Source organism: Danio rerio, chromosome 4, assembly GCF_052040795.2.
Source record: "Danio rerio strain M-AB ecotype USA chromosome 4, GRCz13ab, whole genome shotgun sequence".
NCBI lineage: Eukaryota > Metazoa > Chordata > Actinopteri > Cypriniformes > Danionidae > Danio > Danio rerio.
Window position 1 is genome coordinate 68,756,258 of NC_141024.2, and position 144,179 is coordinate 68,900,436.

The 144,179-nt window shown below is 36.1% G+C and overlaps 4 protein-coding genes, 3 long non-coding RNA genes, 5 other non-coding genes and 2 pseudogenes across 27 annotated transcripts in view; 7 read left to right on the forward strand and 7 right to left on the reverse strand.

Moving 5' to 3' along the window:
- Positions 1-4,488: 4,488 nt before the first annotated feature.
- Positions 4,489-10,131, forward strand: LOC147845249 (uncharacterized). 2 transcript variants are annotated; one of them, XR_015484256.2, is made up of 2 exons: positions 4,489-4,988; positions 5,066-10,131. XR_015484256.2 is itself a non-coding variant. In XM_087250621.2 (2 exons), the coding sequence occupies exons 1-2, from the start codon at positions 4,505-4,507 to the stop codon at positions 5,093-5,095; spliced, it is 510 nt and encodes a 169-aa protein (XP_087106747.1). In that variant the 5' UTR covers positions 4,489-4,504; the 3' UTR covers positions 5,096-10,131. The 2 variants fall into 2 exon arrangements, 1 of the variants encoding a protein (XP_087106747.1); XM_087250621.2 differs by having other exon boundaries at positions 5,070-10,131.
- A 12,035-nt stretch (positions 10,132-22,166) lies between these two features.
- On the reverse strand, positions 22,167-22,248 carry trnas-gcu (transfer RNA serine (anticodon GCU)). Its single transcript has one exon. It is a non-coding gene; the product is annotated as a tRNA-Ser (tRNA).
- A 2,428-nt stretch (positions 22,249-24,676) lies between these two features.
- trnak-uuu (transfer RNA lysine (anticodon UUU)) lies at positions 24,677-24,749 on the forward strand. The gene has a single exon. It is a non-coding gene; the product is annotated as a tRNA-Lys (tRNA).
- Positions 24,750-27,495: 2,746 nt separating this feature from the next.
- Positions 27,496-37,463, reverse strand: LOC137491224 (uncharacterized). 2 transcript variants are annotated; one of them, XR_015484172.1, is made up of 4 exons: positions 37,404-37,463; positions 36,790-36,939; positions 29,289-31,790; positions 27,496-29,249 (listed from the first exon to the last, which is right to left on the reverse strand). XR_015484172.1 is itself a non-coding variant. In XM_087250335.1 (3 exons), the coding sequence occupies exons 2-3, from the start codon at positions 36,872-36,874 to the stop codon at positions 30,805-30,807; spliced, it is 1,071 nt and encodes a 356-aa protein (XP_087106461.1). In that variant the 5' UTR covers positions 36,875-36,939; positions 37,404-37,463; the 3' UTR covers positions 27,496-30,804. The 2 variants fall into 2 exon arrangements, 1 of the variants encoding a protein (XP_087106461.1); XM_087250335.1 differs by having other exon boundaries at positions 27,496-31,790.
- trnas-uga (transfer RNA serine (anticodon UGA)) lies at positions 29,028-29,109 on the forward strand. The gene has a single exon. It is a non-coding gene; the product is annotated as a tRNA-Ser (tRNA).
- Positions 37,464-42,726: 5,263 nt separating the features above from the next.
- LOC147845250 (uncharacterized) lies at positions 42,727-49,830 on the forward strand. The gene is made up of 3 exons (XR_015484388.2): positions 42,727-43,194; positions 43,585-46,035; positions 46,119-49,830. It is a non-coding gene; the product is annotated as an uncharacterized LOC147845250 (long non-coding RNA).
- LOC100001152 (uncharacterized) lies at positions 42,998-53,685 on the reverse strand. The gene is made up of 3 exons (XR_015484236.1): positions 53,629-53,685; positions 53,392-53,541; positions 42,998-46,576 (listed from the first exon to the last, which is right to left on the reverse strand). It is a non-coding gene; the product is annotated as an uncharacterized LOC100001152 (transcript).
- An 875-nt stretch (positions 53,686-54,560) lies between these two features.
- On the forward strand, positions 54,561-61,602 carry LOC141381868 (uncharacterized). 6 transcript variants are annotated; one of them, XR_015942802.1, is made up of 11 exons: positions 54,561-54,661; positions 55,067-55,157; positions 55,827-55,876; positions 56,385-56,415; positions 56,661-56,768; positions 56,982-57,117; positions 57,246-57,512; positions 57,609-57,712; positions 58,968-59,143; positions 59,497-59,585; positions 60,952-61,602. It is a non-coding gene; the product is annotated as an uncharacterized LOC141381868 (long non-coding RNA). The 6 variants fall into 6 exon arrangements; XR_015942801.1 differs by lacking the exon at positions 56,385-56,415 and having other exon boundaries at positions 56,470-56,768; XR_015942799.1 differs by lacking the exon at positions 56,385-56,415.
- An 8,431-nt stretch (positions 61,603-70,033) lies between these two features.
- Positions 70,034-82,753, reverse strand: LOC100001152 (uncharacterized). Of its 4 annotated transcripts, XR_015942678.1 has the most exons (4): positions 82,703-82,753; positions 81,696-81,845; positions 77,853-77,977; positions 70,034-77,773 (listed from the first exon to the last, which is right to left on the reverse strand). It is a non-coding gene; the product is annotated as an uncharacterized LOC100001152 (transcript). The 4 variants fall into 4 exon arrangements; XR_015942675.1 differs by lacking the exon at positions 77,853-77,977 and having other exon boundaries at positions 70,034-74,924; XR_015942677.1 differs by having other exon boundaries at positions 70,034-77,977.
- Positions 82,754-85,507: 2,754 nt separating this feature from the next.
- On the forward strand, positions 85,508-92,619 carry LOC101883642 (uncharacterized). Its single transcript, XM_087250427.1, has 3 exons — positions 85,508-85,563; positions 85,917-86,066; positions 90,925-92,619. Exons 2-3 carry the CDS (start codon positions 85,982-85,984, stop codon positions 91,815-91,817), a joined length of 978 nt encoding a protein of 325 aa, XP_087106553.1. The 5' UTR covers positions 85,508-85,563; positions 85,917-85,981; the 3' UTR covers positions 91,818-92,619.
- An 8,336-nt stretch (positions 92,620-100,955) lies between these two features.
- Positions 100,956-144,179, forward strand: part of LOC137491346 (uncharacterized) — a 45,537-nt gene continuing 2,313 nt past the window's right edge. The window contains exons 1-3 of one of the 4 annotated variants that reach the window (XR_015484178.1): positions 100,956-100,995; positions 101,433-101,584; positions 102,658-104,643. Coding sequence is in view for 3 of the 4 variants with exons in the window: in XM_087250374.1 (XP_087106500.1) it covers positions 101,500-101,584 (85 nt within the window). In the remaining variant the exon portion in view is untranslated. Of the gene's footprint in view, positions 100,996-101,432; positions 101,585-102,657; positions 104,644-135,434; positions 136,499-144,179 lie in introns of those variants that run through there. The other 3 variants (XM_087250374.1, XM_088650650.1, XM_088650649.1) reach the window with 3 other exon arrangements.
- Positions 107,607-113,988, reverse strand: LOC141381924 (uncharacterized; annotated as a pseudogene). The gene is made up of 5 exons (XR_015942121.1): positions 113,895-113,988; positions 110,705-110,730; positions 110,393-110,556; positions 110,089-110,185; positions 107,607-109,409 (listed from the first exon to the last, which is right to left on the reverse strand). The product of XR_015942121.1 is annotated as an uncharacterized LOC141381924, transcript variant X1 (transcript).
- Positions 123,841-134,165, reverse strand: LOC101883505 (uncharacterized; annotated as a pseudogene). Its single transcript, XR_015484106.2, has 3 exons — positions 134,130-134,165; positions 133,626-133,775; positions 123,841-127,079 (listed from the first exon to the last, which is right to left on the reverse strand). The product of XR_015484106.2 is annotated as an uncharacterized LOC101883505 (transcript).
- LOC148682368 (uncharacterized) lies at positions 137,466-142,951 on the reverse strand. The gene is made up of 2 exons (XR_015942987.1): positions 141,354-142,951; positions 137,466-141,001 (listed from the first exon to the last, which is right to left on the reverse strand). It is a non-coding gene; the product is annotated as an uncharacterized LOC148682368 (long non-coding RNA).

A 144,179-nucleotide genomic window follows, 5' to 3' on the forward strand; every position in this document is an offset into this window, starting at 1 on the left:
AAAAACCTATGTTATCTCTCGCTTTAATCACCATATATAGACCCCCAGGACCCTATGTCAAATTTCTAAAAGAATTTTCTGATTTTATTTCTGACTTACTAGTCAAAACTGATAAAATGCTAATTGTAGGTGACTTTAACATCCACATAGATGACGCTAATGATACATTAGGGCTCGCGTTTATGGATTTAATACACTCACTTGGGATAAAGCAAAACGTTGTGGGTCCAACCCATCGCTTAAAGCATACATTAGATCTAATTCTGTCTTATGGAATCGAGGTTATTGACGTAGACATTATACCACAAAGTGATGATATTACAGATCACTACCTCTTACTATATAAGCTATGTTTACCTGAAATCAGCAAACCCGCTCCAATACTCCGCCCTAGTAGAACTATTGTTCCGTCAACTAAAGATGAATTTATAAATAACTTACCTGATCTCTCTCTATTTCGTAATGCACCCGCAAACTCAAATGATCTTGATGTAGTAACCAGCAGTATGGATGCCATCTTTACTAGCACACTAAATACTGTGGCACCCATCAAATTAAAAAAGGCTAGAGAGATTAAAACTATACCATGGTATAATAGTCATACTCGTGCGCTCAAAACAGCAACCCGCGCCCTGGAACGTAAATGGAAAAAAACTAATTTAGAGGTCTTTAGAATTGCGTACAAAGACAGTATGTCCAGCTATAGGAGGGCTCTAAAATCTGCCAGGACCGAGCACCTGCGCAAACTGATAGAAAATAATCATAACAATCCTAGATTTTTATTTAACACCATCTCTAAATTAGCAAATAATCGGTCATCCTTGGAACAAACTACTCCACCGCAAATTAGTAGTGATGACTTCATGAATTTTTTCAGTAATAAAATAGAAGGCTTTAGACAGAAAATAGGAGATGCCAAACTTTCTGCACCGGCTTATACTCCAAATCCTGTAAATATTTCATTAAATCATAATAATAACCTACACTGCTTCAAAATCATAGAACATGAAGAGTTAGTAAAAATTATAAATAGCTCTAAACCAGCTACGTGTATGCTGGACTCAATTCCAACAAAATTACTGAAAGAGCTGCTACCTGCTATAGGAGAACCTCTTCTTAACATTATCAACTCTTCTTTATCTATAGGCCATGTTCCAAACTCTTACAAGCTAGCTGTTATTAAGCCTATTATTAAGAAACCGCAACTAGACACCAACAACTTAGCTAACTATAGGCCTATTTCAAATCTTCCATTTATGTCTAAAATACTAGAAAAAGTTGTTTCCACTCAATTATGCTCTTATCTGCAGACGAACAATATTTTTGAAGTGTTTCAGTCAGGTTTCAGGGCTCATCACAGTACAGAAACTGCATTAGTGAAAATAACCAATGATTTACTCTTAGCTGCTGACCGAGGGTGCGTCTCGCTATTAGTTTTACTCGATCTTAGTGCGGCATTTGACACCATTGACCACAATATCCTCATAAATCGTTTAAAGTCTACAGGTGTCCAGGGACAGGCTCTACAATGGTTTAAGTCATACTTAACTGACCGCTACCAGTTTGTAAATCTTAATGGACAGCCTTCACAAATCTGCCCAGTAAAGTATGGGGTGCCTCAAGGATCAGTTTTAGGCCCTTTACTGTTTACAATTTACATGCTACCTATGGGAGACATTATTAGAAGACATGGGATCAGCTTTCACTGCTATGCAGATGATACTCAATTATATATTTCCACTAAACCTGACGAAACGTCTGAACTTTCTAAACTAACTGAGTGTATCAAAGACATCAAAGACTGGATGACCAACAATTTTCTTCTCTTAAACTCAGACAAAACAGAATTATTACTTATTGGGCCTAAATCTTGCACACAGCAGATCTCGCAACTCAATTTACAATTAGAGGGATACAAAGTTAGCTTTAGCTCTACTATAAAAGATCTGGGTGTCATATTAGACAGCAATCTAACTTTTAAAAACCATATATCCCATGTCACAAAAACTGCCTTCTTTCATCTAAGAAATATCGCTAAATTGCGAAATATGCTATCCATCTCAGATGCAGAAAAGCTAGTCCATGCTTTTATGACTTCGAGACTGGATTACTGTAATGCTCTATTTGCTGGCTGCCCAGCATCCTCTATTAACAAACTTCAATTAGTACAAAATGCAGCAGCCAGAGTTCTGACCAGGTCTAGAAAATATGATCATATAACCCCAATTTTATCCTCCTTACACTGGCTGCCTGTTAAATTTCGTATTGAATTTAAAATATTACTTCTCACCTATAAAGCTCTAAATAATCTAGCTCCTGTTTATCTAACCAACCTTCTGTCTCGCTACGAACCAACTCGCTCCTTAAGATCTCAAAATTCAGGGCTTCTGGTAGTACCTAGAATAGCAAAATCAAGTAAAGGAGGTCGAGCCTTCTCTTTCATGGCTCCTACACTCTGGAATAGCCTTCCTGGTAATGTCCGAGGCTCAGACACACTCTCCCAGTTCAAAACTAGATTAAAGACCTATCTGTTTAGTAAAGCATACACTCAGTGCATCACCTAGCGGGTTCCACACTGGCTTCTACATCTTGCTTATATACACTATGAACAGCAGCTACGCTAATTCTCTTTATTCTCTATTTTCACCTGGGGATACTCATCCCGAGGTCCTCAGATTAGGCGGAGTCACTGATTGGATCCAAGACCAGCGACGTGATGATCCCAAGGATTCCATATCCGGGACCAGGCCATATCCTGAGCTGCTGCTGCGCTGATGGTCGTGGGGAGTGGAGAACATGAGTCTGATTCCAGCGACGCTCCAGGGACAGACGAGTCTTCATTGAGGCCATCTTCCAGCATAAACCACGGCGAATGAAGTTCTGCACAAGACTTTTGGCCAGCGGAGAAATTAAAATGGTCGTGCCCAACTGAGTCTGGTTCTCTCAAGGTTTTTTTTCTTCACTCCCATCAGGTGAAGTTTTTTTTCCCTCTCCGCTGTCGCCACTGCCTCGCATGGTTCAGGATTGGTAGAGCTACGCATCGATGAATTTGCTCTTCAGTGTTTGAACTCTCAGTAATGATTAAATCACACTGAACTGAGCTAAACTGAACTGAACTGAACTTAAAACACTAAAACCTGAACCACACTGTTCCAGTTACTATGACCATTTATGTGAAGCTGCTTTGACACAATCTACATTGTAAAAGCGCTATACAAATAAAGCTGAATTGAATTGAACTGTTATTCGACATCCAACTTTATCTTCGGCGGATCAAGGTAACACAGACTATTGATATTTAAATAGTTCTTTCACTGTTATAGTGAACATTCTACAATTTTCGCAACATCTTTCGACGTGCTGTCAATCAAACGGTTGCTAAATTATTCTGCTTCGGTGAAATGACCACCTAATGATTAATTGGTACTTTAAACAATCGGCCAGATTAAGCAATGGGCATTATGGGAACAGGGGTCCGTCGGCACTTAAAGTTTGCCTGCTCCTCATCACGAGTAAGAGAAGTAGGAATCACGCGAAAGACAAGTAGGGGGCCTACAAGACATTGTGCCCAGGGGCTGCTGAATTACTAATACAGGCCTGTAACCAGTGTATAGGGAACACGCTGGTATTTTGCAACAGCAGTAAAGTGACGGTTACACACCCTTTGATAGTTGCATTGATGTCCTCTATGGTTAGACGTCAAAAGACTTTTTTTTACTGAAAAAAAGTATACATGAGCAATTGTATGCAAATGTCAACTTGCCATAAAAAAAGTTTTACAATGCTTTAAAACTTCTCAAAAATGTATCTATCTGTGTATTCAAACTATTATACTTGATTTAGCAAAGTCACACAAGTGGCAATCTGTCACATCCAAAACAGAGGGAGATCACATCCATAAAGATGGTTTTTCCTCAAAAATATAGACATGTAAAATCAGATCAATCAGTCATCTTTGAACTACAGTGGTCCAACACTTATTTTTTCGATTAGCACCGTTTATGTTGAGTTGTGCAGTTTAATTTGAAGAATTTCTACAAAGTATCTTGTATACTGTAAACTTGCAGACTGTTTCGTCACATCCATAACACATGTTTATTTTTCGAATTTTAAATATAAAAAAATGTTTCCTAATTGACATTTTTCTGCTCCCACAACTCTGTGGCTATTTTCATCCTGAAAAAAAGTATAAAGAGATGTTTCAATATAGTGTTAACATATACTTCATCTGTCAATTTATATTTTGAGATTTTACTACAAATGGCACATCCATAACACTGGAATTGCTCATATATATATATATATAATATATATATATATATATATATATATATATATATATATATATATATATTGTGGCAGACCTGCCAGTGTGGTTAGCAGCGTCGTCATGGAAACGACTCCCTCACCGAGATCACACCTCATCACGGGCTGATCAGGGGCAGCTGCTGCTCGTTGGGAGGAGAGTATTTAACAGACGCCATCCTCACAGACAACGAGCACGATGACAGCAGGCTACACGCTGAGTTCTCTCCTTCCACTGGGCACCCTGATCGACACTTCACCCTGCACAATCCTTGGACCCTTGGACACAGAATTCCAAAGACGACAGCGCCAACAAAAGCAAAACCGAAAGCGCCAACGACGACAGCGAAAACGAAAAAGACCCGGCAACAAAAGATCCGACAAAAGACCCAACGACAGCGCCGACAGACCCAACGATGATAGCGCCAACGATGACATCGACAACTGTGTCAACGATGCAAGCGCCAACGACGACAGTTATAAAGAGAGCGACAAGGACAGTGACAACATAGTCTCGCAGGCACCTGCTTTGCCAATGCTAGATGCCAAAAGAAAGCGGGATGAAGAGGAGCTGGACTATCTCCTGCAGAAATTTTGGGCCAAAAAAACTAATTGCAGGGAAAAGCTTGATGAAAGGCAACAAGCCATTTTTTGCTTAATGGCGACAGAGCTGAACATAAAACGTGAGTAAGCCCTGTGTAAGATTTCCAAAAGTCAGATTGCATGATACTGAAAATAAAACACCTTATATCTCTTTCAGACAGGACCAACATTAAGATTAATGCGCTGAAAATAATCCAACAAGGTGTTTGCAAAGGCGTGAGGCCGAAGAACTGGAGTCCCCCTGGAATAAAACACAGTTTTATACAATACATAGTAAAAAAATCTAAACTTATGTGGAAAAAAACCTGCAAGATTAACACTTGAGAACATTATTATTTTTTATTTATTTATTTTTTATAAAAGTGTAGTTTAGATTTGTTTTAACATTTGCATGCTGTTCTCTCTCTCTCACACGCACGCACACACACACACACACACACACACCAAACATTCTAGTGTCATGTAAGAGGCAAATAACAAACTAAAACAAATGTGTTAAGCACATATATTTATATGCAAAACCTAATGCATTTCTATCTGACTTATACATCTACATCCTACAACATCTAGAGTAACATGTTCAGAGTAAGAGCAACTGTGAGGGAGATGCCATTCATCACAAGGCTGAGGGTCCACACAGCAACAAGCTGAACAGTCATCCTCTCTTTCTATTACAGCAAGCATCAACCAGATTTACACAATGGCTTGCCTTCTGCCCATCAGTAAAAGCTTAAACTAAAGATTAAAGAGTAGATTATGAAGCTAAATTTACTCATGTAAAAAAATATATATAAACACAAACTGAACATAATTTATGTTGTTGACTGCAGCAATATAAAGTTGTCAATATAATAAACATTCATTTTCAATTAATTATTGTAAACAAATAACAGAACAATTTGAGCAAACATTTGCTCTGCACTAATGTAAACATAAAAAAACTTTAAACACTTGCACTGCACTAATGTAAATATGCAGCTTTTATGGTGTAGAATTATGTGATGGTTACCTTTATCAAATGTACCACCTCTGCCTTCTAGCAAAAATCAGGCAGGCAACTTCAGTCAGACCCCCGGTGATGCTCAATGCAAAATGCATTTGTTTCAAGTAACAAAAATGTAACGAAGGGGATACCACCTCCAACTAATTTTTAACAAGGAAAACACAAAACTATGTAAATATAAGTAACTAGACATTTGCATGGCAGTTATGTAAAAAAAATACATTCAGACATTTCCGCTGCAGCATAAAGATAATTTTTTTTTTGACACGTGTAAAACTGACACAATTTTAAACAAAGTTGTGTGAGAGTTTTGTTCAAATCTGTAGTCATCTTGACAGGTAAAAGTAAAAAAAGAAAAAAAGGTCAGCTTCCCCTGAAACAATTTGATGTTATTGTAGATGAGCTGGATCATCATGTCATCCAGAGTATAAATAACCTTTCACTCAAACTATGCAGCTTATCTGACTTCATTATCGACCTGAAATGCTGATCTCTCCTTTCACTCCACCCTTATAGGACAGTGAGAAATAACCCATAGTTAGTAACGTTCATACGTATGGATATTGACGACACAATGTACACACACACACACACACATGTAAAAAGATAAACAGATGGATGGATGGATGGAAATGATACAGGTATATAACAGAAATGAGCTCATTCTATGAATATTAATAATCAACAATAACGTTTTTATTCTTAATTATTAATATTCTGGCTTAAGCTTTAGTCAATTTGGTCAAACAAACATATGATTGTATATGATCCTGCCCGCTCAACCGAGCGGACTCTCAGATTATGAATATTAATTATCAACAATAACGAATTAATATTAATCAGTAACATTCTGGAATAATTTATTGTTAACTTGACCAAACAAACATAACCAGAGCCGCCGCTCTTCCGAGCGGACACGGTAATAATCTATTTATTTAGAAAAGGGAATTATTACTACTTCTTGTAAAGTAGATTAATCATTCATAAGTTTTAATCAACTCATAACAGCTAGGCAGGGGAATCTGTCTTTCAGTGACTTTTTCTGTGAGGCAAACAATACAATTCATTTGATTATAATGGGATTTATAGACTAGTCAGACGGATAACAAACAAACGCACGAACATACATTAAACATAGAACAAAAGGTAAACCACGTGAAGATAGACTATACGGGTCTATAGAACATGTAACAAACAGAGTGAGATAGCAAAGCGCAGAAATAGAGATTTCAGATAAAGAGTGGCAAAATATCTTTCAGTTCCACACGCACCATTAAGGATCACCAAGATTATAAAAAACACCTTTTTGATAAAAGGGGCACAGCTTATCCGCATAACTAAAAATACCTGGACTTTAATGTCTGGAGGTCTCTCTCTTTATGCGAGTCTCTTCTTTGTCTGATGATTCCGGTGCTGTCCTTCTTGATGCGTGGAGTTTGCAATACAGGTTGGAGGAATGCGATCACAACTTTAAACTGAGTTTATTTTGCCGGAAAATAAGAAAACGTGGGTTCGGAGCCGCTAGACCCCTTAACGGGGTGGTCTCCTTGAGCGGTTATTTGTTCAGGCATTCTGCCATGAGTCTGGGGAGGGGCAGCTTTTAAGGTTAAGCTCTGTGGCCCTGCCCTCTCAACATGCTCTATCAATGATTTCAGGGCAACGTTCAAGCGGGACACTTCCTTTATCTCGAGGCTGCTCATATGCAAATTTGAGTGTCCGTCTAAAGCATGCGGAGAGGCATTAATTCAGAGTATTATGGCCTGTTTCCACTGAGTGGTACGATTTGGTTTGGTACGTTTTTATGGCCGTTTCCACTGTCAAAAGGCATACCGAACCAAACCGTACTGTACCACTTTTTCGGGACTCTTTCGAAAGGGTCCCAAACTGCAGAAAGGGTCCCAAAAGGTGGAGCTACACACGCAGCTCAACGCTATTGGTTTACAGAGATACGTCATTCGTAGACGCAACAAGCCAGAATGTAAACAAAGGACCCACCATGTTTGAAATACACAGCGAGAGATTACAGCGGAATTATATATACATATGCAGCCATATTCGATCCTGCAAACAAACCCTGTCGTCATCATGATAAACAGCCACAAAGCCATGGAGAAGAGCGGATTTACCCTGTGCCGCATAGTTTTTTACGAGCCAGTCTGAAGCCCGAGTGGTTTCTTTATCTTCCTTGCTTTCGCCGCGCGTCTCTATCTAAAATAATAAACTTCTTGAGCTGATGATAATAACATGCACTTGATTATTGACAAGCTTTTGGAAACCCGATCCTGTGAGAAATTGACAAACGAGAGTGACATTCAGAAAGAAAAAGGACAAACGCGAGAGTGGGGCGCGGAAAAAAAGGCGAAGCCAAGGAGCACGTGATTTCTGCAGCAAATGTGAACAAACTGCATTGTTTTAATCTTTATTATCACCCTTTGGACTAATATGAACTGGGAATGATGGAATGACTCTATAACAGAGGCTTCATGTGCTGCTGAAGATTACACTTCCAGATGAGAGGTTTGCTCTGACTGTACGCTATACTTTGTGCTGTTTTGAACCTAATTAAGGACGAAATGTCTGCTTTGTGTAGTTCTTCTGTAGTTGGTAACATATCGGAGACTGTAAGGGTCTGTATGTGTTCATATATGTTCATTTATTTATTTATTTATTTAATATAATTACAGATTTTACAGTAGGCTATTTTGCACTGTCATTGATCTGCAGTTATAATCAACTCCTGTTTATAGAAAAGTTTGTAATAAACATTTAAACACAAGCATTTATGTGTGTAAAGCATCTATTTTGTGAGAAGTGCTTTTCATTTGATATGTGAACGACCTGTGCAGCTTTATTGTAGACATTTTCTTGAGCGAAAATGATGTTGACTGAAACTGTCATACACCACGCCCACCAAAAGGGTACCCTTGGTAGTGGAAAAGCAAGCCTGATAAAGGTTACCCGTACCGACCCGAACCGTACCATACTGTACCAGTCAGAGGAAACGAGCCATTAAAGAATGTAAGCAGTGCAAGTTATTATCATGCTCTATGCATCATGTGTTGTAAAATGTCAACAGCATCTCATCGGTACCAGACATGGACAGGTACATCAACAATAAAAGTACATAAAAAAAAAGTACAACATAATTCCCACACTTAAATTGTTTATGCTCTAAAAAGGCCTAAATGAACCAAGCATACAGGTTATAAGATGTATAAGGTTGTACAGGTAGGAAAGGTCAGAAATGAGATACAAGGTTTGCAAGCATAACATTTTAGTTTTGTGCTGGTCCCTGATTTCTCAGCCCAATTTCTTTTTTTGGACAAGTGTCCTTGTGAGTGCGGGGGTGTGTGTGTGTGTGTTTGGGCAGGAATGTCTTTGAAGCTCCCGGCCTATCTCTCTGGGTGGCTCTGGATAACGAAAGGTGTCACGGATACCCAGACTTCATGGAGCCAAGAGTCGTAAAGCCCACGCAAGATACTCCTTGATAAAAACAATAAGTAATTTTATCTGTGGACTGTACGCTACAGGTAATTAAAAATCAATTTGAACTGTGAGAAACCGACACGGCTAGCATTTAATTGTTTTTTTCATATATAGCATAATATTAACAACCTCAAAATGATCGAAGTAACTCGAAATGTAACATTTTAACCCCCTACATTGTTTAAGGCATTATCATGAACAATATATGGGTCTGAAATCGCCGGTAAGACTGACAGCAACAGAGCACCACCAAGTAACTTCATTAACTGTAATAATGTCTCATATGCTAATATGATTTCTCCACTTTGACTTTCCAAAGAATCCTGCCTGAAGTCATATTAAAATGGTCAAGGTCCGAATGTGTGAATATAAAAACCAACTTGACCTCAGTGGAAAGGTGCCCGTTTTCCAAAATTAAATCGGCAACAAACAACCAAACTGCGTTTTCAGCGACAGATTACAAAGTTTGTGAGCTACGCGGGCGATCTGTTTTACCAAAAAGTTTGGGCAAAATCTCATTTTATCAATTTAAAAGTTCAAAACAATTGTTTTACTTACCGAAATCAAATTACCTCAGGTCGACACGGTGGGCGGAGTCAATGGATTTGATTGACAGCCTGAACGAGATTTACTAACAAGTTTTTTTTTTTCAATGTTTTTGCCTAATCTATATTTGTTAAACAGACTGCCGTAAAAGGTGATCCACAGCATTGATTTATTCATGTAAAAAAAAAAAAAAAGGGATGTCCTAGAGAACACAACACAGAATATTTTAATTGAGACCAAAGTTTTGCAGGATGTTTTGATGCTGACTGCGACCACCAGAGACCAACACAAGATGAGCAAGATCCAGGGTCTCAAAATCAATTCATGGAGGGCCGCAGCTCTGCACCGTTTTGCTCCCTCCCCAATCTAACACAGCTAATGCAAACAATCAAAAGTGTTCACAGTTTTGAATTATTTGGATCAGCTGTGATTTAGTTTGGGCTGGAGCATGAGTTTTGTTTATTTATTTATTTATTTTTTTACTTATGATTTGCTGTCTTTTCCTTCTGCTTTTCCCTTGTACTTGGATTTGTGGGCCAAAGTGGCTGCAGGAGGTCGTCCAGCTCTTTACTCCTCTTTCTTTTGGCATCCGGAATAGACAAAGCAGGTGCCTGCTAGGCTATGTTGTCACCATCCTTGTTGCCGTCTCTGTCGTCGGTGGAGCTTTCATCGTTGGTGCTGACGGTTGCCTCTGTCGCTAACCCTTGCACTTAAGTTTCTCCATTTGCCTGCCCTGGTCTGTGATGGTGGATTTTCAGAGGTCCTGGATTTGACTACCTTGGCCAGGAAGTCCTCCTGCTTCTCAGGGGGTTCTTTGAGTGTCCTTTTAATGTAATGAGCTTCGTTTTGTTGGTGTCGCTTGGGTCATGCGAAACACAGAAAAGGTGAGAATTATCATCAAGTTGCTTCATTTTCTAATGTCAAAGTCGTTTTATTTTTTCTCTCTCTACATTGCAGTGTTAATTTTTCTGTTTCCTACTTTTTGCTTGCAGAATCCTGCCACCTGATTCCAATCTGCGCAGCTAATTTCCTTTGACGTATAGACGTGAGGGGCTTGTGGCTTTATTGGATTTTTTTTATTTTGGACCCCCATATCCGGACATACTTTTATTTTGCATTATTAAGTTGCATATTTTCTTAATAACAAAAACCAATGCTCGCCTCATGGCGATCAGAAAGATGACTTAGAAATGTGTTTGTCTCATAATTCTTGGCATGCTTGATGCTAGGATCAAAGGGTGTGTGTGTGCTTGTCACTTAAAACGTCACAAAACAGCGTATTCCCTATAAACTGGTACAGTGCCCATTGGTCAGTCATTTCACTAAATTACGGTAAGAGCGATTTAACCTACTCCGTTACACATTGATAATTTCTGTTCTTCGTTTTGATAAACTTACTCTTAATATTGTATTACTTAAAGCTTTACTTGCATCTCTTGTTTGAGATATATATATATATATATATATATATATATATATATATACCCCTTTTTTATAACTTAGTTTTTATTTTTATTTTTTTAGGAACGTAACCAGTGGGAACAAAACAAGCAAATAAAAAAATACCCATATACATAAATATACATAATTGTATAGGCAAATACATCCATTCAACACATGTATATCCATGTTCACACATATGAATAAAAATATTAAATTAACCTCAAAATAAATAAATATAAAATAAATTATAATAAAAGGTTGCCAAACATATTTTCACAATGATACATAACCTATGGAATTATGTAAATGTTCAGTTATAATTATATTGTCGTTGAGGAGAAAAAGTCAGCCATTTACTCCATTTCTTTTCAAAGGTTTCTAATTGTAATCCAAGTGCATGTGTCATTTTTCCATTTCCTTAACTTCTGCTATAATTTCGAACCATTCATCTAGTTGGTGGCTCTTCTTTATACCATTTCCGGGTTATAGCTTTTTTACTTGTTGGCAAAAATATCTTAAATAGATATTTATTTTCCTTTTTAAGATTAATAGGGGAATCTCCTAGATAAAGTACTTCAAATGATCTAGGAATATAAAGATAAAAAATATCATAGATGGTGGAGTGCACCATTTCCCAAAAACTATCAATTCTTGAGCACTGCCAGAATATATGCGCATGATGTGCCTCTTTTACTCCGCAGTTCCTCCAACAAGGATGAGTAGTCCCAGATTGTAATGTTTTAATTTTGGGTGTAATTAAAAAAAATAAATAAATAAAAATAAAAAAAAGTTTCCAACAAAACTCGCGCCACATTCTTGAGCTTGTTGAGGTGTGTGGGACAGCACATATTTTAACCCATTGGTCTTAATTTAGTATAATGCCTACTTCATTTTCCAATTTTAATCTTATATAGTCTGTTGAGAGTCCTCTAGAATTACTTATTGCTCTATATAATTTAGAAATTTTTTTAGTCATACTTTTCTTGTATGTCTGTACAAAAATCTGAACAAGCTGGTTGTTCAAGTCCTCATCCTGTATTTATTTTATTTAATAGTCCAGCAACTGTAAAGATCTAAATACATCTTGCTTTAGAAGACCAAACTTATCTTTTAAAGTTTGGAAGCATTCCATTCTGCCATCTTTTATAATTGTACAAAATGAAGAGATTCCTAAATATACCCATCGTTTAAATCTATTATCCATAGTTCCAGGTTTGAAATCAGAGTCATGCTCCACCCAATTCAAGATTTTAATTTGTTTTTCCAAATGAAGTTCCTTCACCACTGTATACCAAGTTTTCAGAGTAAACTCTGTTAGTGGGTTAAGATACTGGATCTTCGTCTGGAAATTAGTTTTTTTTTTTTTTTTACCTATTAATGCTTGAATTGGTATTTCCTGAATTTTGCTCTCTATTTCCTTCCATCTTGTTTCTACTTCAAAAACACACCAACATGCCAAGGGTCTTAATTGTGCTGCATAATAATAATAATAATAATAATCTTTGAAATTATAATAATTTTGCCCTGTAATGTCAGACAGGGCAGAACAAGACGTCGCACAGGACTTCTTCTTTTGTTTTTATTTGGCGGATCGCACCAGTTCTTGTGCATTACCCCCACCTGCCTGTGACCTGATTCAGAGACTCTACTGTTCCCATTATAATCCCTTCCCCTAACCTAGTGAGAGAGTTCGTATCCGCCAGCACCGCGTCTCCAGTTCCTCTGACTTCTGCTCACTTCTCCCACTATGTCAGGTTCAGAAAATAACCCCCTCCCTACCTTAAACTTTATAAATCTGCATTAAAGTAATTCTACTAATGAAATCTTATTAATCAGTCCTGTATCTTTTAAAAATCTAAACAATGTAGTGTACTTAATATGCCTTCCTACCTCAGGATTTAATAAAAATTTCAATGCGAACTCATAATCTCTTTCTTGACTTCTTCCTTATTTATACCACTCACAACTTCCCATAACTCTCTTCTTTCTTCATTATACCGCTCACAATGCATGATCACATGTTCAACAGATTCATTTTTCCCCACACTCATAGACCTGTTCTGTGCTTTGCCATTACCTTCAATGTACTGTTAGGTCCAGTATGCCCAATTCTTAGTCTGGATAAAATAGTATCCTCTTTCCTTTTGAGTGCCTCGCTTTACCCACTTTTAGCTGAATATTGTACATTTGTCTTCTATTCTTTGCTGCTTCCCAATGGAACTGTCATTTCCCCATTATTTGTTTCTTTTTTTTGCTTTAACTTTACTTCTACTGTAATTCACTTCCATTCCTATATTCTCTTCTATAGTAGCTTGCTTTGTCATTTTATCTGCTTCTTCGTTTCCTTGTAATCCCACATGAGCTGGCACCCAGATGAACACTACCTTTACTCTCTCCTTCTAATTTATACAACTCGTGTAATACTTCAATTACTAAATCTTGCCTACAATCTGAATGTTTTGCTTCAATGCTTATAAAAGGAGCAGAACTGCAATCTGAGCAGACTAAAACTCTTAATTCCCACATCTTTCACCCATTGTAAAGCTAAACTTATTGCCAACATTTCCCCTGTATATACACTGCTAATTTGTTTGGAATCCTTTTTTTTTTTTTTATATTGAACTTCGGAATTACATATGCTATTCCTAGCTGGTCATTATCTGGATTTTTTGATGCATCTGAATAAACATGTACCATATCTCCGTATTGTTCCATTAAATATTTCCTTACATACATTTCCTCCAATTCTCCCATTCCCTCTTTTTGTCTATTTTCTAACATTTTTAAATCCACTACTGGTTGAGGGAGAACCCAGAGAAGTACAGCAGGTATAATCAGTCTGGGAGATATACTTTACCCTTTAATGTTCACTTCCTCTACTAAATGTTCCACTATCCACCCAAAACTGTTACATTCACTTTTTCCATACTCGCAGCATTTCTGTAAAACCTTAGTTGTAGGGTGAGACTCCTCCTGCCCCATTAGATTAACCCAATAAACTGCCGTTTACCGTTTCCTCCTTAAATTAAGAGGCATTTCTCCTACTTTGACTTGTGCTGACACAGGTGATATTAGGATCGCCCCGCAACAAATCCTTAATGCCTGAGCCTGTTTTCTTTCTAACTTCTCTAGATGAGTCTTTGCTGCTGAACTGTACACTACACAGCCGTAATCCAACACTGATCTAATCAGTGTAATATATATAGTTTGTAAAGCCAATCTGTCTGCCCCGCAGACCTGCCCAGCTACACATCTCATGTTCAGAATCTTTTTGCATTTATCTTCCATCCTTTTAATATGTTCATTTCATACAAGTCTATGATCTAGCCACATACCTAAAAATCTTACTTTTGATACCTGTTCTAGCTGTTGATTATATAACCTTAACTTCAAATTTGTTCCTTTACTTTTTTTAAACAAGACCACTTGCGTTTTTTCCACTGAAAACTTGAAACGCCATTTAAATGACCACTCTTCAACCTTATGTCTTTTGCATTTTCCTCTCAATATAATCTATATTTCTTCCACTAAACCACAAAGCTCCATCATCCGCAAACAAGGACCTACTTATCCCCTTATCTACCTTCTCAAATACATCATTAATCATTTTAATGAAAAGCAACGGGCTTATGACACTCCCTTGAGGAGTACCATTCTCTGTCAATTGTTTGAGTTAGAAATTCTCCTACTTTTACCTTAATTGATCTCTTGCAAAAAATCTTTAGCCCAATTAAACATTCTCCCTTCTACTCCCATTTTTCCAGTTTTATTAACAGTCCATCACGCCATACCATATCATAGGCCTTTTCAATATCAAAAAATACTGCTCCCACTGATTCTTTATTCATTAATGCTTTTCTTATATCTGTCTCTTATATCTGTTTGTTTTTCTTTCTTTAGAAATACATGCTATGATGTTTTATACTTCCAAAATAAATTGTCAACATCCACAATTCCCTGAGCAAGTTATAGCAATTTATTTCAATGTTATTCCAAGGCGTTTTTCAATGGGGGAAAAAAATGCATTTATTTACTGACAATGTATGTGCCCAAAAGTTCTGGGAATAAACTAAACAGAAAAAAAATGTTACAAAATAACAGAACACTGAAGCAAATTTGACTTTTTCCAAATAATATATTTTCAGTTACTATAAACACCACTTATAATGAACAAATAAAAAAAATAAGAAAATAAATAATGCGTCAAAGTCCAAATAAACATGGTGTAAATCCTCAGTAAAAATAGATATAAATATTTACTATACTATAAATAGTTACATAACTAAACTTGATTCGATATGGACCATCCTTAGGTTTTATCGGGTTTTATGTGCCAGCATGGATATGGTTGTCTGTGGAAATGGATATGGATATGGTTGTCTGCAATGCAGACAAACAGCCGCACCTTCATTTGCGTCTTTTGAAAACAGCAAAAGCAGCACTTCGTCTTTGCTGTGTCACTGTTTTGTCATGTTTCTGTGCTGCTGTGCATGCAAAAATACTTAGTATAAGAATTATTTCATGCAAAACTTTTTTTTTTTGCGTTTTATTTAGCTGCGCGTAAATGTACAGCCTATCTTTCATTTTGTGTTGTTCAAAAAGCTCATTGTTGGTTCACAAAGCGAAACCTATGCTTATTGGTTGTGATATAGCAAGTTTGAACCAATCTGGGCATGGAGGAGGGACAATGCATCAATGTATCATGTCTGGTTTGTCCAGAGACACAGTGACGAGCGTTTCTTTGTTAAATCAGCGTTGTCAAATTTTGATGACGTAACCGCACTGATTCCGGAGCCTCTGGAAGTCCACGAATGTAATGTGAAACAGATTCTCTTCTTTATGCCAATCTTTGAATTGTATCAATCAGATCAGCAGATTAAAAGTTATTAAACATTTAAGAGCAATACTTATTTTTAGCTGCGGGCAGCTGTCTCTGTCTTTAAGGGTTAATTGGAATTATTAAAGTTTCTTTCCAACTCTTTGGCAAAATACCTTCTCTCCATACCTTATTGTAAAAATCTAACATAATACTCAAAGCCTTGTCACTTAAATGTTTAATCATAGTGTAACTTACTTTATCTAAACCAGGTGAAGATTCTTTTACTCTGTTTATAACTCTTTTTAGTTCTGCCATTTCCAGCGGAACATCCAAAACACTGCCCGTTTCTTCTTTCCGTTGCTTTATCATAGGATTACTTGATAACACCTCCTCCCTGATCCTTACTTTATCCAAATTTCTAGAGGACTTTCCTTTGGTGAATGCTTCTCTTAGCATCATAGCCTTTTCTCTGTCATTCACCGCCATCACGTTTCCTTCTTTGAGCACAGGAATTTCCACATCTTTTCTAATTCCTCTCATTTTTTAAAATCATATTACATATTTCCTCTAATGGTGTACTTCTTCCTATTTTGTTACAAAATTCCTTCCAGTATTCTTTTTTGTTTTCATTAATACTCTCCTAACTTCTGCTTGAACAGCTTTATATTCTATTAAACTTTAAAAGTTATGTGAATTTCTCAATTTTTTTAAATCCCTTACTTTTTCTTTTTATGACTTCTCAGCATTTCTCATTCCACCAAGGCACTATCTTCCTCTCCCTTCCCCTTAACTCTTTAGAATATATTGTTCTGCTGTCTCCATAATTACTGCTACTATTCTGTTGTTTATTTCATCATTGTCAGATATCTCCATTTTATCCAGTGTTTTTAACCCGTCTTCACTAACTGACATAAATTCTTCCCAGTGTGCTTTTACATAAATCCATTTCCCACCAATCTTTGCACAAGACTGAGTGTGTGAGCTGCTTTTATGAGTGAGTGTGGTTCATCAGTGTGATGTGCTGCAGGTGTGTGTGGCAATTAGTGCTTGTGCATGACGTCATGGTTAGAAGTCTGGTGATGGTGACCTCTGCTGGCCAGCGAGGGGAATGACTGGGACCGAGACAGTGACATTACAGGTCAGCTGCATCTTGTGTTAACCATACTCCTAAGTATTTAAGGGAGTTTAGTTTCCAATTAATATTTAATTTATGTTGAAGTTTATTGTTCAATATAATTGTAGCCAAATTATAAAATTTGAGTTTTTTGTATATTTAATTTGTACCCAGAGAGTTCTCCAAACCTTTTAAGAACAAGAAGAAGACTAGAAAGTGATTCATCTGGATTGGAGAGATATAGTAGCACATCATCCGCATATAGAGCAATTTTATGGTCTACCTTATTAATGTTAATCCCCCCAATTGATTTTTCTTCTCTAATTGCCTGGGCTAGAGGTTCAATGTACATGGCAAACATCAGGGGAGAGAGGGGACAACCCTGCCTAGTTCCTTTTTCTAGTTTTATCTTTTTTAAAAGACATCCATTTATTTTTATCCTAGCCTCTGGGTTTAAATATATACATTGAAAGCTTCTAACTGTATTTTCTGTAAATACAAATCTATATTAAACATTAAATAATTATTCCCAATTTACACAGTCAAAAGCTTTCTCTGCATCTAGGCTAACTAAAATTGCTTTAATGTGATCTTTTTTAATTTGTCGTATTGCGTGAAGTGTCCTTCTTATTTTATCTTGAGTCTTCTAATAAAACCTGTTTGATCTATGTCTATCAAATCTAGTAAAAATGTTTCAAGTCTCTTGGCTAAAATAGAGAAAAATAATTTATAGTCTACATTTAAAACAGACACAGGTCTAAATGACCTACAAAGAGTTTTATCCTTCCCCTCTTTAGGTATGACTGAGATAATTGCTTCCCTCCTGAAGGGGGAATTTCTGCCTCTTTAAGTGTCTAATTAAATGATGATATAAGAAGAGGGGATATCTCTTTTTTAAATGTTTTGAACCATTCAGAAGGTCATTGCTGGGTGTTTTATTATTTTTAAGATTATTTATAGCTTTATCCAATTCATCCTCTGTAATTTCTTTTGTTAGGAGACTATTTTGTTCTCGTCCAATACAGGGAAGATCAAGAGAATCCAAAAAAGCTTTAAATTATGTATTATTTACCTGTGTCTGTTGTGAGTATAAAGATTTACCATTGGTTTCAAATGCCTCTTTAATTTTATCCAGACTATACAATATTTTTTCTGAGTTGGGGCATTTTTCTTATGAAAAAAGATTTTGTTGTTGTTTTTCATATCCAGTTTCCATGCTAGCCTTTTTGTTGCTTTTGGTCCCGTTTCATAAATGGTTTGCCTTAAGAATTTTTATATTTTCTCTATGTCCTCTCTATAAATCTAATTTTATTTTTTATATTTTTGATGTTCTGTTAATTGCTTTAATTCATCTTCAAGACTCCTAAATCGAAGTTCTTTTATCTTCTTAAGGGTTGCTGTAATAGAAATGATTTTGCCTCGTAATACAACTTTAGCTGCATCCCATAAGATTATAGGACTAACTTCCCCATTATCACTATTCTCTATGTATAATTCAATTTCTGATTTAATTTGGGCCACTACTTCTGTTTTCCCTAGTATACTTGTATTTAGCCTCCATATTTTATCAGCTTTTCTGTCATTCAAATTTAAAGTGAGGTATAATGTTGCATGATCTGATACATCGGCTGCTTTCATTTCACATTCTTTTACCCTGTGTCTGTCCCTGCTAAACATAAAAAAAATATTCAATCCTTCTGTAAACTGCATGGGGTGAAGAATAATAGGAGTATTCTCGTTTTGAGGGGTAAAGATCTCTCCAAACATCTAATACACCAAGATCTTTTAATGAATTCTTAAAACTTCTTAACTGAGTCGTTTTAATTCTTTTATTATTGGAAGTGTCCTTTTGTTGGTTATGAACTATATTGAAATCACCTCCACATATTGTTAATCCCTTAGTCTCCATAGCCAAAAGGTTGATAATTGTATTGGACAGCGTTTTACTGCCAGAGGGTGCATATACATTTGCTAAAGTGATTAATTGTTCATTTAGTTTTCCCTGAAGCAAAATATATCTGCCTTCTTTATCTGATATCTCTTTTAGCAATTCAAAATTATGTATTGATATTGAAACTCCCCTTTTATTATTTTTCCTAAAAGAGCTATAGAAAGTTTGTGTATATCCAAATTTTTTAAGTTTATTATGTTCAGATGGGGAAAGGTGTGTTTCTTGCAAGAATATGATTTTTTTCATGTTTCATTTTGGCTATAAACTTACTCCTCTTAATTGGATTATTTAACCCATTTACATTTAAAGATGCAATTTTAACATATCTCTGCATGGTAATTTCGGAAAGTTAAGTTGGCAACCTTTAGAACTAACAAAAATGATAATAAAACTAAACAAAGAACCAGGAAAATTGGCTTCCAAAGTTGTGGGCCACGTTTGACCCAGCAAAACCCAGCTGAAGTCCTGGGGAGAGGGATTTATTCCTGCCTCTTGCAGGGGTCCCTCATTTAGATGAGAAAAATTATTGTCTAACATACCAATCTAATCACTTGTCCCTGTTCTTTTTTTTTCTTTTTAACTCAGATTATTAACTTAAGTAAATATTATTTTAAACAAAATGATTTCTAAAGCCCCTCGAGGATTCCAACCAACTAGGAATCATGAGGATTGTTCAAATACAAAATGAAACATATTCAGTCCAGAACGACGTATTTTTTACCTTTTACATGACTCGACAAGAACACATATTCAAACAAATTGTAGAATGGTTAGAGTTCAAGTATTTCAGCCGAAGTAAGTTTGCACTCATAAAGTAGTCTGAAATATCGTTATTTGTAAGTTATGTATCGTAACAGTGCCTCCGCATACCTCCTTAACGTTAACAGTCAGCGGTGTTTCTCAACAGTTAATCTTCATTCGGTGTTTGTCTCTGAAAGCTCTTCAATCTTTCCCGAACACGATCAGGAGCGATCCGTCCAGCTCTTAGCCACTGGGTACGGTGTGTCAGTCTTTCTTACCATCGACACCGGGGGTCTTTGGATACCTGCTGCTTCATCGTCAGATCCACCGTATATCCTCTCTTATTCAAGTCTTTCGTAGCTTCAGCCACGCTTTCGTAAAGTTGTGGTGCTGTCTCCCAGTGTATTCGCATCTTGGCTGGGTAGGGCGTCTGAAATCGGATTTTGTTCTCCTTAAGGACTTTTTTCACTTCTTTATATTCCTTCAGTTTTCCATTAATCTCCATGGGGAAATCGTGCGCAAAGAAAATCGGCTTGCCATCGTGTTGCGTTTCTTTTGCCCAGGCAGCTTGCAAGATCTTATCTTTAGTGCTGTACTGCAGGAAATTGACTATAATCGATCTTGAAGTATTATTATTTTGAGGTCTAGGACCGAGAGATCTGTGCACTCTCTGTACCTGCAGGTCTAAATCGGAGTCCAGTGAGAGCTCAGTTTTTAGCAAAGACGTGATGAAATTAATCATGGACGTCCCTTCTGCTCCTTCTTTAATACCGTATATTCGGATATTACTTTTGTCGTGATCGGCCCTCAAGATCTGTGACCTTATTCTGCATCATTTTTTGCTCTTTCAAGGTGTGCAGTAAGGTGTCTTTTAGTTCAAGGTTTGCCGACTCGAGTTTAGTTTATTCGCTCCTCTGCTTCATTCAGTCTTGTGCCATGTGACTGAATATCTTCGGTGATGTCTTCTAGCTTCTAGTTTATGTCGCTTTTCAGTTTGTCTACTTCTGTTTTCATATCCTTTTTAAACTCTTCTTTGAATTGGCTAAATTCTTTTCTTAAATCTGTCTTCAGTTCGGAGATATCTCTGCTGAGTGCTCTCACTGCTCGCAAAGTTTTGGCGCCATGTTCTTTCTCAGGTAGGCCTAACTTGTCATTATCATTCCTCGTCTCCTTTTCCTCCTCGCTTAATTTTGGCTTTGAATTCCCCTTTTTAGGTTTTGCCCCATTCATTTTGAAGTCATCAAGCGCAAAGCTCACTTGAATTGGTAAAAGTATAAGGGCTTTTTGAACAACTTTGACCAGGAGAGTACGTTCTATGCTGCCATCCTACCGCTCACCCAACCGGAAGTCCTGGACTATGGCATTTATGTATGTATTTGCAACTATTTTCAGTAAAGGTGACATTAAATTTTGCAACAACATCCTTCAAAACGCTGAGAGGGTTCGAGTAAAAGAACTTCCAAGGAAGCACCAGGCTCTGTCAAATGCCAGAGCACACGAGCGACAAGGATGGGATTCGAACCCACGTGTACAGAGCACAATGGATTAGCAGTCCATTGCCTTAACCACCTCTTCAAATATTTTCCTTTTTTGTCTGGTGGAGGCTGGACTGTGGCACATATTTGTAAATGTATGTTTCTGCAACTATTTTCGGTAAGATGACTTTCAGTTTTGCCATATGAACGACAGAGCATATGAACGACAAGAATGGGATTCAATAGATTCAGCCACCTCGTCATGTATGTACTCACTTTCCTGATGGGGGCTGGACTATGGCATTTCTGTATGTATTTGCAGCTATTTTTAGTAAAGATGACTTTAAATTTTGCAACAACATCCTTCAAAACGCTAAGAGGGTGAGAGTAAAACACCTGTCACGAAAGCACCGGCCTCTTTCAAACACCAGAACATATAATCGACAAGGATGGAATTCAAACCCACGCATGCAGAGCCCAATGGATTAGTAGTCCATCGCCTTAACCACTCGGCCAACTTGTCATGTATAAAGCCATTTTCCTGATGGGGACTGGACTATGGCATTTATGTATGTGTTTGCAGCTATTTTCAGTAAAGATGACATTAAATTTTGCAATAACATCCTTCAAAAGACCTTCCACGGAAGCACCAGGCTCTCTCAAACGCCAGAGTATACAAGCGACGAGGATGGGATTCGAACCCACGCGTGCAGAGCACAATGGATTAGCAGTCCATCGCCTTAACCACTCGGCCACCTCGTCACGTATTTTCCCTCTTCTCTGGTGGAGGCTGGACTGTGGCACATATTTTTATATGTATGTTACTGCAACTATTTTTCGGTAAGATGACTTTCAGTTTTACCATATGAACGATGGAGCATATGAACAGTAAGAAAGGGATTCAATGGACTCGGCCACCTCGTCATGTATGTACTCACTTTACTGATGGGGGCTGGACTATGGCATTTCTGTATCTATTTGCAGCTATTTTCAGTAAAGATGACATAAAATTTTGCAACAACATCCATCAAAAACGATAAGAGGGTGCAAGTAAAACAGCTTCCACGGAAGCACCGGCCTCTTTCAAACTCCAGAACAAATGAGCAACAAGGATGGCAAATGCCAACTGACCCAGCTGAGGCTTGAACCAGCGTTTTTCTTGCTGTAAGGCGATTGTGCTACCCACTGTGGCATAGCGTCACCAACATTGAAATGAAATGTTAGATTTTATATTGTTGAAAAAGAGATCAATATTAAAAAATGTCTATATTAAATGTGAAATATATTTATTTGTTTACATGTAGTCAGTGAAACACTTTTCAGTGTTATTAAACTCATCTGGTCATCGTCTGTTTCTTTTAAAGTCTTTAAATTTAATATTAAGCCTTGAAGGGCAAATACTTAATTAAATTTATAGGGCATATAATTCAATGAATATGATTCAATAATTCATGTAAAGCATAAAATGTCATAAATATTAACATATTAATTAGATAAAACTAACATCTGCACTGGAAAAAAATATATATATTTAGCCCAGCTTTGTAAGCTCAATTTGAACAAAAAAAATATTCATCCTAAAACATGAAATAAATGTTATAGAAACCAAAATTTTACTTTCTCAAGTATTAACATATTGTTACAACACCAACTTATACATTTTTTATTGTATTTCTTGAAAAGTAAAGCTTCAATGAATGATTTGGCAGATAGAACCTCATAATTCCAAGTAGAAAATGACTTTTCAGAATGAGAAGGTTCTATCTGCATTTTCTGTGTTTTTTTACTCCAATTTGTAAGTGCAAAGTAACTTTGTCATGACAGAGACCCTAAGGGTTCTCTAAAAGCAAATGATCAATGTATGAAAGAGAAATGCTACACACATGTTGTTTGATATATGGAATGCAAAAACTTTTAAGCTCAATATCTCAAAATCATTAAGTACACAGATAGAACCTTATAATTCTAAGGTGACGATTTGCCAAACCTATTTTACACAATCTCATTTTGCTTAATAAACAGTTTTGTCTTAAAATGTAATCAAAATTCTCTAAAACTGGACTTTTCCACCAAGCTCTCAAATTTTGCCTTATTTTCTTCTTTTCGATATTGGAATATAAACTTTTCCAGTACTCTTCTGCTTTGGGTGTTACAAACACGTCTTTAGATAAGCAAGAATAAAACATTTTCAGTATACCATCTTTAAAAGCATATTGATTTTCTTTAAAGTTAATCACCCTTCCTTCATCGCTGTGCATTTCCAATTTATTTTCTATCATTTCTTTCCATTCTTTTGGTGTTGTTAAATTGATTTTCAATAACTCTTTTAGTATATTTTCATAGTTTTCTATTATTGTACCTATTATTACTTGCGCCTGTACATAACAAGGTATCACTTCATATAAAATATCTTTAATTTGCTTAATTCCTACATTAAACCATTTCTTATAAAAAATAGTATTATTCCCTTCTTTAATGTACTCATTTAAAAACAGCGGTTGCTTTAAAATCTCTTCTTTACTAAAAGTAAAATCAATATGCTTTCTAAAATCTCCCCATGCTTTGATAACCTCTTTATAGAATTCTGGCACTTTATTCATCATATTCTCTTTGGGTTTCATCCATAATATATATTCCTGTATTTCCCCACATTTATTTAAAAAATATCTTTATTCCTCCCACACTAAATTCCTTGTTTCATTTTCATTTTTACCAGCCCTTATACCTAAAATTTTCATATCGATTTTCTCCTCTTTAAATTAGATTTTTTCTGGTAAAACATTTATTTTTCCCATTCTCATGTATTTAGGATTCGATATGAGCAACAGGACCTTTGATGCCAGCATACTGTGTAGATAAGCATTGATCAAGTCACGCTTCTAAGGCATGGAAGGAATCTTTTCAATTGTTAAGTCTACATTCATTGCCACAACTACAGATAGACCTTCTGCAGTTGTCATCGATCTATTTAATGTCTCCTACATGACATGGAGTCCAAACTATTGTGTTGTACTGACGTCTACACCTACAACAACCATTAACCCAAACCTCACAGTAAACTGTTGTGTTTTAGCAACATCTACACCAACCATAAACCTAAACCCCACCTCACGGTAAACTTTTGTGAGCCGTAAAGTTCTGCGCCCACCACAACCCTACACTTTGCCTGCTTGTAAAGCCAAGCCATGGAGCCTGGATAGCTCAGTTGGTAGAGCATCACACTTTTAATGTGAGGGTCCAGGGTTCAAGTCCCTGTTTGGGCGTGTAAGGCTCTTTTTGTGGAGCCACAGCTTATGCCGTTGAGCTATCGCTTGCCGAAAGATTTATCTGCATGCACAACAAGTGTACTAGACATGAGGACATGGCAGTCTTGTAGTCGTGGCTGAGTGGTTAAGGCGATGGACTCTAAATCCATTGGGGTCTCCCCGCGCAGGTTCGAACCCTGCCGACTACGTCCAGGCAGTGCGCAGGATTTAGTTTGCGACATTCCATGATTGTTTGCAACTCCATTGTTTCTTGGGAAAAGGGTTGTGCTGGAAGGGAAAAGCACCAAAAATAAAATGGCAGCGCATGCTAACTGACTGCTCTGGGGGCCTTCCATTTTTAAAGACATATGACAGAGAGTGAAGGGCCAGTGGCTTTCCCGTAGCTCGTCGTGATCGTATAGTGGTTAGTACTCTGCGTTGTGGCCGCAGCAACTCCGGGTCACGGCAGGTTTTTCAAGGTGACATTGGCATTGCACTCTGTGTTGCCATCCGTAATCTCCAACCTCCTTTTAGTGCAGGCTGTGCTAATGGCACGTCCTGAATGTTTACATTTCCTAAAGTCAATCAATACGCTTTCTAAAATCTCCCCATGCTTTGATAACCTCTTTATAGAATTCTGGAACTTTATTCATCATATTCTCTTTGGGCTTCATCCATAATATATATTCTTGTATTTCTCCACATTTATTTAAAAAATATCTCATCACATCTTTCCATACATGTTTTTCTTCTTTCCACTATTTATTCACAGTTTTAATTCTTATGCTTTTCATTCTGATTAGTGCATCAATTAAACCTAAGCCTCCTTCTTCAACTTTACCAATTATGGTGTCATAAGCTATTTTGGAAGGTTTTCCATCTCATATGAAATCTAATACAATAGCTTTTATCTTTTTATACACACTCATTGGCAAACTCACTGTACCTAAAACACCACATTTTTGATAAAAATAAGGAATTTAAAACTAAAACTTTCCCCTTTAAAAACAAACCTCTTCATTTTCCAGAAATGTAATCTTTTTTCCACTCCTTTTAAAACTTCCTCCCACACTAAATTCCTTGCGCTGATGGTCGTGGGGAGTGGAGAACATGTGTCTGATTCCAGCGACGCTCCAGGGACAGACGAGTCTTCATTGAGGCCATCTTCCAGTAAAAACCACGGCGAATGAAGCTCTGCACAAGACTTTTGGCCAGCGGAGAAATTAAAATGGTCGTGCCCAACTGAGTCTGGTTCTCTCAAGGTTTTTTTTTCTTCACTCCCATCAGGTGGTTTTTTTTCCCTCTCCGCTGTCGCCACTGCCTCGCATGGTTCAGGATTGGTAGAGCTACGCATCGATGAATTTGCTCTTCAGTGTTTGAACTCTCAGTAATGATTAAATCACACTGAACTGAGCTAAACTGAACTGAACTGAACTTAAACACTAAAACCTGAACCACACTGTTCCAGTTACTGAACCACACTGTTCCAGTTACTATGACCATTTATGTGAAGCTGCTTTGACACAATCTACATTGTAAAAGTGCTATACAAATAAAGCTGAATTGAATTAAATTGAATTGTTTCATTTTCATTTTCACCAACCCTTTTACCAAAAATTTTCATATCAACTTTCTCCTCTTTAAATTAGATTTTTTCTGGTAAAACATTTATTTTTCCCATTCTCATGTATTTAGTTTTTTGCTTATTAATTTTTGCTTCTGTTCCTTTACAATATCTGTTTAAAATTTCCTCTACTTTTTCAATACTTTTAATATCTTTTACTATTAAAGTGGTATCATCAGCAAACTGAAATAATTTTTGTTCTAACCATGTTCCTTTTATACATAATCCTCTTATTTGCTTTTCATTATCAATTGCTAATCCCAATGTTTCAGATACAAGTGTGTATAGTAGTGATGACATTGGACATCCTTGTCTTATCGATCTTGTTATTTTAAAATCTTTAGTTATTAAACCATTTACTTTTATACAGCTTGGTTGCTAAGGTGTTGCTATGCGGTTGCTAAGGAGTTAGAATGTTTTATTGGAAAATTAAAGAAATGCTAAATGAAATGGGGATTGAAAATGAGGTCGTTGATGAGGAATGGGAAACATTATTTTTATTTGGTTGTAAAACAGAAGGTTGTAAGATTCCACCCACCGGTCCAATGACAGAGTCCAGTGTTTTGGTCGAAGGAATTCTGCGTGTATGCCTTTTCGGATGCTTCTGGAAAGATTTTTTTTTTTCATTAAAATTTGTTGACCAATTTTATATCTGACTTGATGCGTATTTTAATCTGACTCCAATTTCAATTTTATAAATTCATCATTTACGTTTTTAGCTAATCATGTTATTGGTTGGGATTTTAATTTAGAATTTTATATTTTCTGGAATCCGATATTCTAAATTGTACATTCATTAGGGACCAACGACGCTCAGAGTTCCACGCCCCGGGTTTGCGTTTCTTCTCACGGACAATATGTCGACACTCTGAAAAAAGTCTGAAGATGCAGGATTAACTAATATTTGGATAGGCTGGTTGCATAACGCTCACCTAGTCCTAAAAAAACAGATCTTTAGCCAAGCCCTTGCAACTTGCTGCTTTCGGTTGTTAAATGACTAAAAGGTCTACATGTTATCGGCACGATATAGCTACGTATAATCAAATGCGCCTATTAATCAATTTAATTTAGGCCGTACTGTAAGGGTAACAAAGACTCCTCGTAATCTACTGGATACAATGAATTCACCAAACACCAGAATTAATCTAAAAAGGGTTAACATTTATTTTGGCAGGCAGGTAAAACAACACTTAGAATGAATCAAAAATTGAATACCAAACACAACTAATTAGCATAACATATAAATGCAGATAAATGCAAATACAAATACAAAGTTAAAAAATAATTTCATAAAGTCAGCATACCTGGCAATAGAAGAGACACACAGAGGCTGTGTGGGAAGTCTGGCTACAGAAACCTCCCCAAGTGTTTTGCCAAGATTCTTTAAATACCCATTACATTTGTGCAACAGTCATACATATTTAGCACCCACATATCTGACTCTGTTTTTAGAGTTAATTAACTTCAAAGGGTTACCCAATGTTTTGGGGTGAAATGAACTTTAAAGACAGTTCACCAGTTTACCAGTCACACCTGAATGATTATAATTAAAAAACAACATCAGTAAGGGAGATGGATGCGGGTGAAAGGAATGTTCTGATTGTGTTGTCCTGTCCCTTCTTCCGGATTCCAGAGTTTTTATGGTTTTATTGCAAGGGATAGTTGTTTAAGTAAAATCCAGTCTTACAAGGTAAAAACACAAGGTTCATAAACTTTATTTTAACAGTTGCAAGAAATGTGATATGGAATAGAAGGAATATTGTTAAAGAAAATAATAGCAAAATATCTGTGTGTAAATCATTTCAAAGAAAAATGTCTAAACTGCATAATGCTCTTTTCTATTATTGTAACATGAATAACAAAATTGATGTATTTGAAAAAGACTTTTTAAGTGGGAATACATATGTTCAAATGGCTTTATATAATGTACATGTATTATTACCTGAATGTAATTGTTTTACATTTTTGATATAAAATAAATAAAAAAAATAAAAATAAAAAATAAAAAAGGCGATGGACTAGAAGTCCATTGGGGTCTCCATGCGCAGGCTGTGCAAATGGCACGTCCTGAATGTTTACGTTTTCTTAAGTGTGGAAGACTAGGGATTCGATATAAGCAACAGGACCTTTGAGGCAGCATGCTGTGTAGATAAGCATTGATCAAATCACGCTTCTAAGGCATGGAAGGAATCTTTTCAATTGTTAAGACTCCATTCATTGCCACAACAACAGAGAGACCTTCTGCAGTTGTCATTGATCTATTTAATATCTCCTACATGACATGGAGTCCAAACTATTGTGTTGTACTGATGTCTATACCTACAACAACCATAAACCCAACCTCAAAGTAAACAGTTGTGTTTTAGCAACATCTACACCAACCATAAGCCTAAACCCCACCTCACGGTAAACTTTTGTGTCGCAAAGGTCTGCGCCGACCACAACCCTATACATTGCCTACTTGTAAAGCATTGCCATGGAGCCCGGATAGCTCAGTTGGAAGAGCATCAGACTTTTAATCTGAGGGTCAAGGGTTCAAGTCCCTGTTCGGGCATGTAAGACTACTTTTGTGGAGCCACTGCTTATGTTGTTGAGCTATCGGTTGCTCAAAGTTTCATCTGGATGCAAAACAAATGTACTAGGCATGAGGACATGGGTGTACAGGCAGTCTTGTAGTTGTGGCCGAGTGGTTAAGGCGATGGACTTGAAATCCATTGGGGTCTCCCCGCGCAGGTTCGAATCCTGCTGACTATATCCAGGCAGTGTGCAGGACTTAGTTCATGACCTTCCATGATTGTTTGAAACTCCATTGTTTCTTGGGAAAAGGGTTGTGCTGGAAAGGAAAAACAACAAAATTAAAACGGCAGCGCATGCTAACTGACTGCTCTGGGGGCCTTCAATTTTTTAAAGACATATGACAGAGAGTGAAGGACCTTCATCTGGATGCACAATACTTGTACTAGCCATGAGGCCATGGCAGTACATGTAGTCATGGCCAAGTGGTTAAGGCGATGGACTAGAAATCCGTTGGTGTCTTGCCGCGCAGGTTTGGATCCTGCCAACTACACCCAGGCAGTGTGCAGTATTTGGTTTGCGACCTTTAATAAAACAGCAGCGCATGCTAGCTAACTGCCCTGGGGGCCCTCCATTTTCAAAGATATTTGACAGAGAGTGAAGGTCCAGTGGCTGTCCCATAGCTTGCCGTGATTGTATAGTGGTTAGTACTCTGTGTTGTGGCCACAGCAACTCTGGTTGGAATCCGTGTCACGGCAGGTTTTTCAATGGCATTGGCGTTGCACTCTGTTGCCATTTATAATCTCCAGCCTCCTTTTAGTGCAGGGTGTGCTAATGGCTAAGGCAGTACAGTCAGTCTTGTAGTTGTGGCTAAGTGGTTAAGGCGAATTCAGGTCACTGCAGGATTCCTTACGGTGACATTGACATCACGCCTCCCTCTTGCCACCTGTTTTGTACAGCTCATTTTTTAGTGCATGCTGCAACTCTTACACGTCACAAGTAAATCTAAGCTAATGCCCCAATGATCCCAGTTAACTCAGTCGGTAGAGCATCAGACTTTTCATCTGACATTCGAGGGTTCAAGTCAAAGATGCTGTGCCCTGATATGTTGTTGACTTGCTGCCAGCTCAGGTTAAAGAGGCCCATCTCATCTCAATCATTGTACAGTTGTCTCACTTTCAGCAACAGCTTGCTGCTTTTGACCAGTTGACAGAACTCACATTTTAACATTAGAAATGGCTTTTGACCAGTAAGTAGATTAAGTCTGTATGCCTTATGTAGCAAGCTTCTAAAACTCAGATTAGCTTATATCATTTTATCAGTGGAGTTAGTTACGTTTGTGGAAGTCAAATCTTTAAAAATCTAGTCTTCTAGAACTTAGTACTTCTAGATTTAAAAAACTTCTAGATTTAAAAGGTTAGAAAACCGCTGAAGAGGACAGATGTTTGTGAAAGGAGAGCATTTTACACACTAATTGTGTTGTTAATTGACTTGTAAATCCTAACTAGTGGTATAATCTTGGTTTAAGAAATAATTGAGACAGTTTTAATCTTCTCTCATAATGAATGTCATATATTTTAAATACATTTTTAAATAATAATGGTTAGTAACAGTATTATATTAATATGAAATTAAGTTTTGTCTTAAAACTAATCAAAATGTCAGGCAGACTTTGCTGTGTGTTTGTGTGCTAATTCTTTTGTGTGTGTGTGTGTGTGTTTTTTTGACTCTGAAACTCGCGCGTGCCCAAATAGACACTCCCACACCATCCCACTTTTCTTCCTCTGACACTCCCCCCTAAACAGAGCTGGACACGCCCACTTTTCTGACTTTTTCCAAAGTAGAGGTGTGAAAACACCCTGCTGAAACGAGGGGGTTTCATGGCCCTTTAAGGTCCGATGAGTTGCTGAAACTCTTCCCACACCGAAGCTGCGGTCACACTAGAGTTTGAGCATGTGAAATTCTGTGGTTCCGTTTCTCTCCAGTGTGGATCCTCAAGTGTAGATTACGGGATGATAATTGGCTGAAACTCTTCCCACACTGAGTGCATGTGTATGGTTTCTCTCCAGTGTGGATCCTCATGTGTTGATTAAGGTGTGATGAGCAGTAAAAACTCTTCCCACACTGAGTGCACGTAAATGATTTCTCTCCAGTGTGGATCCTCATGTGTTGATTAAGCTGTGATGAGCAGTTAAAACTTTTCCCACACTGAGTGCATGTGAATGGTTTCTCGCCTGTGTGGATCCTCATGTGGTGATTAAGGTGTGAGGAGTAGCTGAAACTCTTCCCACACTGAGTGCATATGAATGGTTTCTCTCCAGTGTGGATCCTCATGTGGTTATAAAGGTGTGATGATTGGCTGAAACTCTTCCCACATTGAGTGCATGTGAATGGTTTCTCTCCAGTGTGCATCCTCATGTGCTGATTAAAGGATGATGATAGGCTGAAACTCTTCCCACACTGAGTGCATGTGAATGGTTTCTCTCCAGTGTGGATTCTCATGTGGCGATTAAGGGAAGATGACAGACTGAAACTCTTCCCACACTGAGTGCATGTGAATGGTTTCTCTCCAGTGTGGATCCTCATGTGTTGATTAAGGGATGATAATAGGCTAAAACTCTTCCGACACTGAGTGCATGTGAATGGTTTCTCTCCAGTGTGGATCCTCATGTGTAGATTAATGTTTGATGATTGGTTGAAACTCTTCCCACACTGAAGGCATGTGAATGGTTTCTCTCCAGTGTGGATCCTGATGTGAATCTTAAGACTGCTTTTGCTTGCAAAACTCTTCCCACACTGAGTGCAGGTGAAACGATTCTTGTCTCTTCTTTTCAAAAAACCATCAGTCTGTAAATTAGTTTTTTCCTCAATTTTAACATGATGTTCCTCCTCTTTACTCCTCTCATTCTCTTCAATTAGGTCTGAAATCAATAAATTAAACATTAGTTTTCATTAGGTCTTAAAAACTCTCATCAAAAGCTGAAAAGTGTAAAGACACTGGAAACATTGGCTACACACACTGTATTTCTGATGCACATTAAATGTAAAATAAATCAGATCATATTTTGTTCGGTCCATTAACGTGTACACATTTAAGCAGATTCAATTCAATTCATATTTATCAAGTATCTTTTACAATGTAAATTTTGTCAAAGCCGCTTAACATAAGTTATAGTAGGGATGGGCGATACCACAATTTTTAAATTCAATATGATACCGATAGTTCTTGTTAAAAATTTTACTATACCGATATCGATACCAATTATTATAAAAAATATTAATGTAATTTTTCAAAATGATGTTAATTAAAAAAACCATTACATATATATATATATATATATATATATATATATATATATATATATATATATATATATATTAGGGATGTAACGGTATCAGAATTTCACGGTACGGTAATACCTCGGTATGAATGTCACGGTACGGTATTTATTGAATCATTTACAGGAAAAAACAAAACTTATGAAAATACTCCAAAAAAGTGCCAAAAGTGTCAATGACATACAAATTAGCCATCTATCTGTAAGCTTTGAAACAGGAACTTCAATTTTAATAACAAAAAAATATTAAACCATGTAAAAAAATTAAGTTTCAATTTAGTAGTGTTGAAAACTCATCACATTCAACATTTAATCACTCACTCACTTAGATAGAGATGGGTTTACAGGAAAATTATCATATAAATATAATCTGGTAAGAGCTGGTATCTCTGGGTATTTACAATGTCCCCTGCAACAGAAAAAAAAACCCTCTCATTTGGGACTGAGTTTTCTGGGACAGAGAGATATGACTTGGCCCAGGTTGACAGCAGTGGGTAACGTTGTGCATTGTCTTTCCCCCACTTGAGAGGACAAACCATGAGTGAGATAGAGATCTCATTTCTGCATCAATCTGATCAGTGTGCTGTGTTTCTGCAGTCCCCATGACTGATTATTATCGTATTGGGGGACGTATTCCCCAACTTGCAGGCACGTGCACACACAGGGCTCAACCTGTGCAGTGCACATGCCCTTTTTAGTCTTGGATAGAAAGTTCCCTTCCAAAATGATCAAAAGTGCCCCTGCGACGCGACATACCCTCCGTCCCCGCTTTACAGTACGCGCGCGACAGCTGATAAGAACTCGCGCGACAACACCGATATTCAGTACGCGCGCGGCAACAACACCCGCTTTAGGGTTTTCCTGCTCTTTTTGATCCCCGCTTCTAGCAGCACACTCCATTTCCACATTACTTGATCTGTAGCGACAACAGACCGCAAGGGATTATGGCCAAGCATGGGCTGATGGGAATTGTAGTTTCCGGTACCTCCCGATCGCTTCATTCGCCTGAGCAAATTTTCTCAGAAGACCTATAGTTTTACCGAGTCATGCGACTACGGTAATATCGAAAAAATTAATATTGCGGTATGACGGTATTTACAATACCGTTACATCCCTAATATATATATATATATATATATATATATATATATATATATATATATATATATATATATATATATATACTGTAGTGTGTGTTTGTGTGTAATATAAACACCCATGCACATCCATATTGTATATACACACTGCATACATATACATACTGTAAATACACACTGCACAGATACACACACAGCCTTATATTTATTCTTATTCACCTAATGGTAACAAGAGACAAAGATTTACAGAGCTGATTTATTATTTTATTTTATTTTTTTAAATTTGTATTTATTTATTATTATACTATATATTTAAATACTATACTACTGTTTGCTCTGTTTACTAAGCTTATATATATATATATATATATATATATATATATATATATATGTGTGTGTGTGTGTGTGTGTGTGTGTGTGTGTTTTAATGTTAATTTTATTAATACTTTGGCAAAACATGTGTAACATTTGTCATGCCAATAACGCAATCATTGAATGGAATTGAATTGATAGAGAGAGAGGGAGAGGTTTACCTCCTTTAAAACTCTTCTATGTCTTTAGTCAGAGGGAGACTGAGCAGAGGAACACTGGGCATCTTGTTTTTGTTTCACTTGTTTTCTGTAAGTGTCTATAAAGGCTGCTTGTATTTTTGCTGTGTTTGAATTTCTTATAACAAATATTGCTTGTGCAACGCTTTTTAAGCTGAAGACCACCACAACACGCTGCGTTATGTCTCTGCCATCGTGTCATTCCATAATGCAAAAGTGTGTGTGACTTGCGTGTGTTGAGTACATAAGTTATCTGAAAGGCACATGATCGTTCACGTGATATTTCGCCGCAGATTGATTGGTGTAACGTCTTGTATACAAAGCGTCACTGACAAGCCTGTACACAGCGCCAAAACATTTAGTTATGCAGAAATTATTAAAATATAGTTAAAATATTGATACTTTAAAAAAATATCGATACCAAATTAAAATCTTCCGAGTATCGATATATCAATACTCGAGAATCGATGTGCACATCCCTAAGTTATAGTAAATTGAAACTGTGTCAGTCCAGTTTTCAGAGTTTCTTACATAATTGATCATGAGTCATTTTGGTCATATTGATAAGACCGATTTGAAAGCTGTAAATGGCCTAATTTTATTCATATTTATTCATAATTACAACAAAATGTTTTTCTAAAATTTGTAAAGCAGACAAGGAACACTTGTTCATTCTGTGCCTGACTGGTAAACGCATCAAAAAAAAGTTCTGGGGTAACAGCTGAACAAACAGCTGAATATTTGCCTCGCAGACATGAGACACACCTGTACAGCATCTGCATAAAGGCTGGAATGTGCACCTTTCCCTTTGTGTGCTGATGGGTCATTTTTATCCATTCTGGGGTGATTTTGAATCTTAATTTGGCCAAAACTTTCTCTGTTTCAGCAAACGGACTGTTATTTGGGGACATCTTATTTTGACATATTCTGGAAAAATGCTTTGAAATAAAAAATAAAAACTCAATACACTCTGGGCAAATTTACTCCCTTTTCGTTATATTCATGGCTGTTTTTTCTCCATTTGCCTCTATTATAACAAAATTTTTTTTGATTGCAAAGCCATGACAGCATATAATCATGCATTTATGATTGTTGGTGTTTTCTGTGACGACACTCTACATTGTTTAATTGGTCTCCACCCATGAGTCGGCAAAAAGGAAATGGGTGAGAGAATAAAGGAAGAGGTGGAGGAGAGTTGAAGAGGTTGACTGAACTGTTGCAGTGCAGGGAAACAAGAAGAGAAACCGGGTCGAGACACGCATTGTAAAGTTAACAACTGGCTGTGAGAAACAAAAAGCAAAAGTATGTATTAAACCAACAGAGCAAAGACCGCTGTCTTATTACTGAAGTGCTCGTGACGTCGGCAAAGACTTCAGTGCAGTGTGTCCTGAACAAAATCAACTTACCAATTTATCTTGCTGGCATGGAGTCGGCTGCCTACACATCGGCCGGGTTCAATAACGCCCTCAACCTTCCCATCCACACCTCCACATTCGCTATTTCCCTTGATCCCTTCGCTCCGTGGATAAGAAGCAAAAGTTTTTGTTTTCTTTGCCCAAATTCTCATTTTGTTTCTCTTGTTAAGTTTTCTCCCCGTACTATTATTATCAGTATTATTTTTCCTCGTTTTCAAATCTGACGAATCTGCTGGCCTGAAATAATTTACATTTTTTTTCCTTTTGATGCGAATGGTGCGGTGTGAATGGCGCGATACACGTGAATGATGCGGTGCAAATTGAGCGTTTTGCGCGTTTCACGTGAAATGCTCGAGTTCAAAAATGTGAACTTTAGCAGACATTCACACTGCATTAACCAATCAGGAGCTTGCTCTTGTGGTGGCGTGATGGTGATGTAGCGCCTATTGTTGGTGTCCCGGGGGAAATCGGCTGGGTCAATTGGCATTTCTCTGTGGAGTTTGCATGTTCTCCCTGCATTTCGTGGGTTTCCCCCACAGTCCAAAGACATGTGGTACAGGTCAATTGGGTGGGCTAAATTGTTTGTAGTGTATGAGTGTGTACGGATGTTTCCCCAGTGATGGGTTGCGGCTAAAAGGGCATTCACTGCGTAAAACATGTGCTGGATAAGTTTGCAGTCCATTCCACTGTGGCAACCCCGGATTAATAAAGGGACTAAGCCGAAAAGAAAAGGAATAAATGTTTTTACTTATTTTATATAGCGCCAGTGCTCAAGGACGCAACAAACAGTAGGAGAACGAGAAAAGCAATAACTTTAAGAGCGTGGTTCACTTGGGCTTTGGCGCGGTAGGCTTGTAGTGTGAGTGCAAAACGCACCAAAGCCTGAAACTGAAAGCTTGACGTGACTTTTATGTGACTGTTTCATATGGATTTATTAATCAATCTTACTGTTGAATGAACGCAAACTGTCGTAGTTTATTAAATTAACAAACCCCTCACTGCAAGACAGCTGCGCACCTTCAGCAAACCTCCTCATTCTTGCAGCACGAGTACTTTATGATTTTTTATGAGCGCCAAAAGTGGTGGATCTGTTCGGCGAAATATCTGACTGCATGTCACCGCATCCCTAAAGATCCCACGACTGGCACGATATAACTAAAGAAATCTCCACTGTGCTGAGCAAGAATGCTCACTGAACAGCGCAGCATCGATGACGTAAGTGTGCCCAGGCCCGATTGTCGGGGGAAATGGGAGGGGGGACAAGCGTGCTTTGGCCCGGTTCGAGGCAACTGTACATAGTGTGAGTACGGCTTAATAATACATAAAAAAGAATGACAAAAGACATGAGAACAAGTAACAAGAAAGAAACTCATTCCTGTCTTTCAATAAGTGCTTATGTGCATTTAGGGAAATAGGCATCACACTCAGGGCTGCAAGATGGATTAATTTAGTATTCTTATTATTAAAATATACCTGAATGAGGATCAAATGACTGAGTTGGTCTTTGAGAATGAAAACCAACCTGTTTGTTCCTGCAGATCTTCCTGCTTGACTGTGAATGTTTCTTCAATCTTCACATCTTCACTCTCCTCTTTAATAAACGCCATCTTTATAACAGTGTGGAGATCAGTCGCTTCAGCAGGAGTTTTTCTCTGCGTTTGGACACTTTATCCTGTTTAAAATGAACAAAACAATAAAAATGTCTTGTTTAAAATAAATAAAACAATGAACAGAAACAAAATAACTTCTCTTCAACACTTGCTTCAACAGTTTCTTTATATGAGAGTGATTAACAAAAAGAAATCAGGTAAGTCTGAGCAAGAAACAATAGCCACCAATGAGCTGATTAAAACTAGTACTCCATTTCTTATATAAAGTGGTGTATACTTAGAATGAAATAATATTATGCTATTTAATAAATTAAATCTTCATTAAAAGACTCATTAAAAGACATATTACATACATCTCTGTTAACTTATTAAAACAATAGCCCTCATTACTGTGAGTAAAATAGTACTTTGTTGTATAAAGGGTCAAATAATAATGTCAACAGCAGGTGTATAATTAAGCATAGGATGAAAACCTAAAACTTTAATCAATCGGTTTATATTTATGTAAAAGTTTTAAAAAACAAACCTTTGTCCAGTTGAATCCAGCGCAAGAGTGGCGCAGCCTTATGACGTCATACGTCACGCCAAAATAAAAGTCTTTTCTTTTGTTTAGCTTTTTTGCCACACACTGTTGCAGTCATGACTTACTGCTATTTTTCTCCCTCGGTTTCTACTTCACACTTGCTTTCTCTCTCACACACACAGACACAGAAATTCAGTATTTGAAGTTAATAAAAACCTTTAATCTAACACTTTTAGGACAACTTTGAAAAACATTTTTAGGGTCATTAACACCATAAAGTGCCTTTGAGACATCAACATTTTCAAGATTTTTAAGAAATGAATGTTGGTCAAGCTCCTGCACATTTTACAAACAATCTACAAGCAGAAAAACAGGAAACAAACCTTAAGCCCTTGTCAAAAAATCCTTAAGGATTCCAGAAGGATTTCTTTTATAGGATTCCAATTAGAATTTCTATCATAGTTTAAAACCTTTCCTAAAGGATTCCAATAGGATTTCTGTATTAGATTCCAAATAGATTCCAAGTAGATTTTACTGAAATTCTTAAAGGAATCCTGTACAGAAATCCTATTGGAATTCTTTAGAAAAGTTTCCAAAACATGATAGAAATTCCAATGGGATTTCTGCATAGGATTCCATGCAGAATTTCTATATGTTTTTGGAACTTTAAAACCTAAAGGAATCCATTCGATTTTCTAATACAACTTAAAGGACAAGTATATAGGATTTAAATGAAATTTTTATGGAATCCTAAATGTAGACTTTTCTTTTGTATCTGTAACTGTCTTTTGAAAACTCAACATGACACCTTAATAATTGTGCCACCTCTATTAGAGAACAGCATTAGTGCACAAACCTTTGATAATATTGATTGGGCAACAAAATGATGTCCTGTTGTTTCAACATTGTTCATTTTTAATTCACTTTTCTTTTATATTTACAGATAAAAAAATATTCACACACAAAGTTCTAAAAACAAATTACACAAAATTGTGGTGTCTTTTTGTCATTTTGCACTCATCAGTGCATTTTTGGGAGATGGCCTTCCTTATTTGGCTGGCTTCAACATCATATTTATTTTTGATGTAACCTGTCAGAGAAAAGTAAACAAAACATATTTAGACACACCTCCATCTGACAGCAAAACACCCCCCAGCCACAGCACCCAGCAGTACCCAAACCAGCCACAGGTTATTTAAAAATGTACATTTAAAAATGTTTACTTTATATTTGATTTAAGAGATGAATCTAAACTGTTTAACAAAACTAATAACTAGCAAAGCAAAAATTAAACCTGACTCCACATAACACACATATTTAAATATTTATAAATTTATAAATGTCTGACCATAATTAATACTTAATTAATACCATTTATGTAGACTTATTTTATTTGAAATTTCTTTTATATTTTTTTCCATCTGCCAAGTGACAAATACTCTGACAAATAATTGTCAAATTTATTTTAATGCTAAATTTCAAGCCCTGACATAGTTTTTAAAGTAGATAGCAAAGTGCTGAGTGTAATTATACAATTTTTAATATCTTAAAATATGACAGTATTTCCAAAATATTTTTTTAGGAAAAAAACTTACCGATGATGTCACAGACTTTTTGGAGTCCAGTCGTGGCTTAACTGCTTTGTCTCTGAAGGCCTTTGAACATTTGCCACTGTAGCAGTGTGTACCAAAGGTTGTTCCTTCCAAACACGGCTACTAGTAGATCTTTTCTGGCCTTTTTGGGGTCAGTCCAATGCAATGGGAAAACTGTTCACCTGTGATTGAATTATTGGGGCCAATTCTCACCTAAAAATAGTGATCAAAAAATGAACAAGAAAATAGTTTAAACATTTTAAGAGCTGCTTCAACAGCAAAAGGTGAATTCTATAATCAAGAACATCAAAGTTGTATAATCATAATAATGACAAAAATATAGAATTTTTGTTTATTGCATTAAATAATAAGTTCCATGGTCTGTTGAAATTATTGATTCTGATTGACTGGAATGTGTCCAATATAAGAAATTAATTTAATATTTCATTCATTCCTTTAATCAATCAGGGGCCACCACAGCGGAATGAGCTGCCAACTTGTCCAGGATATGTTTTACACAGTGGATGCCCTTTCAGCTGCAACCCATCACTGGAAAACCATTCATACACACTTATTCACACCTATACAGTATGGACAATTTTTTAGCCTACCCAATTCACCTGTAACCGCATGTTTTTGGACTTGTGGGGGAAACTGGAGCACCCAGAAAAAAACCTACGCGAACGCAGGGAGAACATGCAAACTCCACACAGAAATGCCAACTGACCCAGCCGAGGCTCGAACCATCGGCTTTCTTGTTGTGAGGCAACAGAACAACCTACTGCGCCGCCCTAATTTAATATGCATTATATCATATTATTTATATTTATATATAATATTATATATTGTATGAACTGAATGCACAGGTAATTCTGATCAAAGTTCAAAATAAATGCACTTCCCTCAAACATTAGAAGTAACCATAGTGACTCAATGAATAAAAAGTTACCTTGTAAAGCAAACACTGTTCACAATAATGTTGGCAATAAACAAACTAATATGTTGTGCATTTTAGTAGACACACTGCAAATTTTAGATAGTAGGTTTAACTACCTTGGAGTTAAAATGAACACTCCCTCAGAGTTTATTTGGGAACCACTATTTGAAAGTGATAACATTATCAACACCAAGAGAGTGTTAATTAGCAAACTCTTATAGAGCAAAATATCTGTTAAATTTACAAAAAAATTGTGCTTGCCAGAATTTTTCTGTATACATTTACAAAAAATAACCATATTTCATGAACTGATACAATGTTCAGTTTAAAAAATCATAGCTTAGTGCACAAAAGTGTAAAGTCATTAGATGTATTAATATGTTCATGTGTGATTGCAGTTAGCGACCAGATTTTGACTGCATTAGTAACTACACAGTTACCTTTAAACAGAAGAAGATGCAGCATAACATCAAATACTTTCAGGTCATCTTGTACTTGAACACAGACACTACTATCCTCCACAATGGTGACACAAAAAACGTTTTGCTGTTTTATTTTTCCTTTCTTGATTTTACGGAAAAATACCGGCAGCTGTGGTTGCCAGTAATCTGCTGTTTTTAACATTCTTATATTCAGTTTACAGAATATTTCTGTTGAAAATACATTCCAGTCTGTATTTTTTATCGAAGATACTTTTTCCCAACTGTTTACTAAAAACTTTGTCATGTATTACTTCAGGAATTTGCCTGGCATGTTCCTCTTTAGTTTTCAATTTGTATGATCCTGACTGGACCCCCTTTTTCTGGATTTCACACCTCCTGGCAATTCAAAATCGACATATGTGTTTAACAGTGGAACTCTCCTGTAATCCTGCAAATTGAATGAGCACCTAGATTATCAGATGACAATACACTTCCTTTCACACAATCTACTAACTGTTCAATGTATACACCATGTGTTTCAAGAGTTTCAAAGTCTTGAACAAATGGGTGCAAGACCACCATGCTGTTTTACAGTGCTAGCCCCCTGCAGTGCTGGGTTATTGTGGGTGCAGTGGTGGGTTATTTTTGTTACAGTGGTGGGTCTTGGAACAGAAACAAAGACGAACAGGACGATGACCAGATGAGGAATCAGGAAGGCTGGATTACCTGGTCTGACTGTGACAGCTGTGAACTTAAAAAGGTGTATTCAGTAGTTCACTGTAGAACTTCTTTGTCAACTAAAGAGCTTCAAGACAATGTAATTCATGGCCAAGCTTTACTGGTTTTAGATAAACTGAGAATAAAATTTTCTACTTGAGATAAAGGTGGCTGTTACTCCATCATTCTGAATAATCTCTCTATTTCTAATTATATCATCCAGGATTTTCAATTAATTAAAGTCAGTTTAAATGAACAATTCAGTAACTAAGTTGTTTTTACTGTAATTTATTTAGTTTACTTTCTGTAATAAAGCTGTTTGTTAAATCTCTTACATTGAATTTTAAATCTCCATGTGTGTTTTGTGAAAATGATAAAAATGAAAGTTCAAAATAATAAGTTTCTAAATAGTTTGCAATACTTTAAACATTATTAATACATGTACAATGTTAAAAAATATTGCAATGTTAAACAAATGATTACTTTGAACTTTCTTTTTAATAATTGTAAGAATCATTTTTAGTAATTTTGTACCAATAACATCTGATCATAGAAAAACAGCAGCTCTCCATGCTAAAAATGCAGCTTTGAATCACAAGAATAAAAGACATTTAAAACGACAATTATTAAAAAAAAAAAAAAAAAAAAAAAACGTTTGTACTGGCCTCACTGACACTGGCTGCCTGACTGTTCAGTCAGCAACATAAAAGCATAAAGAACCACAGATGCAGTTTGAAGATCTGTCTTCTTTTGTCTTGATTCTTTTTTTGTAAAACAGTGAATAAGAAATCTCTTTGACTCTCTCATACAAATCTTGTGCAGTGTGTTTTAGCACATAATAATGCTCTCCTGATGAAATCAGCCATCATGATTGAGCAGTTATACAAAATAAAACTATTCTTTAACAGAATAAATCGTTACATTTATCAAATCAGTTAACAAAAATTGTGCTTACAGGGTATTACCCTTGATGGAATTATCTAAACTATTAAAACCCTTTAACGCTGTTAATTTCCAAATGAAAGTGAAACTGAAAGCAACACTTTCCGCTACTGACATCAACCAGCAGATGGCGCTCTGACACCACAGAAACTCAAATCCATTTATTATGTGCCACACATATTACCATTTCCCTTGATTCAGTCATACCTCAAATATTCTCCATTGCATTTATGATCATCTAAGACTACGACACAGTTATTTAAAATGGTAAATTAACTTAAAATTATTCTGTGGCGTTATTCTAAAAAATGCAAAATCCAGTAAATGAATAAATGCCTCTTAACTTATTTGCATAACCATATAAACCTAACTCTAACACATAAACACATTGTCTGTTCTAGTCTAATGGTTTATATATATATATATATATATATATATATATATATATATATATATATATATATATAAATATACACACACACACACACACACAATAGTAGAAATTAAAATGTGTGTTAGAGTTTGGTTTACATAGTTATACACACATTAATGTTTTAATACAATTAAATAGACAAGGGACAATAACCATTTTCAATGTATACCGCAGTTTGGAAAAGTCAAGGTTTTAAACTGCCAAAGGTTTCTGCCATATCGATCCGACAGCATATGTAAAGTTTTTTTTCCTTTGTTTTTTATTACTTTTTTTTTTTTTTTTTAGGACAACAGTATCTTCAGCACAAAAGATATACAAAGATGCCATTTAAAAATGTAAAGAAGTTTCCGAAGCTAATAAAGAAATCAGAAGTCAATAATTCATTTATTAAATGAATTTTATTCTTTACTATTACCATCTTTACTATTCCAAAAAACTTTTAAATGTTTCTCAAAATAAAATATATCATGCTCAAAAGGGAAAAGGTTTTGTTTTTATCCATACATTTAAAGAGAATATATTTTAGAGCAGTAATCACAATATTGAGAAACTGATTTATTTTTTTTTATTCAAGGTTATCATACCAGAATCTTATACCGGCCTATGTGTACATTGGAAAACAGGAGTAATTGTATTAGCCTCAACCAACAGGTCAACAAAACAAAAGTTTTTTTATGTTTATTTATTTATTTTTTTAAATAAAATTCTGACAGTAATTTGGGAAAGCTTGCATTTGACTATTACCACCAATGCACCAATTATGATTTAGAACAATAACTTTTTAACGAGACCATTCATATATCCACAGCAAAACATAAGCAAATTAGAAACGTTAACACTCACTCCAGCCATTAAAGGGGTAGTCCACAATGTAATTTTAAGGCTTGGTTGTGTTTATAAGATGCAAAGCAATGTGTGCTCATGTTTCACTTAAAGGAAATCATGTTATTTTTTTATATATCTCACTTTGATTACACAGCTACTCAGCTAACATGAAAACGACTGTCAAATTTCCTAGTTCCTCTGAAAGGCCCGCCCTTAAGTGACTCTGATTGGTCATCAATATAATGTGCTGCGATTGGCGAATCAGCTCCACGTCACGCCCGTAAAAGCACACACTTTTCTGCTGTGTAAACCTCAGTCAACCTCCTGCCTGCTCTCTAAAATAAAATCTGACAATTGTCTGTAACAAATGTAAATGGGGTGCGGCTCCTTTAATAGCGTGTGCGTCTATGTGTGTGTGTGTGTGTGTGAATGTGTGAACTTTCTGTAACAAGCGCATGTGTGCGGGACTTTCTTTTTCTCTGATGCTCGGTTAAGTTATTTTCTGTTATATATTGTGACAGAAGAATAAAGCACAAGATGTGGGATGCTACCTGTTTGAGCCTGGATTTATTTTTCTGCTGCTAGCACTGTATTTTTTAAACTCAACGCGTAACATGACGGCTTTTACATGTATCCGGAATATGCAGGTGTAATATGAATCATTCACATATCTTTTGTGACTTCATTATCTGAGATGTGTAATGCATAAAAAAGCTGCCTGAGGACAATCAGTGCAGCCAGTCGCGCACGCGCACACACATAAGAGACACGAACGTGCTGGTGGAGTGTGTGTGTGTGTGTGTGTGTGTGTATTCACAGCAGTTTGACTGATAAATATGAATTTGTAGCAAAATCGTTTGCCCGCAAAGCAGCTTTACCCATTGTTTACATCGTTGCTACAGCATACCGTTAACGCTAGACACTATACATGTCATGATCAATTTTAACTAATAAAAACACTGACTGGTTGTACCTGACAGCTTCTGCTTTGAGGAGATTTTAGCCGAATCCAGCACTGAACTGGGAGAGATTCTGAAGCTGTTTTGTCAAATCATGCTTGCTGTGTATTTTATAATTCTCTGGAACATAATTCATATTGAACTGTAAGCACTTCTGTCTTTGTGTCATGTCCTTTGGAAGCTTAAATACAGAAACGGACGAAGCTCTGTGGAAATAGCAGCGTTTAGACGCATTTTTAGCTTCATCTCTGCTATAACGTTACAGCACCTCTGGCCAAGGGCCTTACCTGCTCAGTTTGGATTCGCAGTAACGAACTTTTGTGATCTCACAGGGGGCAGAAGTATTTTTTGTAGTCCCCAAAATTTGTTCATTGTAGGCTTTGCTAAGCTAACTCTGTAAAAACCAAGGTCTCCCTTTGCATTGAACTTAGAACTTTTTACATTCAGAGATGTTGTTTATGTTCACAGAGCTACATTAAGCATCAACTAAAGTTTAAAATATGATATCATATTGGACCACTTCTTTAAACCTAAAAGTAAAGAAACTTTAGTAATAAAAGATGCAACACAGGACAATTGAATGGACTTTCTAAACGTAAAGCCTTGGTATACTGCAAACCAACCGTCCTGGAGCTCCACCTTCTTTGATGTAGGGTGTCTTCCCAGTGATTTGTTTCTCATTCAGGGAGTCAGACAGAGAACATCATCCAAAACAACACCAGCTACATGAATAGACTGAAGAGTGGAGTACAGATGTATCCGCACCTGTACAATCACTTGCAAAGAGATTTTAAGCTGCAGAGGTGCTCTTTGCCAGATGTTTATGAAACTGTTCTTCTCTCAGCCGCCATCATTGTGTTCAGGGTAAACGCAATGAGTGCAAAACATTTACAACCCCACCTACTGCAGTGTAGGAGTGTTGGAAAACAGTAAATCGTCACTCAGCCTTTTCAAACATTTTAAACCAAATGAGTGAAATTCTGTAAACACTGATCAGATCTGTACAGTTTCTCTCCAGAGAATCCTCTTCTGTTTTCAGATGTGTTAACTGATTAAACCTTGTCACAGTGTGAACACTTGTACAGTCTCTCCAATGTGAAACGTCTTGTGCACTTTGTAATAAAAGTCTTCTCACACTCAAAGCACATATAGTCTTTCACACCAGTGTGAATCTTCATGTGTTTATTAAGATTTGCTGATCGGTTTAAACTCTTCCCACACTGAGTGCATGTGAATAGTTTCTCTTCAGTGTGGGTCTTTATGCATTTATTAAGGTCTGAGGAGTTACTGAAACTCTTCCCACACCGAAGCTGCGGTCACACTAGAGTTTATGCATGCGATATTCCGTTGAACGGTACTGCGAAAAGGGGTGGGATTAAACAAGATGATTAGACATTAAAAAAAAGTGAGCGATTGGTCCATATTTTACATTTCTATCCAGAGAGGTCATGTTTTGATCTTCGATTGGTCTCACTCACTCAACCAATGCGATTTTGCAGGTCAGAGTTCACCAAGCTTGAACTTTGCAATGCAGTGAACTGTGAAACTTGACACACGAACTTCCATTTCCGATATGACGCATATGTGTGCTTATAAATGGAAGTCTATGGGGAGAAAAGTCCAGTGTGACAGCGGCTTAAGTGCAAGTAAATGGTTTCTCTCCAGTGTGGCTCATCATGTGTAAATTAAGGTATGGTGGTCGGCTGAAACTCTTCCCACACTGAGTGCATGTGAATGGTTTCTCTCCAGTGTGGATCCTCATGTGTTGATTAAGGGATGATGAGCAGCTGAAACTCTTCCCACACTGAGTACATGAGAATGGTTTCTCTCCAGTGTGGATCCTCATGTGGTGATAAAGGTGTGATGAGCAGCTGAAACTCTTCCCACACAGGGTGCATGCGAATGGTTTCTCTCCAGTGTGGATTCTTATGTGTTGTTTAAGGTATGATGAGTAGCTGAAACTCTTCCCACACTGAGTGCATGTGAATGGTTTCTCTCCAGTGTGGATCCTCATGTGTTGATTAAGGGATGATGAGCGGATTAAACTCTTCCCACACTGAGTGCATGTGAATGGTTTCTCTCCAGTGTGAATCATCATGTGTAGTTTAAGGTGTGATGAGCAGTTAAAACTCTTGCCACACTGAGTGCATGTGAATGGTTTCTCTCCGGTGTGGATCCTCATGTGAATTTTAAGATTGCTTTGTTTTCCAAAACTCTTTCCACACTGAGTGCAGGTTAAACGATTCTTGTCTCTCCTTTTCAAAATACCATCAGTCTGTAAATTAGTTTTTTCCTCAATTTTGATATGATGTTTCTCCTCTTTACTCACCTTATTCTCTTCAATTAAGTCTGAAATAAATAAATAAAACATTAGTTTTCATTAAGTCTTAAAAACTCTCATCAAAAGCTGAAAAGTGAAAAGACACTGGAAACATTGGCTACACACACTGTATTTTTGATGCACATTAAATGTAAAAAAAAAATCAGATCATATTGTGTTTAGTCCACATTTAAGCAGATTCAATTCAATTCATCTTTATTTATCTAGTGCTTTTACAATGTAAATTGTGTCAAAGCCACTTAACATAGAAGTTATAATAAATTGAAACTGTGTCAGTCTAGTTTTCAGAGTTTCTTACATAATTGATTATAAAAGTTACTTTGGTCATATTGATAAGACACAGATTTGATGTTCATAATTCATAATTACTTGGGATGCACCGATATGGATTTTTTGGCCGATACCAACAACTCTTTAGACTTAAAGGCAGATAGCCGATATATATAGGCTGATAATTATAAATATTTTAAAAGGTGATATTTTTATACAGCAAACTTCATAAAAGATTGAACTGCTCTTATGAATTAAATAGTCTATACTCAAAGCAAAAAAGCTATGATTTAAAAATTGCAAGGTGATTATATAGACCTATATTCACTTGGGTTGGGTATCGAAACCCAGTGCCATACCTTTGGAAACGGTATGCACCGGATCAAATCAGCGTATGAATTTCGGTGCCTAATTTCGGTGCTGCAACAAGAATGTAAGCAGGTTGCGCACCAGAAGCGCCGCTCGGCGACGCACAACGCCATGAATTAGCAAGTCATTGGCTGTCTGCGGCGCCCAGGCACGACTCATGACTATTCATATTTCTGCCATGCCACAGAGCGGCATCTAAATAGTTTCATTTTAACCTTCCTGTCGTGTTCGGGTCAAATCTGACCGATTTACAACTTAAATAACTCATAAATATTGTGTTTTACATCTGATAGCCTCATGGCCTAATGAAATCCTCCACACTATGCACTTAAACATATAAAAGTGATGAGCACCTCTTTCATTGAATTTTGAGTGTTTTAAATCAACCTTGTTAAACCTGTTGTGTTCCCGGTCAAAAGTGACCGCCATAGGAAATAAATAGGTATCCAGATTAAATTCATCCATCTGACAGAAAACATCCACCCACACACAACCTCAACTCACTCACCCACCCACTCACTCACTCACTCACTCATTTCAGACTGAACAGTGTCTTTTGCAGGAACACATCTCTTTTACGCGCTTATGTGCTGATCCTCCAGCCTGATCTCACAAATAAACATAACTATTTTACGTTTTGTCAGTTCAGTGGCTAATTCATATGAGTTCAGTCGTACAAAATTGTATAAATTATAAAAGGAGGCATGGCACCCAACCCAACCTCTAAACCCAATCGTCATAGGCGATAAGCAAATTGTACAAAACTATATGAATGAGATCATACAAATTCATATGGATTAACTACTAAACCAATAAGTTATGAATTGCTATTAAAGTGTTGGATCCTCTAACTTGAATCAGCTTCCTGATAACACAGTGTATCATATCTTCACAGACTAAACAGGTGTCTGTTATGTGAATCCATCTGTGTGTGTCTTTCTATATTTATTTATTTATTTATTTTTCTCTCTGGAAAAAACACAGAGAAGGAATCTTGTTTCCTTTCTTTCTTTCGTTCAGCCAATCTCTGAGTCTAGCAGGAGCACTTTTAGTTTAGCAACAATTATTTTATTATATTAGACCATTATTATCTCGCTCAAAAATGGCTAAAGTATAACTAGAGCTAGTTGTGTGGTCATGCTTACCATATATAGCCTCAATCACTATTCCCTATATTAGTATACTTGAAGGACTGAAAATTTGATCTCTCAGAACACAGAAAAGGACAGCATTTTGTTCGTGCTTTGCTGGTTGATAAATCATTCAGATGGATTAAAATTTCAATTTCTTTGGTCAGACCCTGTGATAGTTTTCTTAGTTAGCTGTCTATTAGTAATGAAACAAAGTATTTTGATTCCAGTCATCTATTGTTCATTTTGTAATATATTTTCAGCGCCTATTTTTATTTTCATCGCAGTTATTTTATGTCTAATTCTGTAAATTTATGTAAACACTACTTTGAGACATTGTTCACAGGTAAAAAATGTTGAATAAAAATTTGGTGGAGAAAAATTATCTTTGTGCTAATATAAGAGCAGTTAAAACAGACCGGTCAATGGGAACACTAAAGTAAGGGGTAGGATGCGAACACGACAGGAGGGTTAAATAACATGCGAATGTGCACGTCTGGTGTGTGATACTATCAACTGTCATGTGCACGCCATGCCACGGCTCTGAGTGGCGCATCTACTGTGTGACACCCTTAAGAAGCACAAAGGGGTGCATTAAAGGCACTCATAAGTAAGCGTTGTGTCATACTACCTCTAAATGTTTAATTCTAAACAGCTTTGAGGGATACGGATGTCAGACGTTTGTTATTGTAGCTTATAGAATGCAAAGCGTGCAGTACGGCACATGCGGCGAGCGACTCACTTCATCAACACGCATGAGTGCGTTCATCTAATTTGCCTAAACTAAGCATTCTACAGCATGGCTTTATTTTACAAGCAATGATTCTAACACACCAACATGCAACAGATGCTTTACAAAAGTTGCGTGTAAGAGAGAAACACGTCAAACTTATAAAATGGGGTGGGGGGGGTTAGTGGGGGATATGGAATCACCTTAAAGGTGAGGAATGGACCATCTCTGACAGCTTGTGACATCATCTGGCACATTATTTGAGTACGTTTACATGGACACCAATACTCTGATTTTAATATGATTAAGACAGTACTCTGATATGTAAACAGTGATTTTTGATTATCTTAAAGGACCACAGACACAAACTGCGGAGTAAACATTAGGCTGGTGACACAATGATGTTACTGGTCAATGTGCTATAACATGGAATTGGGAATCATGAATGTAACATTCAAAAAGCTACTCATGTAAACATCTGAATCATATTATTGTCTTATTCAGATTAAGGCAAAACATTAGATCACTGATGTCCATGTCAAAGTAGTCACAAGCCCCAAACCCAGAAAAAAGGTGTTCCCTGATTTTGATGACAGCCTTTCCACTAGTTAGTAGTAAGCTAATGCAATGTTAATAGCTTAATGCAAATCTTGCATTTACGCTAACAAACAATTGATCAAAAGAAATATATGAGTGCAATTCAAATATATAAAATATGAATTGATATCTACTTTAAACGTATTATAAATATATGCTTATATTGTTCAATTATAATGATACAAAAAATATATATATATATATATATATATATATATATATATATATATATATATATATATATATATATATATATATATATATATATATTTTTTTTTTTTTCCGATTAATTTTGTGGCTAAAAGGTATCAGTTCAGGCACTGTTTTGACACCGGTACCGTTTTAAAAGTATCGATTTAGCACCGGTATTGGAAAAAATCCCAAATGATACCCAACCCTAGTTATAAGTGCATAGTTCTTTTCATAACCAACTGTATATTTGAATGAACATTGTTGTTTTTCAAAAGAATCGTTAATGCATTTAACAAACCTTTTGAAATCAAACGTGACAAACTGCGGGTTTGTGCTTACCATAGAAAACATACAGTGCAGGTCTTTGTTTTCACGTCAGGGCATTTTAGGCAACTGTACAATGTGGCAATAGCGTGTAGGACCATCTGTACTTTATGCCTGACACTGAACTGTTTTGAGTGATGACCCACCTCATCACTATGTTGAGGCTAAATGGCTGATCTCAGAGAGCAACTGATTCAAGTGTATAATACAAATATAGAAAAAAACAAATGTTGCTTTACACAATGTTCCTTTTAAATTCCTAACTAAATTTGTATTATAAAATTGAATCATTACTGGGCACTACATTGTTACTTGCTAGAGGACAGAGGATACCCTTTTCTGCCTTATATGATGACACCCTACCTGCAGCCTGATCCAGAGGAAATCCCAGTGACCCAAGCAGACAAATTAGATGGATTGATTTCTTTGTGATACAATAGTGAAATTCAAATATGGAAAAGTGCAGACAAATTCTTACACTGCTTGTTAGTTGAGGCAGAAATAACTTTGTCTGCATGTAAAACAAAAAGCAAAAAACAACCTAAAACTACCAGACAACAATCACTTACAACAGTGACAGATTGTGTGGTTTAAGTCAAAGAACTCAACCCCTGATGAGCCTTTATTAAAGGACAGAGCAGCTCCTCCACCTGGTGGCCCACAGCAGTTAGACATGCCTCAGCCTCCTTTCTATCAGCTGCATGACAGAAAGAATATTCTAGAGTGTTTAATACAGCTCAAGTAATCAAATAATATTTTTTCAGAGAATGTTTCTGTGTTTAATTATGTCTTTAGATAGAGTTCCTCTAGCTCCAGAAGGATTACAATTTCTATAAGCCTTTTTAGTCAATACACATTTGTATTGTGGTCTTAAGAAATTAATGGCAGGAAAATTAAATGCATGAATGGTTACATAACATACTAAAAAAGGTTGTTAAAGAGAAGTAAAATTTTTTATTACAATAAAAGGGAGGGTGGCAATTGTAATTTAATGAACTAACAAATTTTCTTATTATTTCTTTTTTAAATCTATTTCTTATATTATATTTCTTTCATTGATGCAGATGTGTAATCTGTGTTTAAAACCTCCACCTCTGTAAAGTGCGCTGGTCTTTTTTACTCACAGTGACTTTCTATGGTGACTCGTGACTTTGGCGATCTGCTGAGAATGCCTTCAGGTATGCGCCGTGCGCATGCATTAACCCACTGTTATCTTCAGGAGGTTGATTTAACTAACTCTTATCAGCCGTTTTAGAACCGACATAACTCACGGTAAGCAGGTTTCGGGTAGATAGCAGATGGGAAGTTAACCCAGCTTTCTGGAATAGCCTCTAGTCTCTAATCTGAGCTGCTGTTAAAGGTGCAGTAGGTGATCAGCCAGAATGCTAGCATTAGCGTAATAGCTTAGAACAGGTGTGTCCAACTCTGTTCCTGGAGATCGACCTCCCTGCAGATTTCAGTTGCAACCCATATCAAATACACCTGCCTGTAATTATCAAGTGCTGTTCAGGTCCAAATTAATTGGTTCAGGTGTGTTTAATCAGGGTTGAAGCTGAACTTTGCAGGAAGGTCGATCTCCAGGAACAGGGTTGAGCACCACTGGCTTAGAAATTTCATGACTCTCCCCTGCCATTTTGGCAGAGAAGTGAATAACTCATCACATTCTTACGAAGATATTTTATTTATTATAGTTATTTTTTTCATTGACGTGAATACAATAATGTGTGACATAATAACTAACCAGTCATCTAAAATCTTAAAAATAATAAAATAGCCTATTGTTTTATTCATGGATAGAGCTTGATTAATTTGATTGACGAGGCAATGAGACTTTTAATTTGCCTGACTGAATGTAAGTTTGTGTCCGCTGTGTAATTTAATTTATTGTTAAAAATGAAATAATATAAGTTATTATAAATAATATAATTTAAACCAGGGTTTCTGCACGTTTCGCCAAGTAAAAAGCAAGACTTTTATGACATTTTTAAGACCATTATGAATGAACCTTTAGACTCATAAAGGGCTAAAGGCAAAATAATTTTTCAAATGGCCCAGATGGAAAAGATTTTTATTTGTTCTATCAAAAAATATTATAATTTTATACATTTAATAACACAATAATAAATGAATAATAAAAAAATACAATATTTTATATATTTCTTAGCAAAAGATTTTAAATATTGTGTAAAAACAAGCAAGCTTCACTTATATCCATACACTTTTACAAACATGAACTTTCTTGGAAAAAATAATAAAAAAATGAATAAACGTTTTAAAAGTTTTAAAAGCTATAATAAACTAAATCTATGCACAACAATCTGTCCAGGTCGATGTCCTCAGCAGTAAATACATGGAGCACATTTAAACAAATGTTATTGTAAGTTAAATAATTAAACCATTATGATAAATAAAGTTAAAATGACCTTTTTGAATAAAAAGTTTAAGGTTTTATTGAGATGGATTGTTGGTGATTGTATGGGTTTTGGCCAGTTTGGGTAGCAAAACATGAACAAATGAAAATGAAGACTTGTTTAAAACAAGATTTTAAGACCTACAACGAAACATTTTAGTAAATTTAAGACTTTTTAAGGCCTAAAATTTTAGATTTTGAAATTTAAGACATTTTAAGACCCAGCAGAAACCCTGTGTAAACACAATAGCCCTGGAAATTAGTTATTATAATAAAGATGTAATTCTAACTCAGATAATATATGTGAGAACTAGCAACAACTACTATAAAAAAGTTTAAACTCATAAAGATGTTGATGAAAAAAAGGAATTGTGATCAACGTGACATATGCAAATGGAAAGTACTAAGCCAACACTATCACTGTAATAGCAGATATCTTCTATGAGAAAACTGTAGGTCAAATATTGTCAACTCAGTTAAACTATTTTTTTAAATTTAATGTTTTTATTTTATATAGCGCCAGTGCTCAAGGACGCTTTACAAACAGTAAGAGAACAAGAAAAGCAATAACCTTAAGAAGGTAGATAAAATAAGAGACTAATAATACATAAAAGAATGTCAAAAGAGATAAGAACAAGAAAGAAACTCATTTCTGTCTTTCAATGAGTGCTTATGTGCATTTAGGAGAACTAGGCAGCACTCTCAGGGCTGCAAGATGGATTTAATTTAGTATTATTATTATTAAAATATATCCGAATGAGGATCAAATGACTGAGTTGGTCTTTAAGAATGAAAACCAACCTGTTTGTTCCTGCAGATCTTCCTGCTTGACTGTGAATGTTTCTTCAATCTTCACATCTTCACTCTCCTCTTTAATAAACGCCATCTTTATAACAGTGTGGAGATCAGTCACTTCAGCAGGAGTTTTTCTGTGTGTTTGGACACTTCATCCTGTTTAAAATGAACAAAACATTAAAAAATGTCCTGTACAAAATGAATAAAACAATGAACAGAAACAAAATAACTTCTCTTCAACACTTGCTCCAACAGTTTCTTTATATGAGTCATTAACAAGCAGAAATCAGGTAAAAGTCTGAGCAAGAAACAAAATACCACAAATGACCTGAACAAAATTACCCAGACAGCACACATACGTTGGGCCGACGTCGGCCGAAGGTCAACACGTCGGCCCCTTTAATTCTAACATCGGTATATGGTCGGCCAAACATACGCATGATCGTTCGGTCGTGTGTTCTATTGTTCCAGCTCAACAAACGTCGGCTCTGCGTCGGTTAACGACCAGAGGCCGACGAAGCACTTCATAAGCACTTTATCTCTCATGCCCATGAAAGAATCCGGCAACATATTTGGTTTACAAGTAAGTTTTTGCGTGCATAATAAATTAGACAAACGCGACATGCATCATGTGAACTGCGTTGGTCGGTCCAGCTTTAAATAGCCTACATTAATGCAGTAAAACTGACCAAAATGCCTACAATACATGATTTCAATTCATTAAAATATAAAAAGTTTTATTGTTATGCTTTAATAATGAAAACGTTGTTTTTTTCTGGTGTTAACTGCTGTTTGCTTTTTTTTTATTGTGGCTTTTTCTAATACATTTTTCCCAGTGTAAAAATCAAGTATGTTCTGCATTTCGGCAGTTTAATTAAAATAAACACCTTTTTACAGAGTGACATCTTTGTTTTATATATACTTGCATTTATATTTATTGGTTATTTATTTTTGACAGTGAATGCACAAATAAAGTGTTTGTTTTGTAACAGTTTAGTAGGCTATAAAGCTCGTCTTAAAGATAATAGCGTATATAAAACTGCTAAATACATTTTAAATTCAAGATATAAAATACAAGGTTATTATTTAAATTGTCTATGGAGTGATCATGTTTATAAATGTAATACTGCAAGACTTTAATGTGCGCGCGCGCGTCTTGCTTCCAACACTGGAGCGGAGAGGATGTTGCTATGGGAAACGAAGCTACAACACGACACGACGCCACCATAAAGACACAACACGACTTCTCTTAAGCTGCCGTTTTGACTGTTTTCAGGTAAGTTTAGTCCCTAAAACAAAGCAATTACTAAATAAAACTGTTCCTCACACATTTATTATTGGCAATTGATGAATATTCAGTTGAATATTATGTTATATAAGAGTGGTAAGTCTTCGTAAAAGTCCGTTAGCATATTAGCACTGGTAACGTTAGCGTCGGGGTAATATTACGTTAACTTACTTAATGTTAGCTCTTGTTAAACTTGTTTGTTAAAGTTTTGGCTTTTATTTATTCTTTATGTGTAGATGAGAGGTTTTGTCAATGTTTTATTGAATGCACTCCATATGTAGTCTAAAATACGCATTGTACTGTAAAGGACCGTGAATCAAAAGTTCAATCGTGTTTTGATATTTCATGGTATCTTAAACAAATGTTAAGTAAAAAAGTGTTCTGTGGTTTCAGGAGTGAGAGAATAACCCCCTGCTACAGAAAATATAACATAAGATTCCTACATTTCTGAAGGGAGCTGATCACAGAGATGCAGAAAAGACAGGTAACTTTAAGCAGAGGATTAATTCATATGAATTTCCATTGCACATCATTATGCACATGTTACATGTCTATATATTATGCATCTGTTACTTGTCTTTATTGCAGTTATTTTAAGAAAGTTTTGACTTTGAAACATGTGAGTGGTATTAAATTTCAGATCACATGATTCTTCAGAACTTAATAAATATGCAGATTTGCTGCTAATGAAGTAATATTTGTGATTTTCATTTTGTTTAATTTTTTTATGATTAATTGATTTATTAAATCTTAGAAAAAAGTTTACACTACATTATTTGTCATCACATCTGTTTTTAGCATTGATAGCAATCAGAAATGTTTCTTGAGCAGCAAATCAGCACCATTTGATAATCACCGTTATATTAGTTCAACCTCAAGCACTAAATCAACATCTTAAAAAAAGATTTCTGAAAGATCAAGTGACACTGAAGACTTGAGTAATGATGCTGAAAATTTAGCTTTACATCATAGCTATGAATTACATGTATATTTACACCGTTCACCCATCCCTTACACCTTAACTCATCCTCAAACAAGTCAATTTAAGCCCTAAATGAATACATTTTGATTTGTACAGGCATGATATGCAACTTGTATTCAGTCGTTTTGTTTTTTCTTTCTTTTGCTTTTGTTTTCCACATCAACTGAAAAGGAGGTCAAAGTTTAACCTAAGTGCTGTGTAGCTGATGAACATCTTTATATGTAAGTATATTTTTGACTGACTGCCAGACACTTGTCAAACAGTGATGAGCAAACGAGGGGCCGTTCTTTTAAAAAGATCAGGGAGATGCAAGTCCGAAGATAAATATACATTTTAATTCAAAATTGATTTATCTGTAAATATTTCATAATGTTTTGAGATATGTGCCCTATATCCATTTAGATGTCCATCCATGTTTAAAATACTTTTAAATTTAACAACAGCTGCAAGTTATAAAAACATAAACACAAAAAGGTTAAAGTAAATTGAGAAAACATTTTCATCAGTTTGACAACATACACAATCTCACAAATAGCATAGAAAAAGTGACAAAGTTGTCTTCTTTGTCTGTGTTTTATTACTCTCTTTGCACTCTCGGCCACTGTATGTAACAGTGATTAGTATAATGTAACGGTAGACAGATGAGGAATGTGAATATGTAGTTTAACTTTAAGGAGCGTTACTACTGGAACCATTTTTTGTACAAATATATATATATATATATATCAGGTAGATCAGCTCCTGACAGACATGTTAACAGGTCAGTTTAACTCTTATTAAATTCATTCATTCATTCATTTTCTTTTCTGATTAGTCCCTTTATTAATCTGGGGTAACCACAGCGGAATGAACTGTCAACTAATCCAGCATATGTTTTATGCAGTGGATGCCCTTCCAGCTGCAACCCATCACTGGGAAACAACCATATACGCTTATTCTCACTCATACAATACAGACAATTTAGCCTACCCAATTCACCTGTACCCCATGTCTTTGGACTTGTAGGCAAAACCGGAGCACCCAGAGAAAACCCACGCAAACGCAGGGAGAATTTGCAAACTCCACACAGAAATGCCAGCTGATCCAGTCGAGGCTCGAGTCAGCATCCTTGCTGTAAGGCAACAGCACTATTGTGCCACCACGTCATGCTCTTATTAAATTATATTTATATAATGTTGTGTTTCAGTACATGCTATTTTGGAAAGACAAAATATATTCATAAGCTCTCAGAAAATTCAATAAGACAATTAACTGCACAATTACTTGAAATGTGTGGATGGGATTACATTATTTGTTAACCCAAAGTGAGTTTCTCTTTCTTTGCAGTGTTGGATGCCTGATTGCAGTTCAACTCCAAACTCAGTTGGACCAGCTGATCAGTGTCTTCAGTATTACCACAAGCTACTGGGCAGATGTGTGGACACGACAGCTATGAGCCAAACTTGGGACGTTTGGTTTTTAGGTAATACCAGTGACAAAGTATTCAGTAAATTGCTTATAATAAAATATGCTCACTGCTTACCCCCTTATAGTTAAGTTGTTTGCAGTTTCATTGTTGGAAAAATACCATACTTTTTCCTTTTTTATCAGCAGGTGGAGAGACCGTCTGGGCAGCAGAAACAAGACAACTAATCATAGTTGAGTTGAGATTAGTATTATTAACTTGACTAGTTTGGTTGCAGACTTGTTCAATACTTAACAATTTGTATAAGTTACAAGATCAATGGTCCTGCTATCAATGTTTTTGTAACTTAAATTCATTACAGTTTAGATACAATCAAATGTCCAAACCATCTCTGAGTGTATGACATCAAGGAAACAGGATCAAAAGATCATTCATTATAGGCCGTTTCATAGGTAACAGCACATCCTTTGTGAAAAATAATTTATTTTTGTGTCATCATCACAAGACAAAATACATTTCAACTGATTTCAGTTGGTTATATTTTCCAGGTCATTCTGTTCTCCTGGTGGTGAGGATGTGCAGAGGCTGTATTTGTGCAGCTGTATTCACACATACAAGTAGCCGACAAAGAGTTCTGGAGCAGGACAGACAGGTAGTTCACAGTGGCTAGGCTAGAAATTTATACTTGGGTGGCCAGAAAGTGGCCTCCGCTATTTTGGGGGGTCCATACAAATAAACCAGTGTAAGCTATACTATTGCACTGAAAAAATTAAATGAAAGAATTAATTAATTGGTTGAACACAAAATATTTTAAAGAAAGCTTGAGTATCAAGGTGGCAATATACAGTATCTGTTACATTGTAGTACATGAGCTGGCTAATACAGACTCGTAAATGTTTAGTTGTTAAGATTAGTTAAATACTAAATCCTATACTTGAGACCGGCTGCATATACAGCTTTAACTGAACTGAATTTAACTAGAACTACACCAGCATTCCAAGTGCTCTAGACTAGCTTTTTGCACTGGTGCGTCTAAAATGTTTGATGGCATTGCATTTAACACTGCAATTTTACATGTTAAAATTACAATCCATATAGGCAATATTGACTTGTAAATGATTAATAAAAATCAGGTCAACACACATTATGGGGATTGTGTGTAGAATTTTGAGGAAATTAATGAATTTAATCCATTTTGAAATAAAACTGAAACATTAAAAATGTGGAAAAAGTGAAGCGCTATCAATACTTTCCAGATGCATTGTATATGGTTTTTAGCGCGTTATCAAAGACTTAAAAAAATAGTCCAACATTATCTACAGCAGCAAAAGACCCTCCACATCAAAAGCTACTGGTCAGCTCACGATTCAGCAAACATCTGAAAAACAAATAGCTCATTATGCCTTCACAAGAAATCAGTGTTTTTGAGTCTAATGAAGATAGTACTATTTTATTAAATTATTATTTAGCCTGGCATGTTTACTGTTACAAAATATTTTAAATGTTTCTTAAAATAAAACATATTGTGTTCAATGGGGAAAAAGTAGCTGTTTTTTACACAGAGATAAAAAAAACACATTTCAGAGCAGTAATCACAATACTGTGAAACTGTGATATTTTTATCTAAGATTATACCCCCAGAATCCTATACCTGCTCATTCCTAGCCAGTTAGTTAAAGCATTCAGTCAGAGTTTTTTTTATTATTTTTTTTTCAGTTGTCCTATATTCTGTTTTTCTTTGTTCTTGGAAATGCTGCTGTGCATGAAAATGTGACGATATATCCAGGTTCTATAGTTAATTCTGAAATAAATCTTAAAATGAAACAATATTTAAAAATGCAATATTTAATGTGTCAGACACTAAATAAACATGTCAATTCATTTATATTAATCTGATTCCTTAACAGGGCAGCATGGTGGCGCAGAGGGTAACACGTTTGCCTCACAGCAAGAAGGTCGCTGCTTCGAGCTTCGGCTGGGTCAGTTGGCGTTTCTGTGTGAAGTTTGCATGCTCTCCCCGTGTTGGCGTGGGTTTCCTCCGGGTGCTCCGGTTTTCCCAAGTCCAAAGACATAGGTGAATTGGGTATGCTAAAATTGACCATAGTGTGTAAGTGTGTGTGAATGAGTGTGTATTGTTTGCAGCTGGAAGGGCATCCGCTGCGTAAAACCACAGATTAATAAAGGGACTAAGCCCAAAAGAAAATGAATGAATGAATCCTTAACAGTTATTATTGGTATAATGAGCAGCAGTTGTCATTTATGTAAATTAACCATTTGAGCGTGCTTAGTTTGGGGTATGTTGTGCCATTAAATTGTCAATAGGTTTTATTTTTTTCTACATTTTAAATCTGCTTTAGCTTTCTTCTTTCCTATAAACCTGGAAATATAAAATATATATATTTTTGGTTTTTAACAAATTGCTTATTTTATTCTTAGATTGGTGTACGCTGATGGTCTGCTGAGAATTCTGCTGCGTTGAAGGGATCCTCCTGTCAAGACAACCTCTCCAAAGAACAATAGGACTAGTAAGTAACATCTTAAACATACACTACTGTTTCATAGCTTTTAGGTTGGTATGGTAAATTCTCTTCTGATAGTGTCAGCTTTATTTAATTAATACAGTCAAGCAGTAATACTGTGAATTTAATACAATGTATATAATTAATAGTGTCACATGATCCTTCTGAAAAAATAGTATTCCAATGTACTGATTCTCTCCTCAAGCTGTTTTTTTTTTTAAATATAAAACATTTTAAATAAACATATTTTTAGTATTCTTGATATATGAAAAGTTTATTTTTAAGAGCATAGTATTTATTTGAAAAAAAAAAAAGTTTGCTCTTTGATGATTGCTAACAATCAGACATGTTTCTTTAGAGCAAAAAGAATTTGTGCAAAAAAGTATTCTCACTGAGCGTTGTCCAACTGTGGTCAACATGTCATTTAAGTTTTCAAATAAGCCTAAAAGACTTGATTAGCTGCATCAGTTGCATTTAATTAGAGAGTTGAATATATAATTTCTTAATATATCCTCCTCTATAGCCTACATATAATAGAAGTTGTTTGCTGAAAAACCTTTTTGTAGCAGAAATAAAGCTATGATTAGGCCCACGCGGATTTTTCGCAGAACTCCGCAGATGTTTAGCCTATCATTAATTCTGTTTATTTACTTGAGTAAATGTGTGTAAATCTATATTTATTCAGTTTTTTAATTATTTCAATAATATTGTTGACTAATGTGAAAATGTTCATCTGATTTATGTACAATGAGGTTTGTACAGTAATATTTTTTGTCTTACTAGATATGTTATATGAAAAACTTGCTTTATTTACCAAATAAAGTGAATCAAATTGGATTTGCATTTTAAACATTAAATAAAATTAAAAATATATAATTTTTTTATTTCATATATTAAGGTTTTAGTTATGATACTCCCAAAATAATTCCGCAGAAATCCGCAGACTTCCACCAAAATTTTCAGCAGAAGTAGCAAAAAACATCCGCAGATTCCTCCTGGCCCTAGCTATGATATATTAAATGTGGTGTACAGTGTGACATTTTAGTTGACGAAACTTAGTTTAATTTGCATGTAATGTGGTATCTGAAGATTAGACATATATTTAGATACACATTTATACTAACACAATAATACTAAAAACCCCAAAAAAACATTCATTATGATTTCACAAGGAATTTAACTTTCAAATGGCTTTTCTAAAAATTAGTGCTCAGACACACTCTTTAAGGTTAAATTAAATTACACATTTTAGCTAGGCACTTGCATAACGCATACTCCAGTTATATGTCATGAAAGAAATAATATATATTTGTGGTAATATGAACTGCTGCAATGCTAATCTTTCTCCTTTTGGTTTCTTGCTTTATTTAAGGGTTCCCACTACAAGGATTAGATTTGGCTACTGCAGTCCCGGTTTGGACCAGCATCAGTTGTGAAGACTAAAGATGAAGAAAACATACAAGAACAATTTCGAGGATGGCGACACACTTTTTATTCCACCTATATATCCCCTTTTATGTGGAAGCAACATTCCACAAGATAAAACAAAACTAAATGACAGGTTATTTCTTTTAATTTTGTCTGTTTTCTTGGAACATTGTACACAATTTACAACTAGTTTATATATATATATATATAGGTCAGAGCAAGAAAATGTTATTTTTTCCTTCTGGAGAAAGTCTTATTTATTTCATTTCGGCTAGAATAAAAACAGTTTTGAATTTTTAAAAAACATTTTAAGGTCAATATTATTAGCCCCTTTAAGCAATTTTTTTCGACTGTCTACAGAACAAACCATCGATATACAATAACTTGCCTAATTACCCTAACCTGCTAGTTAAGCTAATTAACCTAGTTAAGCCTTTACATGTCACTTTAAGCTGTATAGAAGTGTCTTGAAGAATATCTAGTCTAATATTATTTACTCATTAGAAATGAAACTACTTATTAAAACTATTGTGATTAGAAATGTTAAAAAATATTTCGGTTTAACAGAAATTAAGGGATTTTATGTGTGTGTGTGTGTGTGTGTGTGTGTATATATATATATATATATATATATATATATATATATATATATATATATATATATATATATAATGACAAAATCTGTTTTGTGTCGTGCATTAGAGTTTGCTTAAAAAAAATAATTATCTCTGAGAAAGTATTGTTATTTTATATTATTGATGTTTAATTAGTTCAGAGGAGATTGCAAATTGTTGAATGCCATTTATAAAAAAAAATTGACTACAGACTTTAATAAGATTTTATCAGACAATTATTTTAATTTGTATGATTTTATTTACTACTGTAAATATTGTTTGCTTGGTATTTATTTTGTGTTTGTGTCCTGTTTTATTATTGTAACTCCCTGAAGAAAGTATTTTGGATACTGAACACATGACTGGTATTATCTTGTATTTTAAGATTATAGTCTTGGAAACATGCATTTTCTTTAACACTATTTAAGAAATTATAAGCATTATAACATGTGCTTACACAAGTTATTTGTGTTTTTACTATAGTAAACTATAGTCACCTTAGTGTACATGTTTTGAAGTACTTGTAAATATTCCTATGGTCTTAATGTAAATGCTGCAATGGACTTTGTATTTAAAATCTTAGTTGCACATTAGTTCAGCCATGGTTATAGTACAACTTGTTGGTTTTCTTTTAAACGTGGTAAAACATGGTTATGTGTGATAAAAGTATGTTAATTTATTTGTATGTTTGTGAAAATATTAATAAATCTTCAACTTATTGAGAGTGGTGTGTCGTGTTTATTATAAATAAGCAGCTGCTGCAGCTAGTGGTCCATGAGCAAAACGCCTGAGAACAGCGCCTCCGCGGAGCGGCCGGTATTTTCGGTTGCGTCGTCCAAACGTCGGCCGGACAGCGTTTCCGATCATTTGCCGACGTCGCGGCGACATTTTGCCAATTAGCAAACGCTCCCTGAGCGACATCGCACCGATGGAATTTTGAAAATCGGCACGACGTCGGCCCAACGTATGTGTGCTGTCTGGGCAGGAGGTTGATTTAACTAACTCTTGTCACCTGTTTTGGAACCAACATACTCGCGGTAAGCAGGTTTTGGGTAAATCAACCGAGAGTTTAGGTTTTAGCAGATGGTAAATTAACCCAGCTTTCTGGAATACCCCCCTGTTTGCTACTAGCAATCACACATGAACACATTATTGAATCTAAAGACTTTACATTTTTGTGCACTAAGCTATGATTTCGTAAAATAAACAATGTATTAGATCATGAAATATGATTAATTTTTGTAAATTTATACAGTTATATAAAACTTCCATGTTTTTCACAGAAAGATTCTGGCAACCACAGCTGCTGGTATTTTTTCGGAAATTTAACAGATATTTTATACAATAAGAGTTTGTTAATTAACACTCTCTTGGTGTTGACAATGTTAACACTTTCAAAAGTGTTATTTTTAACACTTATAGTGGTTCCCATATAAACTCTGAGGGAGTGTTAATTTTAACTCCAAGGTAGTTAAATCTACTATCTAAAATTTGCAGTGCACAAAAGAAAACTTGACTGGTGAGCTGCAGAAAACGCAACATCTTCAGTTATTGTTATCACTGAAAATGCACTGTGTACCCTCTTTCCTCGATAAGACCTAGCACTTTAATATAGAACGACAAATGACCATGTGACAATCTTGGCAACATTTAAAAAGACAAAAAAAAAAAAAAAAAAACATTGTTCATTGCCTTTCCTTTTTCCCCATCCAGATGAAGCTCCAAACATAATTATAACAGATGGATTAATGGTAACAAATATTCAACTTTTCTATGCCACAAGTTTTTTTTTTTTTTTTTTTTACAAAACTATAAATATTCCTTTTAAAATTATGACATTTAATCTCTTTTAAACCCATTGAACAACACTTTTTCAATTACAACTATATTGTAACACTTTTTTACTGCACTTCAAATGTTGTTTACACACAGACTTTTCTATTCTTACAGACTTGCATGTACCACTAAAACAATAAAAATTAAAACAATCATGCAATTTTTTTACTAAATGCAAAAATTACACAAAAAAAATTGTACATAAATCCACAAAAAACAAACCTGAAAACAATTGCCCTTAAAAACGAAAAACTACACATTGTCAACGGTTACTTATCCCCTTGGCACAAACCTATTTGACTTAAGCAAATGAAAAAATAAAAAAAATAAACATTTACCAGATAGTAACCATTCACTTTATTCTCCAACTACGAAAGTAAATGGCTATATGGTTCTAACATTTTAAATATTATTTTCTCTTTAACAGAAAAAATTATAATAAAGATTTAGAACCACTTAAGAGTAATTAAACAATAATGAATAAATAAATAAATAAAAACTTAACTACAATTTTCTGTTTTACTGAATGATCCTTTAAAAGCTACTCACCGGTCTCTTGCAGCACACTGAAAACTGTTATGCTTTTGCACGTCAAACTCAACGACTCTGCTGTTGTGGTTGGCCTCCTGCAGCAAGGCCGTAAAATAACGCACATTGCTCGATTTTCCTTGTAGCACTTCAGACACGTCATGTACGCAACCCCCTACTTCCAAACACTTTCTCTTTGACTCAGCCATTACTCTGTGGGACATACGAACACACATCATATCTTGCCCATATCCCTCCATTGCCAGCACGGTATTCTTATAGGTCGCCATTTGCAATGACTTCTTCAGCTAAACTACAACATGCACCATTGCAAATAATTCTGTACTATACAACTACACGCCATTTTACACTGTACGCTGCTCCTATACAACGGCTGGATAAACCAGCGGTTTAGAATTTCACTTAGCTACACATATCTCGTAAAACAGGAAGGAACAGCAAGGAACACGGCAACATCCATTAATTACACATTCACAACAAGGTCCCAAACATTGTTGTTTCAAATATACATTACACAACATTTTGCCACCACCGAAACAAGACTTATAGTATAAAAACATACCGCACTAAGGTCTCCTAATGTTGCCGATGTTGTACTTTCTTCTCCTCAAGTCCAACGACGATCGAAACTCCCAATGCCAACCGCAACTTCAAACACTTATAGCTTTACCAGGATCGTTCAAAGCCACCATCGCGCCCTCCTATTGGCTCACCACATATACGCGTCGACGTCCGCGTCTGCGCATCTTCTTCTTTAGGTTTTAACGGCAGCTGGCATCCTGTTTGTTGTGTTACTACTCCCTTTTGTACTATTTTTCGTTTACTCTATATTCTTTTTTCCAATCCAGTTTCCCTTAGGAAATTTATATATTCATATATATATATATATATAAAATAAACAACCCCTTTTATAGTTGAATGGCATTAATTTGTTTTTAAACCTACAGGGTAATTCACATATTTTACAATCTAAAGCATAATATAAGAACTTTTTCTTTGAAAAAACAACACATGGTGTTTTTATCTCTGTCAGTGTTCTTTTAATATGTTTAATCCTTTCTGTGCAAATCATATAGTCAATGCCACATGCACTGTAATGTGTTTTATATTGACAGTTCATTTTGACATAAAAATAGCTAAATGTTCATGACATTTAAAGAGTTGCATTTTTGCTGGAGGAAGCTTTATATATGAGGCAAGGAGCCCCGAGGAGCAATCAGATAAGTAGAAATATAGAGGACTAAAGCCCACCTAAAATAGGCCAAGGCCATAGCTACTATTATTTTCTTTTTGCACTTCACAGCACAAAAGGTAAAAATAGCCTACTTCAAGAACCAATACATATAATAACATGTACACATTGACACAAAATACATCATTTATTTGATGTAGTTACTATCAAAAACTTAAATTATACCAAAAAATCGTCTTGCATAGGGCTGTCAAATGATTAAAATTTTTAATCAGAATTTTCAGTGGATTGATCAGGATTATTCACTATTTGCAACTACACCTGAATCGTAACCATTTTTTTTCTGAAATGCATACCAAAAGATAAAAAATAGGACACAGATACATAATTTTCATATTATGTCTGTTTATCAAAACAGCCAAACAATTGTGATTTAAATCAAGCTGAAACATTCTACACACCGTAATATTAGTTTTTGCTATGTCCCACCGCTTCCTCTGGCATTCCTCTTAACCAGGATGTACAATTTACAGTATTCAATTGAACAGTAAGCAATAAATGTAGTAAAATCATAACAGTGGCCTACCACATTTTTATCACGCACAGTTTGAGTCATCTGTTGGAAAAAATAACTGTTGTGTTTGTGTGGAAAAAATATTTTCAATAAACTTTTGAATCAAACCAAAAGAACAATCTTTTACCTTTATCTCCATTCTTTAATCCAGTTGCCCAAGCAAGCCTAACTACTATAACATGTTGCACTGAAACTGGTCTTTTTGTTTGCACATAACTTTTCAAATCTACTGAGCTTTCTCATCTTTCAGCCAGTTGCTGAGGCAAACTAACTTGTTCACATTTTCCTCCAACTGCAACCCAGTACTGGGAAACATCCATACACTCTCATCCACACATATACACAACAGACAATTTAGCTTACCTTATTCACTTATAACGCATGTCTTTGGACTCCCAGAAAGCGCCACCTTTTGGTCAAAAGTGCTTGGCCCCTTAATTGCTGCTTGCAGCTATATTATCATTACTGATTGTATAAGCAAAATATCAAACATTAGAGAAGTCAATAATGCTGAGTGATGAAAAGATGATGCAGACCATGACATGAGCTTTAAATGGATGAGTTATCCGGCTCTGTTTTCAATGGTTAATGATGAGTCTCTGTTACTGCGCTGTGTCGCCACACCCTCAGCCCCTGGAACGACCCCTCATTCCTGCAGGCCGGTGTGCCTCTGGGACAGGCGTCCAGTCACGTTGTTGTCTCAACAGATGCTTCCAGCACAGGCTGGGGAGCCGTGTGTCGCGGGCATGCAGCTGCGGGCCTGTGGGTAGGTGCCCAGCTGCATTGGCATATCAATCGCCTAGAGCTGTTGGCAGTGTTCCTTGCTCTCCGCCGTTTTTCTCTGGTGCTGGAGCAGCAACACGTGCTGGTCAGGACGGACAGTATGGCGGCGGCAGCGTATATCAACCGCATGGGGGGTATGCGCTCTCGCCGCATGTCTCTGCTCGCCCGCCGTCTGCTCCTCTGGAGTCACCCGCGGCTGAAGTCGCTGCGCGCCATTCACATCCCAGGTATGCTCAACCGTGCAGCCGATATGCTCTCACAGCAGCAGATTCACTCTGGAGAATGGAGACTCCACCCCGAGTCTGTCCAGCTGATATGGGCACGATTCGGGGAGGCCCAGATCGATCTGTTTGCTTCCCCCGAGAACGCTCATTGCCAGTTGTTTTATTCCCTGACCGAGGGCTCTCTCGGCACGGATACACTGGCCCACAACTGGCCTCTGTATACGTTTCCCCCAGTGAGCCTGATCGTGCAGTAACTGTGCAAGGTCAGAGAGGACGAGGAACAGGTTCTGTTAGTTGCGCCCCTCTGGCCCAACCGGACCGGAAGAGGAGCTCTCCCTCCTCGCGACGACCCTCCCATGGCAGATCCTTTTGAGAGAGGACCTACTTTCTCAAGGACAAGGCACCGTCTAGCACCCTCGCCCCGATCTCTGGAACCTCTATGTGTGGTCCATAGACGCGAGGAAGACTTAGGTAACCTGCCGCCCGCGGTGGTCGTTACCATCACTCAGGCTAGAGCCCCCTCCACGAGGCGCGCCTACGCCCTGAAGTGGAGTCTATTCACTGAATGGTGTGTCTCTCGCAGAGAAGACCCCCGATCTTGCCAGATCAGTGTTGTGCTCTCTTTCCTTCAAGAGAAGCTGGATAGCAGGCTGTCGCCCTCCACTCTCAAGGTTTACGTAACCGCCATCTCCGCTCACCATGATGCAGTGGCTGGCGGCACCGTGGAAAAGCATAACCTCATCATCCGGTTTCTTAGAGGCGCCAGGCGAATTAATCCAACTCGCCCCCCCTCTCCTGCCCTCTTGGGATCTCGCCCTCGTTCTCACGAGCTTGCGATTTGATCCCTTCGAGCAGCTCGACTCAGTATCCTTAAGATTTCTGTACCTGAAGACTCTGCTGGTCGCGTTGGCCTCCATTAAGAGGCTCGGGGACCTGGAGGCATTTTCGCGTGGTTACCTCAAGGGTTTTAGGGACCTTTGGTGATTGAGGAAACAACTCGGTGGGTGTTGTAGCACGCTTGCGGTGCCTTTTTTCCCTAACACGGAGAGATGTGCACCCTCCTGTCTGTCAGTAAAGTTCTCCATTCGGTGAGCCCTGCAGATTCCTCCGAGGCCCCCAGCACTGACTCAGTGGAGGAGTCACTCGCTGGCCCACTACGTTAGGTCTGCCCGCTGGTCAGCCCGCGTTTTTGGGTACAGGTGCCTGCTATGGCCGATCCCCGCTGGTGATCCCCATATGCTTTTCCGCCACGGTTAAGTTCCCCCCCCTGGGTGGACCTGTGCCTTCCCTATCCGCTAACCACCTTCTTATGTGCACTCCCCCTTCTCAGGGTTAGTCCATATGTAACTCCATTTGTCTCCCTATTGGGTGCGGATGGTCTCCGCAGCGTCCTCCCTACTGGGATGGCACGCTTCCCAACGTACTGTCGTATATTCCTAGAAATTATTAAGACGCTAGCGACTTCCAAAAAAATATACCTATTCCGTAAAGCTTCTTTTGAAGTGGGGATAAGTTAGGGCCAAGGGCACGTTGGAGGACCGCGCCTCCCATGATTTGGGTGCGTCACGCTTGCCTGACTGCCCTCTCATGGTGGGTGTTGGTAAGGTGCAATTATGGCATTATGGCGCTTTCAATGGGCTCCCATACGTGGATTTAGAACATTAAATCCACTTATAGTGCTGAAGTTCCCCCCGAAGGGGAACGTTCGAGGTTACTAAAGTAACCTTTCGTTCCCCGAGGAATGACTGTCCCTTAGCTGTTAAAAGTCTCTTCAGCTTAAAAAGGATAGCGTTTGCTGGCGCCAGGTGTGCTTATATGCTCAGTTAATTGGCGATGCAGCACACCTGCGCAAGCTTGCGCTGCCAATTCATTGCTTTCATTGGCCCGTTCAATACTCTTTCAGACGAGCAGCTTCTGAACTGAATCCTCCCATACGTGAATTTAGAACATCAAATCCACTTATAGTGCTTCCGTTCCCCTCCTCGGGAAACGAAGGGTTACTTTAGTAACCTCGAACGTTCTCTTGCAACAGAAACATTTAGTCAATCAGAACACATCGAAAATAAAAACACTATCATCAGCTGACATTACAGAAACAGCACTATTTTAGCTATTCAGCTCTGCCCTTATATTTGAAGCCTCTCTAAATGTTTGTGTTATGGGTTTAGTACAGTAAATTCATGCATTTTGTTTCTTATGCTGCAGAAATTCAATACAAAAAATGAACGACCATCCCAGAGTAGCTTTAAAAAAAATTTACAGTTTACTGTATGTAAAAAAAAAATACAGACACAGAATTGCTGCAGTACAGACTTTATATGCAAAAGAATATTACTGCAAGATATACAAACAGAAAAAGCATTTACATTAAAAAAACTAAGTAATTTTCAATTCTGCCTGGTCTTCTGCATTTGCCTGACTTATTCTTCTCTGGCTCGGCCTGGTAATGGTGGCCTGGTAATGGTCAACATAGATAATTTCATGTGGGACTATTCAATTTGAATCCTGTGTGGCTTAGGTTGAGTGGATGACCTTTTGTGTCTGATCAGAGGAACTCTTGAGTCTTAGAATTACCCTGGATGTTTGGATTTAGATTTGGAGTAAGTTGTAAATGCATCAGAGGATGTATCGATGAAAGTATGTGTTGTTTAATTCTGGATGACTATTAGGGCTTGTGCATTTGTGTTCATATTCTGGTCTTTGGTCCGCTGTTTAGTTTTTCGTATATTTCCTTTTCTCCTTGCAGGACCGTCAATACTACTGATGATGAGAAACGTCAACTGATACTGACGAATCGTCTTCAAAACCGAATAGCTTGATGAATACAAGGATGAAGCCCATTATGAGTAGAAGGTGGAAGAGCCCTTAGCTTGGGGACTGGAATTTTAAGGTTCCAGCATGTCCAAGAAAGGGCGAAGAAACTCTGTAACCTAAGTAGGGAGCACGAGTCATTACTTCCACTTTCTTTAGTGACCTCACTGGTTGACCTGGAGCGGATTAATTCACTTCGGTCAAAAACAGGGGACTGAAGGAGTTAGAGTTCTACCTTCAAATTCATCTCAACAAATCAACGTTAATCCTTTTTCTCAACATCCTGTTTCTCATCACTTTTTACTAAATATAATTATTTAATTAATTTTTATTAAATTTAATTATTAATTATAGAACTTTGACTTGATTTATCTAATGTATACGTTCACACTGCTTAATGTAAGAATGTTCAGTGTCCTTGTTTCTCTGTTTGCTTATTTTAATTTTGTTTTCAGGAGACACAAAAACCAGGTCATAGGCCATGGAGATCACTCTCTCTCTGTCCCTCTGAACAAAGTATCGATGCAGAGGAGAAGAAAAACACCTGTTCTAGTTGTCCTGATATTGTCTACAGTAATTTACCTGTTTGATTCATCTGTTTTGATTGTAATTCTTATTAAAGTAATTCCTTTTGTATGGAGATAGACACTGTGTGTAGTAAGGATATTGTAGCAGACTGTTGATGGAACCAGTTTCATAACACAGCTGAACGTACAAGAAACATTCATTCATTTTCTTGTTGGCTTGGTCCCTTGCCTCAGCGGAATTAACCGCCAACTTATCCAGCAAGTTTTTACGCAGCGGATGCCCTTCCAGCTGCAACCCATCTGTGGGAAACATCCACAGTCACATTCACACCCACACTTATACACTACAGTCTATTTAGCCAATCCTGTACCACATGTCTTTGGACTGTAGGGGAAACCAGAACACCCGGAGGAAACCCACGCAAAGGCAGGGAGAACATGCAAACTCCACACAGAAACACCAACTGAGCCGAGGTTCTAACCAGCGACCTTCTTGCTGTGAGACGACAGCACTACCTGCTGCCCCACTGCCTCACCGTACAAGAAACATCCTTGAGATTTTAACACAGATGGTCTCTTGTGTCTTTTGTGACCCTGATTTAGCTTTTCACAGGTCGGAGATCAGCTCTTAATAACTTAGGGTCGACCTAACCCCCAGGAACCATGTCGCTATCCATATCTGGAGTTAGATACAAATCTTTCTTAACGCACGCATTGAGGCCATCCATATCTGGAGCTAGATACAATACTTCATTGACACGAGCATTTAGAATTGTCTATTTTTGCTGTAACCAATGAGAACTGTTTACCTGGATCCCACCCTTTCTGGACTTGTGTAGAGTATAATTACTGCATTGTTGTACTGTAAGTCAGAGCGGCCTAGGAACTCATTGCAAATGTTGAGCTGGCTTCTGCTGATGAAACTGCAAACTATCTTCAGTAAACTTCATTTATTTATTTGAATCTTTGACTCCGGCTCTTCTTCATCTGACAGACTGGTCATTCTTTGGGTTAAACTGTATACCATCCCTACCGTAGTAAACTAGAACTTAAAAATAAAGATCCTTTACTAATAAAAGATGCAACACAGGACAATTGAATGGGCTTTCTAAACTTGAGGCCCTGCTATTCTGCAAACTAACCATCCTGGAGCTTCACCTTATTTGATGTGCGGTGTCTTCCCAGTGATTTGTTTCTCATTCAGAGAGTCAGACAGAGAACATCATGCAAAACAACACTAGCTACATGAATACACTGGAGAGTGTGGAGAGTGGAAGAAACGCGACACATTTACAACCCCACCAACAACCCCAGTGTAGGAGTGTTGGAAAAGAGTATACCGTCCCTCAGCCTTTTTAAACATTATTCAGACATGAAAAATCCTGTGCATATGAAAAATGTTGTGCTCCATTCATATCATGTGTGCAACTTCTTGTCCATGTGTTTCTCAAGCTGCGGCGATTGAGTGAAACTCTGTGGACACTGATCAGATCTGTACGGTTTCTCTCCAGTGTGAATCCTCTTCTGTTTTTAGATGTGTTAACCAATAAAACTTCTTGTAACAGTGTGAATCGTCTGGTGCAGTTTCAAATTTGGAGCTGTAAGAAAAGTCTTCTCACACTCAAACACATATACTCTTTCACACCAGTGTGGATCTTCATGTGTTCATTAAGGTTTGCTGATCGGTTGAAACTCTTCCCACACTGAGTACATGTGAATGGTTTCTGTCCAGTGTGAGTCTCATGTGTTTAATAAGGTCTGAGGAGTTGCTGAAACTCATCCCACACCGAAGCTGCGGTCATACTAGAGTTTAAGCATGCGAAATTCTGTTGTTTGATTTCTCTATAGTGTGGATCCTCATGTGTAGATTAAGGTAAGATGATTTGCTGAAACTCTTCCCACACTGAGTGCATATGAATGGTTTCTCTCCAGTGTGGATCCTCATGTGTTTATTAAGGTTTGACGAGCGGTTGAAACACTTACCACACTGAGTGCATGTGTATGGTTTCTCTCCAGTGTGGATTATCATGTGTAGATTAAGGTATGATGATTGGCTGAAACTCTTCCCACACTGAGGGCATATGAATGGTTTCTCTCCAGTGTGGATCTTCATGTGTTTATTAAGGTTTGATGATAGGCTGAAACTCTTCCCACACTGAGTGCATGTGAATGGTTTCTGTCCAGTGTGGATTATCATGTGTAGATTAAGGTATGATGATTGGCTGAAACTCTTCCCACACTGAGGGCATATAAATGGTTTCTCTCCAGTGTGGATCCTCATGTGTTTATCAAGGTTTGATGATAGGCTGAAACTTTTACCACACTGAGTGCATGTGAATGGTTTCTCTCCAGTGTGGATCCTCATGTGTCGATGAAAATTTGATGAAAAGTTAAAACTCTTCCCACACTGAGGGCATATAAATGGTTTCTCTCCAGTGTGGATCCTCATTTGTTTATTAAGGTTTGATGATAGGCTGAAACTCTTCCCACACTGAGTGCATGTGAATGGTTTCCCTCCAGTGTGGATCCTCATGTGAATCTTAAGTTTGTTTTTGTTTGCCAAACTCTTTCCACACTGAGTGCAGGTGAAACAATTCTTGTCTCTCCTTTTCAAAATACCATCAGTCTGTAAATTAGTTTTTTCCTCAATTTTGACAGGATGTTCCTCCTCTTTACTCCCCTCATTCTGTTCAATTAGGTCTGAAAAATATTTTTTTTAAAAACATTCGTTTTCATTAAGTCTATAAAACTCTGCATGAAAATCTTCATCAAAAGCTGAAAAGTGAAAAGACACTGGAAACATTGGCTATGCACACTGTAATTTTGATGCACATTAAATGTAAAATTAATCAGGTCATATTTTGTTCTATCCATTAATGTGTACACATTTAAGCAGATTTAATACAATTAATGTTTATTTAGTGCTTTTACAATGTAAAATGTGTCAAAGCCGCTTAACATAGAAGTTATAGTTAATTGAATCTGTCAGTCCAGTTTTCAGAGTTTCTTACATAATTGATCATAAAAGTAATTTTGTTCATATTGATAAGACAGATTTGGAAGCTGTAAATGACCTGTTTTTATTCGTATTTATTCATAATTACAAAAAAATGTTTTTCTAAAATGTGTAAAGTAGACCAGGGCTCAAAATGAACCTTTTTGCTTGGTAGCACCAGTGCTCCTAATTTAAAAAATGTAGGCGCATCAACCAAAATTTTGTCGCACACACCAATTATAAGCACCGTTACCACAAGTTTTATACAAACAAATTTATTGCATTTGAAATCAACACGAATCAAACTAACAAGCAAAAAAATATATGCATGCATGAGGAAAATATGTCTCAACGAAATCCCATTATCACAAAAAAATACCATAAATGAGGGACCAAAAGATACTCAGACCACTCACCAGCCCTTCACGCACTGCTTGACACAACTGAATCTGTTAACGCTTGCTGTGCTGTTCTCACGGGTGCTGTATGATACTGCACTGATTTTGACATATACTGTACCTTATTATATGCATACGTCATGTTAATAGCAATACCAGTCTTTTCATGAGCAGCGATATTAGTTTAATCAGTGCAAGCCTGCTTGCGATGGTTTAATCTAAATTTACAATATATACAGTTGTACATAAAATGTGGTCTAAAAATATATTTAATGTGTAGTCTAAAAATATACATACAATAAAAAATTATAAACCAGAGTTGTGCAGATAAAGAACAGTATATGTTGCAAAAAGGCTTGTGCACATGATGATTATGATAAAGTGACAGTTTCATAATATATGTGAACGTAGTATGATGTGTCTAACTGGTAGACCAATGTTACATAAAGTGACCAGTGCAGATGAATGTGTGCATGTGTGTTTGTTTTCATGTGTGTCAGAGTCCAAAAATGCATGTGGAGGGAGAGGGGAGTGGTGGCAGAGTTGGGAGAGGGTTCAGCTTCCTGACAGCCTGATGGATGAAGCTGTCTTGCAGTCTGTTGGTCCTGGCCTGGAGACTTCGCATTCTCCACCCTGATGGCAGCAGACTGAAGAAGCTATGCATTGGGTAAGTGAGGTCTGCTGTTATGCAGAGGGCTTTTCGGGTGAGACGGGTGCTGTAAATGTCCTGGAGGAAGGGTAGAGGGACACCAATGATCTTCTCAGCTGTTCTCACTATGCGCTGAAGAGTTTTCCTGCAGGATGCATTGCAGGCTCCAAACCACACAGTGATGCAGCTGGTCAGGATGCTCTCAATTGTGCCTCTGTAGAAGGTCTGCATGATTGAGGCTGGTGCTTTTGCTCTTTTAAGTTTGTGGAGGAAGTAGCTGTGATTTTTTGTCCAGGAGAGATCCTCAGTGATTTGTGCACCCAGGAACTTAGTGCTGCTCACATGCTCCACAGACGCACTGTTAATGGTCATTGAAGCATGCAGAGTGTGCACTTTCTTGAAGTCAATAACTATCTCCTTTGTCTTTTCCACATTTAAGAAGAGATTGTTGTCTCTGCACCACTCGGCCAGATGGCTCACCTTGCTTCTGTAGTTTTTCTAATCGTTTTTGTTGATGAGACCTACCACAGTTGTGTCATCCGCAAACATCATGAAAAGATTGGAGTTGTGAGATGGTGCACAGTCATGAATCAGAAAAGTGAAGAGGATAGGGCTCAGCATCCCTGAGAGGCCCCAGTGTTTAGAGTGATGGTGCTGGATGTGTTACTGTCGGCCAGTACTGCTTGTGGTCTTCCGCTGAGAAAATCCAGCAGCTAGTTACACAGAGAGGTGTTACTCTGACAGCTGGACCAGTTTTTGAGTGAGCTGTTGGGGGATGATAGTGTTAATTGCTGAATTGAATTGAATTTTATTTGACAGATTTTAGACAAACTGTACAAAAAGTATTCCATACACTTTGTTAAAAAAAACTGTCGAGGATAAAAACACAATAAAGCCCTGGGCTTATTTCCATTGTGGTCCTCTGTTTAATTAAAACAATGTATGGCTTCATAATACTAATGAAGAATAAAACAAACAGTCGCCACAGCGGTACAAACAGCCAACCCATCCAGCACAATGTCCCTCCAGCCGCCAACCTATTCACACTCAAGTAACATAATTTAAAAAATCCTCATCCACCATGCAAAACTAATTATCCTCATCAAACAACCATCTTTTAATAGCTTTTTTGAACAACCTTAAATCTTTTATTTCCTTGATTGCTTTTGGTAGTTTGTTCCACATGATTGCACTTGTATATAAAAACATATTTTTCCCCACTAAACTTCTAAATTTAAATAAACAAATATTAAAATCCCAACTCCTAGTACTGTATGAATGCTGTTGCCTCACCATTTGAAAATAGTTCATCAAATAGCTAGGAACCACATTATTAAACATTTTACGTACCATTCCCAGTTTTAAAAAACACACTCTATTACTAACAGTTAACATACCTAATTTATTAAAAGACTCTTTGTGCAAATGTGCTCTAGGATGCATTTTTAAAATTATTCGTACTAATTTATTTTGTGCCTTTTGCAATTTCTCCTTCAAATTTTGTGAGCAGCTACTGTACCAAAATGACGTAGCATAATCAAAATGGGGTTGAATTAAAGCTCCTGCCAACAATTGTAAAGAATGAACATCCAAAAGATCAGATTGCCTTGCTAAAAACCTAATTTTTCCACAAATCTTCGTAATAACTTTTTTTGCCATAGCATCTCCTGATAATTTATTATCTATTAAGCAACCCAAATAGTTTATCACATTTTTTGACTGAATTTTCCAATCATTAATCTTAACTACCAAATTATCATCTTTTTTTAATTTCACTCTTGAAGCAAATAAAATAGCCTCTGTTTTACCCATGTGTAAAGAAAGTTTGTTGTCTAAAAACCAGTTGTAAACACTTTTTAACTGTGAACTCATAATTTCTTCCAGGGCCCTTTTGTCATGATGAGATACTAAAATTGCGGCATCATCAGCATAAAGATAGAGCTCCTCTGAACACGCTATTTTTAAATCATTAATATATAAAAGAAAAAATAATGGACCTAAAATACTTCCTTGAGGTACTCCACAGTTGATTGATAAGGGAGCAGATAATATACCCTTTATATCGACTCTCTGGTTTCTATCATGCAGATATGACTGAACCCACTTTAAAGACACTTTATCAAATCCAATTGCCTTTAATTTATATAGTAAAATTTGATGGTCCACAGTGTCAAAAGCCTTCTGAAGGTCCAGCAGCACCATTCCACAATAGTTGCCACCATCTACAGCTCTCCGTATTTTGTCTGTCATATGTAATATACATGTCTCGGTGGAATGCAATGCTCTAAAACCTGACTGTAACTCATACAAAATATGTTTTTTAGTAATGTAGTTGACTATCTGTTCGTGTACAATTTTTTCCAGAATTTTAGACATAACCCCTAAGATTGATACAGGTCTATAGTTAATCATATCTAACGTACTTCCTTTTTTATATAATGGTATAACTCTAGCACTTTTAAAATCACATGGTATTTTCCCTTGTTCAATAGATAAATTTAAAATATGTGACACCAAGGGGGCAATCACTTTAACAGAGTCTTTAAAAAATCTAGCAGGAATATTATCAACTCCAGGAGCCTTATTTAATTTTAACTCACTAATAATTTTTAAAACTTCACTTTCTGTAACAGGTCTCAGACTAAAAGAATCCGGCAAAATGTCCTGTTGTCTATAAAAAGAAAACACTCTATCTTCATTGTAAATATCAGGTTGCCCTGGAAGCTGACCACATAATTTTTTTGCTAACAATATAAAATACTGATTAAAAGATTCGGCAATATCCTTCGGATGAACTATTAATTTGTCTTCTACCTTTAAGTTAATTTTAGATGATTTCCTACTTTTAGCATTTGAATAACCTAAATTTCTCAGTACACCCCAAAGTTTTTTTTGGATCAAATTTATTTTCATTGACCTTATCCTTAAAAAAAACCCTTTTTGCTTCTCTTATTTTGTTCCTAACCTCATTTCTCTTTAATTTATAAAACTCATAACTGCTACAATCACTATCCTTCCTAAACTTGGCAAAACTCTCATCTCTTATCTTTAACAGTTGTAAAATTTCATCTGTAATCCAAGGGTCTGATCTTTGTTTAACTCTTATTTTTTTATATGGTGCTATTTTATTCAAAGCATTACTGAACAGATCCTTAAAACAATCCCATGCTGCCTCCACATCCTTGGATCCCCATACCCCGGACCAATCAACTTTATCCAATATATCACAAAATAAATTAGGACTATAATTCTTCATTGACCTCACTAAAACAGTATTATGACCCATAAGCTTCACCTTTTGCACTTTTCTACATAAATATACTAAAAAATGATCACTCATACTACACTCAATAACACTCATACACTACACTCATACTACACTCAATAACACCACTACAACTTATCTTGTAGTCTTGTAGTCTTATCTTGAACTGAAGTCTATGAACAGCATTCGGATGTAGGAGTCTGTTTTGTCCAGATGTGTGAGCGCTGAGTGAAGTGCAGTGGAGATGGCGTCATCAGTCGAGTGGTAGGACCGATATGTAAACTGAAAGGGGTCCAAGGAGGGGGCAGGACAGACTTAATATGCTGCATCACAAGCTGGAAGCTCCTCTCTGTGTGGTGTAAACAAAGACCAGTGTGTTATTGCCCGTGTTGGAAAGTCTGTGTGTTGGTGTATTTTTGGAAACACACTTTTTAGGTCTGCATGGTTAAAGTCCCCAGCCAGGATGAGAAAAGCATCTGGGTGGGCTGTAGGCTGCTCACTGATGTGCAGGTACAGGTCTTTCAGTGCCTCAGTCATATTGTTGGCATTGGAGCTGGGAGGGATGTAAACAGAAAAAAGCAGTATGGCTGTTTATTCCCTCTGTAGATAAAACGGCTGGCACTTTAAAACCATAAACTTCACCAGTGGCAAGCAGTTTTTGCAGACTACAATGGTATCACGACTGGAACCGCAATGTCCAGAACATAGTCACTGAGCCAAGTTTCTGTAAACACAAATGCACAACAGTTTTTTACAGTCTTTTAAGATGAACGAAGTAGACGGCTATAGTCCAGTTTGTTGTCTAGCAAGCGTACGTTCGCTAGAATGATGAAGGGAATAGCAGGTTTGTGTGGGTTAGTCGCTAGCCTAGTTCAGATCCCCCAACGCTTGCCCCTCTTCTGCTTTCTCTTGCCTCCATTGTGGGCGAGGTGTTGAAGTGGGGGTCGGAGGATGAGTAGGCCTCTGGAGCAAACGGAGATTTTGCAGCTCCTCCGTGTCTGCGGAGTTTAACTTGTAAAGTTTGGTTCTGCCGATGTCGAGCAAAAATTTATGACTATATGTGCGCTTAAGCACAGATAAACGCAGCGAGGACGTACATGACAAAGAACACAAAAACACTGTCTTGTCAGGAAAGAGAGAAGCCGCAGCGTGTGCACGTGCCTTCATCTTTAAAAAAGCAAGAGTGGAAGTGGAAGAGTGGTTAACACCAGAGTGGATGCAGCGAAAGAGCGAGTGACTGGTCTGGAGTCTGTGTTGGGTGGATACTCTGACTCTCTTACTACGCTGGAAAAAGAGTTTAGTATCTTGAAAAAAGAAGCTGGCTCTGCTGAGACCAAAGCGAAGATCTTGAGGAGAGGTCTCCCCGCTCAAATCACTATACGCAGCAAACCAGTGGACGACAAGGAACTGCCATGCGCCTTTGTAATTAAATGCCACTACTTTTCTGAACAAGAGGATATTTTGAAGAAAGCCATTGAAATGAAGGCAATCACGACAGTACACTGGGCTGTCAAAGACAATACAAATGTTAATGTCAATCTCCGGTTAACTTTTAAATTACCACTATAGCATGTTCGTTGTTATTTCTAGCTCTCAAGTATGTTTTGTCAATAATGGTGTAGCTTCGTATTAAAACATCAAGAGCTGTTCAAATGGTTTTGTTTTATATGTAAGATCCCACATGGTAAGCTAGTTAAGAGTGGGAGTAGCTGGAAGTGTGAGCAAGTTTAAATGCAAGGTTTCAATGTTGTGTTGTTTCGTGTTTATAAGTGTTTGTGTGATCACCCCATTTTTTTTCTTTTTTCTCTTTTTTTTCCTCTCTCCCCCACACATCTCCCTACATACAAAACCCACAGATTCCTTTTAGATGCTTCTGATAAATGTTTTCGACAGCCCTCCATAAAATGGGTGGAGTGAAGACAAACTTTACCAGTTGGAATGTGTGGGGGCTAAATCACCCAGTGAAACAAAACAAGGTGTTCGCACATCTTAATAAGTAAAAATCCGATATTGTATATTCACAGGAGACACATCTGTTGAAAAAAAACTATTCTAAACATAATAGAGGAGGCTATACACAAATATATCATTCTAATTTTAACAGCAAAAGTAGGGGCGTTGCTCATCTCATACATAAGAATGTACAGTTTGTTTTGGAGTCAAATGTGTTGGTTAAAAATGGCAGATACATAATAATCCAAGGTTAACTTTTTAACATGTCTGTGGTCCTGGCCAATGTGTATGCTTCTAATTGGGACAATGAAAAATCTTTCAGAGATTTATTTTCAATTTTGCCTAGTCTCGACACAATTTAATTTTAGGAGGCGATTTAAATTGTGTTTTGCACCCAATTTTGGACCGATCTAGCTCTTCGAGTAATACATTAAGTTAGCCAGCACAATGTATCAACTCCTTTCTTCAGACATATGGTGTAAGTGACCCCTGGAGATTTAAAAATCAATCTTCCAAGCAATTTTTCCTCTATTCACCTGTGCATCAAACCTATTCCAGGACTGACCATTTTCTCCTGGACAAGCAGTTACTTCCCTTAATGTCAGAAGCAGAGTATGGTAGTATTGTTATTTCGGACTATTGTCCAGTCTCACTAAAGCTATGTTTTCAGGCAATGTAATCCCCCAACGTACATGGCGGTTTAACTCAAGACTCTTGGCAGACGATGATTTTGTAAAATTTATTGATGCTCAAATTGATTTCTTCCTTAAGACAAAGGAATCCCCAGAGATAAGTTATAGCATCCTATGGGATACTCAGAAACATATATACGAGGACAAATTTTAGATTAAGCTAGTGCAATTAAAATTTAAATAGTGAAAGTCAAAACAGCTTACAGAGATTATAAATAAAATTAATACAATTGATCAGCTACACTCAACATCACCTTCCGAAGAGCTCTATAAGAAAAGACTTCTTCTGCAAGCGGAATATGACTCCCTGACAGATGAAAATGCAGAGGATCTCCACATAAGATCAAGCTAGATTCATTTTGAGGGAAATAAGCTGGCAGGTTATTGTGTTACCAACTGAAACAATCCTCAGCAGCTGGTTTTATAGCAGCAGTTAGTAAGGATGATGGCAGTATTATTACTGATCAACAGAGAATTAATGATCAATTAAAAAACTTAAATAAAACTGTTTACAGCTCTGAGGTAAACGAGATTGAACGTGAGAGCTTTTTTTATTATTTAGAATAACCATGCCTTTGTGATTTAGATTAGTTGGCATTAGAAGGAAATTTAACACCTTCTGTAATTGAAAATGCAATCAAAAAATTGAAAACTGGAAAAGCACCAGACCCCAATGGCTTCCCGTCCGAGTTTTATAAGAAGTTTACTGCCAAGCTAACACCCCTGTTGTGCAAGGTATTTGCTGAAGCTCTTGTTTCGGAATCACTCTTTCCTTAGATGCCCATAAGGCATTTGATAGATAAGAGTAGATCTATTTTTTTACAGCGCTTAAAAAAATTGGTTTTGATCCTGGATTCTGTTCCTTGGTTAAAATTTTATATTCCAGGCCCCAAGCATCGATTCAAACAAATAATATTATTTCTAAAGGCTTTCCACTCTCTAGAAGAACGAGACAGGGCTACCCTCTGTTCTTTGACATTGCCATTGAACCTCTTGCAACTGTATTAAGGAACTCAGATGGCTTGCAAGGAATTTTCAGAGAGGGACATAAACAAAAGCTCCTGCTATATGCGGATGATCTTCTTTTTCTGTCAAATCCAGAAACATGTATTCCAAAAGCTCTTACAATAATTTCAGAATTTGGAAATGCTTCTGGATACAAAGTAAACCTAGCAAAGAGTCTCCTTTTCCCTATCAATGATAGAGCACAGCAAATGTCCTTCCAATCCTTTCCATTTTCAGTAAGTCCTGATAAATTTGTATAGTGAGTGTGACACGCAAATATAAGGATTTGTTCAATAATAATTTTAAAACGGCATTAGTGCCCAAGGACGTTTTTAGTGCTCAAGGACACCTTACAAACAGTAGGAGAACAAAAAAAGCAACAACCTTAAGAAGGTAGAGAAAATGGGAGACTAATAATACATAAAATAATGACAAAAGACACGAGAACAAGCAACAAGAAAGAAACTCATTCCTGTCTTTCAATGAGTGCTTATGTGCATTTAGGAGAACTAGGAAGCACACTCAGGGCTGCAAGATGGATTTAATTTAGTATTCTTATTATTAAAATATATCTGAATGAGGATCAAATGACTGAGTTGGTCTTTGAGAATAAAAATTAACCTGTTTGTTCTTGCAGATCTTCCTGTTTGACTGTGAATGTTTCTTCAATCTTCACATCTTCACTCTCCTCTTTAATAAACGCCATCTTTATAACAGTGTGGAGATCAGTCGCTTCAGCAGGAGTTTTTCTCTGTGTTTGGACACTTTATCCTGTTTAAAATGAACAAAACAATAAAAATTTCCTGTTTAAAATAAATAAAACAATGAACAGAAACAAAATAACTTCTCTTCAACACTTGCTTAAACAGTTTCTTTATATGAGAGTCATTAACAAATAGAGGTAAAGTTGGTTTTATATTCGCACATTCTGACTTTCCCCTTAATAATATAATTTCATGAAAGTATTATTTGCAAACTCTAAATAGCGAAATCATATTAGCAACAAATGACTACCAAAGTACAACATTGTTCACAGTTAAATAAACAGTGTTAATGTTGTTTTCAAGTCACACTTGCATACTAATTCCGATCAAATATTCAAAGTAACATGGTAAACAATATAGAGAATTCTAAATGAACGAATGTGCGAATATAAAACCAACTTTACCTCTATCATTAACAAACAGAAATCAGAAAAGTCTGATCAAGAAGAAACAATAGCCACTGATCAGCTGATGAAAACTAGTACTCCATTTCTTATATATAGTGATGTATATTTATAATGGAATGACATTGTGCTATTCAATCAATTAAACTTTCATTAAAACACTAAATACACACTTTTACTTTATTCAAGTATCTTCTTAATTGTTTTGTTTGTTTTATTTATCTTATATTGTCTGTTTATAGCTTTTTTTTTTGCACAAGACAAATTTCCTCTCTGGAACAAAAAGTTTATCCTATCTTTATTAAAAAAATGGACCTCATTACTGTAAGTTTTAGTAAATAGTACTACGTTGTATAAGGGTTAAAATAATATTGTCAACATGTACATAATTTAGCACTGAATGAAAACACTGAAACTTTAATCAATCGCTTTATATAAGGCTAAACGCTTCAAAACAAACCTTTCTCCAGTTGAATCACAGCGTGAGAGCGGCGCAGGCTTATGACGTCACAAGTCACGCCAAAATAAAAGTTTTTTTTTTTTTTTTTTACTTTTTTGCCACTTACTCTTAGTCATGAGTCATGACTTAATATATATAGTTTTTCTCTGCGTTTGGACACTTTTAACAAATTAACAAAGCAATTAACACAGCAATAAAAATGTCCTGTTTAAAATAAATAAAACTATGAACAGAAACAAAATAACTTCTCTTCAACAGTTTCTTTATATGAAAGTAATTAACAAAAAGAAATCTGGTAAGTCCGAGCAAGAAACAACAGCCACAAATGAGCTGATTAAAACTAGTACTCCATTTCTTATATATAATGATGTATACTTATGTGTTGTAGACATGCAAGCCATCATAATCTGGATTAAAAAAAGTTTCTCAAAATTGTCTTAAAATGTTTAGATTAAAAAATTTGATCAACTTTAAATACTAAAGTGTGTGTTTGTGAGAGAGATCTAATCTATTTTAATTTTTATTAATATTTTTTATGTTATCAATCTTTTTATTTTTATTAATCTATTTTTATTTATTTCTGTGTTTTTTCTGTATTATATTTTATATCCATATTTGTTTGCACTAGGCTTGATCCGTAAATTGTGTATTTTATAAACTGATCGTTTATAAGGACTAAGCTATTAATAACTGTAATTCCTCGAATAGAAAAGTCTTGATTAAAGAAAAAGAGAACTTAATTTGACATGCGCATATAGTGCGCTTATTTCTGCGCGCATCACGCGCTTTACCGAATTACCTTTTTTATTTTTTATGCACTATAAATGCATCTGGCAGCACCGAAAAGAGCAAATGCCAAGTTATTAGCGTAGCGCACAGACAGCTAGCTCGTCTAGTCTAAACCAGGGGTTTTCAAACTATTCATTGCACACTGATCCCATTGCATTTTATATAGGATAAACCACTTATTTAAAATTAATTAATTAAAAGGTGCATACTCTCCAATACACCACTGAATTATAGTGTCATAATATTTAATAATTATAATTAAGATAGACACCTGACCTCCATTTAATAAACAATTTATTTGCCATACTCTGTTAATTTGAAGTTTAAGGTTTAAATCATTTATGTTAAACTTAAATTATTTAAAAACTTAAAAAGACTTAAATTTAGTCATTTAAGACATTTTAGGTCATAAGTTTACATACATTGACCGTTGCATTTAGTAGGCCTCATCTGTTCTAAATAAGCTTTTTGCATCTAGGGTGTTTACACACACAAATTAAGCAGTTTATACGTACATTTAATGTTACTTTGAAATTACTTTTGATGCAATAAATAATCCTAAATAGTTGAAAGTGTTAACATATTCTTGAAATGTAGTTATTTTATAGCTATGAAATTTATTACTAAACAAAGTGAATCATTATGAATTTGCCAAGAAATAATCCACTTTACCGCTGTAAAGCAATGCCCCACACTCACTAGAACGGTAGAACCTGGACTGTATGATATGTTCTGTATGTAAAATAGAGAAAATAAGCAAGATGCGCAGTCTCATGCAGCCTTAGTGAAATATAGCGCGTCACAGCAATGAACTAAAAATAAAACCACCCTTGAAATGCTGGCGATCTTAATTTTTTCAGCCTACACTGACTTAGAATAATGTTGCACTATTTTATTAACAAATAATTAGAATGTTTTTTTTTTCCTTCAACACATTCATCATTACTTTTGCCTGTGCAAGTTTTTTGCGCACGCTTGAGCGCGAAGATATCTATTTTCAGGTGCAAGATGCCACTTTGGGTGGTACCAGCACACTCTGCCACACCTGTGGCTATGTCCCTGCTACAATAATAATAACAACAACAACGACAAAATAATAACAAAAAATAATAATAATAAGACAGGCCTACTTTGACGTTGCAATAAAAAGTATTAATTATCAAATAAATATTTACAATAGGCTAAAGGCATATATTAAATTAAAATAGGAGAAAATCCAATAGAAACAAATGGTACCATTTATTATAGCCCCATGCAGGGTCCAATGTGTTCTTACAACCATTGAATAACTAAGTAAATAATAATAATAACAATACTAATAATAATAGGCCTAATAATAATATTAATAATATTAATAATAATAATAAATTATTATTTTATACAGAGTAGGCTATTATTTAGGCCTACAATAGCTCTGAAACAATCATGTAAACCAGGTGCTGCACGGAAATGGCTATCTTTGCTCTGCATCAGGTGCACAGCAGCAAGAAGCTTGGCAGTAAACTATATTATAAGTCATGACTATAGGCCCACATGGAATCTGTGCGCGCAGAATTCTGCAGATTTTCCACAGAATTCCGCAGATTTTTAATACTGTTTATTTACTTAATGTGTAAATCTAAATTTATTCAGTTTTAAAATGAATTACAGTAATATTATTGACTAATATGAAAATGTTAAATGTTAAATTTAAGTACAATGCAGTTTGTAAAGTAATATTTTCTGTCTTTTAGTAGATATATAATTTAAGAGACTTGCTTTGTTTATCAAATAAAGTTAATCTATTTGGATTTGCATTGTAAACATTAAATAAAAGTAAAAAAGGTATTATTTTTATTTCCCATATTAAGGTTCTAGTTGGATACTCCCAAAATCATTCTGCAGAAATCCGCAGATTTCTACCCACATTTTCAGCAGAAATAACAAAAAACATCTGCAGATTTCGTCTGGCCCTAGTCTTGACTGCAACAGTAAGTGGAAAAAAAGTTAAACAAAAAAAGACTTTTATTTTGGCATGGCGTGTGACGTCATCAGGCGGCGCCGCTTCAGTGCTGTAATTCAACTGGAGGAAGGTTTGTTTTAAAACGTTTACAGATGTAAACCGATTTAAAGTTAAAGTTTTAAAGTTTTAGTTTTTATATGATGTTAAATTATGTTACTGCTGTTGGAAATATTATTTTAACCCTTTATACAACGTAGTACTAATTTATTCTCAGTAACCGAGGGCTATTTTTTGAATAAAGTAACAGTAAAGTGTGTAGTAAGTGTTTTAAAGAAACGTTTTACCTGATTTATTTTTGTTAATTACTCTTATATAAAGAAACTGTTTAAGTAGTTAAGTGTTAAAGAGAAGTTATTTTGTTTCTTTTCATAGTTTTATTTATTTTAAACAGGACATTTTTATTGTTTTGTTCATTTTAAACAGGATAAAGTGTCCAAACACAGAGAAAAACTCCTCCAGAAGCGACTGATCTCCACACTGTTATAAAGATGGTGTTTATTAAACAGGAGAGTGAAGATTTGAAGATTGAAGAAACATTCAAAGTCAAACAGGAAGATTCACAGGAACAAACAGGTTGATTTTTATTCTCAGGCCCCTTTTACACTTGTGCGTTTTAGTTTTAAAACGATGTCCACACTAGCATTCCACAGAGCATTTTTGAACAGCTCTGTGTCCACACCAAAACGCTGAAAACGCACATCACCTGACCACACACACACTCTCGGGCAAGCGCTGCAGCCTATCTACCCAGATGAGAGCTGTGCTCGTTGTACTGCTCATCAAACATCTCCCGCTGGATCTAATCTCCCTATATTTATTAAACGGGATATTTCATTCATCTTGTTGTCTTTATCTAACGACATATTCCCCGACTTTGGTCATTGGAATCTATTACTTGTTCTCAGGTAACGTGTTTTGGCTAAGCGCAAAGATAAGTTAATGATTAATGTAACCACGTAGCCTACATTCTGTATATTGACTGATCGCTTGCCTTTATTTCCTATATTGTATAAACTTATTGTCTGTTATACTTTTATAATGGCCATTATCGATGATTAAAACTGATATTCAGCAAAAGAGAGGGCATGTTTTGTATTTTCACTGAAATTGAAAAGAGGCAGTTGTTATCGGCTCCGTTTTGTTATTAATATCCACACAGTGAAGATGACGCTCATAAATGCAACACAACGTCTCAGCATTTCTGCTGTCTGTTAAGTTGCTAATATCAAAATGAAAATAGGCAGTTCCTTAAATCATGTTTACATTTTATTGTTGAGAAAGTGAAACAACGTAGCCAAGGTGATGTGAATGAAGTTATAAAGTACACTGTTCCCTTTGAAGATTTACCCGTGTCCTCGGTATGTTTTCCATATCAAACTGAGGAGGGGGAGACTGCAGCCTTGATCAAACTTGCGAAGTCTGAACTTACAAGAAGAGGATGCAGGACTGAACTGTGTGTAACGTTAGGCTACTTAATATTGAGGAAAAGCCCCAATCAGATAGGCGAATGTCGGCAGCCCCGCCTCCGTTTTCAGATGTCTCTGTTTTCCCCATCCACACTGAGACGGAGCAGCAGTGTTTTAGAATGAAAACGGCCTCTTCAGCGTTTCCAAAACGCTCGTTTTCGGCACTCGAAAACTCCGGCCAAGTGTGGACAGATGGCGTAACCGTAGCAAAACGTATGCGTTTTAAAACGAAAACGGATTAGTGTAAATGACCAACTCAGTCATTTGATCCTCATTCAGATATATTTTAATAATAAGAATACTAAATTAAATCCATCTTGCAGCCCTGAGTGTGCTGCCTAGTTCTCCTAAACACACATAAGCACTCATTGAAAGACAGGAATATGTTTGCATATGTCACGTTGATCACAATTCCCCTTTTTTCATCAACTTCTTCATGGGTTTAAACTTGTTTCTAGTAGTTGTTACTAGTTCTCACAGATAGTATCTGAATTAGAATTACATCATTATTATAATAACTATTGACCAGGGCTATTGTGTTTAAACAGGGTTTCCTTGGAGTCTTAAAATGTCTTAAATTCCAAAATCAAAATTTTAGGCCTTAAAAAGTCTTAAATTTACTGAAATGTTGTGCTGTAGGTCTTAAATCTTTTATAAACAAGTCTTCATTTTTTCTTTGGTCTTTAATTAAGGTTCATGTTTTTCTACCCAATCTGGCCAAAACCCATACAATCACCATCAATCCATCTCAATAAAAATTTTATCTTATTATTCAAAAAGGTCATTTTAACTTGTTTTAAATTATTTATTGTAATGCTTTAATTATTTTCCTTACAATAACATTTAACATTTAACGTTTAACATTTGTTTAAACGTGCCCCATGTATTTACTGCTAAGGACATTGACCTGGACAGACCTGTGTTGTGCACAGATTTAGTTTATTATAGTTTTTTAAAACATTTGTCCATTTGTTTTTTATTTTAAATAAAGTTTATTTTGGAAAAAAAGTTTGTTGATACAAGTATTGCTTGCTTGTTATTACACAAAATTTTTAATCTTTTGCTAGAAATATCTAAAATATGTTTTAAAAATTGATTATTCATTTACTATTGTATTATTAAATTAAAATTATTATATTTTTGATGGGGCAAATAAAAATATTTTCCATCTGGGCCATTTTACACAGTATTTATAATCCTTTGAAAGAAATATCTAAAACATTTTAATTTTATTATTCATTTATTATTGTATTATTAAATGTATTAAATTATATTATTTTTTTGATAGAGCAAATAAAATCTTTTTCATCAGGGCCAAAAAAAATCTTTAGCTTTATCCCTTTATGGGTCTAAAATTTCAGTCATAATGGTCTTAAAAATGTCATAAGAAACCTGCAGAAACCCTGGTTTAAAGTATGTCAGAAAACGTGGATGCCCCTAATATTACATATGCTGAATGAAATGGACAACAAAATAATTGTTATAAAACATTGTACAGTATTTTAAACTATATGATGTTGCTGTGGGATGACGCGTGACAAACCGAACAAATTATAGTGAAACAAAAATGTTTAGCATTGCACTGACTACAACTGACCAACAAACTAGTGTAAAAATGACTTTTACTGTTTAAGAAATGGATTACAGCATGCTGATGATATGCAAACATTTGAGTGTAAAATTCGTCAGTATTGACCATATTCTTCACGAACCAGCAGGCTGCGCCATTGGAGTCTTTTTACTTGAGTTTTTTTTTTTTTTAAAGAATAAATTTTTCCATCATAAAAACAGTGTTATGCTGCTTAGGCATGAGACAATAACTGCTTTCAAGGTATGCCGTTTGGAAAAATCAAAGTTTTAAAACGGCCAATATTTTCTTCTGTACCATTCCTACAGTATATCTAAGTTTGTTTGTTTTTTTCACGACAACAGTATCTCCAGCAGATAAAAGATGTCATTTTTAATCGTAAAGAAATGTGTTTTTGAAACTAATGAAGACAGCAGAAGTCAATGATTCATTTAAATTTTTTAGCCTGACAAAAAAAGAAAAAAGACTTTTGTCTTTTCAAAAAGTTTTTGTTTTTTACCCAGACATTCATTCATTCATTCATTTTCTTGTCGGCTTAGTCCCTTTATTAATCCAGGGTCGCCACAGCAGAATGAACCACCAACTTATCCAGCAAGTTTTTATGCAGCGGATGCCATTCCAGCCGCTACCCATCTCTGGAAAACATCCACACATACACTATGGACAATTTAGTCTACCCAATTCACCTGTACCACATGTCTTGGGACTGTGGGGGAAACCGGAGCACCCAGAGGAAACCCTAGCAAACGCAGGGAGAACATGCAAACTCCACACAGAAACACTAACTGAGCCGAGGCTCAACCCAGCGACCTTCTTGCTGTGAGGCGACAGCACTACCTACTGCGCCACTGCCTCGCCACCCAGACATTTAAAAATAATATATTTTAGAGCAGTAATCTCAGTACCTCAAAACCGTGATATTTTTATTCAAGCTTATCATACCGTCAGAATCTTATACTGGCCCATGCCTAATGCTGCTTGATGTTGCAAAGTTATATTTTCTTATTTTTCTTTGTATGTATAGTCATGAACATGTATAGCCGTTTATTATTCCAGGTCATTTCTCCAATAGGCAACTGAATTGTAAGTTTTAAATCAATAGCAAATGAGATCAGGTCACTATGACATGATTGAGAATGTTTATATGTTGCTGTTTGTCGTTGTACTACGTCTATTCTGAGAGCTGATGCTGAGTTTTCTTAGGAATTTTCACACTTGAAATTGTTAACCCTGGGTCATTCTAACCCTGGATAAACAGAATCCTGGGTTACCTGTAAATACGTTTCACACTGCTCATGCTATACCTGGGGTTATAAAATAATCCTGGGTGTTCATTAACAGACAGTTCACATTCGCAAACACCGGGTTAACAATATTATTTGTATATTTACATTGTCACTGTCCCTGATTGGACAAACAGCAGATAACCTTTTTTTTAAATGGCATTTCTGCATTTTGTCAGGTATATAAAATGTCATCATGTAGGTCTTCAGCTAAGCCTCAGGACATGCACAAAGGCAAGAAAACAAAAACAAAAGTACAAATGAATGAATACCAGTAGCAAAGTATGTCATCTTGCCATCTTCTCATCACTTCAATTTACAGCAAACATGGCATTAAGCATTTGCACAAGTTCATTCATTCATTTACCTTCGGCTTACTCCCTTTATTCATCAGGGGTCGCCACAGTGGAATGAACCACCAACTTATCAAGCATATGCTTTAAACAGCGGATGCCTGTCCAGCTGCAAACCAGTACCGGAAAACATTTGCATAAGTTATATACAATAATGCAAACTCACAAATATAAGCTGAATTATGCGCACTTGCTATGAACATGCAGGATTTGTGTCAATCAGGTTTTCCAAGAAAGAGATGCACATGAGGGAACACAACGTGAGTAATCTAGAGCGAGTGCATTTGATCATTTGCATTTACAGCCACAGGCACAAAAAGAGCTTGGTTTTTCTCAGACCTCCAAAATGAAATATTCTGCAAGGTATATGATCTGATTTTGAGCTGAAACGTCAGACACATTCTAGGAACACTAAAGACTTACTTTACATCTTGTAAAAAAGGTTCATAATAGGAACTCTTTAAAGGTATTTCTGACCCAAAAATGTAAATAGCCTCACCATTGACTTTCCATTGTGTGGTATTAAACCTTGATGAGTTTCCTGATTCTGTTGAACACAAAATAAGATATTGTGATAAAAACGCTGGCTTACTTTGTGTTCCAGAAGAAAGGAAATGTTTAAAAGCACATGATGGAGAGTAAATAGTAGAGTCCCTTTAATATTTGGGGTAAATATCCATGTCATGCTTACCACTTTGTGCTTTCATACTAAAGTTAACTTTTTTTGTTCTTTTTTTAAAGACCTGATGGTGCTGAAAGAAGAGACTCATCAATGGAATGAAATGGAAGAAAAAAAACAACAAGAAATAACAACTGATGAAAAACCCACACTCACTAAAAAGACTTCATCACGCGGAAGACCTCGGAAATCCAAATCTGGGTGTAATTTCAGCTGTAAACGGTGTAGAAAGAGTTTCAGTCAAAGGTCAAACCTTGATGTTCACATGAGAGTTCACACAGGGGAGAAACCTTACACCTGCAAACAGTGTGGAAAAAGCTTCTATACTATAGGAAACTTAACAGTGCACATGAGAATTCACACTGGAGAGAGGCCGTACACATGCCAAAAGTGTGGGAAAAGCTTCTATACTACAGGAAACTTGGCAGCGCACATGAGAATTCACACTGGGGAGGAGCCTTACTCTTGCCTTCAGTGTGGAAAGAGTTATAAGCAAAATGGCAACCTTGAAGTCCACATGAGAACTCACACTGGAGAGAGAAGCTTTCTTTGCACACAGTGTGGGAAAGGTTTTTCTCAAAAACAAAACCTTACCATCCACATGAGGATTCACACTGGAGAGAAACCTTACACATGCACAGAGTGTGGTAAAAGTTTCAGATGTAAAAACACACTCGATCACCACATGATAAGTCACACTGGAGAGAAGCCGTTTGCATGTGCTCATTGTGGAAAGAGCTTCACAACCAAAGCTAGGCTCATGAATCACACCAATGGTCACACTGGAACCACATGTGATCATTGTGGAAAGAGTCTCACATGCAAAGACTCCATAAAGCAACACATGAAGATTCACTCAGGCGAGCGTTTTCGATGCAGTGAGTGTGGAAAGGGCTTTAAACATAAAAGAAGCCTCGTCAATCATATGAAGCTTCACAATGGAGAGCAAAAATGAGGCCTTGTCCAGCGGAGCTTAAGGCTCTCACCCGGGATAGCATGGAATAGCATCTCGGGACAAGTGTGAACTCTTGAATACATCTCAAGTTATTGGCATGAAACCCTTTGAACTTGAAGATTTAAACTCAATAACTGAAGAGGGGTGAAGATGTGCCAGGTTGTGAGAGTTTCTACAGGGCTGCAATAAAGCAAAATAACTCTATATGTGTTTCAAGTTATTATGAACTGAAAACCAGTTGTTTACAGAAAGTTTAATTGTTTTCATGAAGAAAACTAGTTTCTTTTCTAAAATCAGTCCATCAAAATATATGTTTAGTGTTTTGAAGCCAAAGTCTTCATTTGTTACCCACAACACATCAAGATTTGATCAAGTCAAAATCTCATAATCTGACACAAATCTGATCTGTGGTAACTGGCAAATGGCATTATGTAGTCTGATCAGGGCTTTATGGAGTCTGCATCAGTCTCTCACTGTCACTGCAAGTTCACAACAGTTTAGGTGGATTTTTAATCACCACCAAGTTTTGTGACACTGCAGACAAAAGCCAAAATTGGAGGCAATCGGTGTTTGTTTAAGGGAGTGACAATCAAACAATGTGAATAATCAAAAACACAATCTAAGAGTGTAGGACAGTTTTCTCTGCATCTCCCCAAACATTTTCTCCTCCCTAATCTTTCTAATTCTCTTTTCAGTGCAGACCATTTGATTGCAGTGTGCAATGTGCACAAATTTGGTTTCCTTTGAAGAAATGTTCATGTGAAAACTCCCACATTACTACAAATAAATCTGTGTATGGGAAGCCCAGTATCTCTATTGTGAATGAGAATATGAGTGATTTGTTAGCTTACATGTTAATTCCAGTACTCAACAGATTACTGAAGCACTTCAGCTATCTGTTTATTCAAATTCTATATATATATATATAGACAGTGCTGTTAGTAATAGTAGTCACACACACACACACACACACACACACACACACACATATATATATATATATATATATATATATATATATATATATATATATATATATACACACACACACACACACACTCACATAGTGACTACTATTACTAACAGCAATGTTAGGTGGGCAAAATAAAACTGAAAAAGGATAGTTTTTTTTAAACTAGTATGGGTCTATAAATCTCATTGTCACCCTTTAAAAGGTTTAAAAACCAACATTTATAAATTTATATATTTATAAATGAAGAATTTTTTGCAAAGCATAAACGGTTATTAACTACTTAATGCTGTGTACAATTTTCTTTAGTCACATTAAATTTAACTTTAGGGTTTACATGGATATTGACATGAGACATGAGTATATGCAATTATAGAAAACATGCTCAGTGTTTTCAATATGACTTTTACAAAATTGACAAGATCTCCTTATTATCATCTTTTAATCTCAGGAATTATTTTGATGGAAACACATCATTAATCATTTTAACTGAAGTTCTTTAATTTTGGGGAGAATTGAATAAGAAACGTAAATTGTTGTCTTATTTTTCTAATTCCTGTGAATTAAAATCTTTTAAAATAAACGAGGTCTGAGCTGATTAGGATAAAGCCTTTGAATAAGAATATTCCTTTAAAACTTATTACATTTTGGAAAATAATTTCTAAAAAAATAAAGATGGAAGAGAGAACATTACAGAATAGTGTGAAAGAAAACCTCTGATCAATACTGTGATGTTTTTAGGGATAATATTAATTATTGTTTTAAACTCTTTAGGGTGACAAGCAAAACCCTGTTTAAAGAATGGGTTGAATAATTTTAATTTAGCAAAATGATTGTCATTTCAAGTGAAAAAAGTCAAATGTGACTATAATCTATTTTAACAAGTTTCCATTTAATTTTGATGAGATGACCAGCACCAAAGCCACTCCTTTCACCTGCTCCATCAATAGAATATCCACCTGTTACCTCAGATGCAACTGAGCTTTTACTATAGTTCCCACTTTGATTTTGGCCACAACCAGCACCAGCAGTACCACCAGCTCCACCGGAAACATGTACAGAGATGCTGAAGCACTGGGAACCACTGGACAATATACCACATGTCCCCTCAAACTACTTAATACAGTGATCTTTTTTTTTTTTTAGCTCTGCACAGTTGCCAGACATTCAGAATCGCTCCCCAGCAAACATCAGAAACAGGTGGGTTCAACAAAGGTTGTACGACAAATAGTTGTAAATACTATAATATACTGCCCCTTTAAAAGTTTGGAATATTTTATAATGAGCTTATTTTGCTCACTAAAACGTTATTGCATTTTTAAATCACTGTTCTTTAATTAAATGTTCTTTAAAACATAATTTGTTCACGTTTAAGCTTGAATTGTACGCATGATAAGTGTTCAGTGTCATGATTATGGAGGCCCAAGAGTACGGTGGCCGGGAAGTGCAAAACAACATTACAAAGTTTGAAACACTTTTACAAAGCTCGAGACAAATTTACATTTTGAAAAACATGTTTACCTATCATCAGACACAATTACAGAGGAAAAAATTTTTTTACCAAGGACAAAACAAATTGACCTTTTAGAAAACAAATTAACAAGACGCAAAACACTTTTACAAATCCCGAAACAAATTTACAATTAGATTCCCTACGGAAAGGGAATGTACCACACCCCGGAAGTGACGTAGAATGTACCACACACTGGTAGTGACGTGGGGTAAAGTTGTTGTTGTTGCTGGTGAGCACGGTAAATTCGCGCTGTGGAGTACATGGCGTAAACAAAGTTTATGGTGACCGAACATGGACAGCGGTCGAGGGTTGTTTTGCCCGTTTTGTGGCAAACACATGAGCAGCTTAACACGGTTTTGCTTTGCGTGTGGTCGGTGTTTAGAGTTTATAAAGGACGCGGAACAGACGGAAACACCAGACATGCTGCATCAATGTGTTCAATATTTTTACGAGATCCACTCGTACGCTGTAATCGTGAACATAAAGTCAAGTCTACATGGCATAAACCTCTGTACGACTTGAGATCGGTTTTGGTATCTTATCAGTCAACATGTGCCGTGCTTGAATCGTTTCCATGTACTTGCATTTACATGTTTCTATGCACTCTCTCGCTGATATTGTCTTAGAATAGCTCTAATATGTTTTATCGCAGTTAGTCAAACCATGATTTTTATAGTTGTAGACTTGTGGAAACCTGTCTACAAAGTCACACGCGAGCTGGATATTATTGATATTTTCCAGTGTGTGTGTGTTACATTCCAGTTCACTACCAGTGTGTGGTACATTCTACGTCACTTCCGGGGTGTGGTACATTCCCTTTCCGTAGGGAATATGTAATTGTAAATTTGTTTCGGGATTTGTAAAAGTGTTTTGCGTCTTGTTAATTGGTTTTCTAAAATGTAAATTTGTCTTGTTCTTTGTAAAATTGTTTTCCCTGTGTAATTGTGTCTGATGATAAGTAAAAGTGTTTTTCAAAATTTAATTTTGTCTCGAGCTTTGTAAAAGTGTTTCAAACTTTATAATGTTGTTTTGCACTTCCCGGCCACCGTACAAGAGTGCTAGTTAGAAAATCAAAGACTCAAATGATCAATTTAATTATTGAAGCATAAAAATGTCTTTATTTTCTTGTCTGCTTAGTCCCTTTATTAATACAGGGTCGCCACAGCGGAATGAACCGCCAACTTATCCAGCAAGTTTTTACGCAGCGGATGCCCTTCCAGCTGCAACCCATCTCTGGTAAACACCCACACACACATTTACACACACACTCATACACTATGGACAATTTAGCCTATCCAATTCACCTGTACCGCATGTCTTTGGACTGTGGGGGAAACCGGAGCACCCAGAGGAAACCCACGCGAATGCAGGGAGAACATGCAAACTCCACACAGAAACGCCAACTGTACCGAGGCTCGAACCAGCCACCTTCTAGCTGTGAGGGGACAGCACTACCTACTGCGCCACTGCTTCGACCAGCATAAAAATGTACATAAATAAATCACAATTTAAATGGACAAATAAATAGATATGTTTGAAATGTGTTTTTAAATGTCATTTAATTAAGCAATAAAACAATGCATTACAAATACATTTTAAATCTATAAATAAGTAGACACTTTTATTACTGTATTTTTATTTAATCCATGTTTTAAAGGCTGATTAATCAAACAGTAAAAATTTGGGTTAATAAATCACAAAACACATTTTAAACAGCTTTTTAAACAAGCATGTGGCAAATGCTTTTCTCCCTATTTGCTGTTTGGTTTTCTTTTTCTTTTGCCACATGCTTTTCTCAAATTGAAAATAAATCAAGTTAAAAATGGCTCTGCTGTAATGAGCTATTGTTTTCCTCTCTTAGGAAAAAAAGACAGTTAACAGTTTTATCTAGATTAAATAACCTTGGTGATAAAGATTTTCTTGGAGATATAGAACAAAATGAAGTTCGTATTTTGCCATCAGAGTTGGATGACAACTATACAGAGAAAGCTAAAGGAGCTTTACTACACTGTAAAAAATTGCTGTTAAAAAACGGTCAGATTCTACGGTAAAATAATGTTTTTTTCACTAAAACAGTAATATTCTGTTAAAAACAGTGCTTTCTGGGTAACATTTTTGTTTTCGAGAAAGTAACCAACTGCAGAAAACTGTGAGCTAACAGAGTTCAGATTCGATGTTTTGAAGTCTGTGTTTGAAATCACGCTTTGTGCCCTTGTTCACTATTTCATACACTAGTTAACTAAAATAGTTCACCAGACAGTTTTAATGAACACTAATGAGTGAATTCAGACACTGATGAACACCTGCTGTTAATAATCACAATTACTGAAGAAAATAAACAAGAAACACAAACAGTGACTTGAGTTACAGCATTAAATAAAATCAAATAAAATAAAACAGCTTCAGTCTCAGCAGAGGATCATTAAACAACTTCACAAACAACAGCAGACACACACTTATTACTGACTGATTTGACTTCCATACTATTCTCATTGAGATCCAACAGGAATTAAGGTGTTTTTTGTGTCACCGTAATGGGGCTGGTTTAGTTGGGCTCTTCACCCTTGAACTTATTAATTCAGACTCTCCAATTACTATAATAAAGAGTTAACAAAATGCTTGTATTATAGCAATCAAGTTGGAAAGTCAATAAATAGAGAAATCTATTTGTTTGAAATTAGTTCTGATAAATGTTTTGGTATAAATCTGGATGAAGAGCCTCATGCAATAGATTTTATGCTTAGTTGCAGGTATTAATTTAATTAATGAGAAGTGGAAACAGAAAAGATACCTCCGTAATTACTTAACAGTTAAGAAATAACATACAAAAACAGTTCAATTATGATAAATACACACTCAGACCTCATGAATCTGACCTTGTATCTCAACAATGATAACATCTCAAATGTTTCATGCTGCAATGCATGCTGGGAGTGGCACGGTACCAATATCCCAGCATGCATTGCGGTATAAATAAATGTTGTATAATGGTCTCACAGTTTTCTTTATTTGTGTTTGATTCTGCTGTTGTTTATGTTTAGACTTTCAGTTGCCTGTTTGTGAGTTAAACTGTTAATTTTGTTTGTTGTCACCATTATTGAGGTTCATATGCTGATTATTGATGTCTCTTTGAGTGCGATTTACACCATAGAGCAGTGTTATTGTCCAAGATATTCTTAAAAACTTCCAGAAATCATTGCCATATATAGACATATAATGTAAAACAATAGATTTAATATTGAATAGGAGCAGTAAATTTTATTATACTAAATGAGAACAGACTCTGCCATTTAATAGCAACATGAACATCACCAGATCTTATTTAGGTTTTTGGCTGGCTTGCCTCAACAAAGGAGCGTTTTAAACAAAGTTCTTAACAATTGCAGCAGCCAAGATATATAAATGTTCAAAATGACAGGGCTAAGAGCCCAACTAAAGCAAACTCTGTTCTCCATGAAGGTGACGAAAAACTTTCACCTTTTTCTCAAGAAGAACTTTAGTAGATGTTATACAAAAATACATGTATTAAGTAATAAGTGTAGCTGGTGATGATGTTTGTAGAGTTGTTTAATCATCTGCTGATCATTTAAATGATTTAATCATTTGTTGTTCTTCAGGTTATTTCATTATAAAGCTGTGACTAAAGTTTTGTATGTTCTGTTCTTGTTTTTTCCCTTCAGTATTTCTTCATTTGTTCATTGTTAATCCTCAATTATCATTTAATTAGTCAGTTAATTAATGAATTTACTTCAGCTTTGCTACATGTTTCTTGAACACTCAGTAGTGTGGACACTTCAATTAAAACTGAAGTATATGCTCTGGGGTTTAAAGGGTTAAATGTGTGAGAGGTAAAAACACAGTGTAAAAATGTATTTTAACAGTAATATAATGTTAATTTACACTACGGAAATAGACTGTAAAAAACAGTAGATTGCTGGCAACCACAGCTGCCAGTAGATTACCGTTAAATCAAGGAAAAAACAGTATTTTACTGTAAAACCTGAAGCTAATTTCTTCTGTCTGTCACCGTTGTGGAGGAGAGTAGAGCCAGTGTATGAGTTAAAGATGAACAATGAACTGCTGATGTTATTCTGTATGTTTCTCTATTTAAAGATAGCGGCTGTTTAGTTGCTGATGCAGTCAGAATCTCTCTGGTGATTCCAGATTTACATGTATGTGTGCTGTTGTGAAAAATAAGACATTAGAGTTAAACTGAACTTTTCTAATTAACTAAAATAAGTTATCATTATAAGTATGCTTCTAAGCATGTATAGCACATTACTTCATAAACTCATTCAGCAGTTGACCAAGTTGAGGCAGTTGCTTTCAGTGAGCAAAATGAGTTCCCTTGAGTATTGTGTATATCAATGTAGTCCATGTATTTTTACAGCAACATACTGTAAAATAACAGTACATTGGTGGCAACTGCAGCTGCCAGTATTTTATTGTTTTTTAACGGGACAATTTTTAACAGTGTATCTAGAGTGAAATGGATAGAGGAGGGGGAGAAAAATTCTTCATATATATATATTTTTTTAATTTAGTAAAACATAGACAATCTTCAAAAACTATTAATAAACTTAGTATAAATAACAATGTAAGTGAAGAGAAAACTTTGATTGATGATCACATCTATTCATATTATTATGTAAGTCAAAATTTAATGAGAGTGATTGTGACTTTTTCTTTTCCTTTTTAAAAGATAAAGTTCCTATTATAGATAACAGCTTCCGAGAAATGATGGAATCTGACATTGTTATCTCTGAACTTGACTTACTATTTCTAAAATATCCAATGGAAAATCCCCAGGTACAGACGAAATCACAGTTGAGATTTATAAACATTTTTGGCCAGAGATGGGATTTTTAGTTTTTGAAGCACTTAAGGAATGTATAGAGAAAGAGAACTATCGACTTCTATGAAGCAGGGTTTAATCATTTAGTTCCAAAGCCAAGCAAAGACAAATTATTTTTAAATAATTGAGACCCATAACTCTTTTGTCCAATGATTTTAAATTGCTCTCTCATGTATTTGCCAATAGACTCAAAAAAAGGTATAGGCGAGATAATTAATGAAACACAATCAGCTTTCATTAAAGGGAGAAGTATTCACAATGATATCAGACTGATACTTGATATGCTCGATTATAGGTATTTAATTCCTCAGACAAGTTTATTTCTATTTCTAGACTTTTTCAAGTCATTTGATACCCTTGAGCATTCTTTTTTGTCTTTAGAAAATCTTTAGAAACTTTTGGGTTCGGTCCGAGCTTTTGTAGGGTAATTTCCATGTTCTATACTGATATATTCAGTAGTAAATCTCTGAATTCAGGATCATCTCCTGGAGTTTACATCAAAAGAGGAATCCATCAAGGATGTCCCATCTCACCTTTTCTTTTTAATATAGCTGTTGAACTTATGTCATTATATTTAAAAAATTCAGAGTACACTTTAGGTATTGATATACTTGGTCGGACTTTTAGTTTAAGTCAGTTTGCTGATGACACTCTATTAATTCTTAAGAATAGGGAGGTGCTCCCTTTAGCTCTTGTCAAAATTTCTGTTTCCTAAAACTTCTGAATTGACCTTAAACCTAAGAAAATATTAATATTTTATAAATATTAACTATTCAGAATTGTACTTTAAGAGAATAGGAGGGTATTCTAGTAAAAGAAGAAGTTGAATACTTGGGAGTTACCATCACCAAAAATTCTGTTAATAGAGAATGTGCAAATGTTAATATTAAAATGGAAGGGATGAAAAAATCCTTAAATCATTGGCTAGCTAGAGACCTTTCCATATTGGGTACAATTCTTTTGACTGGGATTATTTAAAATTATATATTTAACTTATCCTTTACATACTTCTCTCAAAATAGTTAAATCTTTAAATTCAATATTATTTTAATTTATTTGGAAAAATAAATCACATTATTTACGTAAGAATCATGTGGTCAAAGAGTATGAATATGGAGGTTTGAAAGCAATCGATTTTCATGGCACTTTTAGAGTTAAATGATTGAAAGAGTGTTTATTGTATCATATCCCAAATAATTAGTTTAAAAAAATGGTGGCCTTGAATTTGTATTAAGATGTGATTATGATTGTTCAAAACTTCCTTTGAAGCTGTCTAATTTTCATTAGCAAGAACTACTTTTTTGGAAAGTGATATTTACCCATAATTTTTCCCTCATAAATCCACTCTTTGGAATAAAAGGGCTGTTATTATTAACAGGAAATCATTGTTTAGAGGTGACAGGTACAACAAAGGCATTATATTTATTAATGATTTGTCATAATGGATTTTTAAATAAATATAGAGTTAAAATCACAGATAAAGGTTATACTGAAATTTGCGAGGCTATACCTATGGCTTTGTTTAGGTTAATTCAAAGTAATTGTTTTAATCTCCCATGAAGCTCTATAATAACTGAAGCAATAACTGAAGCTCTCTGTACTTTATTTTTAAAACACTTATTGTCATAATGTTTTGTTTTTCTTTGATGTAGATCTTTTGTTGCAGTTGTAACAAATTAAATTTATTTTATATATTTTAATGTTAAATATGCCTTGCGATGTCGATTGCAACAGTAAGTGGCCAAAAAAAAAAAACTGAACAAAAAAGACTTTTATTTTGGCGTGGTGTGTGACGTCATTAGGCTGCGCCGCTTCCGCGCTGCAGTTCAACTGGAGGAAGGTTTGTTTCACAACTTTACACATATAAACCGATTGATTAAAGTTTCAGGTTTTTCTTCCAATATGACATACCTGCTGTTGACTATTATTTTAATTCTTTATACAACGAAGTACTATTTTAATCACAGTAATCGAGGGCTATTGTTTAAACAACAGAAATGTGTTTTAATGAAGGTTTTATTTATTTACAAGTATAATGTTATTCTAATATAAGTATACAATATTCTATATATATATATATATATATATATATATATATATATATATATAATAAATGGAGAACTAGTTTTTATTAGGTCATTTGTTTGTGGATATTGTTTCTTGCTCAGACTTACCTGATTTATTTTTGTCAATCACTCTCATATAAAGAAACTGTTGAAGCAAGTGTTGAAGAGAAGTTATTTTGTTTCTGTTCATAGTTTTGTTCATTTTAAACAGAATAAAGTGTCCAAACACAGAGAAAAGCTCCTGCTGAAGCGACTGATCTCCACACTGTTACATAAAGATGGCGTTTATTAAAGAGGAGAGTGAAGATGTGAAGATTGAAGAAACATTCACAGTCAAACAGGAAGATCTGCAGGAACAAACAGGTTTATTTTCATTCTCAAAACCAACTCAGTCATTTGATCTTCATTCAGATATATTTTAATAATAAGAATACTAAATTAAATCCATCTTGCAGCCCTGAGTGTGCTGCCTAGTTCTCTTAAATGCACATAGGCACTTATTGAAAGACAGGAACGAGTTTCTTTTGTTACTTGTTCTCAGGTCTTTTGTCATTATTTTATGTATTATTAGTCTCCCATTTTCTCTACCTTCTTAGGGTTGTTGCTTTTTTTGTTCTCCTACTGTTTGTTAAGGTGTCCTTGAGCACTAAAAACGTCCTTGAGCACTAATGTCATTTTAAAATTATTATTGAACGAATCCTTATATTTGCGCGTCACTATACAAATTTATCAGGACTTTGATAAAATGAAAATGGAAAGGATTGGAAGGACATTTGCTGTGCTCTATCATTGATAGGGAAAAGGAAACTCTTTGCTAGATTGACTTTGTATCCAGAAGCATTTCCAAATTCTGAAATTATTGTAAGAGCTTTTGGAATACATGTATCTGGAATCGACAGAAAAAGAAGATCATTCGCATATTATTATTAATATAGTCAGTCGTCGACTGAGGTGGGCCGGTCTAAGGCTTGAAATTCCAGAGCTAAAAAGGAGTCCCACTCCGGCCCTGTTCCCTGTCTGCTTTACACATTTTAGAAAAACATTTTATTGTAATTATGAATATATACAAATAAAAATTCAATTTACAGCTTTCAAATCTGTCTTACTAATATGACCAAAATTACTTTTATGATCAATTATGTAAGAAAGTCTGAAAACTGGACTGACACGGTTTCAATTTACTATAACTTCTATGTTAAGCGGCTTTGACACAATTTACATTGTAAAAGCACTAGATAAATAAAGATGAATTGAATTCAATCTGCTTAAATGTGTACATGTTAATGGACCAAACAAACTATGATCTGATTTATTTTACATTTACTGTGCAACAAAATTGCAGTGTGTGTAGCCAATGTTTCCAGTGTCTTTTCACTTTTCAGCATTTGATGAGAGTTTTTAAGACTTAATGAAAACTAATGTTTTATTTATTTCAGACCTAATTGAAGAGAATGAGGGCAGTAAAGAGGAGGAACATCATGTCAAAATTGAGGAAAAAACTCATTTACAGACTGATGGTATTTTGAAAAGGGGAGACACAAAAATAGTTTCACCTGCACTCAGTGTGGAAAGAGTTATGGAAGTAAAGGCTATCTTAAGATTCACATGATGATCCACACTGGAGAGAAACTATTCACATGCCCTCAGTGTGGGAAGAGTTTTGGAAGAAAAAGGGAAATTAAGATTCACAGGAGGATCCACACTGGAGAAAAACCATACACATGCACTCAGTGTGGGAAGAGTTTTAGCCAATCATCAAACTTAAATCGACACATGAGGATCCACACTGGACAGAAACCATTCACATGCACTCAGTGTGGAAAGAGTTTCAGCCGATCATCACACCTTAATGAACACATGATGATTCATACCGGAGAGAACCCATTCACATGCACTCAGTGTGGGAAGAGTTTCTACCGATCATCATCCCTTAATCTACACATTATGAGCCACACTGGAGAGAAACTTGCACTTAAGCAGCGGTCACAATGGACTTTTTTCCCCATGGATTTCCATTCATACGCACGGGAATGTGTCAGACCGGAAACCAAGTTTGTGTGTCAAGTTTCGCAGTTCACTGCATTGCAAAGTTCAAGCTTGGTGAACTCTGACCTGCAAAATCGCATCACTTGACTGTGTGAGACCAATCAAAGATCAAAACATGACCTGTCTGGACAGAAATGTAAAATATGGACCAATAGCTAACTTTTTTTCTGTCTAATCATCTTGTTTAATCCCGCCGCTTTTCACAGCGCCAAACAACAGAATTTTGCATGCTCAAACTCTAGTGTGACTGCAGCTTCGGTGTGGGATGAGTTTCAGCAACTCCTCAGACCTTAATAAACACATGAAGACCCACACTAGAGATAAACCATTAAATGCACTCAGTGTGGGAAGAGTTTCAACCGATTAGCAAACCTTAATGAACACATAAAGATCCACACTGGTGTGAAAGAGTATATGTGCTTTGAGTGTAAGAAGACTTTTATTTCAAAATTGAAACTGCACCAGACGTTTCACACTGGAGAGACCGTACAAGTGTTCACACTGTGACAAGAGGTTTAATCAGTAACACATCTGAAAACACAAAAGAGGATTCACACTGGAGAGAAACCGTACAGATCTGATCAGTGTCTACAGAATTGGACAAAAGTTGCACACATGACATGAATGCAGCAAAACATTTTCTCATGTGCACAGGATGTTTTATGTCTGAATAATGTTTGAAAAGGCTGAGTGACGATATATTGTTTTCCAACACTCCTACACTGCAGTAGGTGGGGTTGTAAATGTGTTGCGCTCCTCGCGTTTACCTTGAACACAATGATGGCAGATGTTTCGTAAACATCTGACAAACAGCATCTCAGCAGCTTAAAATCTCTCTTTGCAAGTGATTGTACAGGTGCGGATACATCTGTACTCCACTCTCCAGTGTATTCATGTAGCTAGTGTTGTTTTGGATGATGTTCTCTGTCTGACTCCCTGAATGAGTAGCATCACTGGAAAGACAAATAAATAAAGATGAATTATGAATATTTGATGATTTAGGCAGAGTGACAGGTATTAAGTTGTACAATATTACTACACTGTGATGATCCCAAGACTCCAGATTGGAGTATGTGGTAAATCCTGATTGGATGCCTGCATTACTCATCAATGGGTATATAAAAGTTGTTGTGCTAGGCTGCTAGCTAATCCAGGATGCTGTGGCTACTCAGGAGTCTTCATGTCAAGACCTGCCATCTCATTAAATCTTTAACCTTATGGTTTTGTTTTGCATTGCTTGTATCATGTAGCTAAAGTGTTGTTGTGATTATATCCTAAGTTCTTTATCTTCATTATTATCCCTAGACATTTGCTGGTTGCTTTGATTGATTGTTTTATGAGTTACATTTTATAATAAATATTTTGCATTCAGGCTATTTTGTTGGCTCATCTCTCTTTTATGTTGCGACTCAAACAAGCAGGTCATAACACTTTGTGAAATGTGTCCGGTTGTATTTAAGATCTTGTCCTTTCGAAAAGTCATGACCATAGGTGAGAGTAGGAACCTTGATTGAGCGGTAAATTGAAAAAATTGCCTTTCATCTCAGCTCGTTCACCACAACAGACAATCACATCAACTGCATTACTGCTGCCACTGCACTGATCCATCTTTTAATCTCACATTCCATTCCTCATGAAAAAAACGCAGATGCTTGAGCTACATTTGAGCTAAGGACTTTCCTTCAAACTGGAGATCAAGCATTTCCAGTCGAGCACCATGGTCTCTGACTTAGAGGTGCTGTTTCTTTCCCTACCATGTCACACTCAGCAGTAAACAGCAGTGGTGGGAGTAACGAATTACAACTACTCACGTTACTGTAATTAAGTACATTTTTGGGGTAATTGTACTTCCATGGGTAGAATTTTAAGCCTGTAATTTTACTTGTAGATGAGTACAAATTAAGCCGAGTAATCTACTTCGTCACTTTTAAAATCACAATTCGTTACAGAGTACTGTAAATAAATTAATATTTCAAGCATGCACTGACCAGCATTTCGGTAGGCAATAAAAAAAGTTCATCTTAATGGACCAATGAAAAGCCTGGTAAATTACTTAAACCGAAAAACAAGTTCAAGCTACTGCAGATTTACGTGAGCTGACCGTCATCATCATACAGTCACGAAGTTATCAATTGACATATGGAGATTTAAGACAGAAGAAATGAGGAAGAAAAAGCAGAGGATGAATGCCCATGGCCACACCCGGAGGAGCTGTTCACCTACAGGTACATGGGGAAGAAAGGGGACAGCTGTGCTGATGCAGTGTGAATAGCTATGTTATCATCTTAAATGCTAATTAAATGTATGCCCAAAACTAGAATATCGCATAAAAGACTATGCAAATAAAGCAGCGTTTCCATCCAACAAGTCAAAGAGAACAAAATTGCCACCTTCTGATTAACTGGCGACAAACATCAAAAGTAAAAACAGAATATGCATCGGTGGGAGCAGCTACGGGACTATATTATCTTCATTTAATAAATGACTTGCGCCTCAGAAGGCAATCCTGACACGCTGTGAACGCGCGCTGGTGTTTGAAGGCGCGAGACATGGAGTGCAAACACTCTTGACAATTTTGGAGGTCATTAAAATATTAATATTATAACAATACTGAAATGGTTGAGGCGGTTTAGAATGACCAAAACAACACTTTAGATGTTTTACAATGTGCTTAGCCTGCTGTTTTGTACATTCACACACATTTTCGAAAAATATTCGCATTATAGCATTTCCATCAACCGTTTTTATTTGCATATCCAAAAAGCGCATACAATAAGTGAATGAAACCTGCCCTCTGCTATGCCATCTGGCTTACACAGGGTTTCCGTGGGGTCTTAAAAGGTCTAAAATATAAACATTTAAATTTTAGGCCTTAAAGTCTTAAATTCGCTGTTCTAGGTCTTAAATATGCTTGCACAGGTCTTATTTTTCCGATGTCCATGTAATGCTACTCCTGCTCATTTAAATAATTTTTTGTTGTTGCTTGGTGTTACATCCCTTGGATGTATTTATTATTATTGATGTTTGTTTGTGTGTTTACTGCCCATTGGGAGTGGTTATGTTGTGTGTTTTCTCTTTTACTTTCACTGTGTCTCTCTGCCTGCTCACTAGGTAGAGCTGATTGGGCCCAGGTGGTGCTCATCATTGGAGCGTGCTGCAGTAATGCGCTGCTACAAAAGCAGTGCTCCAGACTCGTGATTGTTGTGATCATACGTTGTGGGTGTTGATCTGGTTGGTTGTAAAAAGGAGTTTAATGGGCTAGTGAGTTAAATTTTAGTTTCTGTGTGTTAAGAAACTTGTTTGTTTTTGCATTGTGGAATTTTACAGGCAGTGTGTCTGTTTTCTTAGTTGTTATTTAAATACATATATTCTTTTGTGTGTGGTACGTAAAAGGTAATTGTATTGTTTCTTTGTCTGACTTTTTGATATTAAAATTTAAGCTGTAGGGAGAGGGTGCCATTTTTATTTTTGTAATTGTTTGACTGTGTTTATTGATAGTAAGGGAGTTGAGGAAAGCCTGTGTTGTTTCTTTTCTTTTACCTGAAATTAGGTTATTTAGTACTCCTCCTGAGCTAGACCTGTTTTGTTTGTTGTTTTGGTTAATCCTTCTCCTGAAGATTTATGCTTCATTTATTGTTTAAGAACCAAATAATAAAATAAGTTTACTCTTGTGGTTGTTTCACATTTCTGAGGCAGGATTGAAGTGTTCCCTCAATATTTGTTTATTTAATTTATACACAATTCATTAATTTGGTCTCCTTTTTTCTCAAATTCTAAATTTTAATTTTCTTTGTTATTTTCCTTCCCCAACCCTAGACCAAAAAGGGGAAGGGACGTAACACTTGGTTTCGTGGTGGTGTAGTTCTTTATTTCACTAGTCCTAATGTAATTTGCGGTATTAAAAGTACAAATAAGACCAGCATGCCATAGCTCAGTGTGCGCGGTATATGTGACGTCATTGCCGTGTTTGCGGAGGTTCACTTTGGAAGCGCGTGACATGATTTTGGGTGAAGAGTTCATGCGGCGCCGCGTTTGATTTGAGTTGAATAGGAGTCACTTTGAAGGGATTTTGTCTGAAACAGTACGACTGTACAGGCATCTTAACGATCCGACCATGCATGATCACCATAGAGATAACCAGATGACCAATAATTCTTGGCTAGAAATAGTAACAGCCGTGGAAAGGAAGTGTTTTGTTAAAAAGTTTGGAAAAACCTAGGGGATAAGTTTGTTACAACAAAAAAAAGGCCATGGCAAAAGTGGAGACCCAGGTGGTTTTATTACTACAGAATATGTTTTTCCACCATTTGTAGGTTTTACACTGATGTATATTTTTGAAGTTAAAACAATGTAACAAAAATTAAGTAACAAATTAAGTCTTTGATAACTGGAAAAGAAAATATGAACCTGTCGGCTTACAGTATACTGATGCCCAATTTCTAGGTTTTATTAGTGATAATGGACAGGTTTGTTGGACCATTATTGCATTTTCAGCTCAAAGGTAGAGGACAAAAACTAGCCAGACAATAATTTGTCAATTGTTGATTGGGCAAAATAATTAAAAGTTTCTTTTGCTATTATTCTTGCCAGAATAAAAAATATAATTGTAGAGTAGGCGAGGCAGTGGCGCAGTAGGTAGTGCTGTCGCCTCACAGCAAGAAGGTCGCTGGGTCACTGGTTCGAATTTCGGCTTTTCCGCACTGACACATTAGTGAGGGTGTACCATTTTGCAACATTAAGTACTTCCCCACCCCATACAGTCAGGGACATGCTGTCTGTCGCATCGGCAACCTTATAAGACCTGGTCATCATTTTTTGACTACTGCGGGTGTATGCATCTCTGGCTTCATTTAACTGCAACACCTTGACTTTGATGTTCACCTAAAACAGAAAAACACAACATACTTTTGTGACACAAAACAAAAATTTATAAAGCAACAACATAACCTTACACTAATTTCACATTTAAATCATACAATTAATATTACACTACCTACAAATGCAGCAATACGTATAATGAAAGTAGTGTTAGTATTAAAAATGTAATTATCAATAAAATCTATTTAAAATTGTAAAATTAAGCACTCGATTATAATTGCAGCAATACAAAATAAATAAATTACTATTCACACACACAAACTAAACTCTAAAATTTAGCACAGCACTGTTATCTACTACACTGTAAACCCAAATATGGGTTTACAGTAACGATGTAACTCGTTGCCTCAATTTTTAAGTTCATGAACTTAAAAAATTAAGTTTTCAAAACAAATATTTTGATTACATGCTACTTAGACGTTTTCATTACAGTTAAATTAAAACTTGTTATGAAACCAATTTAAATATTTTAAGTTACAGTAACTTAAAATTTTGCTTAAAATTTCATGGCATTAAGTTAACATTACATAAAAAAATAAGTACACAAAGAACCATTTTAAGTTGAATCAACTCAATATTTATTATTGTCTTTGTCTTTTTGTTTTAAGTACCAGTAACTTGTATTGTACAAGTAGAATAACATTTAAAAAAACAATAATCAAAACTAAATTTGACACTGCAGTGCTAATTTAAAAGGATAAAACCTGAAAAGCAGATTGAAGACCACACCTCTGACATTAAAAATTCACGAACCTGCATGAACTTTTACAAAAACATGAACCATTTAAAACTAAATTACCTATATGGTTACAAAGTACTACCCAGCTGTACTTAACTCTTAAAAACAAGAGCTGCATTAATGACAAATAACATTAATAAATGCACATTGTGAGAAAAAAATGCAGAAACCTTTTAACCAGTATTTTCACAAAAACAAATTACATAAAACTCGAGGAATTGCCAGGCCTACATTCGCATCAAATCATTTTTGAGACTCTGTAACTTGGGTGACAGTTTACCCTTGTCAAGACAAAGTAAAATCTTTTGAATGAATTCAAAAGTGTTGGCCAGTCCTTTGTGATAGTTGAGGTGTAAGTGCATAGATCAGTCCAAACAATACCAGGAAGAATCTGGAGAGGCTGCTCAAAATCTTACTCTCGATGACAAGTTTTTCACAGGTTGAAAGAGAACTGAACTTATGTCATTTTCTTTGACGACTGCGAGGAGGGCCACTGCAACATCTGTAAGCTCTGGCTCATCAGAAAATCAGCTCATCAGTGTCCTGTAAGATAAAATAGATGTTAAAGCAAAAACAGAAGATTGGTCAAGTCAGCCTAGCAAACAGTAAACAAAAGTTGCAATAACTTGATACTATGCTAAAAAAAAAAAAGAAAAGAAAACGCTTAGTTTTGCTTAAAGCAATTTAGTACTAAAATAATTTTACAGTGAGGTCAAAGAAAATAAATCGCACAAACTATTTGGTTGGAAAGACAGAATAAGAGTAATGTACTGTATGCATGTAAGTATGGCGACGCAATGGCGCAGTAGGCAGCGATGTGGCCTCACAGCAAGATGGTCGCTGGTTCGAGCCTCTCCTGGGTCAGCTGGTGTTTCTGTGTGGAGTTTGCATGTTCTCCCCGCATTCGTGTGGGTTTCCTCCGGGTGCTCCAGTTTCCCCCACAGTCCAAGGACATGCGATACAGGTGAATTGGGTAGGCTAAATTGTCTATAGTGTATGAGTGTGTATGGATGTTTTCCAGTGATGGGTTGCAGCTGGAAGGGTATCCGCTGTGTAAAACATATGCTGTCTAAGTTGGCGGTTCATTCTGCTGAGGTGACCCCAGATTAATAAAGGGACTAAGCCAAAAAGAAAATGAATGAATGTATATATGCATGTATGTATAAGAACTGTTTGGTGTGGTAATGTAATGTTTTTTTAAATACTCACCATGCAGGTCCTTAAAAACCCAGTGATTTCCTCACATAGATACACAGAGCATGAACAACAGTGACACACTTGATGTGCACATCATGGAACTCCTATAACGATAAAAAGAAAACTGTATATAATTGAACTGTAAATGTTAAACAATATAATCAGATATACAAAACCAGACAAATACAAAAAAAAGGGTTCAAAATGTTTTAGTGGTTTAGTGTTCAAAGTTCATTTGAATCATCAAATTTTTCAAACTTTTAATCTTTTAATAAAGTTTTAGCCTATAAAATGCACAACAATAGTTTTACCTGTTCATCATGGATTCTTAGGATTTCATTTAAAGTATCTGATATCTTCCCGGTTCTGGCTGCCTTCTATCGGAACAGGGTCATTAGGCTAGGAAGGTGTTGGTCAAGCTCAGAGTAGAATATGTTGGGCAGGTTCTGGTTTTCCGTTGGAACTCTGCATACACCTAAATCTTAAAACAATGACAGACAGGGAACACAGCCATATTCATTATGTGAACCTGGTTAATCTACTACCCCCTCAAAGAAACTAGCCCCTGAATGTGGTATATGTTATCAAGAAAGCAATAACAGAAAAAAGTGTTACCCCATTACCTCAGATTCCATCTTAAGCCAACAACCTAAAAAAAAAACGAGATTAATGTTAGATAGTGTATATTTATCCAGTAATGAAATATGTAAAGCCTTTAGGAGTTTTTAAATCATTAAATTAAATTGAAAAGTTATTTATGTTGATGTAACCCCAAACAAAAAGGGGACTACTATATAATAGACAGTTGTGGCTGTTAAATGTTAAGCCGGAATGTGATTGTTGTGGACTACATCACTGTTTTATCTCTAAACAGATGTCATCAGTCAAAACTAAAGTGCAACAGTTATATATTATTTTTCCATACTAGACTTAAAATATATTAAACTGTTTAGACACATTTCTACAATGACACTTGCTCTTCAAGTCCCCAGTTTGTATCAATGGCAGACCAACACATTGTGGAAAGTATGTTTTCCAAGTTATATCGTTTTTAACACAGCAGACAAAAGCTGTCTCATTTCAGAGGCTGCATCCGCCGAATGATGCATTGGAAGTGCGATGCGTGTTCGTGGCGCGCCAAAGGCTGTTTCATTTTTTTTTTTTAATTCAAACGCAGCCTCAAAAATGTGTCCTTCACTTCCCAGGTAACGAAGTATACAACCGGTGGATCCTTCGCGGCCTCGAACATCCCAAGATTCATTGCTCGCTGATAACGGCAGGACGTTTTTAAAAGGAAAACTCTGGATTAAATGTATGAATTGGGTTTATTTGACTTTGATATCTAAACACGTTTAAAAATAGACTGACATGTCTTACTAAAGAGGCACTCACCTTTGAAGTCTACATCCTTCGGAGGGCGCAGCCTCTGAACCAATGCCTAGTTCAGACTACGTGATTTTAGCCCCGATTTTGGCTCGCCGACAGGTTTTGAGAAATCGCCGACAAATGCCTGAAATCTCAGTTAAATCGCTGCTCGTGCACGTGAGTGACAATCACACAGTATGAACGATCAAAGACGCGATCTGAGAGAATCGCCGATGAGTCGCCGATGCCTGTGAGATATTTGGCATGCTAAATATCTGGAGCTGTCGGCGATTCAAATCATGCCGTGTGAATTGAGTTTTGACTGAAAATACCATCAGTGATCGCCTACAGCCAATGAGAGAGCAGCTTTCACTTGTGTGTGCGTGTGTGTATACCTGCTGCAGGCCAACGGGAGGCTGGGGGAGAAGTTAAAAGCGCGCTTTTTCGGTTTATTTGGACCCACGAAATGGAGGAAAAACTCGTGGAGGTTTGACAGGACTCAGGAGCAACCGTGTCTGTTTGACGTTTTATACAGAAAGAAATTTCTCATTATGTCGTTAATAACAAAAGATATACTACATATTTTTGGCTGTGAGACATAGTTTGGACGAAGTTGTCGGCGATTCTCCCTATAGTAAAGTCATGCAATGTGAATGTCTATGTCGCCGAACCATCTTGCAGTGTAAACAAAGCAGCGACGAAACGCTAGCCCAGGTAGTCATGCAGTGTGAAAACATCTGTGACACGAATAGTTTGAAAATCATGCAGTCTGAACTCGGCATAGGACACAGCTAAAGCCTGACGGATACAGTGTTGCCAGATTGAGCGGTTTCCCCGCACAATTACTTAGACGGTTTTAAATACTGTGCGGGTAAAAATGACATAGACGGGTCAAGAAACATTGGCCGTTTTTGCAACGACGTTCCCCTCAGCCCCAGATACCACCTCCCGGTCCTTAACTCGGAGCAGCATATGATAGCCTCCAGATTTCTGGGCAGGAATTTCAGCGGGTTTTGAGGCTGGAATCAGTCAAGTTACATCTGGCAACACTAGATGCTTATTTTTAAATCGCGTGTCAGTTACAATCTAAGCGCCTAATGTCGTGCAAGTGGAAATATAGACTACAATTCGTTCAAAATGTATATAGAAGTTAGCTAATGTAATGTGTAACATATGCTTCGATGGGTATTTATATCAGGCCCATTTCATCAGTTATTCGTCGCGAGACATCCGTAACTTTTGAATATGAATATACGTAACTGGTGAACGCTATTTAAAGATTTGTCTAACTTTTTACAAAATAAGACCATGTTTATAATGCATGTAACACTTACCGTGACACCAGAGGTGCTGATAACTGCCGAAAGCTTGAAGCTGAAATTCTCCTCACTCACTGCAGTATTTCGTGGCGCCAAAAGTGAAGCATTGTGCGTTCCCACAATGTCGCAAAAGTCTCACGCTGAACTTGGAGCACGTGAACCTCGTGAGCCAATAAAATGTCACAGAAACATCAGCGGCATATTTTACTGCCTGTAATAATAATAGATATATTATATCTAATAGAATATTCTATTTTGGGCTTACATTAAACCAGCTGTTCTGTTTATTTTAGCCTGTTTATATGTATATAATTTAATTAAAAAATGACAAAACAATTGCTTAACCACACACACACACACACAAATATTACTAATTTCATACGTAGATAGCGTGTTGAAACTACAAAAAAGTCTTATTTTATATATTTCTCTTTGTGATTTGTATTTTGCAGCACATTGTCAACCTTTTGTTTTGTTTAATAGTGCTATATAAATACAATTGACATTGACATTAACAAGTAAAGTTAAATTATAACTTACTTAATGAGCAAGTTGTTCCAATTAATCAAAAATAATAAGTTCAATTCACTCAAAACCTATAAAAAAGTTAAACAAACTTAAACTATTTAAGTTAGTAGAACTACTTTAGAAAATTGAGTTTTTACAACTCAATCAATTAAATTATTTTGAGCATTTGGGTTTACAGTGCACCGTTTGTTCAAATAATGATTGTAAATGACAACCACTGGATAACTGCAAGCAATGTTTTCTGAGGTCCCAACGAGGTTTGCATTTATAACAGCCTGGACACAAACATCTCCGAGCAGACAGCACAGAAATTATTCTGGCTTATCCGCCCACATGCATCCCAATTTGTTGTCAGAGAGCCTGATGTTCAAATGCAGCAGTCAACCAGCACTTGCGGATTATTTGCTTTGGCCTTTGCTAAAGCATTATGTGATGGAGTCAAACCAGAGGAGTGCAAGTTCCAGGAGAGCAATATGAGACAAACGCTTTACAGACCGTTGACGAACAAAACGGCTTCGGTATTTAAATACCAAAAAAACAAAAGCAAGACCTGAAAGAACCTCTCTTTTTGTGGAGGTTCAATGTATCTGCAGAACCTCACACAACACAGAGATGATGGTGCAGTGCAACAGCTGCAACAAGTGGTACCACCCCAATTGCGTTTCAGTCCCAGTGAAAGCTTTGAACACCACCATGGAGGAGTGGAACTGTGAAATCTGCACTAACTGAAGTGTGTGTTTCGGCATTAAATGCATAACATACCAAATATTTGGCCTTACACAAACGCCCATAGGTATGCATAGTATAATGCAGAACAATATAAATAATATATATAATATATAATGAATGGAATTACACAAAAGTACTGTTATCTTTCCAGCTTTCACTCACTCACTCACGCACACATACTCTCACATACACACACGCACACGTACACACGCACACACACAGTAATAGTATACATCTGTCTGAGGCCATTTGAATATGTTTGGAAAGTGTGGTAATTTCAACAATAAATGTTCATTCACACTAGAAAATAGGTAAAAATGTAAAAAAAAATATTGTGAAATTACTGTTCATTCATTCAAATTGATATTTTCTATGACTGTACAATAAAAACACTGTATTTTCCATGATTGTAGCGTGTTATTATTAAAATATGCAACAGTAATATGATATGAAAAGTGGACACAGTGGTACATCAGGACATGTAGAACAAGTATCTGGTGGAGTTGACAGAAAACAATTTGATTTTAATTTTTTATGATTTTTCTAATATGACCATACAGTAAAAAGTAAGTGTTTTACATGATTTTTGTTATGTTAATATTTATATGTGATTTAAGTAGGAAAAATAAACATTTGCACAATAATGATTTTTTTCCCATTAATTTAGCAACATTCCACATGAAAAAAGGGGAAATATTCACAGTAAAACACAAATAAACCAATAAAACATAGTTACACAGTAAACACCTAAATAGTAGGTTGTGAAAATGAAAAGGAATGTGAATAGATATGACAGCCTTGTAATGACTTTAATACTATTAATTTTGTTTTAAACTCGCAAATAAAACACATTTACAGCAAAGCAAAGAAATAATAGCACAGACTACATACAAAGTCATGGTTATTATGTACCCAAATATGAATAAAAGTGACGATTTTTTATTATCTCTCATTTGAAATCATTTACGCGAATAAAAGTGAAACAAGATTTTAAAACTGCTGTGCATTAAACACACGCGTCTTTAATCTACCGCGAAACACCGAGTTGACGCGCACTGCAATTAAAAGCAGAGATTGCTTGACCGTCTCTCTCTGAATCGCAGATGGCATGACCGCAGTCCCCGTCAAGCGCTGAAGTCCCGTTTAATCTTTTTCAGAGCCTTTAATACATATATATGTATTTATTTATATATATATATATATATATATATATATATATATATATATATATATATATATATATATATATATATTTATATAGAGATTTATATATATATATATATATATATATATATATATATATATATATATATATATACACACACACACACACACACACACACACATACATATATATATATATATATATATATATATATATATATATATATATATATATATAAATCTCCACAACTGTTCCTGGCATAATCGCTTTTGCATCTTATATTAAGATTACCATATAGTATATGTGTTTTGTGTGTGTGTGTTTTTGGTTTTGATCAATGTTTTCATAACCTTTTTTTGTTTTTATTCTCCAGAATTGTTCCTGAGTCGTGTGCTGCTTGCTTGTATTTGAGGTGAATTCTGTTTTCTCTGTACAGTTGTGTTAATTTGTTACATATTTCTTATTTAATAGTTGCATCTAAAAGAAACAGAACATAAACCTCCAATAATTTACCTTTTATTATAATTTTGTGTGTGTAGTGGTGTTATCAGTGTTTGTGGCTTTTTGTTCTCTTCATCTACATTACCGGTTCCTAGTTTGGGGTCAGTTTTTCTGACAGTCAATTATTCTGTTCACCAATAACATTTATTAAATGTAAAAAAAAAATAAAGTTAAATATTTATTTAAAAATATTTAAATAACTGCTTTGTTATTGTATGCAGTTTTAAATGAAACTATTACTCCAGTCATTATTGATTTTATTACCATTAATACTAATATTAATATTAGAGTGATATCTTAGAGACTAGAGTAATAAAGCTGAATCTTTAAAATCACCGGAATAAATTAATTAAATTATAAACTACTTTTGAAGTGTTATTTTATACTGCAGTAACATTTTACAATGTGTACTGTTTTTGATAAAATAAATGCAGCTTTGATGAGCAGGATAAGCTTTTTTCAAAATATTTAAAAGTCGTACTGACCCCAAATTTGTGACTAGTAGTGTATGATAAACTGCTGTTGCATAATTTACATCGTAAAAAGTTCTATAGAAATTAAGATTAATTCAATTGGTAAAATATTTAAGAGTGAATCACTGGGATTGTGATCCTCATATTATTCACAGTTTCTCAAAATAAATGCTAATAATGCATTTACCAGTGCTTTGACAAGCTTTTAGGTTTGAAATATACTAGCGGTGGTAGCTGGATTTAAACACCTTTTACCCACATCACATAAATGTATAACTATATGCGAGAAACAAAACATAATTTAATTTTTAACAATATTTTTTAGTTATTATGACACTGTTTTAAACTGTTGCTTGTCAATAGGTTGAAGTTTAAATCACTGTTTGGTTTACTTTTATTGTATTCAGGTGCCACGTGGCAGGTAAAATATGTTGCTGACATTTTTTGTACAGTACTGCACTATTAAAAGAATGTTAGATATGTATAATATATGTAATATGTCAGCATCATCAAATAAAAATTTTTTTTACAACAAATGAGAAATAAATGACAGAAAATAGAATAAATACAGACAATGTCTTGAATAATTATAATTGCAAGCATTAAAATTAGACACCCCAATTCAAATAAGGCAAATGAGTTAAGTAACCATTTCTAATGTTGTACAAATGTTTTGCAGCCACCTTAGATGTAATTTTTGAGTATTTAGTAAAGTTATTTACATCAGAGATATATTTATTTAGTGTTTCTCTCACTCTTTCGGCTGTGCACGTACTGTCAGCTGTGAAGCCAAGCGAAAGTAAATCAGTCTTACAATAAGTAATGATAAATATTTAGATTAATAATTTCTGTAATTAAATAGTTTTTTTCTTAAGTAAAAAGTTTTGTTTGCTGGTTTCATTAGCAAGAAAGTTTATTGTTATTGAAAGGTTTTTATGTTTTTGGTTCATTTAACAAATTTGACAAGTAGCGATGGCAACTGCATTTTGACTAAAATCTGTTTTCCTGTTCTTTTGTTTCACCAACAGAATGGCTTCAAAATCCAGTTTCCCCTACTTCCGTGCTGAGCCCATTACCATGCAGTGCATTGGCCACAGGACCACTGCTAGTAGTGTAGATTTTACAATCAAAGATGGTCAAATTTGCCGTGGTGCTCAAAGAATTGTTCATGTAAGTGTTGTCGCGAACAATGAAAAAAGCTACACTGTGCCCTGGAACTCCCCTGAAGCACCTTTTCAGGAAGGGTTAACCTATGTGATTAAAAACTACACTACTAGCTGTAAATATGTCAAGATTGTTTATTTATTAGTGCAAAAAGAACAATTTTTAGAACTGCTCTTAACCTGGCCGAGTCTGCTACCAGCGCCGCCCTTCAAATACTGCATCCCCCCTCAATGCATCTGACAGGGGAGGAACATGACCTCTATACAAGAGGGGGGTACCTCACCCTCAAAGGGACAATTAAAAATGTGAGTTTATTTAATAATGTTGCAAAAAGTGTTTTTACACTTGAGCTAAATTTATAGCTAAAATAAATTAAATTCGAACATATGATAAAACGTTTTCAAATTGTGAATCATTCAGCTAATGTTTTGATGTGAGTGTGTGTGTGTGTGTGTGTGTGTGTGTGTGTACATATTTATATACATAAACACACACACACACACACACATATATATATATATATATATATATATATATATATATATATATATATACACACACACACACGCACAAATATACAGTGTTTCTTATAGCATTTTTTTCAGTTGTGGCAGTAGACCTATTGCACAGATCTACCAACTACCTGTGACGATATTTCAATAACAAAAGTCGAGATCGCATTTATGTAAAACGAGCATGCGAATGTCATAGCTTGCACGCCGATTTCTTTTGCTTGTGCACAAAACTTTTTGCACACCCTCAAATATACACTGCTCAAGCGCAGACTTTCTTGTGCTCTCTTCAGTAAATGCTGCTGAAGTGTGATTTAGAGCATTTATGTAACGAGTATGTCTCCAACATTTGTTAGATTGGCTAGGAATATTTATGAATGTCTCCAATAGAGAGGAAATGGCGCACTAAGCAGAGATTCGCTCGTATTACATAAATGCGATCTTGACTTGTAATACTGCTCACAACATTTGACAATTAAACAATGCCATAGGATAGGTAGTTTGTAGATTAGTTTAAAAGGCCCAACCAAGTCTGCCGCCACAGCTGGAAAAAATCCAAGAGAAGACACTTATGTGTGTGTGTGTGTGTGTGCATACTTGCATACATACACACAAGTCAAAATTTTTAGCCCCCCTGTTTTTTTTGTTGTTGTTTTTTCCCCGCAATTTTTGTTTAATGGAAAAAGTTATTTGTTTAAACATTTTTCTAAATATAATAACTAATTCTAATTCTAATAACTAATTTCTATCAGGGTTCCGGGTCTATTATGGAATTTTGACATGACATTTTCCAGGCATGGAAAAGTTTTGGAAAAATAGAAAAACTCATAGTTTAAGAAAAGTCATGAAAATTAGTTTAACAAATATCTGTATACTTGTATATAGGCTGGCTTTTTTAAATTCTTTTCTGTCCTTGGCCAAAAACATGCTCTCACATGCTCGCTGTGTAAGTATTATCTAAATAAATTTTACACAATACTAAAATAAGTTTAAACTAAATTAATTGTGTTTTATGATATGCTATAATAAATTTGAACATGCATTATTCTTTCCTATTTATCACATATACATAGACACTACATGAAATATTAGGTTCTAAAAATTTACATGACAGTCTTGAAAAAACTCATGGAATTTTAGTAGTAAAAATATATGAATCCTTTTATCTATTCCTTTTATCTTTGCTGTGATGACAGCACATAATGTTTTACTAGATATTCTTTAAGACACTAGTATTCAACTTAAAAGTGACATTTAAAGGCTTAACTAGGTGTGTGTTTAAACAAACCTATAAATGTGTACTGTAAATTCAACAAAATGTTAATTGAACTTTTAATTCACAGCTACAGGTACCAAGAATGGCCATTGTGCAAAACTCTGAGGTGCCTATACTTGACTTTGTACTCCAGTGTGGTCAAAACACATTTGATGTCTCTTTATGGCGGGACACGGCCTTGGAGGAGTTTCAGTTGAATTCAGAGGTGACAGTGACGCACCTTAAAGCGGTCGTGAAGAGAGATGGATCAAGGAAATTAAACTCCTCTGCTTACACAAGGATTGAGGTGAGCAATGTGTTTAAAGGAGTGGTCCACTATATTTTAAACTTTAGTTGATGTGTAATGTAGTTGTGTGAACATAAACAGCATCTCTGAATGTAAAATGCTCAAAGTTCAATGAAAAGGGAGACCTTGACTTTTACAGAGTAAGCTTAGCAAAGCCTACAATGAACGAAATTTGGGTACTACAAAAAATACATCCAGGCCAGCGAGATCACAAAGGTGTTTTACCGCGCACACACACACACTGTGCAGCTAAGGGGCGTGGCCAGAGGCACTATAATGTTACAGCAGAGGGAGCTAAAAAGCCATCCAAACGCTGCTATTTTCACAGAGCTTTTTCTGTATTTGGGCTTCAAAAGGACACGACACAGAGAGAGAAGTGCTCACAGTTTAATATTAATTATGTTCCAGAGAATTATAAGATACATAGCAAGCATGATTTGACAAAACACAGCTACCAGAATCTCTCCCAGTTCAGTGCTGGATTCGGTTAAAATCTTCTTAAAGGAGGAGCAGCTCCAACAAGCAAAACCTGTGAAATGGGACCACAACTTGTAAGTATTTTTATTTGTTAAAATTGATCATGACATGCACGGTGTCTAGCGTTTACAGTATGCTGTAGCAAAGATGTAAACAACAGGAAATGCTGTTTGGCACCATTAACTGCTGTAAACACCCACTCTTCACCAGCACGTGCGTGTCTCTATGAACAGCTTTTAAAGGTTCAGGACACCCTGGAGAACTTTTTTTTTTTATATTAACAGATGTGTGTGTGTTGAGCATCAGTTAAGACAATGTTAGCACCTGTCAGCTTTAATTGTGGGGAAAACTGGATAATTTTGAGCTTTTGTCAGCTAATTTCAGCTTCCGGGTTTAAAATGATTTTTGGGGAGGGATCAAAATCGGCGACGTAGCGCAGTACCGCAAGTGCAATGAAGACGCGTCGGTTTCTCAATATTATTCATATCGGAGTTTTCTTATCCTATGAGAAGAGCCGGCTGCTCAATTATTCATGAGAGCATGTGCTTTCCGAAGGCAGACCTGCCAGTTTCAAGCAAGCTGTGAGTGAGACAGACCAACGGCACGCAGTAGCCGTTCAAGAAGGCTCGTATGTGTTTGTTTCCATGATCCATGGGGTTTGATGCATGTTTTTTCCCCGCGATCCTGTCAGGGCCGATCATATAGCAAAGCTGTGTGTGTGTGTGCTGCAAGCATTTTTATCGGGAGAGCAGTGCAAAAATTGAAGAATGGCGGACGTTGACTTTTATCAGGAGTTCGTTCACATTCAGACACATCGCCGTGCTGCTGTGTTTGCCTAAATCCTCCAGATTACCAGCAGGGCTAACGGTTAAAATAGACAGGTCAGGAGACCTGCTGCACTGAGTCTGCATTCAGATCTATAATAGACCCGGGGATTGAGGGAGAATCCTGATTTATAGTATTTATATGAACACGATTGTCTTTATAATGATATAAATTGTGGTTATGTGTATATGAAATTACAAATAACAAATGTAGCAGGGCATTAAATTACTGTTTATTTCTTTGCATTTTAACTTTGTAAACTATAAACTCATGCGTCTCCTCACGGTTTGTCTCAATTTGTGAGCTAACTGACAACAACAGTTGTTCGCTCTCCTTCTCCCCTGCTGGCCACGCCCACTCCTGCCCTATGCTCGCGGAGCTCCACGCCCATTAATCATGCATCTTTTGAAAAAATTCTGAAGTAGACTTTAACCGAAAGTGGGGGGTGTCATGACCCTTTGATGAAGTGTAAGATGATGGTATAAAATTATTTTCTTCAATAAATAGATTTTAAATGTGTATGTATGGCCCCTGACTCTATTCACAACACTCAGTGCGGCCCTTACTAAGTTTAGATTTGACACCCCTGGTTTAGTGGATTTAGTCAGAACTGAGTTGTGGGCAGCTCCTATGCAAGCTATTGTTTTCAGTCATTCTTCTTACACTTCATACAGTTAACTCACACTGTATACAGAAAGTACATTCCCTTTAATTTTGCACTTAAATATTGCTGGTTAGTTTTGATGATTGAGTTTTTTTGTAGATTAAGATTTGATACTTTTTTTGGTGCAACCAAATGTTTGCAGCTGTTTCAACTGTCAAATAGGCTTGGAACTTTTCAAATGTTTTAATGGTTAATTTTTTATACATATTCACATAGTACAATTATTTGACAAGTACATAAAGTAAAACAATCACTTTAATTGTTCACTGAATGTTACCCTTAAATAGTTAAAGTTTTCTTGATTTTTACCAACAACTGTTTACATTTAATTGTACAAGTTGCATCCACCCTGAAATAAATGTTGGAACGATTAAAATGTGTTCCTATAGAGATAGTTCACTAAAAAAAGAACATTTACTTGCTATTATTCACTCCTCAAGTGTTTACAAGCCTCAGTGGATTTATTTCTTTTGTTGAACACAAAAGAAGATAGTTTGAGGAAAGCTGGAAACCTATAACCACTGACTTCCATAAAAGAAAAAAAACAAATACTATGAAAGTCAGTGGTTACAGGTTTTCAGCTTTCTTCAAACAATCTTCTTTTGTGTTCAGCAGAAGAAATAAACAAGTTAAGAGTGAGGAAATTGACAATTTTCATTTTTTCGGTGAATTGTCCTTTTGAGTTTGTGTTTCTATACAGTTGGGTGTTGCATTATTGTCAACCTTTCACACAGGCCATAAGTGAAACATTTGAACAATTTTGCAACATTGTTTTATTGAAATGGTTTTAATGTGTTTGTTGCACCACATTGTAATGTTTAGTTAAGTACTCATGCATTAAAGGGCACCTATGGTAAAAAATCTACTTTTCAAGCTATTTGGACAGATCTGTGTGTTGTTATAGTGTATAGACCGGCATACTGGGGTGATATGAACACACCCAGTCCTTTTTTTTAAAAAATTTAACTACAAAAAAAGGGTCGGCCAATTGGAGCTGTTTTCAAATCGATCGCACCATTACGTAGGTGTGCGATCCCCCCGCCTACCGAATTGATTGACAGCTGCGCGCATTAACATGTTCCGGTAGTCGCGTGTATATGTCAACAAAACCAGACAGACATACGCAAAGCAACCGGGAATAAAAGGTCTGTTCTGTTCGCTAGGATCAGCAATCATCATCAAATGTGATTAAGAGTAAGTTTCACATGTTTAAAGTGTTTTAAAACAGAGTATGTGTGTAATTAATTACAGCGATTTACTTCAGCTTTACTTCATCAGCACAGCCGCGTGTCAGAACAATTATAAAAGAAGACGCTTCAATCCCGGTTTGTGGAAGTTAAATCAGGTTTATTTTGTACATAAGCATAACAGATGCAGCAGTGGAGGTTAGCCTTAACTAAACTAAGCGCGCTCTGTCTGTCTGCCTGCTTGTGTGTGTGTGTGTGTGTGTGTGTGTGTGTGTGTGTGTGTGCGTGCGTGCGCAGGCGCACGCGTTACTTTGTAACGATATTGTGTGTGACTCATCAATGCAACTTCACAATACTGATTAGTAAAGGTTAGTTCTTACTGTAGTATCTCACAAACGCTACGTGAGACCTTCTTCCTGTAAAGCCTGATTTATACTTCTGCGTCAAACACCGGCGTATGCTACGGCGCTGACGCATAGCCCTTCGACGTGGCCATCGCCGTCACTGACGTGCACCTCTCAAAAAATGTAACTACACGTCGCAACGACGCGTAGCATAAGCTCTGTGATTGGTCGGCTTGGTAGCGCTGACGAGTCTGGGCGGGACCGAGAGGCGCGCGAATGGCGCGACGCCGCGCGAGCGATTGTTTACAAGTGTGGAGTCCAGTGAAGGAGCTCCGGATGGAAAGTTTTGTTTTGTGTTTACCTCATAGTTAAAGTTGTTGCACGTCCGCCGGTTCCTGCCTCAAAATGAGCGAGTTTGAGCCACTTGTACATCCCGGAAGTGTTCAGGAAATGCAAAAAAGTAGCGAAGAAACTTGACACAGAGGAACATTTACACCTCACTGCCAACTAGCGTTTCGGAAGTGTTATTGCAGACCGGCAGAGACAGCGCGCAGAAGTATAAATGCACAGCCACGCGCGTTGCCTGCGCCGTGGGTTACGCCGGTCACCTGACGCAGAAGTATAAATCAGGCTTAAGTCTGTCTGTTGTCTGACGCAACTGAGGGAGGAGGCATGTAGAAATAGTGGGCGGGAAAGATTCGTCTTAAAGGCGCAGTACGACAAAACCACCCCCTGCTGGAAATCAGTATAAAACAGCATCTTGTAAAAGGTATAATGAAAAATCTAATGTGTATTTTGATCTGAAACTTTATATACACATTCTAGAGACGCAAAAGACTTGTATTAAATCTGAAAAAAGGGGTAAATTAGGTGCCCTTTTAACAACACAACCTCCATATATTGTGTCAAATGTTTTTTGTGGAGAATTCAAGATGGAGTGAGTAGGCTACTACACTGAAAAAAAATTATTTATTGGATTTACAAAAATTGGTTGCAAACAAATTGTGTGGGCTGAATTTAAACAAACAAATTAAGTTAAACATTACTAAATTTTATTTGTTTGTTTATATTGTGCCTGTATAAATTATTTGCATTTTTGCTTTGCATTTTTTTATGGGCCAATCTCACAGCAATTCGTAACTTTTTGATTTAGTGGCTAATTTGTATGAATTTGTACGATCTAATTCGTACAATTTAGTACGATTTGCTCATCCCCCAATGACGGTTGGGTTTAGGGGTGGGGTTAGGTGCCACGCCTCCTTTTTAAAATCGTACAATTTCGTACGAATTAGCCACTAAACTGGCAAAATGTAAAATACTTGCATTTTCTCGTGAGATCAGGCTGGGTATAACACAACATACAGACAACATATCAGTTTACCTGTAAAACCCTTTAGTTTATATTTTAAATATACCTCCCCTTTATACTCTTTTAAGGTAAAACAAATGAAAATTCTATTACTTAAAACTTAACAGTTTAAACAAAATTATTTTACTTTTGAATAACAAGACTATTTCTTCCTAAACTCGCTTCCTCTGTTTCATTTGCATTTAGGTCAGGTCTGAAAGTAATGATGTAACACCACAAAAGTTTTGAAATCATGCTAAAAAGTACATTACTGTAGTTGAGAAAGATGTTTATACATTTAAAAAATAGTCATAAAAATGTATTTATTTTTGTATAAAGTGCATCTTTATGCATTTTTATTCTTATCTCAAAAGCCTTATTTTGCACATGAGGATGGGATGGTCTGGAACAAATTATTCATTCTTTCAGAAAACACAAAGCAACATCACTGTAATTGTGTGTCATCACACACAAAGAACTATATTAGAGGTTATTCACTTTAGCTTGAGCACTGTGTCGGACAGACAAGGGATCCTGAACAGAGCCAATATGGACATTAGTATTTTTTAATATCTATAAACAAATGTTTTGAATAACACATATTTGCATATAAGACTACTTGTTAGTGGTAGATAGCTAATACATGATCATTTTTAGCCTATCAAAAACATTTTTCAGAATTTATTTAACATATAACATGTTTAATTGCTACATGTTTGGTTGTTTAGCCTGCTTTATCACAGCAATCTATGTGTGTGTGTGTCTGTCGACCTGCTCTCTGAAACATCTAGAATTCTCTATATTCATTATTAAATCATGAATTTTAATATTGCATTACACTATCCTTAAACACAACAGTCAACAGTAGGAGCTTAAGTCATAGTGTATATGTTTTTGACGTTTTCCCCTTGTCAGTTAAAAAGTCCAATAACTGAGGAGATTGCATATAATAATTTGAGAGATTTAAAGGAGGGAAAGCTGTCCCGGGGGAGAGCCCTAAGCTCATAAGATCCACGAGCCCTGGGCTCCCTTTCGTAAGCAGGGCATGAGGGGAGTTTGAGCTCAGGTAATTCTTGATAAACTCCCCCGACTCGTTTCTGTTCTACTGACAGATATAGAGATGGCTAAAGAGAGCTATATGGCTTACTAAGAGCTCGACTATGGTGCCAATGTAGAATGTTCAGTTTACTTAGGTTGGACTGTGGGAGGAACCTGGGGAAAACCTATGTGAGCACAGAGTGAACGAGCAAACTCCACACAAAATGTCCACCGGTTCAGCAAACTTTAACCTGTAACATTCTTGCTTTGAGGCAACTTTGCTAACGACGGGGTCACCGTGTGGCCCAATCTAGAAGGAGGGAGAGTAAGGGTGGCAGGGGAATTTCTCAAGACAAAGATAACCGAGGTAAGAAACTCTGGTTATTTATAGTGAGTTAGGAATCATCTGATTGGTGAATCGTCTTAGCTAATGCAGGACCTGTTGTGGACAATCATAAGCATGTGATCCTCTTGAAAGTAATTTATAAACAAACTTCACGTCAATGAACAGCCAAACTACATGAAAAAGCTGCCGTTTTCAATATACCCATTTTGTGTAGACTCTGCTCTCCATTGTGAAGCTTCATGTGAGTGTTGAGAGTGTCTTTTATGTTTAAAGTCTTTTCCACACTCACTGCATCTAAAATGATTCTCTCCTGAGTGAGTCTTCAATTGTTGCTTAATGGAGTCTTTGAGTGTGAGACTCTTTCCACACTGATCACATGTGAACACTATGGTTCCAGTGTGACCATTCATGTGGTTCTTGAGGCTAGCTTTGGTTGTGAAGCTCTTTCCACACTGAACACATGCAAACGGCTTCTCTCCGGTGTGAGTTCTCATGTGGTAATCAAGTGCGTTTTTACATATGAAACTTTTACCACACTCTGCATGTGTAAGGTTTCTCTCCAGTGTGAATCCTCATGTGGATCTCAAGGTCTTGTTTTTGAGAAAAACTTTTCCCACACTGTGTGCAAGTAAAAATTCTCTCTCCAGTGTGAGTTCTCATGTGGACTTCAAGGGTGCCATTTCGCTTAAATCTCTTTCCACACTGAGGGCAAGAGTAAGGCTTTTCCCCAGTGTGAGTTCTCATGTGCGCTGCAAAGTTTCCTGCATGATAGAAGGTTTGTCCACAATGTTGGCATGTGTACGGCCTCTCTCCAGTATGAATTCTTCTGTGCACTGCAAAGTTTCCTGCATGATAGAAGGTTTGTCCACACTGTTGGCATGTGTACGGTCTCTCTCCAGTGTGAATTCTCATGTGGGTTTTAAAGCCTTGTATATAACCAAAACTCTTTCCACAGTGTTCGCAGGTGTAAGGTTTCTCCATAGTGTGAACTTTCATGTGAACGTCAAGGTTCTGCTTTTGGCTGAAACTCTTTCTACACTGTTTACAGCTGAAAGGCTTCTCCCCTGTGTGAATTCTCATGTGCACCACAAGGCTTCCTGCATGAAAGAAGCTTTTTCCACACTGTTGGCATGTGTACGGTCTCTCTCCAGTGTGAACTCTCATGTGGGTTCTAAAGCCTTGTATATAACCAAAACTCTTTCCACAGTGTTCACAGGTGTAAGGTTTCTCTTTAGTGTGAACTCTCATGTGAACATCAAGGTTTGACTTTTGACTGAAATTTTTCCCACACTGTTTACAGCTGAAATGACATCCAGTTTTGGGTTTCCGAGGTCTTCCACGTGAAGTCTTTTTAGTCAGTGTGGGTTTTTCATTAGTCATTATCTCTTGAGGTTTCTCTAACTGCTGTTTCTCCTCCATTTGATCAGTCTCTTCTTTCAGCACCACCAAGTCTAAAAAAAAAAGTGAACTTTAGTATGAAGGCCCAAAGGAACAAGCATGAAATGGATGTTTCACCCACAAATAAAAATGACCTTACCATTTACTCTGTGTTATGCAGTTTTGAACTTTTCCTTTTTTCTGGAACACAAAGTAAGTCAATCTCTGCGTTTTCATCTTCTTTTGAGTTCAAAAGGATCAAGAAACTCATGAAGGTTTAAAACCCACACGAGGGAGAGTAAATGGTGAGGCTATTTTCATTTTTGCATCAACAATCCCGTTTAAAGGGTTCTTATTATGAACCTTTTTACAAGATGTTAAAGGTTTTGGCTCAAAATAAGATCAAATACCTTGCAGAATATTTCTCTATAGCTCTTTTTGTGCCTGTGGCTTTAAATGCAAACGATCAAATGTACTCGCTCTAGATTAACCGTGTTCATTCATGCGTAACTTCCACTCCATTTAAACATTTTGAACTTGCTTGAAAGACACGATTGAGACAAATCCTGCATGTTGACAGCAAGTGCGCATAATTGACGCTAATATTTTTAAGTTAGCATTATTGTACATAACTTATTCAAATGTTCTCAGTACTGGGTTGCAGCTGGAAGGGCATGCGCTGTTTAAAGCATATGCTGGATAAGTTGGTGGTTCATTCCGCTGCGGCGACCCCTGATAAATAAAGGGACTGAGCCGAAAGAAAATGAATGAATGAATTTACGCAAATGCTTAATGCAACGTTTGCTTTACCTGGAGTGATGAGGAGATGGCGAGATGACATACTTTGTTACTTGTTTTCATTCATTTGTATTTTTGTCTTTGTTTTATTGCCTTTGTGCATGTTCTGAGGCTTAGCTGAAGACCTACATGATGACATTTTATATACCTGACAAAATGTAGAAATGCTATCTAAAAAGGTTTCCTGCTGTTTGTCCAATTAGGGAGAGTGGCAACGTAAATATACAAATAATAATGTTAACCCGGGGTTTGCAAATGTGAAACTTCTGTTAATGAACTCCCCGGTTTATATTTTAACCCCAGGTATAGCATGAGCAGTGTGGAACATGATTACAGATAACCCAGGATTCTGTTTATCCATTGTTAGAATGACCCAAGGTTAACAATTTGAAGTGTGAAAAGCCCTAAAACTACTCAGCATCAGCTCTCTGGATAAACAGAGTACAAAGAGACAATTTTCAATCATGTCATAGCAGTGATCAGGGCCCCATTTCAGAAAGGAGGTTAATTGAAAACTCAGAGTATTTTAACCCTGAAATAAGAAAAACCTCTGGGTTTTCCGTTTCAAAATGGCAGGTTTGTCAAACTGGAGAAATCAGGGTAAGTCAAGCCTGTTTCTGAAAGAGAGGTAGTATTTTGGTCATTCTAAAACACCTTAACCTTTTCAGTATTAATGTATATTATTAATGACCTCCAGAGTGTCAAGAGCGTCTGTTCTCAGCGTCTCATGGCTTCAAACACCCCCACGTGTTCATTGTGTGTCAGCATTGTCTTCAAGGCGCGAGTACATTTATTAAATAAAGGAAAGATTGACGCAGCTTCTTCTACTGCAGTAAATTCCGTTTTTACTGTTGATATTTGGTGCCAGTTAATTAGGAAGTGATGATTTTGTTATCTTTGATTCGTAGCATGGAAACGCTGATTTATTTGCATATATTTTATGTGATATTCCAGTTTTGCACATAAATTTAATTAATATTTTTGGATGGAAACACAGCTATTGCCTACATTAGTCACACAAAGAACAAATGTAAGTCACGTACGAGAATGGCTTGTCCTTTTAAAATAAATGTTTTGCTTAAATTCACTGTCCTTTGACATGTACTGTTACTGGATTAATAGGATTATTATTCGTTCTAAAACATTTTTTTAGTTCTGCTTATATTCTAAATGTCATATCAACCTCTACCACTTGATCAATAATAGAGGCAGACAAGTGCGCTTTTAAATCTATTAAAACTGATCGACGTGTTTAAAAGTGGGAACATGGGTAAAAAATTTAATGATCACACATTACATTACTTATTTTATTATACTTAAATATTTAAATACTTTAAATGTATAATTACGCATTAACTTTAGCAGCTATGTTTTCCCACGCTAACTGTTTTTGTTTCCTGATGCAGTGTTGTTGCTTTTTAAATATATGGTCATATTTGCTATAATTTTGCATGAGCACATCATGTTCAGCTGGAGAAAGAAATGCTGATCTCTTTTTTCAGATGTTGATATGGTCACTTGTAATATCTGCGCTCCATTGATAATGCCTTTTTTATATTCATGGTATGCACGCTTAACTCTGAGTTGGTCTAGGCAAAGATTGACCCAACTCAGATTAACTATTTTGAAAAAGAAAACTTGAGTTTTTAGTCTCTCTGTAAATCAACTCTGAGTTCAAGTTTAAACTCCGAGTTGGTTGAACCTCCTTACTGAAACAGGCCCCTGATCTCATATGCTATTGTTTTAAAACTTCAGTTTCCTATTGGAGAAATAACCAGGAATAATAAGTGAAGTTTGTTTATAAACTAATTTCGAGAGGATCACGTGCTTATGATTTATCACGGCCGGTCTTGTATTAGCTAATCATTATCTTCCAATCATATGAGCCCTAAGCTACTATAAAGAAGTTTTCAGTCCACCTTATCTTCGTTTGAAAGAAATCCCCCTTCCTCCCCAATTCTCCTCCTTGACCTTTATCGGGCGGCACGGTGGCCCAGTGATTAGCAATGAGAGCCTCACAGCAAGAACACCACCTGCCTAGTTTCGCTTAGCCGGTTGGCGTTTCTGTAAGGAGTTTGTATGTTCTCCACGTGCCCGCGTGGGTTTTCCCCGAGCTCTCCAGTTTCCTCCCACCGTCTAAAGATATACATCATGCTTAAGAATCAGGACGCTTTAGCCCCCTTCTCAGGTGTTCCCTTAGCTATCGCAGTCGGGGAGTTCTGAGATCCACCGAGCTCAGGCTCCCCTCTAGCTCTGCGAACAGGGGGAAGCCCCAGGCTCGAGGATCCATTAAGCTCGGGGCTATCTCCCGGGACAGCATGCCAAACAAGCTTTGATAGATTATCAGCTAAGTGTGAATTCTTGAAACGGCTATTTGCTCTACAAACAAGTGTGTTCATGACCATACATACAAAGAAAAATAATAAAATGAGAAAATATGACTTTGCAACATCAAGCAGCATTAAGCATGGGCCAGTATAAGATTCTGACGGTATGATAACCTTGAATAAAAATATCACGCCATCGTCCAGCTGACTCGATGTGGTGTGTGTGTAGCTGCCATGCGTCTGGTATGTAGCGGCTGTTTAAGCCCTTTTCGCTTTCGTTTTAAAGTGTGTTTTGGTTTTAATTTAGTTTTTTGCTCTGGGAGGCTGGTGTCTGTTCGGCTGCTGTTGCACTGTAGAGTGGCTGCTGTGGGGCATCGTAAGCTTTATGAAATGGAGTTTCATGTTGCTGAACTTTCCCTCGTAATGTTTGTTGACATTTCTGCGTGCTCCCGTGACTGCTGTCTTCCCGGTCGGTAAGTAGAGCGATACTGCTCATACATTTTGTGCATATCGAACAACTAGAAATAGAAACTGATTTTTATATATTTTAGCTAGTTTTTAGTATGGATGCCTTGCTCTGCCGGAGGGATGACTGGCATCTCGTGTAGAGGTATGTGAAACCCCTGTAATCAACTGTATTTGGAAGGTATGTCGGTTGATTGTGCTCTGTTTTATCATACGTTGCACTGCGACTTGAGCGTCTCCTGCTCTTGACATGCTGGATGCTGCTGTTTTGTTTCTAGTTTTGTTTTGTGTTTTGTTTTCAGTAGTTATGTTTCTAGTTCTGTTGTTTCTAGTTTTGTTTTGTTATATTTGTTTTTTTTTGAGTTGTTTCTTTATTTTTTTTGCTGCTTTTGTATCAGTGTTTTGCGTTTTGCATATTTGTTTTCTTTGATCTTTGTTTCTTTTGCATATTTACAAAAATAGGAAACATAAAATAAGTGTGTGGTCTCGAGGACTGCTTTGCTTCAATTGCTGCATTTGTGGTGCTTTGTCCTGTTTTAACATTGCGACCTTGTGCTTTACACTGTATGATTAGCTGGGGCCTGTCACCTCCGTGCCCCCCTGAGTGGCCGGTAGCCACTCTCAGGTAGTCTCTCATTTTGATGCTTCTGTGAGCTCATTTAATATATGTGCTTGTTGTATTTTATTAATTTTTTTTCTATTTTTTCTAATTGTGGTTTTTTTTCTTTCACTAGGAGCTGGGGGTGTCTAGTACAGGCAGTCGGGCCACTGTGTGGCGTGAGTCTTTTTCTATTAATTAGTCTTTTGCCCACTTGTGTGCATTGAAGTTCACTGTGTGGTGTTTTAAATCAAAGTGTGCACGTGTGAATCTGTGGGTCATTTTTGGGCCCAGTGCCTAGCCTGCCCGACTGTGGTGAGCCCCAGCTCCTCTGGTTGGATGAGGATTTTTTTTTTTTTTGTAATTGCCTCCACTAGTGCCTTTTTAAAAAGAGTGCATGTGCCTGTCTTTTAATATTTGTGGTCCAAAGATAATTGAATTGTAATAAAAGAAACCCTATTTTTCTATATCCACGTCTCATTGTCTTTGCTAGAGGTATGAACCTGTATTTTATGTCCCAGCAAATGTACTGGGTGGCTTAGTAGAGCTCTAATTGCAATAGTTTGTGTTAATTTGGCTTTAGTGTGCCAGTTATTGTATTGGTCTTGCGACCAACAAAAAGCCTTATCCCCTCTGCGTGCCACATTTTTTAAATGTCTGGGAAAAAAAAAAAAAAAAAAAAAAACCCAAAAATTCCCTTTGAACTAAAAATTTTTATTTGAGAAACTTTTAAAGTATTTTGAAGCAGTAAACATGTCAGGCAAGATTATTCTGATTAATCATTGACTTCTGCTTTCTTCATAAGTTACAAAAGCACAGATTTCTTTACGATTTAAAACGGCATCTATGGATATATTTTCTGCTGGAGATACTGTTGTCCTGAAAAACGTAAAACATAAAAACCTTACACTCAAATGTTTGCATATCATCAGCATGCTGTAATCCATTTCTAACAGCAAAAGTCATTTTTAGACTAGTTTGTTGGCCAGTTGTAGTCAGTGCAATGCTAAACGTTATTGTTCCACTATAATTTGTTTTTGTCTCACGTCGTCCCACAACAACATCATATAGTTTAGAATACTGTACAATGTTTTATAATAAGTAATTACTTTAGTGTCCATTTCAATCAGCAAACTTTAAATTAGGAGAAACAACATTTTCTGACATACTTTAAACCAGGGTTTCTACAGGTGTCACCAAGTTAAATTTAAGACTATTAAAGACATTTTTAAGACTATTATGAATGAAAATTTAAACTCATGAAGGGCTAAAGGCTAAGGAGTTTTTCAAATGGCCCAGATGAAAAAGATTTTTATTTGCCTTATCAAAAAAATATTATATTTAATACATTTAATAATAAAATAATAAATGAATAATAAAAAATTACAATATTTTAGATATTTCTTAGCAAAATATTTTAAATATTGTGTAAAAACAAGCAAGCTTTACTTGTATCCACACAATTTTTTTCCAACATAAACTTTGAAAAAATAAATAAAAAATGAACATATTTTAAATGTTTTAAAAAATATAATAAACTAAATTACTTGTATTCACACACCTTTGTCTTTAAAATAAAATAAAAAAGAACAAATATTTTCAACGTTTTAAAAACTATAATAAACTAAATTTATGCACAACAATCTGTCCAGGTCGATGTTCTCAGCAGTAAATACATGGAGCACGTTTAAACAAATGTTATTTTAAGAAAAATAACAAAACCATTATGATAAATAGAGTTAAAATTACCTTTTTGAACAAAAGTTGAAAGTTTTATTGAGATAAATTGTTGGTAATTGTATGGGTTTTGGCCAGATTACGAAGCAAAACATGAACAAAGGAAAATGAAGATTTGTTTAAAAAAGATTCAAGACATACAACACAGTATTTCAGTAAATTTAGGACTTTTTAAAGCCTACAATTTTGATTTTGGAATTTACAATTTTTTTTTTTACTCGCGGAAATCCTTGTTTATACAAAGTAACCCTGGTAATTAGTTATTATACTGATATTGTAATTCTAACTCGGATACTATCTGTGAGAACTAGAAACAATGAAAAGTACTAAGCCAACACTATCACTGTAATAGCAGATATCTTCTATGAGAATACTTTTTAATTTAATGTTTTTATATATTTTATATAGCACCAGTGCTCAAGAACTCTTTACAAACAGTGGGGGTACAAGAAAAGCAATAACTAACTAATTAAGAAGGTAGGAGACTAATAATACATAAAATAATGACAAAAGACCTGGGGACAAGCAACAAGAAAGAAACTCATTCCTGTCTTTCAATGAGTGCTTATATGCTTCAGGAGAACTAGGCAGCACACTCGGGGCTGCAAGATGGATTATATTTAGTATTCTTATAATTAAAATATATCTGAATGAGGATCAAATGACTGAGTTGGTGTTTGAGAGTGAAAACCAACCTGTTTGTTCCTGCAGATCTTCCTGTTTGACTGTGAATGTGTCTTCAATCTTCACATCTTCACTCTCCTCTTTAATAAACGCCATCTTTATAACAGTGTGGAGATCAGTCGCTTCAGCAGGAGTTTTTTTCTGTGTTTAGACACTTTATCCTGTTTAAAATGAACAAAACAATAAAAATGTCCTGTTTAAAATAAATAAAACAATAAACAGAAACAAAATAATTTTTCTTCAACACTTGCTTCAACAGTTTCTTTATATGAAAGTAATAAACAAAAATAAATCAGGTAAAAGGTTTCATTAATACTTATTACACACTTTTCTGTTAACCTACTTTATTCAAACAATTGCCTGTAAATACTGAGAATAAAATAGTACTACGTTGTATAAAGGGTTAAAATAATATGTCCAACAGCAGGAACATAATTTAACATCGTATAAAAAAACTAAAACTTTAGAACTTTAACTTTAAATAGGCTTATATCTGTAAACGTTTTAAAACAAACCTTTCTCCAGTTGAATCACAGCGCTGAAGCGGCGCCGTCTGGTGACGTCACACGCCGCGTCAAAATAAAAGTATTTCTTGGTTAGCTTTTTTTTCCATTTACTGTTGCAGTCATGACAAACCTTTAATGTAAATATTTTAAGACAAAGGTTTAATTTATTAAATAGGATGATTTCACTTTATTCTAAGTATGTATAAGAAATGGAGTACTAGTTTTAATTAGCTCATTTGTGGCTATTGTTTCTTGCTCTGACTTACCGAATTTATTTTTGTTAATTACTCTCATATAAAGAGAAGTTATTTTGTTTCTGTTCATTCACTGTTTTATTCATTTTAAACAGGTCATTTGTATTGCTTTGTTAATTTTTTACTGGGTAAAGTGTCCAAACGCAGAGAAAACCTATATATAATAAGTCATGACTAAGAGTAAGTGGCAAAAACAAAAGAAACTGTAGAAATGCAAATAAGGGTTAGTAAAGCAGAAGTGAAAAGTCTAATATGGGTAAGAATAAATAAAAAGTGGCAAGAGAAGTGGGACAGAGAAAAGAAAGGAAGGCATTTGTATGCAGTTCAAAAGGCTGTTAAACACAAAAGAGTCAGTAGAGGTAATAGGCGAGACGAAATAGTGATAACAAGATTAAGATTGGGTCATTGTTTATTAAATAAAACACTTAAATTGATACAAAAACATGAAACTTGATTATGTGAGGGATGTAGTGAAGAAGAGTCAGTTGAACATGTGATACTAAAATGCAAAAGATATGAAAAGCAGAGGGAGGAAATGAGAAAAGATCTAAGGGAAATAGGGATTCAGGAAATAACATTAAAAGGTTTACTAAATACAAAAGACAGGATTCAGACTAGAATACTTATAAAGTATCTGAGAGAAACAGGTGTTTATGATAGGATATAATAATTTAAGTTATAAGGTAAAGGGAATAAAGTTAAATATAACCAAGTAGTGGAAGTAAAAGTAGGGGTAAGAGCAATGTGGTGGTTATTATTATTATGGTATTAGTGTAAATAGTAGTATGAGAGTATTATGGATATTATTATAACATGGGAGTAGGGGAGAGGTGTGTATGTAAGTATGTATGTGTGTGTATGAGAAGGGGTGGGAAAGAGGGAAGTGGGGGGAATGATTAGTCTGTAAACCTAACCTCTGGTCCACACTCCGGAGCTGAAGGTGGCGGTAATGCACCAAAACGCTGGATGCCAACCGCCGTAAAATTATAAGAAGAAGAAGAAGAAGAAGTAAGTGGCAAAAAAAAGGTTAAAAAAAAAGACTTTTATTTGAGCGTGGCTTGTGACGCCATAAGCCTGCGCCGCTCTCGTGCCGTGATTCAACTGGAGAAAGGTTTGTTTTAAAGCGTTTACACTTATATAAACCAATTGATTAAAGTTTCAGTTTTTTTTCATTCAGTGCTAAATTATGTACCTGCTGTTGACAATATTATTTTAACCCTTTATTCTACGCATTACTATTTAACTCACAGTAATGAGGTCTATTGTTTAAATAAAGATAAGATAAACCTTTTGTTCCCGAGAGGAAATTTGTCTTGGGCAAAAAAGTGCTATAAGCAGACAATAATATAAATAAAACAAACAAAACAATTAAGAACATACCTGAAGAAAGTTTAAGTGAAGTAACAGTAAAGTGTGCAATAAGTGTTTTAATGAAGGTTTAATTTATTAAATAGCATAATTCCATTCTAAGTATATATCAACATATGGAAATGGAGATAGAGGTAAAGTTGGTTTTATATTCGCACATTCGTTCATTAAGAAGTCTATATTGTTTACCATGTTACTTTAAATATTCGATCAGATTTATTAGCATACAAGTGTGACTTCTAAACAACATTAACACTGTTTATATGACTGTGAACAATGTTGTACTTTAATAGTCATTGGCTGCTTATATGATTTCGCTATTTAGAGTTTGCAAAAATTACTTTTTATGAAATTATATTATTAAGGGGAAAGTCAGAATGTGCGAATATAAAACCAACCTATCTCTATGAAATTGAGAACTAGTTTTAATCAGCTCATTTGTGGCTATTGTTTCTTGCTCGGACTTACTCTTTTATCTCATTTCTTTTTGGTAGTGACTCTCATATAAAGAAACTGTTGAAGCAAGAGTTGAAGGGAAGTTATTTTGTTTCTGTTCATTGTTTTATTTATTTTAAACAGGACATTTTTATTGTTTTGTTCATTTTAAACAGGATAAAGTGTCACAGAGAAAAATTCCTGCTGAAGCGACTGATCTCCAAACTGTTATAAAGATGGTGTTTATTAAAGAGGAGAGTGAAGATGTGAAGATTGAAGAAACATTCACAGTCAAACAGGAAGATCTGCAGAAACAAACAGGTTGATTTTCATTCTCAAAGACCAACTCAGTCATTTGATCCTCATTCAGATATATTTTAATAATAAGAATACTAAATTAAATTTATCCAGCCCTGATTGTGCTGCCTAGTTCTCCTAAATGCACATAAACACTAATTGAAAGACAGGAATGAGTTTGTTTCATCACTTGTTCTCATGTTTTTTTGTCATTATTTTATGTATTATTAGTCTCCCATTTTCTCTACCTTCTTAAGGTTATTGCTTTTCTTGTTCCTCTACTGTTTATAAAGCATCCTTGAGCACTAGCGCTATATAAAATAAATAAAAACAATAAATTTAAAAAGTTTAACTGAGCTGAGGATGTTTGACCTACAGTATTCTCATAAAGAATGTCTGCTATTACAGTGATAGTGTTGGCTTAGTACTTTCCATTTGCATATGTCACAATAATCACAATTCCAACTTCTTTATGGGTTTAAACTTGTTTCTAGTAGTTGTTACTAGTTCTCACAGATAGTATCTAGAATTACATCATTATTATAATAACTAATTACCAGGGCTAATTACTGGGTCTTAAAATGTGTTAAATTCCAAATTTCCTTACAATAACATGTTTAAACGTGCTCCATGTATTTACTGCTGAGGACATCGACCTGGACAGATTGTTGTGCATAGATTTAGTGGGTAAAGTAAAGCTTGCTTGTTATTACACACAATTTAAAATCTTTTGCTAAGAAGTATCTCTATATTTTTTTATTATTGTATAATTAAATTAATTAAATTATAATATATTTTTGATCGGTCAATTAAAAATCTTTTCCATCTAGGCCAATTGAAAAATTCCTTTGTCTTTAGCCCTTTATGAGTCCAAAATTTCAGTCATAATGGTCCTAAAGTTCAAAGGGGAAAAAGTTTTTTGTTTTTCACCCAGACATTTATATATATATATATATATATATATATATATATATATATATATATATATATATATTTTTTTTTTTTTTTTTTTTTTTTTTTAGAGCAGTAATCACAGTACAGTGAAAGCGTGATATTTTTATTCAAGGTTATCATACCAGCTGAAACTTATACTGGCCCATGCCTAATGCTGCTTGATGTTGCAAGGTCATACATTCACTAATTTGCTTTTCGGCTTAGCCCCCTTAATATTCTGGGGTCGCCACAGCGGAATGAACTGCCAACTTATCCAACATATTATCCCATCTCTGGGAAGCATCCATACACACTTATTCACATTCATACACTACAGATAATTTAGCTTTACCCAATTCATTTGCTTTAGACTGTGGGGAAAACTGGTGCACCCGGAGGAAACCCACGCGATCGCCAACTGACCCATCCAAGGCTCGAACCAGCAATCTTCTTGCTGTGAGGCAACAGCATTATCTAATGCGCCACCGTGTCGCCTGTTGCAAGGCCATATTTCTAACTTTCTTGTTTTTCTTGTTTGTAGAGCAAGTAGCCGTTTATTATTTCTGGTCTTTAACACAGTTAACACCCTTCCTAGACCATCATTGGAATGCTGAATCCATTAGAGAGGGAGGGAATAACGGATTTAACAAAATGGGAGCAGAAGGCAATACTTGTTTATTATTAAAATGAAGTCTGAATTGTGACCATATTCTGAGTGATTCATTAATATAACTGGGTTATTCGTAAAATATTGTTTACTCCCTAGAATCGGGGCACAAAGCAGTGAGCATAAAGACACTCAATTAGACGTGTGCTGTTCCATCAGTAACCAAAGTGGCCTCATCATGACAGATGTTGGATAACCAGAATATAATAGCATAAGAAATTTTGCATTGCCAATCCACCCTCTTCCTTTTTTTATTTTCAAGAATTCCTTTCATATGTGAGGAATTTTCTTATCCCAGAGAAATGTAGAAATACAAATATTCAACTCCTTCAAAAATGACTTGGGCATAAAATCAGGCACGGTCTGAAATAGAAACAGAAATCTTGGTAGTATTGTCATTTTATTGGAATTAATCATCCTAGTCAATAGATAAAGGAAGGGTTGACCACGGCGTCATGTCTCGTTCGGCTTTGTCAAGACAACGACAAGGTTTGTTTGAGCTCGGGTCATCCATGGCTCGTTATTATATGCATATAGTATATCCATGTAATTTCTCAGCTGTTTATTAGAACATGGCTGATCCTTTTTTTACATTCTGTCTAGCTCCACGAGCTCGTGACGTATCTCTGTAACCAATCAGCGTTCAGCTGCGCGTGTAGCTCCACCTTTTGGTACCCTTTCTTGTTTTTGGTACCCTTTCGAAAGGGTGCCGAAAAAGTGGTACGGTACAGTTTGGTTCGGTATGGTTATTGACAGAGGAAACGGCCAACCGTACCACTCAGTGGAAACAGGCCATAAGCTGACCGGATGATAAGATTCACATTTAAGTGGATCCTTATCCTATTTAAAAAGTAGTGTTATAACAGCCGATGTCATGGAGGGGGTGAGTGATTCCGAGACAAGACCTTCAGCAAATACCTTGCACAACAGGGGTGTTAGCTTGGCAGTTAACTTCTAATAAAACTCAGACGGGAAGCCATCAGGGCCTGGTGCTTTTCCAGTTTTCAGTTTTTTGATAGCATTTTCAATTTCAGAAGGTGTTATATTTCCTTCTAATGCCAACTGATCTGAATCAAAGAGGGATGGTAATTCGAAATAATTATTTCGTTTACCTCAGAGCTGTAGAGTTTTATTGAAGTTTTTAAATTGATCATTAATTTCCTGTTAATCAGTAATAATACGGCATCATCCTTACTAACTGCTGCTATAAAACCAGCTGCTGAGGAGTTTTTCAAGTAACACAATACCCTGCCAGCTCGTTCACCAAGTTCACAGTGAATCTGGCGTGATCTTATGTGGAGATCCTCTGCATTTTCATCTGTCAAGGAGTCATATTGCTCGTGCAGAAGTCTTTTCTAATGGAACTCTTAGGTAGAGTGTAGCTCATCAATTGTATTAATTTTATTCATAATCTCTGTAAGCCGTTTTGACATTCTTTTATTTGCACTAGCTTAATATGAAATAATCTGTCCACTTATATATGTTTCTGAGTATCCCATAGGATGCTATAACCTATCTCTGGGGATTCGTTTGTCTCAAGGAAGAAATCAATTTGAGCATCAATAAATTTTACGAAATCGTCGTCTGCCAAGAGTCTTGAGTTAAACCGCCATGTACGTTTGAGGATTACATTGCCTGGAAAGCATAGCTTTAGTGAGACTGAACAATGGTCTGAATTATCAATACTACCTTACTCTACTTCTGACATTAAGGGAAGTAACTGCTTGTCCAGGAGAAAATGGTCAGTCTTGGAATAGGTTTGATGCACAGGTGAATAGAAGGAAAATTGCTTGGAAGATGGATCTTTAAATCTCCAGGGGTCATTTACACCATATGTCTGAAGGAAGGAGTTGATGCATTGTGCTGGCTGACTTAATGTATTACTCGAAGAGCTAGAGCGGTCCAAAATTGGGTGCAAAACACAATTTATATCGCCTCCTACAATAAAATTGTGTTTGTCGAGACTAGGCAAAATTGAAAATAAATCTCTGAAAAATTGTACATTGTCCCAATTAGGGGCATACACATTGGCCAGGACCACAGACGTGTTAAAAAGTTAACCTTGGATTAATATGTATCTGCCATTTTTATCCAACACTTTTGACTCCATAACAAACTGTACATTCTTATGTATGAGTACAGCAATTCCCCTACATTTGTTATTGAAGTTAGAATAATATATTTGTGTATAGCCTCATCTATTAAGCTTAGAATAGTCTTTTTTCAACAGATGTGACTCCTGTAAATATACAATAGTAGATTTTAACTTTAAAATAAAAATTTGACATGGCAAGATGGCTACTTCCAGATTTAAGCTTTAATAGCTTTGAAGTCCAACTACTTAATTTAGACTGGAACAGCCCTCTATGCATAGACATGATCTATCGCCCACCTCACTCCACAAAAGATTTCATCAAGCACTTCATTGAACTGATCGGCAACATGACAATTTCTGACAACCGTTTCATACTAGTAGGCGATCTTAATATTCACATTTGCTGTCAATCAAACTCTTTTGCTCAAGATTTCATCAACCTGTTGGATCACACGGCACACGCCTGGACACACACTGGATCTCCTTTTATCTTTTAGCATTGAGCTTTCTGACATTGTACTCTCCCAATTTTTGATTTCCGATCACATACCTATTCTATTTACGCCATCCCTCACGAAGATTGCATATTGCCCTAATACGCCTACCATGCTGTCAACAATCTACACATCCAATTTTAGCTCGGATTTTAACCAGTGCTTTACCGATTTCTACGTCAAATCGTGCCTAAATGACCCTTCATCAGAACTGGATGCTGAACAACATCTTGATCTGCTGCACTCGGTCTGCCAAATAGCGGCTATCAAATCTGCACCCCTGAAATTATGCAGACAAAAAATAAAATCTGAACCTTGGAAAACGTTAGAGACACGCACTTTAAAACAAAAATATAGACAGGCTGAACATAAATGGAAAAAAGGACAGACTTACCATGTCTCTTCAACTTTTCAGATCTGCTCTGTTTTCTGTTTTAGAAAAAAATTGTACTTTAATCAATTACAAAGATTTCTATCCCAGAATGATATCGCTGAGCCTTTTCAATCTGGCTTTAGGCCGGCCCATAGCACTGAATCCGCTCTATTAAGAGTTTTGAATGACATCTATCTACTCACTGATACTATTAATCATGTGGCCTTAATTTTGCTAGATTTATCCACAGCCTTAGATACTATTGACCACTCTGTGTTATTATCTCAGCTAGAATCCTGGGTTGGGCTGAAGGGTACAGTGCTGAAATGGTTTAAATCGTACATCTCCAACAGGAAATTTTTTGTCAAAATTGGTAACTTTTCCTCCTCCACGGCACCGTTAACTTGTGGTCTTCCTCAAGGCTCAATTCTAGCACCTTCACTGTTCTCTCTTTATATGCTCCCTCTAGGTTCTATTTTCAGAAAACATGACCTGCATTTTTTTTTTTTATGCAGACGATACACAAATCTATGTCACTGAAAAAGGAAAATGAGTCCTCTGTTGTGAACTCCCTTTTACTATGCGTGGAGGAGGTAAAAGCATGGCTTTCTGAGAACTTTTTATTTCTAAATGTGGAGAAAACAGAAGTTATTTTATTTGGGCCCAATGATTTGTCTGACTGTAAACGCCCCAGGCTGGGTAACTTGGAGGAGTTCAAATCACCCCAGGTACGTAACCTGGGCATAACATTAGACCAAAACTTAAAATTTGATAAACATATCTCAAAAGTGGTGGGAAATAGTGTCTACCAACTCCACCTTCTTGCAAAAATGAAATCCTTCACACTCTCTAGAAATTGCCATACACGCACTTATAACCTCCCGGTTGGACTATTGCAACTCGCTCTATTTTGGCCTGCCTAAGTCTCAGATTGCTTGGCTATAGTTAGTGCAAAATGCAGCAGCTAGATTCTTAACAAAAAGCCCAAAATATGCACACATCACTCCTATTCTGAGGCTCTACATTGGCTACCGGTGATACAAAGAATCCAATTTAAAATCCTTTTCTTTGTGTATAAAGCCCTACATGGTCCCAACTGATTGTTAATTACACTCCTCCAAGACACTTGCGTTCCGCTGATCAGTTTTTATTAAAAGTTCCAAAGGTCCACATACACTTATAAACACAAAACAACACAATATTGAAACCTTGCATGTAAACTTGCACACACTTCCAGCTACTCCCACTCTTAACCAGCTGACATTTGTGGGACCTCACATATAAAACAAAACAATTTGAACACCTCTTGATGTTTCACTACAAAGCTACCTCATTATTGACTAAATATACTTGAGAACTAGGAATAACAACAAACATGCTATGGTGGTCATTTAAAACATAACCGCGAGTGACATTAACAGTTGTATTGTCTTTGACAGCTCAGTGTACTGTCGTTATTTTCTTCAATTTTATGGCTTTTTCAAAATATCATATTTCGGAAAAGTAGTGTCATTTAATCACGAAGACTAGTGGCGGTTCCTTGTCGTCCACTGGTTTGCTGCTGAGAGTGCTGTGTGCCTGGTCAAAAAGTGGAGTCTTCTCGAGGTTCACGGTGTCTTTCAAGAGGCCAGCTACAAATTCCGTCACGTGGATAAACGCTTATTTTCCAGTATAGGTTAGGTTTAATTTAGGATAAGAGCAATATTAAACGAACTTTCAGGTTTTACGTGAGGACCTCAACAGTTTGCGTCTTTACATGGCGCCGCTCCAACCAGAAGTCCAAAACAAACAATATAACAATAATCACAATGAAACACAAAACCCTCAGCACTTATAACTCAAATGAAAGTAAAGAAAAAAAATGCAAATGATTTTTGAATATGGGGAAAAATAATAATGATGATAATATAAGTACAGGGAGAAAACAAAACGAGAAATAAAAAGAGAAAGTGGGCCAAAAAAACGTGAAGGGAAATGAGAGGGGAATGGTGAATGTGGAGGTGTGGATGTAAAGGTTGAGGGCGTCGACGAACTCAGCCGGTGAGTAGCAGTCACGGGTGCCTAACAGGAAACTCTGACACCGTCGACTGCCGGATAAAGGCTTTCGGCAGCTGACTCCATGCCAGCGAGATAAATCGATAAATTGATTTTGTTCAGGACACACTGCACTGAAGTTTTTGGTAACGCACTCATTTACAGACATCACGAGCACTTCAGTAACAAGACAGCGGTCTTTGCTCTGTTGCTTCGATACATACTTTTTGCTTTTTGTTTCTCACAGCGAGTCATTAAGTTTACACTGCTTGTCTCGATCTGGTTTCTCTACTCGTTTCCCCACACTGCAACAGTTCAGTCAACTTCTCTTTCTTGCGCACACCACATAATGCTGCCCTCTTGAACCCTCCTCTTTCTTTACACTCCCACCGATTTCCTTTTTAAATGTCATCACAGAAAACCCCAACAATCATAAATGCATGATTATATGCTGTCATGGCTTTGCAGTCAAAATTTTTTGTTATAATAGAGGCCAATGGAGAAAAAAACAGCCATGAATATAACGAAAAGGGAGTAAATTTGTCCTGAGTGTATTGTTTTTTTCTTTTTTTACGAAGCATTTTCCCAGAATATGTCAAAATAAGATGTCCTCAAATATCAGTCTGTTTGCTGAAACACAGAAAAAGTTTTGGTCAAATTAAGCCTCAAAATCACCCCAGAATGGATGAAAAATGACCCAACAGCACACAAGGGGAAAGGTGCAAATTTCAGCCTTTATGCAGATGCTGTACAGATGTGTCTCATGTCTGTTAGGCAAATATTCTCGGCTGTTACCCCAGAACTTTTTTTCTTATGCGTTTACCCGTCAGGCACAGAATAAACAAGTATTCCCTGTCTGCTTTACAAAGTTTAGAAAAACATTTTGTTGGGATTAGGAATATATATGAATAAAAACAGGCCATTTACAGCTTTCTAATATCTGTCTTATCAATATGACCAAAATTATTTTTATGATCAACTATGTAAGAAATGCTGAAAACTGGACTGACACAGTTTCAATTTACTATAACTTCTATGTTAAGCGGCTTTGACACAATTTACATTGCAAAAGCACTAGGTAAAGATTAATTGAATTGAATCTGCTTAAA

What these genes read in the sequence shown, in the direction of transcription:
- LOC147845249 (XM_087250621.2), top strand. Translation starts at nt 4,505, where the DNA reads ATGACAGCAGGCTACACGCTGAGTTCTCTCCTTCCACTGGGCACCCTG. An exon ending in GACAGAGCTGAACATAAAAC is followed by an intron (nt 4,989 to 5,069) that starts GTGAGTAAGCCC and finishes TCTTTCAGACAG; the next exon opens with GACCAACATTAAGATTAATG.
- LOC137491224 (XM_087250335.1), bottom strand. Translation starts at nt 36,874, where the DNA reads ATGGCGTTTATTAAAGAGGAGAGTGAAGATGTGAAGATTGAAGAAACA. An exon ending in AGATCTGCAGGAACAAACAG is followed by an intron (nt 31,791 to 36,789) that starts GTTGGTTTTCAT and finishes TATTGATTTCAG; the next exon opens with ACCTAATTGAAGAGAATGAG.
- LOC101883642 (XM_087250427.1), top strand. Translation starts at nt 85,982, where the DNA reads ATGGTGTTTATTAAACAGGAGAGTGAAGATTTGAAGATTGAAGAAACA. An exon ending in AGATTCACAGGAACAAACAG is followed by an intron (nt 86,067 to 90,924) that starts GTTGATTTTTAT and finishes CTTTTTTTAAAG; the next exon opens with ACCTGATGGTGCTGAAAGAA.